The sequence below is a fragment of the Xenopus laevis genome, chromosome 6S (assembly GCF_017654675.1).
Source record: "Xenopus laevis strain J_2021 chromosome 6S, Xenopus_laevis_v10.1, whole genome shotgun sequence".
Taxonomy (NCBI): Eukaryota; Metazoa; Chordata; class Amphibia; order Anura; family Pipidae; genus Xenopus; species Xenopus laevis.
Window position 1 is genome coordinate 123,981,263 of NC_054382.1, and position 144,179 is coordinate 124,125,441.

The window sequence follows — 144,179 nt, forward strand, 5'->3', positions numbered from 1 at the left end:
TTATTAGGTTTAATAAAGGAAAAATGTACACAGACCTTTGCAGGTGATTGAAAATGGAGCAGACAGCACAAACAATAAGATAAATAAATAATAAATAAAAAAATAATAAACCAGGACACGGGCCAAAGGTCAGGACAGGCAGAAACCATGCAGAGTCAGTTAACAGGCTGAGGTCAAATAGAGATCAGATACCAGTTGGAACAGTGACACGATAGGAACAGGGTTACTGGAACAGGAACAGGTTTAGGATCAGGATCATGGTCAGGAGCACACAAAATCAGGAAAGCTTTTCAGGAACTGGAGCTTGAAATCAACAGGAAGTCCAATGATCCAGCAAGGGAGTCTGGGAAGCAGGTTTAAATAGCCTGCTAATGAGCTATTGCCCACAGCTGGACAAAGGGCATGACTAAGTGAAGATGGACATTGAGGCAGCATCACAGAAGGCAGTTTGTCAGAATTAGGCTGCAGCCATACTGCCTACTGTGGCTCAAGCTGGAAGAGCGGTGGCAGAAATCCCTAGTCCCTAGTTTAAACCTGACATACATGTGACTAAAATATCCTCATACAGGAGCATTTTCACCCTTGCTCTCACTGGATGCTGCATCTCTTTTATAAGCTCTCCCTGCCAACCCTGTGGATTTGGCTCCAAATCCAGGTTCTTCCTGGTTCTTCCTTGATCCTAGCCACAGAGGACGTCTAGGAAAAAGAGGAGGATCCAGGTTCTTCCTGGATCCTCCTCTTTTTCCTAGATGTCCTCTGTGGCTTCCAGCCAATTGGTCACTTCCTTGCACCGGCCCGGGGTTATACCAATGAGTACCACTGAGTGATCCTCTTCCGGCTACTTCTTGCCTCTTGCGGCTGCGCATGTGCATTAGAGTGAAAAGCCAAACTTTAAAGCCGAAAAGTCTGCTATTTCATTCTACTGCACATGCATCTGCCACGGGAAATTTGAAGAAAGAAGAAGCAAGAGGAGGATCACTGGAATAACCCTGGGCCGGTGCAGTTTTCTGATGATAGGAGAACCTGCCTGGGGTTTCACGTAAGTAAATACATTCACTTGGGGATGCCTAACATTTGGCTCCTCAAGTGTAAAACTACTTTCCTTCTGCTTTAATAACCTTGTAGATCTCTAGTATCTAATGCAACTGCTTAATCAGAAGGCCATGTGCTTGGGTTTTGGGATACCTTGTGTAACAATTTCTAGCCAAATTTACATAGTAAATAATAACATAGTAAGTTAGGTTGAAAAAAGACACACTTCCATCAAGTTCAACCTTTTAAGTCTATTTTAACCTGCCTAACTGCCAGTTTATCCAGAGGAAGGCTAAAACCCCCATTTGAGGCCTCTCCAATTTGCCTCAGAGGGAGAAATTCCTTCCTGACCCCATGATGGCAATTGGACCAACCCTGGATCAACTTGTACTATGAGCTATCTCCCATAACCCTGTATTCCCTCACTTGCTAAACACCATCCAACCCCTTCTTATACCTATCTAATGTATCAGCCTGTACCACTGATTCAGGGAGACAATTCCACATCTTCACAGCTCTCACTGTAACAAACCCCTTCCCAATATTTAGGCGGAACCTCTTTTCTTCTAATCGGAATGGGTGACCTTGTGTCAGCTGGAAAGACCTATTAGCGGCTCCCACACTCACTGTGCAGTCACAGACTTATTGAGGTGTCAATTTTGACTTTAGTTCTCCTTTAATAAGGGGCCCAATATCAAGAAGGGAGCACAGCTATAGTCCTACCAATTTATTTTTAAGAAATAAGAAAAAGTAATGCAGTTACAATGGAGGGCTGGAAACAAGCTTATTAGGCACAATGCGTGTCCTCTGCCTCCCACTGCTATAATCATCAGCAGAGATCAAGTGAATATTATTAAAAGAATTCCAGAGAATTGGGTAGGGAAAATTCAATGAGTTTCTTCAGACACTGCCGCAGAATAGAAGATTACAAAATGAATGTAATGTGCACATCACGTTGTGTTTTCTCTACACAACTCATCAGGTTTTATTCATCTCTGACACAACTGTGCCTGGAATTCTGTTGAACTTTGCTTGATCTATGTCTGTAATTACACCAGTGGGAAGCAAAGGATGAGCAGTGTTTCTGATAAGCTGAATTTTTCAATATTTCGCTGTAAATCCATTACTTTTTGAACACATTGATATGGTGCAATGGGAGTGGGGCCCTCTTGTGTTATATATTTATAGAAGATGCACTTCAGTACATGTACTGTATATAGGGTGTATCAATTGCAGAATGGTCAGCATTCCATTTATTTTATTATTCCATTCATTTGTACTTTATCTATGCTTTCCTAACATCTCATCTTGTTGGGAGTTTTAAGCAATAAGCACAGGGCCAGGAGTTCCATCAGGGGCACTGGTCAAATAAGCTGGGCTGGACTTTTCTGGAAAAGGATGGATGTTTCCTTAAAATGGGCTGGATTTTGGTGGTTTGGGTTAATGTCAGGTCAGCATATGGGGCCCTATAGTTAATTACAGTGGCCTAAAGTACTTTATACACAACATGTCCATACTGTATACAAATCCACTTTTACATTTTTAATAGTCCTTTAGTAAGCATTGTATGTATTAACCAGTGGGTATATAGAAATATAATACACAAATGGCATATCTATCCTGCAAATCATATTCTTATAAACAGCTCTTAGTGATGTTTCAGGCCAGTAAGCTTGACATCTGTGGTGGGCAAATTATTTGAAGGCTTGTTAAGGGATCACATTCAGAATTTTGTCCTAGTGAATGGCATTATGAGCAACAATCAGCATGGCTTTATGAAGGATAGGTCATGTCAGACAAATTTGATTGCTTTTTATGATGAGGTAAGTAAGATTCTGGACAGTGGGGGGCAGTAGATGTGATCTATTTGGATTTTGCCAAAGCGTTTGATACTGTGCATCATTCTAATTAAGATATAATTCATCTTAATTGGAGGCAAAGCAATCTTATTGCTTATTATTTAATAAATGTTTAAATTATTTTTGGTAGATTTAAAGTATGGAGATCCAAATTACAAAAAGATACCTTACCCCAGGTCCTGGGCATTCTGGATAAAAGGTCCCCTACCTGCAATATATTTTAATATTTGCTTGGTTTATTAGTTTTGCACCAATACTCACACATCTTATCAAGGATCATCTTGATCTTGTGGTTTAGAAGCAGAGAATGTGGGTCAGTGCCCAATCACAGACTAGAAAAGAGTGTTGCATTACCAATAAAATAAGAGGACAATGTTTGGGTCATATATAGTGAATGATATACCCACTACTATAATTTAAAGATATTATTAGTCACCGAGGAGTTACATTATCATATAAAAGCACAGGGCCACAGGCAAAACTGTAGATTATATGGATATAAATAACTGTCAGTTGAGAAATATTCATAACCTTAATGTCATATTTTCCAAAATTTGAGTTATTCATGATGCCAGTCCAAAATAATTCAAGAAGAAGCTGTTTTCCCAGAAAAGCTGTTGTGGAGCAAAGAACATTTACTTAATCAGGAAAGCGCCAGTTTTGTGTTACTTCTCATAATCTTTATTGTGGAATGTCTAGTGGTGGAATGCTGCATTTGATTTGGTATGGAACTGACCAACATAACCATCTTTCCCATTGTGGTGAAGGTATTTGTCTAGAACAGTGATCCCCAACCAGTGGTTCATGAGCAACGTGTTGCTCACCAAGCCCTCAGATGTTGCCCCCAGTGTCCTCAAAGCAGGAGCTTATTTTTGAATTCCAGGCTTGGAGGCAAGTTTTGGTTGTATAAAAACCAGGTGTACTGCCAAACAGAGTCTCCTGTAGGCTGCCAGTCCACATAGGGGCTGCCAAATGGCCAATCACAGCACTTATTTGGCACCCCAAGAACATTTCTCATGCTTGTGTTGCCCCCCCAACTCCTTTTATATTTGAATGTTGTTTACAGGCTTAAAAGGTTGGGGAACCCTGGTCTAGAACATGTGAGCTATAATGCAGCATTTAGGCCTGCTTCAAGACATCATTTTATTTTGTTACTTGTATTTGTTTAATATATTTTAACCCAATATAAGAGTCCTGCTTTTACAATATTGGCTTATGAAAGGTAAAGGAAGGCCATACAGTATATAAATGCATAGTTTTGGGACTTTTTCTGTCTCAAATTCATGAACTTCCATTCTGTTTCAAGAGGAACTTTTTGTGGAACCCAAGTGTTGAAATACAGGAAGAACAATGTATAAAGTCCCAGAATGTTTCCCATTGCATCAAGGTTATTACCAGTCAGTTTACCTTGAGGCATTGACATCACTCTTCTGAAAAACTTACATAGTAACATAGTAAGTTAGGGTGAAAAAAGACACACGTCCATCAAGTTCAACCTTAAGTTTATATATAACCTGCCTAACTGCCAGTTGATCCAGAGGAAGGCAAAAAAAACATTTTAAGCCTCTACAATTTGCCTCAGAGGGAGAAAAAATTCCTTCCTGACTCCAAAATACAATGGGACCAGTCCCTGGATCAACTTGTACTATGAGCTATCTTCCATAACCCTGTATTCCCTCACTTGCTAAACACCATCCAACCCCTTCTTAAAGCTATCTAATGTATCAGCCTGTACCACTGATTCAGAGAGAGAATTCCACATCTTCACAGCTCTCACTGTAACAAACCCCTTCCCAATATTTAGCTGGAACCTCTTTTCTTCTAATCGGAATGGGTGACCTTGTGTCAGCTGGAAAGACCTACTGGTAAATAAATCATTAGAGAGATTATTATATGATCCCCTTATATATTTATACATAGTTATCATATCTCCCCTTAAGCGCCTCTTCTCCAGCGTGAACATCTCCAACTTGGCCAGTCTTTCCTCATAGCTAAGATTTTCAATAACTTTTACCAGCTTAGTTGCCCTTCTCTGTACCCTCTCTAATACAATAATGTCCTGTTTGAGTGATGGAGACCAAAACTGTACGGCATATTCTAGATGGGGCAGAAAACTGCACAGGCCCGATGTTATACCAGTGAGCACCACAGAGGAATCCTCTTTGAAGAATGAAAAGCCGAACATTACCTCAAAAGTCGACTATTTTGTTCTACTGTGCATGCGTTTGCCCAGGGAAATTTGATGAAAGAAGAAGCCGGAAGAAGATATCTCCATGGTGCTCGGTAGAAAAACTGCGGACCGATGGAGTTTGCTGCCGATGGGAGCACCGGCCCAGGGTTTCAGGTAAGTCAATACAATCACTTGGGGGTGCCTAACATTTGGCACCCCCAAGTGCAAACAGACTTTCCTTCTCCTTTAATTCAGTTTTTCTTATCAAAGAATAACTGTCAAATTAAGATAATATGCAGAGTTGGGTTGTGAGGGTCTTTGCTCTGGTTTCCCAAAATTGGATGGGTCCCTTGGATGAAAAAACATAGATAAAATTATGGACATTATTATTTCAGGAGATGTCAACGACTAAACAAACTCTACTGTGGGAGTCTAAATTATGCCCTATTGGAGGGATGTTTCCCCATTTGACCCAGAAGTAGTATGTGACATTCCTGTTTCCTAGTCTATCCAAGGGGCAAGAGTAAATGGTTCTTGAAAGAATACTCTTATGTCTCTTTGGTCTCCACCTGGTGCTGGCATGGATGTGCTGGAGGGCCTGAGGTGGAGGAAGGAGATAAGTGGGCCCTAAGTACGAGATAGGATAGCACCTGTAACAGAACCCTCAAGTATTAAACAAACAGGGCTAAATAATATTGCATCTGTTATCTGTTATTTTTTAGATGTATAGTTCAGTCTCCAATACTTCTGCAAGGGCCCAGTTGAGATGAAGAGTCACATTGCTCTAGAGATCAGTTAGAAAGTGTATAAAGTGCTACATTTGGCTTACAAAGTGGAGCTCAAGGGGCTAATTGAGCAATTTAGTGATAGAATTTATTTTAGACAGCCATGGGTAACTGTGGTTCTAAGCTTGCTGTGTAGTTGCCTAGTAATGGATATCCCACAACAGGAGGAGGCACAAGGAGTGTATACCAACTCAACTCCTACTCATTTATCGTAGTCAAAAAGATATAAACTGAAAGCTATAAGGCCAAACATAGTGGCCAACAAACATCTGTGCAGCTCTGTTAATGGAGATCCGGTATTGGGAGACAGAGCTGTGTTCTCAGGTGCGTAGGTGGGGTTCAGGCTGAGCCAGGGAAGGCCCTTATGGTAAAAATAAAATGGTGGCAAATTATTCTTCTTTAAGAACAATATCAATGAATAACAAATACGCCTGCTACTACTATGTTCAGTCTCGGTTAATGAGCTTAAAAATTAGTATGCCATAAATAATCCTGTCTATAATGGATGTGCCCAGACATAACATAGCTATAATCAATATTTTGGATCCTTGATAAGGTTTAGTCGATGAGTTCCTGTAGTAGATGATGAAGAGCACAAACAACTACAGAGCTCAATGCAGAATTGTAAATTGTAATACATTTCCTAAAATGAAACGATAGCCAGTGTCTTTTGCAGATGTATGTACTGTATCTGACACTTGCACTGTGGATCTCCAAATCAAGGGCCATCCAGATAAATAATTCCTGGTCCAAGTGTGGCCCCCAGAAATTTGCCCATAGCATGTACATGAAATAGAGAAGCCCCTGTAATCGTATACATCCTCACACAGTTAAGCAGGAACAGCCCATTAAGTTTGCTCATAGCCTGTACAGAAAGATAAAACCATGCGAGTATATATACAATGCTCTAGGTTGGTCGTATATGGGGATCCCTTTAGAAGAGTGGGGGAGGTCTCAGGTCCTGTAAACTACTGGTTATTAGGAGCAAGAAAGGGAAGAAAAGCCTCTTTGGCCTAGGTTAGCTATCAAGAGCAGTTTCAAGAGTCACAGATATGGAAAACAGTGAGTAGGGCTCTCTAGCCCCAAGGTGCTGCAGGAGTGGACCTATAATTACTTTGGGTAGATATGCCTTGGGCTGATGTCAAGCCTCACAGGTACACTGGAAAGAGAAAGTAATGCTGTGAGTGACTGAAAAAACGAGACCTATGTGATAAGAGACTGTATAGTCCCACGGTTCATGAACACGAAGAATTGTCACAGTTATTAATCAACCTTTAGTAGACTGCAATGGTGTGTAATGTGTATTCACAGCAAAGGAATGCGATGTCTGTATTTGAATCAAGACTCTTCAGTTATGTCTGACTCCCTTACAGAGTGATACCATTAAACTATGTCAGCATATGTATTCTTCTGTACGAACAGCAGAGCGAGAGCATAAGACAAAGGCCAATATAGGTATTTATCTGTACTGGGCACAATTCAGCAAGTTTAAGATATGGTGCCACATAAAGAGATACCATATTTATCTGTATTCCCTAGATCACATGCTTCTAAATCATTTTTATAATGTGCAGGTATAGGGAGACTAAAAAGGATTCAGTTATGATTTTTATGGTGTCGTTTTTATTTTTAAATTACACTGTTTACACAGCAAATAAGTCATAAAATCTCATTCTTGAACCAGCAAGTGTATTTTTTTTTAATTTATAATATTGGTGTGTAGGTGCATCTCAGGTCCTTTTGCCTGGTCATGTGCTTTCAGAAAGAGCCAGCACTTTAGGATGCAACTGTTGTTTCTCCTACTCAATGTAACTGAATGTGTCTCAGTGGGACCTGGATTTTACAATTGAGTGCTGTTCTTAGATCTACCAGGCAGCTGTTATCTTGTGTTAGGGAGCTGCTATCTGGTTACCTTCCCATTGTTCTGTTGTTAGGCTGCTGGGAGGGAAAGGGAGGGGGTGATATCACTCCAACTTGCAGTACAGCAGTAAAGAGTGGCTGAAGTTTATCAGAGCACAAGTCACGTGACTGGGGCAGCTGGGAAACTGACAATATGTCTAGCCCAATGTTAGATTTCAAAATTAAATATTAAAAAAATCTGTTAGCTCTTTTCAGAAATGGATTTCAGTGCAGAATTCTGCTGAGCAGCACTATTAACTGATGCGTTTCCCATGGCAATATCCCTTTAACATTAGGCTCACATTTATTGGTTAGAGTCTCCATGGCAGGTAAATATCATTGACACAACTGTATGGCAGTGGTTAGAAATCGATTTGCTGCCATCTTCTGGTCGGTAATTTTGCTCTGTGCATTTACACAAGAGTGCACTTACTTACAAATTGTGCTTTGCTTGCTGATTTGGATAACTAAAGTGTTTGTTAAAAAGCCACTTATTACTGATATATAACTTGTTTTGCTATAAAAGTAGTTCTATGTTACAGGGCTGCTCTGCTCCTTCCCAGTATCAGCAGCTCTAATCTGCTCCCCTTATTTTGCTTATTTAGTAAGAACTTACAACTAGTGCATGTCTGCATTGGCAGAGCTAGTCCTCTGCCCCCAGCCAAAGCCTCTCCTGCTCTATTTCATTACTTATTTTTAATTAAAAAAATTAAAGATGCCCATGCATCTCACAGTGGAACTCATGGCAGCGGAGCATGGTGCGATGGTCGCTGAGGGTGCCTCTCTTGCAGGAAAGTGGCGGGGCCCAAGAGGGTCAGAGCTCACCAGGATTTTTCCTGATTGCACCAGCAAAGAGTTATCCTCCAGCATTCAGGAAAGGAAAATCCCTATGGTCAGGGTCGTAACTATAGAGGAAGCAGACCCTGCAGTTGCAGGGGGCCCAGGAGTGTAGGGGGCCCAGTGAGACCATAATTAATTAGCAATTTTAATATATCTTGGTACAATAGGCCAACTTATAAATATTTTGGGGCCCTAAATTGAATTTGCTATGGGGCCCAGTAACAACTAGTTAAGCCACTGCCTATGGTGTAATCTTCTGATTTACCAATGATTTGAAGACTCATAATTTGAAAACAATACCCTTCCCTCAAGCCATTAAAGGGATACTGTAGTGGGAAAACACATCAGTTAATAGAGCATTTTCTCAAAAGAGCAAACAGATTTTTTTTATATTTAATTTGAAAATCTGACATGGGGCTAGATATATTGTCAGTTTCCCAGCTGCCCTCAGTCATGTGACGTGCTCTGATAAACTTCAGTCACTCTTTACTGCTGTACTGCAAGTTGGAGTGATATCACCCCTCCCCCAAGCAGCCTAACAACAGAACAATGGGAAGGTAACCAGATACCAGCTCCTAAAACAAGATAAAAGCTGTCTGGTAGATCTAAAAACAGCACTCAATAGTAAAATCCAGGTCCCACTGAGACACATTCAGTTACATTGAGTAGGCGAAACAACAATCTGCCAGAAAGCAGTTCCATCCTAAAGTGCTGGCTCTTTCTGAAATCACATGACCAGGCAAAATGACTTGAGATGCACCTACACACCAATATTACAACTAAATACACTTGGTTCAGGAATGAAATTTTATATTGCAGAGTGAATTATTGGCAGTGTAAACAGTGTCATTTAGAAATAAAAACTGCATCATAAAAATCATGACAGAATCCCTTTTACATTTAAAGCACACTAAGACTATCCCCATACTATCTGTTGTTTTGCTGGACCCAACCCAAACTCTCCATTATATGATACCTGGGGCCTTCACTGTTGCTAGAAGACAAGCTTTTCAAAAGCCCCAACACTTTATTTTTGTGATTCACAGCAGGGTTTAGCTGGAGACATCCATTGATAAAGGGCTGTACGTTTTAAGAATGGTCCCTCAGAGCTCTGGCCGGATGAGATAATGAGCTGGTTAGGCTACTTTAGTGGTTTGGAGAAACACTTTGTCCATTGATAGAGGCTTAAAAAAGAAAATTCTTTGTTGGTGTGTTCCCTGTTGCTAAGAAATAGCTGGAGAGACATTTCAGCAGCCTCTTTCCACTTTCATCTTCATACAGTGATGTAACAGGGAGTTCCCCTCTTGCGGTCTCAAGCAAATTATTTTGGTTTCCTACAGGAATTTGCCACAAACCAGAGGTCTTACAATTGTCTGGTAACTTCAATAAAATCCTTTCAACTTCCACATCTGAAATGTCAAGGTCACACTCGACCTAAATTCGACTCCCAACCTTCCTGCTTTGGACATGTTCTTTTCTGCCTTGGAAACAGCCGAGACTGTTATCCAATGAATAATTCAGTATAGGTAGGGATCCATTATCTGGAAACCTGTTATCCAGAATGTTCCCGAATTATGAAAAGGCTGTCTCCCATAGACTCCATTATAATAAAATAATCCAAATTTTTAAAAACAATTTCCTGTTTCTCTGTAATAATAAAACAGTAGCTTGTACTTGATCCCAACTAAGATATAATTAATCCTTATTGGAGGCAAAACCAGCCTATTGGGTTTATTTAATGTTTATATGATTTTCTAGTAGACTTAAGGTATGAAGATCCAAATTACAGAAAGATCAGTTATCTGGAAAACCCCTGGTTCCAAGCATTCTGGATAACAGGTCCCATACGTGTACATGAAATAAACCACCCGGACATATGGAAAGTCATGAGGGTATTTCAGTAAGCTTTGTTAACCTGGTAGAATAAAAAAATGAATGTACAGGTATGGGATATGCTATATGGAAACCCACTATCCAGAAAGCTCTGAATTTCAGAAAGAGTTTTCTCATATTCCTCTGTGTTTGCATGGGTTTCCAACCCCTAAACATTTGCCAATAGGTTATTAGGCCCCTAATGAAACTGACCCAATCATATCATTCTCATTATTTATTTATATACAGGTATAGGATTCAGTATCCAGAAACCTGTTATACAGGAAGCTCCAAATTACAGAAAGGCTGTCTCCCATAGACTCCATTTTACCCAAATAATCCAAATTTTAAAAAAGATTTCCTTTTTCTCTGTAATACTAAAACAGTGCCTAATACTTGATTCCAACTAAGGCCTAGTTAAAGGAACAGTAACTCCAAAAAATTAAAGCATTTAAAGGAATGACAATATAATGCATTTGCCCTGCACTGGTACAGCCGGTGTGTTTGCTTCAGAAACACAACTGTAGTTTATATAAACATGGGGGCAGCCATTCAAGCACAGGATACACAGTAGATAACAGATAAGTACTACTATAGTTTATATAAACAAGCTGCTGTGTAGCCATGGGGGCAGCCATTCAAGCGCAGGATACACAGTAGATAACAGATAAGTACTACTATAGTTTATATAAACAAGCTGCTGTGTAGCCATGGGGGCAGCCATTCAAGCACAGGATATACAATAGGTAACAGATAAGTACTACTATAGTTTATATAAACAAGCTGCTGTGTAGCCATGGGGGCAGCCATTCAAGCACAGGATACACAGTAGATAACAGATAAGTACTACTATAGTTTATATAAACAAGCTTCTGTGTAGCCATGGGGGCAGCCATTCAAGCACAGGATACACAGTAGATAACAGATCGACTCTGAAGAATTCCATTGTATACTACAGAGCTTATCTGTTATCTGCTGTATATCCTGTGCCTTTTAAGGTAAAATAAAGTAGATACTTTGGAATTGTAAATAAGTTCCTGGTGGAGAGGCGATACTCGCGGGCATGTGCATAGAGCTATTATTATATTAAGAATGAACACGCTGTGCTGCCACAATATGAGCTGTTCTTCCTCTGACAAATAGCAGTGTCATCCCACACAGAGGTTTTGTGGTCAGACTTTCATCATTGCCATCAAAGTTAATCTTTTTAGCAAATCTTGTAGTAAACTCACATTAGGTGAGCAGAAAGAGGTATAACAGTGAGTGTTGGAAGCGTGTCACTAACATGGATGTAGAGTAGACATAAACCACTTCATATCTATGACGTTTTTTTTCAAAAGGAACAGAACCTCCCTCTTCACAACCACATCCCCCAGATACCTGAAAGGTGCCTCCAATTTTGTGCCAAATGCAGAGCCAAACTGTGTCTCACCCCCATTGATAAGAGCTGTGAAGCCTTAAGCAAGAAGTAATGTTGCCCATCGGGTTTGACCACATGCATTTTATCATCTATGTTATTCTATGCACTCCTGCAGTCATTCAGTCCTAGACCAAAGGAGCTTACAGTCTTCCTTCCTTCAATAAAGCTTACAGTCTTCCGTTGTACATTGTTAAAAAGGGTTGCAACCCTCTTACTTAACTTTTATTAAAATGTAGAGAGTGATATTCTGAGACAATGTGCAATAGGGTTTCATTGTTTTTTTTAGCCTTTTTTTTTATTCAGCATCTCTCCATTTTGCAATTCCCACAATCTGTCTGCTAGGATCCAAGTTACCCTATGGGCCTGAATAGAAAGATGAGTCATAAAAAGTACCAATAACAATAAGGGGCATATTTATCAAGGGTCGAATTTCAAATTGAAAAAACTTTGAAATTCGATTTCAAAACGACCAACCGAAATGAAGTCGAAGTTTTTTTTGGTCGAATAGGTCAGTTTTTGATCGAATAGGTCCATATTCGGCCAAATTTGAATCGTATGAATCAAAGAAAGAGCGCATTCGATTTTTGACTCCAAATAGGTTCTAGGAGGCCCCCCATAGGCTAAAACAGCAATTCGGCAGGTTTTAGATGGCGAATGGTCAAAGTCGAATTTTTAAAGAGACTTTATTTCGATATTCGAATTTGGACTATTCCTTAGTCGAAGTACACAAAAAATAGCTCGACATTTACATTTTTTTCATTCGAACATTCACTTCGACCTTTGATAAATCCGCCCCTAACTGTGTAGCCTTACAGAGCATTTGTTTTTTAGATGGGGTCAGTGACCCCCATTTGAAGGCTGGAAACAGTCAGAAGAGGAAGGCAAATAATTAAAAACTGTAAAAAAAAACAACAACGAATGTCAATTGAAAAGTTACTTAGAATTAGCCATTCTATAACACAGGGTTGGATTGGGCTGTCGGGGGCCACAAGAGCTGGGGCTCACTGGGTTTTTTCCCACTCCCATTCCCTGCCCTTGGTGTCCCCGACCTACCTCTCCGGCCATAGTTTGGCCACCGATATGCATGTGGGTGGGGGAAATGAAGGTGGTTGCGGCTGTGGTGGGGGTCCGGAGGGGGATTTGCAGGGACAGGGGGTCCCTGAGACAGCAGTCCTAGTGGGCCCCATGCCCCCCATTCTGACTCTGCAATAACGTGTTAAAGTAAGAGTAAGCCACCCATTTACCTCTTGTTATGTTGCATTATAATATCACTATATAGCACAGTGTAACTTATTAGTGGTACAGGTATGGGACCTGTTATCCAGAATGCTCAGGATCTGGGTTTGTCATGTCTACTAGAAAATCCTATAAACGTTAAATAAGCCCAATAGGCTGGTTTTAATTCCAATAAGGATTAATTATATCTTAGTTGGGATCAAGTACAAACTACTGTTTTATTATTACGGAGAAAAAGGGAATCATTTTTAAAAATTTGGATTATTTGGATAAAATGGAGTCTATGGGAGACAGCCTTTCTGTAATTTGGATCTTCATACCTTAACTCTACTAGAAAATCATGTAAACATTAAATAAACCCAATAGGCTGGTTTTGCTTCCAATAAGGATTAATGATATCTTAGTTGGTATCAAGTACAAGCGACTGTTTTATTATTACGGAGAAAAAGGAAATCATTTTAAAAAATTTGGATTCACTGGATAAAATGGGAGTCTATGGGAGACGGCCTTTCTCTAATTCCGAGCTTCCTGGATAACAGGTTTCCGGGTAATGGATCCCATACCTGTATATAAATAAATAAATGATTGGGTCAGTTTCATTAGGAGCCAATTAACCTATTGGCAAAGGTTTAGGGGGAAGAAACCCCATACACACACACAGAGTATTATACAAACTGTATATAAATTGTGACCTGGCAAAATTCAAACCCAGTGTCAATTCCTATGGCAACACTGACTGCCTAAAGCTGATATTAAGGTGAACTTCTGCTTCAAACAGTCACACTAGTGACCAGCGAATCTGTCCCATTTCTGTTGAAAAAATTCAATGAAATGCATTATTAGTCCTTAGGGGACAACGTTTGTTTGTGGCAGCTTCATGGAAAAATCCATGCCTGGTGAAAAAATATGTTCATTACTAATGCATAGTGATGGGCGAATTTATTTGCCAGGCGCGATTCGCCGCAAGCGAATAAATTCGCAAAACACCCGCGAAAATTCGCCTGAAAAAATTCGCTGGCGTCAAAAAAAACAGCCGCCGGCGTCAAAAACGAGACACCACCGCCGTTTCGCAAATCACTATAATGCACATGCTTTCACTTTCCAAATATCTTAAAGCAGATGAATTCCGTCCTGGTTATATATGTCACATACAGAAGTGTAATCTGACTCACGTTCTATTTTCAGGAGTCCGTCATTAGCAAAGATTATTTGTCTGTGGCCGTGCGGTCGCTCTATCTGCGAAGGTTCATTCACCCTTTACAGTAAATACAAACTTACAACAATTAAAGCAGAATAAATAGATTATTTTGTGGAATTTAAATGATGAATCAGGTTAAATATAGGGGGCAGCGTGACTGTGATTAGAAGCAAGATGTAATATATAATATATCTCTATAAATATGAACATGGAAGCTCAGTGGGTTAAAATTCCTTTACAGTCTGTTCTTTTTATTTCACCCTGTACTTATGGATGTTTGCGGCTGGCGCTCGTTGCTTTTATCTTCGTGTGATTAAAATTTGTTTCTTGTGTTATTTCAGATCCGCCTTGTTATTGCAATTGTATATATATATTGATATATATATGTGTATGTATATTGTTATATATTTATATTTGTGTGTCCATCAGTGGACCTTCAAACAAAACATCAGTAGAACTTCTAGCACCTTTGGAGCAAATTTACTAAAGGGCGAAGTGACTAACGCTGGTGAAAATTCGCCAGCGTGACGTCATTTCGGGACTTCGCCAATTTACTAACGGGCGCAGGCGTAAATTTGCTAGCGAAGGAGAGCTGTAGTGCTACTTCGCATTCTAACGCCAGGCGAATGGACGTAACTACGCAAATTCACTAAGATGCGGATTTTACTGAGCGTTACCTCTTGCGTCAGATTTGCCTTCGCCACCTCAGACCAGGAGAAGTGCAATAGAGTAGAGTAAATTTGACATTTTTTCTTAGTCCGAAAAAACGCTGGCGACTTTTCAGTTTTTCAGGGTGATAAGCTGCAAAGAAGGTACCCGGCTTCCCCCCTACATTTCCTAACATATGGTACATAAACTATACACTGGGCTCATGTGTTGGGTAAAATAACAACTTTATTTTCTTTTATTAAGGTTCCCTGGACTTGTGTAATGTAATGTATTTGCTGCAACATATACGTCCATTCAACTTTAACTTCCCGCCGTATGCAAATTAGCCAACGCTGGCGCAACTTTGCTTTGCTTGCCAAATTAACCCTATCGAAACTTCGCCATCGTTCGGCGCCCTGGACGCAACTTCGCTTTTTAGTGAATTAGCGTTGTCCTGGCGAATTTTCACCTGCCGAGGTGAGCGAAGCCGGCGCTGGCGAATTTCCAGAGGTTAGTGAATTTGCCCCTAAATATCTATTTGTAATATGTACAATTCCATTTAAGTGCTAAGAGGAAGGTAGACTTACAGGAAAGGGTAACTTACAGGCAGAAACTAGAGGAAAGCTTTAGTAATTCAATTCATTAAAAAAAAAAAATCTCAGCCTGGCAATTTTATGGCCTCTGCATCAGGAAAGTAATCAGAAGGCATGTGATGAGTCAAATTCAAGAGCTCTGACAGTAGCATTGTGAGTGCCAATTAACATGGCTTTATCATGTCAAACAAATGGACACAAATCACTGTTAAGACCCCATCACTGCATCATATGCCCAGCAGTTATTCTCTCCAGTAAAAAGGGTCATAAGTGAAATAGCGACTAAGGTGATAAAGGGTATGATGATGGGCTGGCCAATAACACTGGGGAAAAGGCACTTAAAGGAGAACTAAACTCTAAAAATGAATGTGGCTATAAATGCCATATTTTATATAGTGAACTTATTCCACGAGGCTAAAGTTTCAGCTTGTCAATAGCAGCAATGATCCAGGACTAGGGATGTCGCGGACTGTTCGCCCGCGAACTAGTTCGCGCGAACATTGACTGTTCGCGTCCGCCGAATGTTCGCGAACGTCGCGCGACGTTCGCCAATTTGGGTTCGCCTTAGCTGGCGCTTATTTTTGCCATTTCTCCCCCAGACCAGCAGATACATGGCAGCCAATCAGGAAGCTCTCCCTCCTGGACCACCCCCACACCCCCTGGACCACTCCCCTTCCATATATAAACTGAAGCCCTGCAGCGTTTTTTCATTCTGCCTGTGTGTGCTTGGAAGAGCTAGTGTAGGGAGAGAGCTGTTAGTGATTTGAGGGACAGTTGATAGTAACTTTGCTGGCTAGTAATCTACTTGATACTGCTCTGTATTGTAGGGACAGAAGTCTGCAGGGATTTGAGGGACAGTGAGTTTAGGTTAGTTAGCTTTGCTGACTAGTAATCTACCTTCTACTGCAGTGCTCTGTATGTAGCTGCTGTGGGCACTGATCTCTTCTGATCTCATCTGCTGACTGCTGTAATAACCCAATAGTCCTTGTAAGGACTGCTTTTATTTTCTTTTTTGTTTTTTTTACTTTGCTACTGTAAGAGCCCAGTGCTATTAGTCTAGCTGTGTTGGGGAGTGGGACTGGTGTGCTGCTCCTCCTAGTAGTTCACCACCACCAGCACCAACCAGAGTCAAAATTGTTACAAAGTATCTTATTTGCACCTGTTAGTTGTTCTGAGCTCTCTGCCAAAAGCTAATTAAGTTAGAAACTGTTTTTTTTTCTGGCTGTTCAGTTCAGAGAAAAGAGGGACTGGTGTGCTGCTCCTCCTAGTAGTTCACCACTACCAGCACCAACCAGAGTCAAAATTGTTACAAAGTACAGTATCTTATTTGCACCTGTTAGCTGTTCTGAGCTCTCTGCCAAAAGCTAATTAAGTTAGAAACTGGGTTTTTTCTGGCTGTTCAGTGCAGAGAAAAGAGGGACTTTCCAGTACAAAAGAGGGACAGGGGGTTGAGTGGTCAAAAGAGGGACAGTTGGGAGGTATGCAAGTGCCACCTAGCTGTGTGAGCTTTTTCACATTCTGTCTAAATAATAACAATAATAATTCCGTGTCCGTAAACATCACCTGAGTGATGTTTTTACAGCAGCAATAATATATTCCGTATCCACTACTGTATACGTTGCCCTTGCAGGCATTGTTTGCCCAGTCTTTAACCAAGTGCCACCTAGCTGTGTGAGCTTTTTCACATTCCGTGTCCAGAAACATCACCTGAGTGACGTAGTGTGATTTCTGCCCTTTACAGCACAAAACGCAGCGCTGTGTCAACAATGTATTTTTCAGAAACATTTTGCCCTTGATCCCCCTCTGGCATGCCACTGTCCAGGTCGTTGCACCCTTTAAACAACTTTAAAATCATTTTTCTGGCCAGAAATGTCTTTTCTAGCTTTTAAAATTCGCCTTCCCATTGAAGTCTATGGGGTTCGCGACGTTCGCATTTTTGCCCGGAAGTTCGCGAACATGTTCGCGAACATTTTTTCCGATGTTCGCTACATCCCTATCCAGGACTTCAAACTTGTCACAGGGGGTCACCATCTTGGAAAGTGTCTGTGACACTCACATGCTCAGTGGGCTCTGATTGGCTGTTGAGAAGCTAAGCTTAGGGCTCGTCACTAATTATCCAGCAGAAAATGAGCTTCCCTGGCTGTAATATAAGCTGATGCTACAGGTTTGCTGATTATTAAATTCTGATGCTAATTGCACTGGTTTCTGTGCTGCCATGTAGTAATTATGTGTATTAATTACTAATCAGCCTTATATTGTGACATTTCTATTCTATGTGTACTGTATATTGTGAGTGGGTCCCTAAGCTCAGTAAGTGACAGCAGCACAGAGCATGTGCAGTGAATCAGCAGAAAAGAAGATGGGGAGCTACTGGGGCATCTTTGGAGGCGTGTCATTTATAGATATGCCTAGTTGCCTTGACAAAATCTGGCAGATCAAGAGCAATTTAGGATGGAAAAAGAACAGGAAAGAGAGAGCTGACAAGCCAAAGGGGTCATGGTGTTTGGTCTGTTTTAAACGACCAGCTGTTCAGTCATCAGCTCTTTGAGTTAACTCTAGGGTTAACAAACACACTGATCATTCTGTTGTTGCTTGTCAACAAATAAACGGCAAAACTTGTAAGTGCCTTTTATCCAGTCCTGCAGGACAAAAAGAGGCCTTATACCCTTGTGAGACACGCCACTAGTGAGCATTCCTAAACTGGCTAAAATAATCTTTTATTTTCAGTGGGGGCCTTAGCTTTATGTACGTGCCATTTATTTTCCTCTGCACAGATCATTTTCTTACACGCAGGAAAATAATGTTTGTGCAGACACCCGTGGGTGCACCGTGTGTGGTTATTGGTGTTCTTTCTTTACATGCAGTTTTGGATGCGTCAGCATCTTGACATTTTTCTCACATAACCTAGGAAGTATTACGATATAGAAGTCTCAGTTATATACAGTTATACTCTTATAAGCAAGCCTTAGAGGTATAATGTAATTAAGAATCCAATCAAACTATGAATTGACTATGAATGAATATGAAATGAGTGAATAATAATTCACTAAAATAAATATAAGCATTGTGGGATGCAGAAATGCATAAAGGGTAGTGATGGGCGAATTTGCGCCGTTTCGCTTCGCCGAAAAATTCGTGAATTTCGCACGAAATTTGCGAAACTGCGAAAAATTCGCGAAACGGCGTCGGCGTCTCGTTTTTGACGCCAGCGCCTGTTTCTGACGGCGGCGTCAGTTTATTCGAAAAACATTTTTTTGACACCGGCGAATTTTTGCCACTAATTTTCTCTGGCATTTTGCGAATTTATTCGCTGCCGGCGAATCGCGCGAATTCGCCGCGAATTTGCGCCTGGCGAATAAATTCACCCATCACTAATAAAGGGCTCTCCACTACACCCGCTCCGGCACACTTGGGGGCCGATTCATGAAGCTCGAGTGAAGGATTCGAAGTAAAAAAACTTCGAATTTCGAAGTGTTTTTTGGGCTACTTCGACCATCGAATGGGCTACTTCAACCTTCGACTACTACTTAGACTTCGAATCGAACGATTCGAACTAAAAATCGTTCCACTATTCGACCATTCGATAGTCGAAGTACTGTCTCTTTAAGAAAAACTTTGACCCCCTACTTTTTACAATGTTAGCCTATGGGGAAGGTCCCCATAGGCTTGCCTGAGATTTTTTGATCGAAGGATATTCCTTCGATCGTTGGATTAAAATCCTTCGAATCGTTCGATTCGAAGGATTTAATCGTTCGATCGAACGAATAATCCTTCGATCGTTCGATCGCAGGATTTGCGCTAAATCGTTCGACTTCGATATTCGAAGTCGAACGATTTTAGTTCCTAGTCGAGTATCAAGGGTTAATTAACCCTCGATATTCGACTCTTGATGAATCAGCCCCGAAATGTTATGCACTGGGTGCCACGGGGACATCACAAAGGCCGCTTCAGGGATCCTCGAAACGTGGCTTTTAAATGAGCTTTTTTATCAGCAGGTCTAAGCAATGGTCAGGACTAGGGTTGCCACCTGGCCGGTAAAAATGATGGTAGATCCCAATGTTATTAAAAGGGAAAAAATTAAATCTATAGGAAGGCTGGTATTTTTTTGCAGAAAAGGTGGCAACCCCAAGTATGGACACCAACATGGAACATGACTGGAGGGAGGCATAACCAGAAAAACAAATCCTATCAACATTTATTTGATTTTGACTTTATAGGGTCAGCAAATAGGGAATCATTTGAAACCCACAAAAGCCACAAAAAGTAAAAGCTAAAGGCGACGCGAAACTTCCCTCGGATTGTGTCATTCTACTCTGCACTAAAAGCTTGTTTACCCTTCTTCTCTATCTGCCAGGGACTGAAATACCAGCCCAGGATCTGTACGGTGGCTCCAATGGCATTGGCAAGTGTCGTTTTTGCGTGAGTGTGTGTGAAATTACAATACCAAAAATAATTTTGAATAAATATTGACCTTTAGCAAACAGGAAATTCCAACATTTCATCTTTCCGTAGAACAGTAGTTGGAGTTTCGCTTTATAGTCAAGCCCCGGTCTCCCGGGGTTAGCGTGCAATTAGCATTTTTCAGATAAGTCATATATAAACAAGAAGAGAGTCTGTTCAGTTTCGAGCCAGACCAAGGCTGGGATTTTCTGATTGTGATATTTGCTGCCAAGTGTATGTGTCATGTAATGGGAACATGCCTGCTGTCATCTGGGAGGGGTTGATCCCCTACCTAATATACTTTATATATATATATATATGGGGTTTCCTTCAGTAATGTCCACTGGTTGTTAGCTGATTACATCACAAAAAGCTATAGAGCTTTCTGGTTACCCCAGAAGACACGGGGGCAGATTCAATAACGGGCGAATTTTCACCAGCGTCAGCTTCGCGCCCCTCGCACTACTTGCGTAAATGCGCTATGAACACGCTAATTCACTAAAATGTGAAGTTTCATCCTGGGCGTTGAACACTGGCGACTTTTCACCTACTGAAAATTCGCTATTGATCTTGTATGGACGTCTTTATTATAAATGTTGGTGCAAATGCCTGAAGTTACCACTTTTTATTACACATGTCCAGGGAACCTTAATAAAGACAAGAGAGTTCATATAATGCCCTACACATGAGCCCACTGTAAAATGAATGTTCAATTTGTTATAAAATGTGTGGCGAAAAACCGGTCACCCAATAAAAAAAAAGTCCAAGTCAGGACTTTTGCAGCCAATCCCGCTTAAAAAAAGGAAAAGTCGGCAGCGTTTTTGGAACTTTAATGCATTTTCGGCACAAAGGATATGATGTAAGTGACAGAAGATTGAGGAAGATCTCGCTGCTTTTTTTTAAACACTTCACCTGGTCTGAGGTGGTGAAGTCAACTCTGGCTAAATTGGTAACATTCAGTAAAATCCGCACTTTAGTGAATTTGTAGAGTAACAATCTTTCGCCAGAGCGAAAAAACGCCTGGAGATAGTGTGCGAATGACTCCTAGCGACGGATTGGTGCCTGCGCCTGTTAGTGAATTGGCGATGTCCCTGCGGGTGGCAAACGCTGGCGAAAAGTCACTAGCGTTAGCCACTTCCGCCTTTAGTGAATCTGCCGCATGGGCACAATGAGACACCAAAAAATGTTATGTGTCTACTGATAGATCTGTGAATCTGAAAATGCTCCCAGTAGTTTCCCATTTTCTTTTCTGCTGATTCACAGCACATGCTTTGGGCTGCTCTATATACAGTATATGTCGTCTCTATATAGAATATAAAAGTCACAATACAAGATTCTCATTACATGGCAGCACAGAAACCAGTGCAATTAGCATCAGAATTTAGAATCAACCCTGTAGCATCAGATTCTACGACGTGAACCATAAGCTTAGATTCTCTGCAGCTTCCCAGAGCTCACTGAGCATGTGCAGAGCCACTGACACATCTAACAAAATCCAAGACGGTGACCAACTTTGAAGTCCTGAATAATTACTGTTATATTGGTTTTAAAACGTTGGTGCCGCAAATTCAGTGTATAAAAAAATAATTTTCTACCCATATTTGTTTATAGGGTTTAGTCCTACTTTAAGTAGTGGAGACCACAGCAGGACAGTGGTGGGAGTGGTAGACATTTTTTACCTGGAGGTAATCCAGACAGGGTGTGGGCCGGATGATGTTGGGAATAGAGCTGATGATATTATTAGATGATGTTGGGGTGGGCCAATGACATATGTGGGGATTATGATGAAGCACACAGAGATTGGCTGGATTTTCAATCGGGCAGCAGTTTCTCCAGTTTCAGACTCTGAAACTCCAGAACCAGACATTACCTATAAAAACGGATGAGGTAGGACTGACCATGGGGTATACTATCCAACCTTTCCTCAGCACTCCACTGGTATAAATCGGTATAAATGCCTTTAATGGAAAAACTGACTGCTCTAGTGCAACAAAACATGTTTGAGATACATAGGGGCCAAACAGGAACAGTTGGGACTTGCTGGGGAATTCATTCACTCAGGATTGTGAAAGTGGCTCTTTCATTTTGCTATGGCCCATATGACAGACTATGTAATCCATTTTTAGCAACATTTTATGATAAACGCAATATAAATCTTTCCAATTATAATAATTTTGTAGGATACCCCCCAAGCACTTTCATATTTTTTTAGTTATCTTTTGGTAAATTGCTCATAAATTGTGGCCCAAATTTTACGTGGCGTCACTTCCAGTTCAGGCTTAATAATGATATCAGTGTCTGATTCCTATGTACAGAACTCCATAAGGAAACTAATGGCAGGTATAGGCTTCCAGCAGTTCCAGGGCTCCTTTGTTTCAGTGCATGCACTTTGCAAGAGATGTATGCACAATGGAGCACAATGGAGCACAATGGAGCACACATGGGTGCATGGACCTTTCCAAATAGCATGTTCAGTTGTGCACCCTTTTAAGTATTTTGCACTTGTGTAGGCAAACAAGATGTTATGGATTTTAAAAGTTCAGCAAGTGGAAAGGAAAGTAGAAGCCCAAGAGCTGCAATGTGCTCCCATGAATCAGTATCCATAGCATTGGCTGCTTCACAATCACAAGTCACAGATAAATGAGCGTAAACAGATGTCTCCTGTAAGTAAATATCCCTGACAGTGAGCAGAGAGCTTTCTCCCCAGATAAAACAGTGCAGCTTCATAAATTGGTTGGATCTGGTGCCTCGTCTTTGTTACAAATAGAAACCCCGACACAGAGGAGCCCGAGGAGGCGTTTGTGCAGCCAACAAGCATGAAGTATGGGAAGCTATTGCCGATAAATGTATTTGTCATGGGGCTGATTGTGTTACACTTGCGCGTCTTCGCTTTGGAAGTAGAGAACAGCTCAGCTGAGGATGCTTGTTCCACTCATACGATTCTGCCGGGACCTAAAGGTGGGGAGCTTATATTTCATCCTGATTAAATATTATAAGTGCCTTATGTTAGAAAAGACCAGGGGCTGGATATTTGATTTTGCATTTTTAGAAAACGTGAGCCTTATTTACTAGCAAAGCACAAACATTAATGAACCCAATGCACTATTTTTGTATTCAGTCACATGAAACCCACAGTTGCATTAAACAGTTTGAGCAAAGTCCTTCCCCCCAAAAATGTTGTCACCTGCAGTTGTCCAGTGATCTAAACTCACATGACATTAAGGGTTTCAATTTGGTTTAACAAAATGCTCAGTCTTTCCCTCAATTCAAAATCCTGCAAAAATTGTGGAGGGCAGAAATGTTGTACATTATGTTTTGTGCTACTTTAGCAGTAAAGATCTGGGTCTCCAAAGATGCCCCAGTAGCTCTCCATCTTCTTTTCTGCTGATTCACTGCACATGCTCTGTGCTGCTGTCACTTACTGAGCTTAGGGACCCACTCACACTATACAGTACACATAGAATAGAAATGTCACAATATAAGGCTGATTAGTAATTAATACACATAATTACTACATGGCAGCACAGAAACCGAAAGTCGGGCAGATGCCGATAGAGCAGGTTAAAAAATCCCGTTGGATAGCGGCTGCATCTTTTCGTTGATGCAGTCCCACAATCCGACCGCCCATTTGGCCTCCATTCTGATGGCCCAACGATCCGATCAGCCCGATATTGCCCACCTCAATGTGGGCATATCGGGGAGAGATCCACTCATTTGCGACATCGCGAGTGGATCTCCCTGTGTATGGTCACCTTTAAAGGCAGTTTGTTCGTCAGGTGTGGGATGAAACCATGCTGATACTGATACTGGCAGGGGGCTCTAACTAAAACAGTTACAACAGTACAACAGTCTGATGGCAGCTAGCAGGGCAGAGCCAGTGGAACTAGGCATACAATGTAAATCCAAGAGTTTTGTTGCCCATATTATTTCCAGCTTGGTGGGCAGGTGGCAAAACAATTACATTTGCCTCTTATCCATCAGTGCAGTCATTCTGGGAGGAAAGTCTGATCTACCAGTGTCTCCCATTAGTACATGGTTGGCCATTTAGATCTACGATTGGGGGCATGGCCACAATGCTGTAGATAGGGCCATATTTTCTATAGGCTGTAAGGGGCACGTGCCTAGAATACACCTTTGGGGGTGACACTTGGCTGCCTATGTGGAAAATAGAATGCTTTCAACAAGGTTCTCCCCAGCCTGCTACTGGCTATTTGTGCCTAAATCCAACAGAGCCAAGGGGACATGTGCACAGATGAATGTACTGATCATTGAGGGCATGGGGCAGAGAAAGAGAGAGAGGTCCAGTGCCAAGGGCAGGGCCAGACCTAAATAAACCCTGACTGTGAGGGGCCCAGCAAATTTTAGGCACCGGCAGGACCAGGCAATAATATCTTTTTCTTATTGTTTCTAAATACAGCAATATTGGGCATTTTACTCCTAGTTAAGCTAGGCAATATCTAGGTTCTGGGGATTAATGACTCACTGAATCATACAGGGCCAAAGCATTTAGTTGTATAGGGGCCTGCCCATTTAGCTGTATGCCGGCCAAAAGTTTCAGAAGGCAGCCTTGGGGGAAACTGTCCGACCTAGAAGTGAGAGAGACGCACCTCCTTGCCTCCTTTGCTTATTTGACTGAAGCAGATCAGATCCGTTTGGCCCGTCCAGTTCTGCATCAAATATAGAAAGATGTATCAGGAAAACATTTTTAAATTGTAGCATAGACACAACCTACCATCTATCCCACACTTCCTCCAGCGTGTGTGTGATTGTGTTTCCCACATCCTGAGAACTGCTCCAATTGTCAGCCCATGTTCCCATCTTTGTGCCCTCTTCATTTCTTTCATGTCAGAAAGCCTATAATTTATTGAATTTGTTTTGGACGCCCAGACCAGCGAATGCCCATTAACTCTACAGCTATTTCCCGTAATGTCCCTATCGTAGGAATATTTCTAACAGGCATCAGACAATGGCATCTCTGCCCTGCTATCCATAACAGTCTGTGCTGCCATAGGAAACCTGATTGTTAGTACAGGTATGGGACCTGTTATCCAGAAAGCTCTGAATTAGGGAAGGATCATCTCAAATAGACTCTATTTTATCCAACTGATCAACATTTTTTTTTAATTTCCTTTTTCTCAGTAATAATAAAACAGTAGCTTGTACTTGATCCAAACTGAGATACAATTAATCCTTATTGGAAACAGAACCAGCCTATTGGGTTTATTTAATGTTTACATGATTTTCTAGTAAACTTAAGGTATGAAGATCCTAATTACAGAAAGATCTGTTTTCAGGAAAGCCCCAGGTCCCGAGCATTCTGGATAACAGATCCCATACCTGCATTACTGACACTATTCTCATTGCAGGGACTAGATACTATCATTTCTGTCTTTTATTTTGTATTTGTCCATTCATTTTAACAGGATATTTGTGCTTAGAGGTGGGCAGCATTTTATGATAAAAGCATTAACAGGATTTTATAAGAATTTCTCTGGGCTAGGCTATGTATTTACGTAGATGGGGGGGGTATATTTCCTGTATTTTTCAGCAGAAGCTGAATATATTCCATTCTGTGGTTGACTTGGTTGTGTGCCTTGCAGTAGCTTTGTACTTGGGAGCAGGCCACCCCCTGCTAATGCCATTGCTCTAATTAGGAACTGGGTTTCGCTCTGCTAAATAATGTTTATGGTTTATAATCCTGCAGGACAGATTTAATTTATTAGCTATTGATTCCACATAAAATTTTGATCCAAAGTCCCGTCGCCCGGCTGTTACTGGCACACGGATGTAATCAAAGCCATTGAATTAATAGCTTCTGCAGATTCAATGCAACAAGATACAAATACTCGGTTTCCAAACAAAGAATACATTCATTCATGTATTCAATTTACAAATGGCTGGCCTATAGCGCCCTCGCGTGGTGCAGTAGTGGTGCAGTAGTGGTGCAGTAGAGGTATAAGCCATTCGAACTTAACGCAAATGAAGGAAAACTTAAAGTAAACCAAGTTACTCTTCACTCTCCCCCTCTCAGCATTTGTGTCTCTTTATTCTGCCTCCATGCAGGAGTTGGAAGTCTGGTTTTGATTGACAGTGAGATGCAGTATTTGTTTTAGGGGGGCCAGGAACGTAATTAAGGAGGGTTGGGCCCGAGTGCAGGCCGTGTAGCTGAGTCCCCCTCCGGATGCAGTTTTCTGTGTGCCTTTGCATCAATAGTGTTGACACGCGGCAATTTGGACGCGAACAACTATACAGATGCACGTCCAAAATTTTAATGCCGGTGTATTTTCAAGGGAATTTCGCAAATTTATGCGCCGGCGCCAGGCAAATTTATTCACCCATCACTAGTGAACTCACTTGCCGCTAATATTCAGTAGCTAGCCATCACGGTACTAACCTCCCCGTAGGTCCCCATACCTCCAAAATGTCCTGTTTTCTGTGGGACAGTTTCTATTTTTAAAGCCGGCAGTCCTGGGTTGAAATATCCAGATTTTCTCCCGCACCGACTTGAGAAAAAGATCCAAAGTTTCTGAAAGTTAATTAAAATAAGAGCATTTTTGGCAGAGAGCACAGAAAACCAAGCAGCTGCACTTACAAAAGATACTTTTGTAACAATTTAAGATAAGCAAATAAACAATTGTAACAATTTAAGATAAACAGGTCTCTTGGGAGAGCTGAGACTAGCAATTTTATATAGGCTTAACTATTTACATTAATCTTTATGTTCAACCCTTTACACTTCACCCTCCTGAAAACCAGACATGTCCTTTTGTCTGCTGATATCAATTCTTATACTACCTCTATACACAATAAATTATTACTTTAAAATCGAAATAATAAAAAAACAGAAATAATAAAAAAATTACAAACAATTGCAAATTGTCCCAGAATATCACTCTCTACATCATACTAAAAGTTAACTTATAGGTGATGATTAATGGAGTTGTTCCCGAAATGCATTAGGTGATAACTATCCGCAGTTTGCTGTAAAAAAAATTGTAACCAGAATGCCGTCCATTTGCTCTTTTTTAATTAAAGGGGAACAGCCCCTTTAAAATGAAAATAAAACAATTCATAAAAGACACAAGAAAGCAAAACAGCTGTATCAACCAGTATTCTGATGAAAATCTCTGAATTTCTTTTATTCTCAAATTCTCATTTCCTTTTGCCCCCCCGGTGAAGCCCTTTCCCCAACATGATCTGATAAAGGAATAATCCCATTAGGGAAATGCATCATAATAAAGTATGAACTGGCCTGAAGGCTTGACACAAATGGGAAGGTTTTCTAATTGCCTTCATTACAGCAGCAAAGATTTATCACTGATTGGCACGTGGTTATTGTCAGATTTATCTTTTAGCCACAACTATGAATGAGAACATTGACATTTGCAAGAGACATTTTGTGAATGAGCTAAAAGCAGTGCTGGGAAATGTAGGAGTGGTACATTGATTGTACAAAAGTGCTCACTACCAGGAAACTATGGAGAAAATCCCCAAAATTAGGGAAACCTGAAATAAAGAAAGGAAATTGACAAAATAAATCAACACTAAATTGCCCGCTGCAACTTCTGTACAAAGCACAAGTATGGAAGCAAACTGCCATCCATTTTTGTAGATCATGCACACGTTGCAGTGAGCAATCGAGGGTTAAAGGAGAACTACAGCTTAACTAAAGAGGTACTAGAAATGTTGTACATGATGTTTTGTGCTTCTGTACCAGCCCAAGGCAACCACAGCCCTTTAGCAGTAAAGATCTGTGTCTCCAAAGATGCCCCAGTAGCTCCCCATCTTCTTTTCTGCTGATTCACTGCACATGCTCTGTGCTGCTGTCACTTACTGAGCTTAGGGACCCACTCACAATATACAGTACACATAGAATAGAAATGTCACAATATAAGGCTGATTAGTAATTAATACACATAATTACTACATGGCAGCACAGAAACCAGTGCAATTAACATCAGAATTGAATAATCAGCAAACCTGTAGCATCAGCTTATATTTCAGCCAGGGAAGCTCATTTTCTGCTGGATAATTAGTGACGAGCCCTAAGCTTAGCTTCTCAACAGCCAATCAGAGCCCACTGAGCATGTGAGTGTCACAGACACTTTCCAAGATGGTGACCCCCTGTGACAAGTTTGAAGTCCTGGATCATTGCTGCTATTGACAAGCTCAAACTTTAGCCTCGTGCAATAAGTTCACTGTATAAAATACGGCATTTGCAGCCATAATCATTTTAAAGATTTAGTTCTCCTTAAAATATTGTCTGGCAACTTGTATTTAATAGAAATGCACCTGACTCAGTGTCGGACTGGAATGCCAGGGGCCCACCAGAAATCCTTAGACATTGGGCCCACTTTCCAAACTATTATTCCTCCTCTACTCACTCAACCTCTTTATTCTTCTAGTCTTTTATATCTACTTAGTCTATTCTTCCATTATTAAGCATTTTTTCCATAAAGAAATAAGGAATGACAATGAAATTGCCCACATAGTTAGAAGCAAAAGGGCCCACTGACACCTGGGAGTTTTCCTGGTATCCCGGTGGGCCAGTCCAACACTGACCAGACTTTTTTGATTCCATTCCTTCTCAGGACTAATGTGTCCCAGTCTGTCCTGTGAAATCTCTCCCAGAGGACATTCCTTCACTAGAACTCTGTATTCTATTGTTTTCTTATTAGTCCCAAAGACTTTCCATATGAAGTTGATCTCAGACTGATTTCCATTGACCCTTCATTTTCTGCAGCTGTTCTCTTTCTTATCCACGAAATAGACCAGAAAAAAAACAGTCTATGGAACTGATGCAAATGGAGCTTGAGAGCCCTCTATTGGCATACTTGGGTTATTGCCACCATTTGGTGACATCACAATCACAAAAAATCTACTGTAGTGAATGTTTCGCAAATTTGTATTTATTATTTTCTTACAGTTCTTAAAGTTAAGTTCTTAAATATTATTGGAGACTCAATGAAGCCATAAACACATTTAAGGGGCCATGCACCCAGAAAATTCTCAATATACATTTAAAACACAATTTCATGTGTTAGTGGCCCCTCATGCTGCTAAACATTTGGCCTATTTCATGGCCATTCCCTATTCTATGAGAACAATGAGGCTAAATAGAGTAAATAATAGATTATAGTATGTAAAGAGACCAAGAAAATAGAGTGAGGAGAGGAAGGATAAGAGTACTGAGATAATAGAACTGAGAGTGGCCCCCTAGTCTAAGATTTTTTGGTGGGTCCCTAGTCTAAGGTCTTTTGGTGGGCCCCTATTGTAAGGTTTTTGGTGGGCCCCTAGTCTTAGGTTTTTTGGTGGGCCCGTATTGTAAGGTTTTTTGGTGGGCCCCTAGTGTAAGGTTCTTTGGTGGGCCCCAAGTGTAAGGTTTTTGGTGGGCCCCTATTGTAAGGTTTTTTGGTGGGCCCCTAGTGTAAGGTTTTTTGGTGAGCCCCTATTGTAAGGTTTTTTGGTGGGCCCCTAGTTTAAGGTTTTTGGGTGGGCCCCTAGTCTAAAGTTTTTTGGTGGGCCCCTAGTGTAAGGTTTTTGGGTGGGCCCCTAGTCTAAGGTTTTTTGGAGGGCCCCTAGTGTAAGGTTTTTTGGTGGGCCCCTAGTGTAAGGTTTTTGGGTGGGCCCCTAGTCTAAGTTTTTTTGGTGGGCCCCTATTGTAAGATGTTTTGGTGGACCCCTAGTGTAAGGTTCTAGGTGGGCCCCTGGTCTGAGGATTTTTGGTGGGCCCCTAGTCTAAGGTTTTTTGGTGGGCCCCTAGTTTAAAGTTTTTGGATGGACCCCTGGTCTAAGGTTTTTGGGTGGGCCCGTGGTGTCCCTGTCCGACACTGGGTCTATTGTACTGTAGTCCCCCCCCTCTCCGAGCCTTTTCCTACTTTAAATATTGCAGCACACTGTGGGGTCATTTATAAAGTTTGCGCAGGGCATATTTAAGAAGGTTGTACTACCCATGTTTTTTCTTGAATGCTAAAATATTGCCCATCTTTACGTTTTTTACGAATTTTCGTAAATGTCTTGCAAATGAGACGTGTGTTTGCGTGAGTGCGGCCACTGCGTGAAGCTGTGAAAATAGCATTGACAGCAATTTAAATTTGCAACTTTTGCCACCAAAGTACTTTATGAAAAAAAAACAGTGAAAAAAAACAACACAATAGTGTTACACATTAAATACACCACTCTTATACATCTTTATAAACACAACCATGTGCAGAGCAAATATGTTCACTGTGCGAATCATTCTGCGCTGCACAAAGTTCATAATTAGCCTCTGTGAGTTCTGGGAGGAGCAACATGAGTGGGCGGGGCTGGATTTTTTTCTAAGGAGGCCCAGAGTGACCATGTTACACCACTCCCTTCTGCAATGTCCCTTTTGACTTTTGAAGCAATGCAGCAAAAGTAAGCTCTCCAGCCAAGGCTCTATTTCCCACAATGCCTTGCAGGCTTCTTCACAAATCTATTGCAGCTACACCGTTATAATAATCAACAGCAATTACCTTTACAAATGACTTTTAAGTCATATAAAATGTAAAATGAAAAATTGCATTGTATATTCTTTATAAAGGCCTAGGTAATGGCTCTCCACATCAATCTACTAAGCACAAAAAAATATATATATATATATATATATATATATATATATATATATATATATATATATATCTATATCATACCTCCCAACTGTCCCTCTTTTGACAGCTCAACCAGCAGGCCCTCGTTTGTACTGGAAAGTCCAGAAAAAGAAACAAAGTTTCTAACTTAATTGGTTTTGGCAGAGAGCACAGAACAGTCACAACAGAAGATAAGATACATTTGTAACAATTCAAATGTATCTTGATAAGCAAATCAGTAATTGTAACAATATAAGATAACAGGTCCCTTGGGAAAAGTTAGACTGCTTAAAGGGCAATTCACCTTCATTAGCAAAACTGTAATAACTGGAAAAAAACACAGAAATCTGTTCAAACTTTCATAACCTGCCAAATTTTGTAAAACGAACATGGTAATTAGGGGGCGTGGCCACAAAAAAAATTATTTCCAAAATGCTGGGAGGTATGCTATATAGTGAAAGTACCCCCTATTGTAAAATATAAGGATATTGTAAGTTACCGAGGAGTTCATGGAGACTTCAAATTATATTCTCATATTTTACAACAGGGGGTAGTTTATTTATTATAATACACAAGTTTCAATGAGTCATGTGACAGAAATTACATCCCTAAGCTCTGATTATAACCGATGACATCACTAAGCACCGTTTATAAGGATATAATTTACAGGATATTAGTGGCTCTTGTGTATATATATATATATAAATATTGGAATAGGTCAAGCACTCCCATGCTATACTAAATAGATGGTCAGGTGCTATCTTTTGCCATTTTATGCAGAAATCTATATAAAACATAGATGAACACTGGGACTTAAAAATCATCACTTTTATTATATCAAGTTAAAAAAGAACAGGCCAACGTTTCGGTCCCCTTCTAGGACCTTTATGATCATGTCTTGATAAAGGTCCTAGTAGGGGACCGAAACGTTGGCCTGTTCTTTTTTAACTTGATATAATAAAATTGATGATGTTTAAGTCCCAGTGTGCATCTATGTTTTATATGGATTTCTATATATATATATATATATATATATATATATATATATATATATATATATATAAGTAAAGCTGAAAAACGGCGGTTTGATTCCTGACAAAGGTCCCTGTGAGGGACCGAAACGTTGAGCAAAATAAAGCTTTGGAAGATTGATTCAGCAAGTCCTGTGGGTGCTGTTCTTCTGCATTGCTTGTGTTGTTTCTTATCTGAGGCACCCAAATGAAACAACTGTCTATGGTGGGCACCTAATGTCTCTCTCTCTATACTGTATATACACTTCACAATGGAAAAGGAGAGGGATGGGTTGCATGACACTGTGAGCCTAAGGGGTGGGGAACTGGCCCTAAAGAGATTAGGAGCACTGAGATTATCATGGGTTCCTTTCAATCTGCAGAATCGGGTATGTATGTGGGAAAAAGAAATGTATATGCATTTATATGTATTTCTGTGTAAGTGTTTTCTTTTCTACATAAGCCCAACTGAGCGAACTCATGTCAACGAAATAAAAGACAATTATATTATTTACCCTTTAAACTGACTTTGTGAGAAATCTACAAAAGCTTTTCAACAGGAAAAACAATCCCTAAAGCTTTAAATAAGTGGATACAGAGATAATAATAGTCATTCGTTCCCCGTGCTTTCCTTTCAAAGGCAAAACCATATGAGCTTATAAATAATTCTAGAGAAAACAACAGGCTATGAATAATGGGACAGGGTATGAGTAACGAACAATGTGGGAGTAAAGGGCAGGGGGTAAATATGGGGAGGCAGAATCACACGTTTTTACCGACAGTCTGGAAAGTCTTAACCAGTTAGTGTATTGTATCAAAGCTGAGACTTGGGTCAGTTCTTCAGAATGTGTGCAACTGCTCTGAGCTGTCCAACTCCATTCTGACCTACTGGGTTTGCCCTGTGTCCACCTGGACTTTCTTGCTGTGAGGGAAGCAGTGATGATACAGTACAAGAGGTACTGGCGGATTTGGTAATCTTTGCTCTTCTTTGTGGTTCCCTATAATCCAAAATGGTACAGTCCTTACAAATAAACTTCATCAACTGTAATACCACTACCCACCTCCCTAAATGTCATAAAAGTGGCAGTTTATGGGCCCAACTTTAATATCACCCATAACAATTTATGTCCAGACATGGCTCTGATCTCATGTGCCTACAATGCCAGTGCCATTCCTCACTTCCATTCTTCCATTATCTGAAAGACCTATTTACTTGGGGGTGCCAAATGTTTTGCTCCCTGGGCCTATGCTCCTAACTGCACTGGCCCGGAGTTCTTCCAGCGAGCACCACAAAGCGAAACGCTTCCTGCTTCTTCTTTCTTCACTCGGATGCACAGTAAAGCAAAAAGCCGAGCTTTAACGAAGACATCAGCTATTTCGTTCTACTGCGCATGCGTCTGCCCTGGGAAATTTGAAGAAGGAAGAGGATCGCTCCATAATGCTTGCTGGAAAAACCCCCGGGCCGGTGCAGCTTTCTCCTGATAGGAGCATAGGCCTGGGGTTTTAGGTAAGTATATAAATCACTTGGGGGTGCCTAACTTTTGGCATCCCCAAGTAAATAGGCCTTTCTCCAATATACTATCTCCAATATACTTTAATTAAAAAATGTGTACAGTTTTTATAAGAAACCTGACTGTATTCAGTGAAATTCTCCCTTCATTTACTGCTGTGAATAGGAATTGTCAGACGGTCCCTAACTGCTGAGCAGGGAAACAATCATACTTATGAACAGCAGGGGGAGCCCCCACCTTACTTCCCAGCCATGCAGAACTCAAGCAGCTTTGTTTATGACAATCCCTAAGCAGCCCAGACCACACTGAGCATGTGCACAGTCTTAGTCTTGCAAAGATGTTTAACAATGTTACAAGATGGTGACCCCCTGTAGCCAACTTTGAAAGCATAAATCATTTGTTTGATTAGGCTTGTGGTGCAGTAAGTTCATGTTTATATTTAGTATAAAAATACAGCATTTCTAGCCTTATTCTATTTTAGACTTTACATGCCCTTTAATAATAGAAAACTTAATTATAAACAACTTTGCAATACCTTCATTATTATTCACAATTTTTTACGTTTTTTACATTATTAGCAATGTATTGCTACTGAAAAGAGTGTTTGTCTGTCTCTTTCTGTTCTGTGCCCTGGTGGCTCAGACTGTTGAAACCATATCAGACAAGGCAGCTAATTAACAGAACTGTCTATGCTGCTGGGGAACTAAGACTGTAGCAATATTATTTATTTAAACAAATGCTGGTTTCAATGGCAATTGTTTTTACAAATAACTAGCACTGAAAATTTTTGATGAAATCAAACTGGAAAGTTGCTTGGAATTATGCAAATTTTTATTTTGGGCTTGACTTGCCCTTTAATCCAAGTTAACAATGAGATAGGGGGGAGTGCATGCCAGCTTTGGCAGAAAAACAAGCCATGTATTTAGCAGCTGAAGGATCTCACGGCATTCTGTAAATAGGAATATTGGGGAGTTTTCCATTTTTTGCTTCTGGGCCCATGTGTTTTTATTTTAGTATTATTAGATTTGCACGGTAAGGTCTGATATCACATTGTAAATACACATTTCTTAACAATAAATGAATAGGAAATAATGAGGTTAAATACATTTACACAATGGGAGTTTCCCGCATTATTAAACATTTTCTGTATTTTAAATTGTCCCCATGAAAATTATGTAAGATTATATTTTGTCAATAAAAATAATTGTCCTGATTTGTAAAAGTGTCAACACTGGAATTTCAATTTCCCTGTTTAAATTCTTATAATCCTTATATGCTCCATGCCCCTATAACTATTTACATAATACAAATAAATTCTTTATTTAATTTTATCCCTTTACAAGTAGCGATGGGCGAATTTTTTCACCTTGTTTCGCCGCAAAAACGACACCCATAGACTTGTAAGGCGTTGTGCGTCAAAAAAAGAAAAACGTGCGTTAAAATTTTTTCCGCTGCGCGTCAAAATTTTTTGGACGCCCATAGACTTTAATGGGCGTTGGCAATATTTTGCAGGTGGCGAATTCGGGTCAAATTCGCCCATTGCAACCCTAGGCCAGACTTTTGGGAAGGTTACATAGTTAAATCGGGTTGGAAAAAGACAAAGTCCATCAAGTTCAACCCCTCCAAATGAAACCCAGCCCCATACACACACCCCTCCATACTTTCATATAAATAAAAGTAAATAAAGGTTGGTTGTGTAAGGGCTAGTTAGTGGATAGTAGTGACTAGTGAGTTCCCTTAGTAGTGAAAGATAGAGAGGGCTAGTGATCATGGACAGCCTGTTGTCCCAACAAGGAGTATTAGTTTGGGTTAGGAGATCAGGGGTTATAGTCCCTTAGGCGAAACGAGGGAGCCCCTCGGAAATCTAACCACACTTCTGTTGGTGTATCTTATAGGACAATGGCCCTGGAGGCATTAGAGGGGGTAACGCTGTGGTGAATGTGAGTAACTGATATTGTATGAGGAATACTCTTGTGGACAACCAGAGCCCCAGGCTACATTATAAATGAAGCCCTGCAAAAGGCTGTGACATCAATAAAACTGTTTGAGTTCATCACGATCACTGTGGAGATTCTCCTTCTGCGGCAAAGGTCTTGTACTGGTAAACATCTATGGCCCTCTTACATGTTAATACCTTTGTCTTGGTTTTAGGGGATGTTGGAGAAGATGGAGAAACGGGGGTCTTGGGAAAGCTGGGAAAAGATGGACCCAAGGGCCAGAGAGGTAATTCTTATATGTTATCTACAAGCACTAGGTGGCGCTAGCTGTCAGTAAGTATTGCAGGAATGGAGAGGGGCAGAAGCAGGTCTCTCAAAAGTGGGATGAGAGCAGTATAATCAATAATATACTAATTGACTGCAATTTAATTTAAATGCAATCAGTGCAGCCCTGCAACATGCATTTATTAGATGTCCCTGAGTTTTGACTCTACATCAAAGGAAAGGTTAACCTTGAAAACGAATGAATGTAAAATGTTTATATTGCTCTTCTTAGCACTTTTTCCAATTACATTCCTTATTTTTGAAATGTGTAACAACAGCGCCACCTGCTGGTCAGTTCTTTAGACAACGACAACATCGGTGAAAACCAAAATCAGAAGGAAAATGGGAGAAATCTTCTGATGTTGCTCAGGGAAGAGATCAGAAACCTCTTTTTTCAATTTTAGCAATTTTAGTATATTAATTAGCAAAGATTTTATTTCCTTTTACATAAACAGTACGTCGTACTGCACACACTCAAAACTGGCCCCACGTCCTATACAGCCAGTCTCCTACTTTTAACCAATATATAAAGTTCCAAAAACAGCCAGCAGGTGGCAGTTTGGAATAGACTATAAAAGACTGGCGCTACAATAGGCAAAATAACAATCATTCTTTTGTAATGGTGAAACTGCGCATAACAAATAGACTTCCCAGTGGGAATCCCATCGCCCCTTGCCCCCACCCCAAAATAGAAGTAATAAAAAGAAACAGAGTATAAAAATTAGTTACAAATGTTTCTTTTTTGGTATAACAGTGCCAGACGCGTATGTTTTTTCATGTAACTGACCTATTATGTCAGAAAAAACTTTGTATTTGTACTTTTATATTTCAAACAGGCAATGAAGGAATAATAGGAGATTCCGGTGACCAGGGCCTCATTGGCAAAATTGGTCCAATTGGCAGCAAAGGTAGGTTGTTTTTTCATGAAATAAAAAATATTTTACACCAGGGAGATACAGAAATAAGCAGCTCATTTCATTCCATTTTAATTCTGTATAGTTTTGCATTTAGATCCTTATTAGACCTGGGAGCAATGTACATATTTATACCGGGTGTATGTGGCTATCCTTGAAAATAATTTGTGTGTGTATATATATATATATATATATAGGTATGGGACCTGTTATCTGGAAACCTGTTTTCTAGAACATTCTAAAATAACAAAAGGCTGTCTCCCATAGACTCCATTTTATCCAAATAATCCAAAAAAAATTTTTAATAAAAAAAAGCCACCCCCATAGCATTCACTTACCGAGCACTTGTGCTGAAGGATTGTTGCTGTCTCATTGAGTGCCAGCTCTCTGCACCAGTGCTTGGTGCAGTGCCAGGGGCTGCTGCCCTTGCTATTTTTTTGCACCTTGCACACTGTGTCCTGCATTGTAAATAACAACTACTGACTACTCTGACTGCACAGTTGCTCTCCAAAAACTCGAAGAATCTGGCATTTTGGGCTGACAGTTTTACATACAGTACCTTAATTGGTCCCATTGACTCCAATCAGTTACGTCAGGCCTGGGACAGTGTAGAATAATGGTGTCATTTTAGGCGTAAGTCTGAAATACAATATTTTAGACCCACTTTTTACAGGAATACAATATAATACACAGCTGCAATAACGTGCCCCCCATTCCACTCTTGTTATAAGCATGGGGAGTTGTTTCACAGAGAACTACACTCACTTCCGCTGCCTTCACTACTGCCAGCTGATAACCTGATAAACCAGAAATGAATAGAAAATATGTTGAGTACGTCACCTATGAACCAGCTGTCATTTCCTTATAAAGGGGGGTTAGAGCTCAGTAGCCAATGGGAATGAACCCAGGTTAGAGGAAGAGTTCAGTGTAAAAATAAAAACTGGGTAAATAGATAGGCTGTGCAAAATAAAAAATGTTTCTAATATAGTTAGTTAGCCAAAAATGTAATGTATAAAGGCTGGAGTGACTGGATGTGTAACATAATAGCCAGAACACTACTTCCTGCTTTTCAGCTCTCTAACTCTGAGTTAGTCAGCGACTTTAAGGGAGCCCACATGGGACATAACTGTTCAGTGAGTTTGCAATTGATTCTCAGCTCAGATTCAAAAGCAACAGTTATGGCCCATGTGCCCCCCCCCTCAAGTCTCTGATTGGCCACTGCCTGGTAACCAATCACTGGAAACTAAGAGAGCTGAAAAGCAAGAAGCAGTGTTCTGGCTATTATGTTACACATCCACTCACTCCAGCCTTTATACATTACATTTTTGGCTAACCAACTATATTAGAAACATTTTTTATTTTTCACAGCCTATTTCCCTAGTATTTATTTGTATACTGAACAATTCCTTGATAATTTGCCTGACACAGGAACACACACAGGAGCTTTCTTTGTACCGTGTAAAGTGTTTCGTGCATTGATCATTAATCGGTCCTGCACTCATTAATCGGTCCTGCACCCATTAATCGGTCCTGCACTCATTAATCGGTCCTGCACTCATTAATCTGTCCTGCACTCATTAATCGGTCCTGCACTCACTAATCGGTCCTGCACTCATTAATCGGTCCTTCGCTCATTAATCGGTCCTGCACAGCCCATAGATACAGAGTATAATCAATGAGCCTCTCACAGGGGCCGTGTAAACATTTACCCTTCACGGTGCTGCTGTAATTTATAACAAGGATAACAAGGCTCAAAAAATTGGTGTAATATACATTGCAGTGCAGTCCCTGTTGTTACTCAAGAGATTTTATATATATATATATATATATATATATATATATATATATATATATATATATATATATATATATACGTATATACTTATACGTATATAAGTATATACAAGTAGCTGTGCATACATAAAAATCTACATATTGTATATTGTAACACTGTCAAGGAGACTGGGGCTACAGCCATGAATGTTAAAGAGCCCCCCATCCCAGGCATGTAATAACCCCCTTTCCCCTGTGCCTTTCTTTCACTCTCTCCCCTGTCCTTCTGCTTATCATAATGTACACTGTACCTCCCAACTGTCCTGTTTTCAGTGAGACAGTCCTGCTTTTGTACTGGAAATTCCCAACTTAAATTAAACTTCAAAATCGCAAAGCCTTTATTAAGAAATAACTTACTGAAACTCTGCTTCTGGTCCTTTTCAGAAAAAGCGACAATCCATCGTGTGCTGCTCGATTTCTCCTCCCTGGCTATCTCTTATAAGGAAGGCAGGGAAGAGAAATCGAGCGCTGCACGATGAATTGCCGATTGCTTTCTGAAGAGGAGTGCAAGCAAAGTTTCGGGAAGTTATTTCTTAAAAAGACTTTGCGATTTTAAAGTTTAATTTGTCTTGATGTTTTTTTTTTCGATGTATACTGAGTTTTTTTTTTACGTTTTTTTTTATGTTACTGGTCCTTTAATTGGTTCCGGCAGAGAGCCCAGAACAGCCACCAGGTGCAAATGAGATATTTTGCAACAATTTTGAGATAAGTAATTGCAACAAAAAATAGATAAGGAGGTCCCTTGGGAAAAGTTAGACTCACAGCTTAAAGGGAAATTCACCTTCATTAAACTGTAATAACTGAAAAAAACACAGAAATATGTTCAAACTTTCATAACCTGCCAAATTTTTCAAAATTAACATGGTAATTGGGGGGGTGTGGCTACAAAAATGGACGTGGTCAAACAATTTTGCAGCTAATTTTTTTGTCCCTCTTTTTCTTTCCAAAATGTTGGGAGGTATGAGATGTATCCAATTTGTTGAGGGTGGAGGAGAGAAAATGATAGGGACAGGAGTCAGACAGAGACAGAGGAATGCAGCAGAGCCAGAGGAGAGTGCACTGATAGCCCATAACCTTGTGGTCACATGACACAGTGGTCATGCTCTGGTTCAGGGGTCAATAGTATGTAATGTTCTGCTGCAGGTCTGCTGCATTCCATCTTGTTTGTCTGCTTTGCTGTTCTCCTGTTCTTAAATAGGAGGAAGAGGTTAAAATGTGCACTTATGTAAGGGTCAGGGTCCTGCTGACGTCTGGGGTCAATGCAATGCTCATCATCTACCCTTGGGGTTTTTTGAAACAGAAAGTAAGTAGGGGTTCTTACTCAATGATGTTTTCACCTGCGTTAAGCTTTTTAGTCTTGGTCGCTTATTAACACCCTGGACATGTACAAAACTACATCTGCTTAAAAGTTTATTTTTTGTTGAAAGTGGCATAAATGATTATGTAGGCTAAGAGGGGTTCCCAAACTTTTTCATATGACTGTATAACTGACAGAAATGTTGAATGGCTATAACCCCCAAATGTAGCCAAACACAGTACTCCCATAAAAACCGTTTGGTGACCAGCAACTTGCACCAGATATATGAGCTCAAAGTGATTGGCTGGGGAGTTTCAGTACATTTTGCCAAACGTTACAGATGGGCTGGGACTCGGAGTGTTGAAATAATATGCACCACAGTAACACTGATCTCTGTTCATTTAAGGTGATAAAGGACATAAAGGCTTGCCTGGCCTTCCAGGAGGAAAAGGAAAATCAGGTGCCATTTTTTGTTTTGATTAAATTGATATCGGTCAAATCATGCAGCCGTCATTTAAAGGAGAACAAAACTTCAACGAAAATGTAGACTAGAACTGCTACACATTATATTACCAGATAGGGGTTCTAGCTTTTCTCTGAAAAATACTGGAATCATTTTACTGACCAGACCTGGAAAATACCAGCCAGCTGACAACTGTAGAAACAACCCAACCACAGTAGTGATGTGCGGCCCGACCCAATACCCACGGGAGCCGCGGGACCTGCGGGTTTGGGTCGACCTCGCACTGCTCCTCGCGGGTGGTGGGTGCGGATTGAGCTCTTCTCCTGCTCACCCCGCCCTCCACCTGCAAATGCCGGCATCCGACTTCCAGGTTCCGGTTTTATAGTCTCGTGTCTGCTCACACCGCCCCTTTTGTGACGTCATCGGTGGGGCTATAAAAGGACCCCGGAAGCGCAGGTGCGGGCGGCAGCAGGGCGGGTTAGGGTCGGGCGCGGGTCAGGAAAACCCTGACCCGCACATCACTAAACCACAGCCCTTTAGCAGTAAAGATATGTGTCTCCAAAGATGCCCCAGTAGCTCCCCATCTTCTTTTCTGCTGATTCACTGCACATGCTCTGTGCTGCTGTCACTTACTGAGCTTAGGAGTTGACAGTAAACTATAGTATAGTATTCATGTATAGGATCTGTTATCTGGAAATCGCTTATCCAGAAAGCTCAGAATTACAGAAATGCTCACATAAGTCGCCCATAAGCCAAATTGGATATGCACCCACATCTCTCATTATTGATGAAGAATAATTAGTGGCTTTATTTTCAACAGAAACTGATAGGAATGTCTAAATAAAATGAGTGGGAATATCATATATCTATAATTTTTTCCAGAGTGCTGCTAGCCATGAGGCAAGCTGAGAAACTCGGCTCAGGCAGCAACAGCCCACAAGTTACAAGAGCAGCAAAAAAACCCTCCTGCTAAGGGGCAGATTTAGTAAGGGTCGAATAGTAAATTCAATTCTCACACATTTGAATTTAAACCCCCCAATTCGAATGTAAATTCGAATGTGAGATTTATCACACCTCGACCACTTTGAATATTTGCCACCTAAAACCTGCCAAATTCCTTTACAAGTCAATGGCAGAGATCCGTTGACCCATTTGAAGATGTTAATTGGCTTCCTGACATTTGAGGATTTTTTGGAGGAAAATTTTATTTGAATTTCAAAATAACCTACCAGTCGAGCTGTGAGTACATTCGAACTTATTAGAGTAAAAAAAAATTTACATACATTCGAAATTCCATAAGCCCCAAAATTCCATTTTTAGGGGCAGATTTATCATATTTCGAAATTGTAAATATAATTTTACTCTAATAAATTCTAATGTAATCACCGCTCGAATGTGAATTATGAAAAATGTGAACGTCTAAAATGCGAAAATGGGAACTACCTGAAAATGTGTTTCATAATTGAATCCAATACGAACAAACTCAAACTGAATTTTCCTCGAAAACTCGAATGACAGGAAGACTATTAACATTTTCAAATGGGTCAATTCTGTAAATGAATTCGGGAGGTTTTAGGTGGCGAATATTCGAATTAGAACTTCTTTCCCTGGTTGAGGTGTGATAAATCTCACATTCAAGTTGGTGCTTTTAAATTCGAATTTGTGAGTTTTGAAAAGTTGAATTTACCATTCTAACCTTACAGGAGAAACAAACCCTTAATAAAAAAAACCCTACCCACCTACCTTACATAGACCCCCTACCCTCCTCCCCCCAGCCTAGCTTTTACCCCGGGAAAATGCCCATAACTCTTTATTACCCCTCGGTGCAGATTCACGGCAGCCATCTTCTTCTCTTCGGTAATCTTCAGAATGAGAGCGGTGAAGAGGCGCATGCGCAGTTGGAGCAATTTTCTGTTTCGAGACAACTGCGCTTGCGCCGAAACTCACGAAAATTGAGACAGCGCCGGTCTCATTCCGAAGATTATCAAAGCGGCTGAAGATGGTGACTGAGAACTCCGCTGGACAGAATCTGCATGGAGGGGTTAAGTAAAAGTTAGGGAGGGGGGTCTATGAAGGGTAGAGGTTTATTAAGGGTTTGTTTCTCCTTTAATAAATCTGCCCCTTAAAATTGGTATTTGGCTCAGCTAATGTGGAAAGCACAATTACGAGGCCCACTCTAGCATGGAAAAGTCCATATTGTCCAAATATAGTGTGCTTAATAATCTTCAGTATTCTGAAAGTGCTGTAAAACAACATATAAATACGTTTAAATATAATAAACTATTTAAGAATATTTAACATACAATAAAAACTTTAAAACTCAGAATCTTGACAGGATGCTTTCAATTACTTGTCTAGCGAATACTAGTAAACTGATACTTTCCTTGCTAGCAATTACATTGTGGTCTATTTGCTTTCAAAAGTATCTAAAATGCACTACAACATAGTATTCAAAATATCACTAACTTACTATGGATCAAATCGTTACATTTATTCAGCTGACACAAATTTGCACTGGTATTAACTCTTATTGCACTGGTATTAACTCTTACCACAGAACTTTACTCATCTATGTTGATGAAATTTCAAGGCCTGCAAAATCAAAGAAGAAGAAGAAGGAAAGGCATGAAAGGGTTATAAAAATGGTTTCAGACTCCAACTATCATTTAGTCCATTCGGGGTTAATGTATTCAGCCTTCTAATCCACTTCCCTTCTGCTTGAAGTAATTTCTTATTGTCTTGTATTGTCTTTTATTGTATGTTAAATATTCTTAAATAGATTATTATATTTAAACGTATTTATATGTTGTTTTACAGCACTTTCAGAATACTGAAGATTATTAAGCACACTATATTTGGACAATATGGACTTTTCATTCACTTGATGTTGAATATGGTTTCAATGGTTAAATGTCGTTTTATACTATTAACTTATGACACGCCTGAGGGCTAATTAGTCCCTTTATGGGAGGGCTTATACAGTATAAGCCTGATTTGTTCTGTATAAGTTACACTTGATAAAGGATCAACATGGATCCGAAACATGTCGTGTAGTAGCCTGAATAAACACAATCACAGCATAAATTGCTATTTATGAGTGCTCTCCTCATTCTTGGAAATCTTTAAGTATATATCGGGATAGCGGTGTACCCGTGGAGGATTGGATGCATTCGACTATACAGCTGAGGCAGTGCGGGGAACGTTCCTAGTAATACAACTGGTCTCCTTCTCATTTATTTTAACAGGCAGCTACTGTGATTGTGGGAGATACCGCAAAGTTGTGGGGCAGTTAGATGTTAATGTTGCACACCTGAAATCATCTTTAAAATTTGTGAAAAATGGTAAGTGTTTTTTATTACTGCTTCCTTCACCCTCTCCGATGGGCCATGTCCCACTCTGGTGTCTTTCCATTAGACTCTGCTCTCCCCCTCCGGGCAAATTGCATAAACAGCGTCACCCAACAAAAAGGCACTGACAATATACAAAGGGGTCCTGTAACTAAAGGGAAAGCATGAGCTCAATGAACAGAAGTGGCTGAAAATACTTTTTGCTTTTTGTTTTAATCACAAAAAAAAATTATGTTTTTGTTATTTCTTGAGCTAAAATGGGAAAAGATGGTATAGTTCTTGCAAGGTAGACAATTAAAGGAGAACTCAACCGTAAAGTAAAAAAACCCTAACCCCCTCCTTCCTCCCCCCAGCCTAAGTGTAACCCCGGGTAAATGCCCCTAACGTTTTAGCTTATCCCTCTTTGCAGATTCAGGCATTGGAGTTCACGGGCGCCATCTTCTTCGCTTCAGTCTATATAGGGTAGGGGTTTTTTTAACTTTAGGGTTGAATTCTACTTTCAAGGAACAGTTCAGTATAAAATAAAAACTGGGTAAATAGAAAAGGCTGTGAAAAATAGGGATGCACCGAATCCAGGATTCGGTTCGGCCTTTTTCAGCAGGATTCGGATTCGGCAGAATCCTTGTGCCTGGCGGAACCAATCCAAACCCTAATTTGCATATGTAAATTAGGGGCAGGGAGGGAAATCACACGACTTTTCATAAAAAAAAGATTGTTTCCACTTTTTCCTTCCCTGCCACTAATTTGCATATGCAAATTAGGATTCCGATTTGGTTCGGTATTCGGTCGAATCTTTCATCAAGGATTCGGGGATTCGGCCGAATCCCAAATAGTGGATTTGGTGCATCCCTAGTGCAAAATAAAAAAAAAATTCTAATAATTAGTTAGCTAAACATTTAATGTATAAAGGCTGGAGTCACTGGATGTGTAACATAACAGAACACTACTTCCTGCTTTTCAGCTCTCTAACTCTGAGTTAGTCAGTGACTATAAGGGGGGCCACATGGGACATAACTGTTCAGTGAGTTTGCAATTGATCCTCAGCATTCAGCTCAGATTCAAAAGCAACAGATATGACCCATGTCATTGTTACCAATCAGTGGAAACCAAAAGCAGGAAGTAGTGTTCTGGCTATTATGTTACACATCCAGTCACTCCAGCCTTTATACATTACATTTTTGCCTAACTAACTATATCAGAAGCATTTTTTATTTTGCACAACCTGTTCTATTTACCCAGTTGTTATATTTATACTGAACAATTCTTTTAAATGACTGATAATCCCCCTACCTAATGGACTTCTGCTAACAAAACAGTCACAACAATGGGTGAAGAAAGGGGCTGTATCCTGGTAATCTAATTATCTACATGGCAAGGACAAAATTAGAATAAATTGATTAAAATGGTGGGCAGCAAGTATGTTCAGCCTTAAGTCAATTCATGTTGAACAAGCGAGTATACTTTCATTGGTGGAGTAACTAGATATCACTGGGCCCCACAGCAAATTATTTTTCAGGCCCCCAGAATGTTTAGAGGTTGACTTGTTTTACCAATATTTATAGAAACTGTATATGAATTAGGGCTTCATAGGGCCCTTATACCTCCCGGGTCCTCCTGCAGCCGCAGGGTCTGCTTTCTCTGTAGTTACGCCCCTGCCTTTTATTCTTGTTCAGTGGTAAGAACAGACCTGCTTGCACTTCAGCCACTGCTTGTTGTAACCCTGTCATATATCATATATCACGTACTGGACGTCAGAGATGTACACAAGACTATGCAAATATTGACATAAGCACGCCCATGGCCCACAGCATGCCTATGCCCATATGTGAAGGTTCATCACAGCAGGAATGTTTTCTGTTCCAGTTTTGAAGGCTATTTTAAGATTTCTCAGTTAGAATTCACTCATTTACTGTAATCACAATACAGCTACGACATGTTATGCATTCTAGAGCCATGCTGGAAAACAAGGGTTATTTCAGTCTGAGGCAATACCTTGGAACCTCCAAAACAGGGTTTTACACGTAACACGTTTATTCCAAATGGAGTTTTATACAGAAGTGCAGAACCAGGCCAGGGCAAGGAATAAAGAAAATGAACCCTGGACTTTGTCCTTGGTCAGTGACAGTTGGGTTCCCTTGTACTGTATAATGAATATGGATCTTTAAAGGAGAACTAAAGAAGTAGCTAGAAATGCTGTACATTAAGTTTTGAGCTTCTGTACCAGCCCAAGGCAACCACAGCCCTTTAGCAGTAAAGATCTGGGCATCCAAAGATGCCCCAGTAGCTCCCCATCTTCTTTTCTGCTGATTCACTGCACATGCTCTGTGCTGCTGTCACTTACTGAGCTTAGGGACCCACTCACAATATACAGTACACATAGAATAGAAATGTCACAATATAAGGCTGATTAGTAATTAATACAGATAATTACTACATGGCAGCACAGAAACCAGTGCAATTAGCATCAGAATTTAATAATCAACCTGTAGCATCAGCTTATATTACAGGGGAAGCTCATTTTCTGCTGGATAATTCGCCACCTTAAACCTGACGAATTTCTGTTTTAGCCTATGGGGGATGTCCTGGGATCAATTTAGAGTTGTTTGCAGCCTTCCTGAAAATTTTTAGTGGAGACAAACTCAGGGGAGACAAACTCGAATTGAATTCCAGGTGCAGGTCGATCCCATTCACCCAAGTTTAAAAAATTCTCATTTTATAATAAATTGCACTTGGTCAAATTTTGGTCGAATTTCTAGTTCATGGCAGTTTACAAATCTCAAATAAATTTGACCCTTGATGAATCTGCCCCTGAGTATGATGTAGAGAATGATATTCTGATTCAAATTGCAATTGGTTTTCATTTGTTATTATTTGTTATTTTTGAGTTATTTAGCTTTTTATTCAGCGGCTCTCCAGTTTGCAATTTCAGCCATCTCATTGCTAAGGTCCAAATTACCCGAAAACCATACATTGATTTCAATAAGAGACTGGGATATGAATAGGAGAGCCCTGAATAAAAAGATGAGTAATAAATGTGTAGCCTTACAGAGCATATATTTTTTAGATGGGGTCAGTGACCCCCATTTCAAAGCTAGAAAAAGTCAGAAGAAAAAGGCAAATAATAAAAAAGAAAACAATGTAGAAGACCAGTTAAAAAGTTGCTTAGAATTGGACATTCTATCCGCCCCTGCCCGTTTTCCCTGAACTGAAAAGGGGGCAACTCTAATTCTTATACTAAGAAAAAACAGATAACAGGACACAGAACCCCATTCATGTTTCTTTTTTTTATCTTACAAGTGATTGCTGGCATCAGGGAAACAGATGAGAAGTATTATTACATTGTTAAAGAAGAACGGAACTACAGGGATGCGCTGACCCAGTGCCGGATAAGAGGGGGTACACTGGCAATGCCCAAGGATCAAGCTACCAATGCTCTAATTGCTGATTACATTTCCAAATTGGGGCTTTTCAGAGCATTTATTGGAATAAATGACATTGAGAAAGAGAAGCAGTTTGTGTACACAGATAATACCCCACTGCAGACTTACAGCAGCTGGAAAACGGGAGAACCCAACGATGGCTCTGGGTATGAAGACTGCGTGGAAATGCTCAGCACCGGCCATTGGAACGACGTGGACTGCAGTCTGACCATCTATTTTGTCTGTGAGTTTCTGAAAAAGACAAAGTAGCCGCTGAGAAAATATATGGGCCTAATTCACTGACGTGGTAAATCGCTCCAGTGCAGATACACAAAGCAGCCAATCACTTTCAGGGCTCTTATAGACGAGCGTTTTTACCTGCGCTCCCCTGCGTTCCGCTTTCATGCGTTCAGCCGCAGGGGAGTGCAGGAGTAGACACACTGGATTCTTTTCAATGGGGCTGTACTCACACAGACGCATGTAAGCGCCGAACGCAGGTTGGGACGCAGCATGTTGCATTTTACCTGTGTTCCGCACTTACATGCGCCTGTGTGAGTACAGCCACATTGAAAAGAATCCAGTGCGTCTACTCCTGCGCTCCCCTGTGGCTGAACTCATGAAACCGGAACGCAGGGGAGCGCAGGTAAAAACGCTCGTCTGTAAGAGCCCTCGTTTCCTAATTGGTAGTCTGGTCCAGATGCAAACTCTCCAAATCCTTAGCTTGGGGGGAACATGCCAAAATGTCATGCAATGATTGTCCATGCCCTCCAACAATCCAGTAGCGTTCCTAGAGGGGGGGAGGGCCCTGGTGCGTGATGCGCAGCCGGGCCCTGCCCCCTCCGTACATCCGAATTTCAGTTTTGTGCGGCGCTGCCGGGGGGTCCTGAGGGGTGCGGGCCTTGGCAAGGCCGCATAGGCCCGGGCCTAGGGCGGCAAAAAAATAGGGGCGGCATGCCGCCCAGCCGCACTATGGGGACGCGTGCGTCCCCATTCAATTACAGCAGCTGCGCCGGCGAAAAAACGCCGGCGCGCTGGGAAGGGGAGGTGAGGTGGGCGCTAGGACCGCGCGGCCTAGGGGCGCCGCACATTGAAATCCGGCGCTGCCTGCTCCCCCGGTAGTTCCGCTACTGCAACAATCCAAATATGAGCTTAGGGAGCAGATGTAAATCAGTTTATATTGTAGCAGCCATAGAAGGTATAACAGTCTGGCACGTTGCATACAACAGGCAGATTTTAGGAATCGATAATCCTATACGTTTATCCATTTATTCCATTGCCATAAAGTGTTTTACCTAGTGAAGTACTGCCGTGTTTAAATATTAAGCACATTTTAAATATTAAAAATTATTATTATTAAACCTTTAAAAAAGCGTTTCTCCAATGGTGGGAAAGTAAAAAAAAAAGAGACTTGCTGGCATCAATTTCTTGACAAACTTTCATATAATATTATTATTATTATCTTTATTAATGATAACATGTATTTATAAAACACCAACATATTCCACAGAGTTGTACAATAAATGGGTGTATACATTAAACATTAAACACAAGAAAAAGAGCTTATCATTCTTTCTATTCAATGACAAAATCTGAGAGAACATGTACAGCAAATGTAACATCAATCATATTTAAAGGAGAACTTAACCCTAAAAATGAATATGGCTAGAAATGCCACATTTTATACACTGGACTTATTGCACGAGGCTAAAGTTTCAGCTTGTCAATAGCAGCAATGATCCAGGACTTCAAACTTGTCACAGGGGGTCACCATCTTGGAAAGTGTCTGTGACACTCACATGCTCAGTGGGCTCTGATTGGCTGTTGAGAAGCTAAGCTTAGGGCTCTCACTAATTATCCAGCAGAAAATGAGCTTCCCTGGCTGTAATATAAGCTGATGCTACAGGTTTGCTGATTATTAAATTCTGATGCTAATTGCACTGGTTTCTGTACTGCCATGTAGTAATTATCTGTATTAATTACTAATCAGCCTTATATTGTGACATTTCTATTCTATGTGTACTGTATATTGTGAGTGGGTCCCTAAGCTCAGTAAGTGACAGCAGCACAGAGCATGTGCAGTGAATCAGCAGAAAAGAAGATGGGGAGCTACTGGGGCATCTTTGGAGACACAGATCTTTACTGCTAAAGGGCTGTGGTTGCCTTGGGCTAGTACAGAAGCTCAAAACATCATGTACAACATTTCTAGCTACTATTTTAGTTAAGCTTTAGTTCTTCTTTAAGTATCTTGTACACTTTCAAAACAAATTCAAAACAAATTCTAGAGCTCAGACTCTGTTTCCCACAATTCACTGCACTTTCTGGGGATAAAGCATCGCACCACCACCTTACTTATCTCCAGACTATTTCTGCATTAGAGATATTTGGGAAAGGTGAGTTAAATTGCAGCACTGCACTGCTTAATTTACCAGGCCAGTGCATTTTTATTTTAAAATTAGCACCGGTCCAATAAAATACATTTATCATTTCTATTCCTTATTTATCATTTCTATTCCTTATTTCCGGAGCATCCGACTTGACGCCAGTGTTTCGTTGCGTGGCGTCGGATCGGACCTAAATCGCCGATGTAGTTCTACCCTTACACTTTATAAATATTGAAGTTTTACAGTTTTTGAGAAATGAAAAAACAAAAATTTCATTTGCGGAAAATTCCATTGTTGAAAAAAAATAGAAATTTTAATGTTATTTAATAGGCCCAATAGTGATTGGCTTTACTGGAGGGCAACTAACATTTTGGAAGCAACCAACGGATCAGAGTTTCCTTGTCCTTTTATAGTCCTAGGATTATGAGACATAGGAATGCAAGGCAGTTTGGGTAGGACTACATGGACGATTTCAGCGCGATCCGTCTCAATGCGCAAAAACGCATGAGTCACTTCGGATGCGACAGAAATAAGGTAAGTAATGGAAATGTCGAATGAAGTCTCAGTGTTGACGGATGGCTGCGACAGAAATACGGACTGACAGATGCAGCGTCTGCAATACCATCCGACAATGCTATTACCTGTTTTCTGTCGCATCCAGCCTGTGTTTTTGCGCAGCGCGTCGGATCCCCCGGAAATTGTCCGTGTAGTCCTACGCTTTATAGTTTTTTTCTCTTACATACAGTAGTATCCACGAGTTTTGGCCTCGTGATGTCATAGGACTCACTGAGATCTGTATATTTCTAGGATAAGATAAATTCTGGTTTAAAATATAAAGATAATAAAAGTTACCTTGGAGTTCCATGACAGCAATATCCTTATATTTTACACTCCCCTTATTATCACCGGCGAAACCAGAATAGGCAGTTACAGCATTTCACCAGTAAGGATTCACCCAGCAGCCTGTGGGTCTGCCTGCAGCATCAGAAACGTCTTCCTAACACCCATGCCTTACATATAATTTGCTTCTGTCAATAGCTAAAAACGTAATTACACATTAAAAACCTTTGCAACACCCTCTCGCTATGTTTATCCAGAGGAAAGTATGCAAAATTGGCTGATGGTGGGGTAGATAAAGCAAAAGCAACTGTCTTCAATTTGCATGATATATTGGCCACTGATCACTCCCTTTCTGCTTGCAGCAAAGTCACCAACAAGGCGCTACTAGTAGGATTTTACTATATCCTACTGACAGCAGAAACAATAGTTTTAGAGACAAGGGAACCATCCAAGTGCCAAACCACATTAAGCTCAGCTTTGGATAAAAAATAAAATATTGCAACATCAAGGGCATGAGGCAGAGACACCGCTTTCTCTCACTGCTGAACTCCCTTTATACACAATCATTTCATCCTAAAATGATAAAGGTTGATGTCACAATGTTTTTCTTCATTGATCCCTGGTCTTTCAGAGTATTTTAAGCCTCGGCTGCAGAGGGTTTGGTGGCTTAAAGAAATGTGTTTTCTGAATGTCTATTTCTTTCATCATCACATCGTGTATGTTTGGCACATAGTGAGTTATATTATTATAAACACACATACAGATACAAATCTTTGGCAAAAACCAAAGTTCAATCTTGGCACAAAGTTGTTTCCCAAGTGCTTTTAATATCCCACAGGTCACGCTACTTCTCCAGTGTATAAGGCAAAGTAGCTGCTTCAGCATTGGGAATAATCAACTGGTAATTTTGGCAGTATTATGCCAGGGGTTGCTGGGGATCTCACAGGACAATCTCACCGGCGATGGCAGGCAGCTCCACATTGATGACACTTTCAACAGCTGAGTTGGTCACTTTCAAGTTGGCTTCACCTTCTGGCCCAGATTTACAGGGGGCTCCTTTGTCCCTGTTTCCTGGATGAATGCTACACCAAGATGGTGCTGAGTGCCTTTAAAGCCCTCTCTAGAGAGTTGTACAAAGTTTAATCACTCAACCCAGAATCCAACCAGGACCCACAGCGCAAAACAAACCTGCATTATGATTATATGTATGCTGTGTAAATGAGTGGAACACAACACATAGCAACCACAGCAAGATTTACATATCCCAAAAAAAAATAGTAATACAGGTATGGGATCTGTTATCCGGAAACCAGTTCTCCAGAAAGCTTCGAATTACTGAATGCCCATAGACTACATTTTATCCAAATAATCCAAATTTTTAAAAATGATTTTCTATTTCTGTGTAATAATAAAACAGTAGCTTGTACTTGATCCCAACTAAGATATAATTAATCTTAATGGAAGCAAAACCAGCCTATTGGGTTTATTTAGGGGCAGATTCATTAAGGGTCGAATTTCGAAGTTAAAAATACTTCGAAATTCGACCCTCGAATTGAAATCCTTCGACTTCGAATATCGAAGTCGAAGGATTTAGCGCTAATCCTGCGATCGATCGATCAAAGGATTTTTCGTTCGATCGAACGATTAAATCCTTCGTATCGAACGATTTGAAGGATTTTAATCCAACGATCGAAGGAAAATCCTTCGATCAAAAAATCACAGGCAAGCCTATGGGGACCTTCCCCATAGGCTAACATTGACTTCGGTAGGTTTTACCTGCCGAAGTAGGGGGTCGAAGTTTTTTTTAAAGGGAAAGTACTTCGACTATCGAATGGTCGAATAGTCGAACGATTTTTCGTTCGATTCGTTCGATTTCGTTCGAATTCGAACGAATTTAACCAATTCGATGGTCGAAGTACCAAAAAAATACTTCGAAATTCGAATTTTTTTCATTCGAATCCTTCACTCGAGCTTAGTGAATCGGCCCCTTAATGTTTATATGATTTTCTAGTAGACTTAAGGTATGAAGATCCAAATTACTGAAAGATCTGTTAGCCGGAAAACCCCAGGTCCTGAGCATTCTAGATAACAGGTCCCGTGTCTATAGTAGTAAAAAAAAAAAAATAGTAAAAGTAAAGTCCTAAACAAAGTACATAAACATTGTACAAATTAGAAATGAGCTTGTCACGTGCAATTGGTAGATCATGGCGGTGGGGTATAAAGAAGGTTTGCAGGGTTCTGAGCAAAATTTGATCATTTTCATACAGTAGTCATGTATTGTTTTGCCTTTTTTCACTCAGAAGCACTTACATGACCGACATTGCACCTTAAAGGATAAGATAACCTAAGCATTTTGTTTTATCCATAAATAGTGGGTTACAGAATGTTTGGTGGGCATCCAATAGGCTTTTGCTCCCATAAAGTTCTTCCATTTGCAGCGTGTCCCCCAGAATTTTAGTGTAATTCCATGGCAGCTAGAAGTTGCTAACATCAACATTGTGTGTAGAGCAAATACTGTTTAATCTTAAAGCAATTCTGTAATAACATGACCTTTTATTGTGCTGTTGTAGGCATGATGGTAGCCATAGTATGGGAATGTTTCACAGCTACTAAATAATCCTTAGAAACTTGTCCACCACCCTGCCATGACTTAACTCAGTCTATTTCTTTTCTTGGAACCCTAAATATATACAGAATCATATCAGGGCAAATAGCTTAAGTGCTATGTGGTAAGAGGCATAATGGGAAGGAGGTCCCTGTCCTGTAGAGCTTACAGTCTAAGTGGATATGAGGCTAACATACAGACACAAATTGGAGATGAAAAAGTGCACAAGGAAAGGCATAGCCAGTAGGCACAGGACTAGGCTAATGTTCTAGTGCTCCAAAAGGTAGACTTTTAGTTTTTTCTTGAAGAGATTGAGAGAGGGTTCCTTATGGAGGAATTCAGGGATGAGATTCCAGAGGTAAGGAGCAGCAAGATAGAAGGGTTTGAGACAAGAGGTGGCAGTGGATGTGGATGGTGTGAAGAGAAGGTGACTCTGGAGCGGAGAAGACAAGAAGGAACATATTGCGAGACAAGAGACCTTGGATATAGCTGAGGAACTGTTACATATTCTGCAGTACTGTATATACAACATCCACCAGCAGCTGAGCACGTTAGGAGGAGCCACAGTTTATCTTCACTTAATGCAGTTCGATTGTTGGAAAGAATAGCTGGTGGTCATACATATGTCTGTCATCTCATATGGTATCAGTGATTAGCGATATCCTTTGTATCAAATGACTCATTGAAACTTTTGTATCATAAAAAATAAGTTATCCTAGTTCTCAAAGATAATAGAAGTCACATCAGAATTCTATAACCTCTATAAGGCTAGGTCCAGATGGGGCCAAAATCAGCCTGCTGAAATGTGCAGCTAGACCTGCAGCCCCCTGACCGCTAGCTGAATCCTCTTCTCACCCTCTTATATCTTCACGTCCAGAAATCTTGTGTCAGCTCCGGCGCAAACACACTCGGCAAATTTCGGCAAAGAAACAAGAAACTTTGCATTTTGAGACAAGGGCAACCCTTTTGAAATAAAAAATGATACAAAAAATAACCTGCATTTTGAGACCAGAATCCGCCAAGTGTGTTTGCACCAGAGCCTACACAAGCTTCTGGATGCGAAGAGAGAAGAGGATTCTGGTAGCAGTTGGGGACTGAAATCAGTCTGCTGATTTTGGCCCCATCTGGCCCCAGCCTAAAAGCTCTTGGCCTGCTGCTTTGTGTCCTTACTTGGTCATTGGTCAACCGAACGCAGGTTGAGACGCAACATGCTGCATTTTTCCTGCGTTCGGCGCCTACACGCGCCTGTGTGAGTACAGCCCCATTGGAAAAAATGTAATGCGTCTATCCCTGTGCTCCCCTGCTGCTGAACACAGAAAAACTGAACGCAGGGGAGCGCAGGTAAAAAACGCTCGTCTGTAAGAGCCCTTAGAAGGGGTTTAAAAAAAAGCTCTGAATATAAATAGCAATTGTAGAAAACAACATGCTTCATCTGATGCAGAACTGGAACTCTCACCATCCCCAATCAGCTCAACTTGTATTGTGAACATTTTTGCCACTGGAACAAGAGTCTTATTGACTTTGTGGGTGACACATGGAGTTAGTCTGGCATAAAATAATTTACTATTTGTAATGGGTCATTTCCATGACTGCGATGCATGGTGTTATTTCACTTTTAAGGTCAATAAAGGAGCTTTCAATGTAAACATTTATTTTCAGCTAGTTTAATACGACTATATTTTATTGGTGTAAATCATTTTACATACAGCCTATGATTAAGTGCCCACTCGCATAATAATAATAATGTATTTATCTATTTTGTGGCCTCAATAAAGTTCTTTTACAAGCCTGTTTGTGGGATCTGTGAGTGCCTGCGGTTTTTCTTCTTAGGTTGGATAACTCCAGCTTGAGCTGTAGGTCTGGGGCATGAGCACCCAGGCCCCACATGTTACTGGTGAGATAATAATTGTTTTAGGTTTCTACATTGGGATTTTCTTTCTAAGTATAAATCATTTTACATAGCATTATACAGCGAATAAAGGTATGTAAAAGGATTTAGTTGATACTGTACAAAATAAATCACTCCTTTTCAGTATTATTGTATTTGCCTTCATTTTATTCTTTTTGCCATTTATGGCAGAATTTTTTGCTTGCTTTATGGACAATATTGTTCTTTCTCATCCGAGTCTTTAATTAGCATCCATTATTGTGCCTTTTTGTGTCATGTCTGTGCCTTAAGCACACCTTCCCATCCCCACATGCCTTCACCTGACATTCAGACAAAGCTTCCAGGGTTGGGCTACACCTGCCTCCAGGTCACATGACAAGCTCAGGTACACACACAGCAACCTGCCTGTGCAGCGAGAGGTCTGTAGTTGTCTCTGTGCCACACAGTGAGTACCAGCATGGCGGAAACAGGAGTCCCTCCGGTGCCCAGTCCTGCGGCCATGTCCTACCCATCAGCCTCTGTTAACCTGCCCACAGGTACAGAAGTGTTCAGGACCTACTCTGGAGCCTTCATGTGTCTGGAAATTGTAAGTTGCACAGCTTTGCAAGATTTTCTATAGACAGGAGTGGGGACTGTATGAGTGACACTGAGTGCAGGGAAATGGAATTTAAGCTTAAAGGGACTTTGCCCTCAGCCATACTGAATTCCTACCTGCATTCTGTAAACCTGCTGATTCACTTTTATTTGTCGTTTGAAAGTCTAAATAAGGGTCAATTTCCTACGGCCCACAGCAGGGCTGTATAGTGATACTGAGCAGGTTGCTGCTATATAAGATTGATACTGTATAAGGGACTGACTTGATGGAGCCACAGGCAAAGCCGCATTGTACATGTGCTCTTCCTACACTCCTCCTAATTACATAATTATATGTTTAAAACAAGTAACAGCATGTTGGAATGCGACATCAGGGTTGATTATATAATTTATTTCTGAAACCTAGTTTATTTGTATTCTACCTGGGCTTTCGTACGCAGATAAAACCCCATTACTGGCTTCTCCCTACAGAACCCCAATAGATAAAGCAGTGACAATGGAGCCCTGCACTGATAGAATGTTGTTTGAAGACCTGATTGCTTTCCTTGCATTTGGTTCAGGTGTGAGACGGGAGTATGTGTGAGACATACAGGTTGGAAACAGGAGGTAAAGAGGCCCCTATTCTGTGTATTTAGGACAGGAGGGACCCAACTTTACTAATGCGGGGTCTACTTTTAATTATCTTGTCCCATTATGATCTACATCCATAAAAGTATTGTTAGAATTCTGTTCCATGGAAAATATTACTTAAATATTCATTTATGAGAAAATGTATATAGTTTATATTTAATTTCTGATGTAACCTTAACATAATAAGTATCAGAATGAAAAGAATGAAACAGGAGGGTGATATAGACGAGCTGTTGACAGTGTCTTGAGATCTACAGATCACCAGCTAAAGGTCTACTGGTAGATCCCGATCTACCTCTTGGGCACCCCTGATTTAGGATGTGCACTAGACGGTGCCTCTTTTTTTCAGTTGTGGAATATAGCATATATTGGGTCCCTTGATACCCTCAGTGGTTAGCATTTCTCCTTTGCACAGCTGGGGTCCTCAGTTTCAGTTGGAGCTGGAGTATGTTCTTCTCTTGTGTTTTTTTCAGAGGTTCTCTGTTTTCTTCCCACCCTCCAAAAACATACCGGCTGGGTAACTGGGTCATAATGAAACTTGCAGAGTTGGATGGTAATCTCCCCAAGGGCAAGGACTGAAGTGAATGGGAACAAGCTCTGTAAAGCAGTGTGTAAATGAGCAGCATTGTACAAATAAAGTATAATAATAATTATTGATGGTTTTCAGTGTTAGGTTACCCCTTGTCTGTGTCCGTGCATACGGTCAGACCAATTATGGGGGCAACAAAAATGAGGTTCAGAACAACAATGGTTATAATAATGCGAGTATAAATAAATAAGCTCACCTGCACTGCACAAGGCAATTGGTGGGTATTACCCTCCCCCGGTTATGCATTATGTACATTAATCTACAAACCTTAACAGGGTGATTCACCTTTAAGTTAACTTTTAGTATGTTATAGAATAGACCATTCTAAGCAACATTTCAATTGGTCTTCATTATTTCTTATCATTTGCCTTGTTCTTCTGACTCTTTCCAGCTTTCAAATGGGGGTCACTGACCCCATCTAAAAAACAAATGCTCTGTATGGCTACACATTTATTGTTATTGCGACTTTTTTTATTACTCATATTTCTATTTAGACCCTCCCCTCTGCATATCCCAGCCTCTTATTCAAATAAGTGCATGGTTGCTAGGGTAATTCAGACAATAGTAACCAGATGGCAGAAACGGCACACTGGAGAGCTGCTGAATAGTGATGGGCGAAAAAACGGACGCCAGCATCAAAAACGAGACGCCGGCGTCGTTTCGCAAATTTCGCGCGAAATTCGCAAATTTTTCGGCGAAGCGAAAAGGCGCAAATTCGCCCATCACTACTGCTGAATTAAAAGCTAAATAACAAAAAAAATGAAAACCAACTGCAAATTGTCTCCGAATATCTCTCTCTCTACATCATACTAACAGTTAATTCAAAGGTGAACAATCCCTTTAATGCAATTAATTTATGAGTTTTTGTCTTTTAATATACAAAGAATTTACAGCCTATGTGCCAGATTAGTAAAGGCTTCTCATGCAGATATGGCAAGAGCAAGAAAATGACTCCAGTATGGCTTCTGTGATATCAGCTTTCTGCAAAATGTTCACATATTTATAGGGGCAAATTCACTAAGATTCGTAGTTGCGCCAGGCGTAACTTCGCCACACTTCGCCAGGCGTAGTTTCGCCAGCGCTTCGCAAATTTACTAAAATCCGAAGTTGCTCTCAAGGGTAGCGTAAGGTTGCGAAGTTGCGCTAGCGTTGATTCGCTAAGTAAAGCGAAGTTACGCTAGCGAAGGCTAATTTGCATACGGCGACAAATTCAAATTTCAATGGAGGAATACGTATCAGCACTAAAATAAAAATTGTATTTGATGTTTTGAAGCTTTTCTAGGCATTTGTAGTACAAATGCCTTGAAAAGCTTCAAAACATCAAATACAATTTTTATTTTGCCCTACACATGTGCCCACTGTATAGGTAAGTTGCCATGAGTCAGGAGATGAAGGGGGGAAGGAGGGGAGCCCCAAAAAAAATTTCGATCTTTTTCAGTCTATCACCCATAATGTAGAAAACATGCCAGCGTTTTTTGGGACTTAGAAAAAATGTTGCCTTTTATTGAAGCAATCCCTATCTACTCTATTGCGCTTCGCCAGGTCTGAGGTGGCGAAGGAAGTCTAGCGTAAAAGGTAGCGTTCAGTACACTGCGCAAGTTAGTGAATTTGCGTAGTTACGTCGCTAGCGAAACTTCGCCAGGCGTAAGGGTGCGAAGTAACACTAGCGAAACTACGCCAGCGTTCGTTAGTGAGTTTGCGCAGTGACGAAAATGCCAAACGCTAGCGAAGTAACGCTAGCGTTCGGCGCTTCGGCGCTTAGTGAATTTGACCCATAGTGTTTTGAAAGTTATTTGAGAAAATAATTATTAATGAAGGAAGTATCTGTCTGTCCTTTGCTGTTCTCTACAATGTTGAAGTCATTGATTTTAAGATGTTGTACCATGTTAGCCATTGAAAAAAATGCAGAAAATGTTACGTTTCGTGAACCTTTATTGGCTAAGGAAATAAGTAAAAATTGCAAGCTTTCGGAGCACCCAGGCCCCTTCGTCAGGCAAATGAAAAACTTGCAATTTTTACTTGTTCAGTTAGCCAATAAAAGGTACCTCCAGCAAAGACTACAAATCCCACTGTGTATTGCGTGTTCTGTGATGAGCTCAGAATGGAGAAACAAAAAAGTGTTGTGTTTTCAGTGATATTTACCATTTGAAAACAATTGTTTCACCACCATGGGCCCATTCGTGCCAAATGTTTATTCAAGGTGTATCCTGGTATTTTGGAAGAGCAAATGTCACAATGGGCTTGAATAGGGATCTTTAAAGTGGAAGTAAAGTCTAAAAAAGAATAAGGCTAGAAATGCTGTATTTTGTATACTAAATATAAACATGAATTTACTGCACCACAAGCCTAATCAAACAAATGATTTATGCTTTCAAAGTTGGCCACAGGGGGTCACCATCTTGTAACTTTGTTATACATCTTTGCAAGACTAAGACTGTGCACATGCTCAGTGTGGTCTGGGCTGCTTAGGGATCGTCATAAATTATCAAAACAGCACAAGTCAAATAATATCTGCCAGAAGCCGATACAACAAAACTGATTAATAATCAGAATATACAGACTGCACTGGGTCCTGTGTTGTCATGTAATCTAATGTGGATTTTATAGTTTTTGTATTGTTTAATACAAACTTTCCCCAACTCTGCAGAACCAGTGGCTGCACCAAAATAATCCTCCAAATAGAATCCCAGTTTATCTGTTTAAATCTGGCTCCGTGATCTTTGTCCCTGCAGCTGGAGTTGGTAACAGTAAAGGGGATGTAAAGGCAAAAATAAAATCCACTACAAATCTCTACACAGACGCACGACTGCTCTACAGGGAAACAAACAAAGCTGCTTGAGTTCTGCATGGCTGGGAAGTAAGGCGGGGGCTCCCCCTGCTGTACATAAGTATGATTGTTTCCCTGCTCAGCAGTTAGGCACCGTCTGACAATTCCTATCCACAGCAGTAAATGAAGGGAGAATTTCACTGCATACAGTCAGGTTTCTTATAAAAAAGGTACACATTTTTTAATTAAAAGTATATTGGAGATAGATTATTTTTCATTAAAGAAAGTAAAAATTGGATTTTATTTTTTTGGCTTTACACGCGCTTTAACTGGTAGGGGAAACTAAAAACAAATAAAAACACCTTCAGAGCAGCTCAAACATATGTTTCTGGCTTGGAAATGATTTGAATGTTTACTATCCTAACAGCTGGCAGTCACTTGAGTGAATTGTTGATGCCCAGCCAACCAAAGAGGCTCAACATACAGATGCACAGCCCAACCTGTGTGCTGCATCTGATAATTAAATTGTTATCATAGGGACATTGGATAGGCTTCCACTATACAGTATATACCACTATGTATAAAGTAAAGACCCGTTTCTGGATGTTCAGAATCATTCATGGTACTAGTGAAATAGATACCATAATAGATAAGGACATACAGTATATAGATTTTACAGTCAGACAATGTTCACTTTATTGCTGCTTTTTATACTTTGGAATGCTGAACAACAACTGAAATGAAATGACAGACGTATGCATCAGGGCAGGAGCGTCTCAGATAATGTCTAAATAAACAAGGAAACATACTTGATTTTAGCAAAGACCACAAGCATTTGCTTGGGTAGCTTGGAATCTGCAACAAAGGTGCAGAACTCATGAAAAGGCACCTTAATGGAAACGTAGGTGCAGCACTGCTCTTTTGAAACACCACTCCCTGCTGCCTTTGGAACATATAAAAACTATAAAAATGAACTGTAGTTTTTGTAGAGCTTTATAACCCAAAAGAGGTGCCTTTATTCAAATGCAAAAAAAGATCTTTCACAACTATTAGTTGAGATCTGACAAAGTCAGAGCAACAAACAAAATTTTTAGGAAAAGAAAAAAGAAACCCCACCAATAGTTATGATTCTAAGGCTGACAGAAAAATTCTAATAGGTGCTGCAACCTACTTATTTAACAACAATAATTCATAAGAAATTGTACTAAAAAAAGATTTTAAAGTGCCAGTGCCGTTATAACCACATTTAACTTTTCATAAATACTTTGAGATTGAAAAGTTTGAAAAATCGAACTAATTCAATTCATCAGTGAGATAATATTACTCCTTGAATTCATCCATAAATAGAAAAATTCATTGACAAAGCTATTTAGCGAAACGTACATCGGCATTCTCAGTAATCCTCCTTTGCTAAAATTTAATCTTTTTGTAAATTCGGTCTATAACTAATAGTCTGGTTGGGTTTTTTCTTCCACATCGACTTTAACCAAATGTTATTTAATTCTGATGTTGAAACTCTGCAAAGAGTCAGAGATAGTTCACTGATGTATTGTATCACTATGGCTTCTACTCCTTGGGTAGTTGTCCTTTCAAATCTCTTAATTTTAAACACCCCCCTTTTTTCTGTTTTTTTTTTAATGGAAATGTATATAATTTTTTACTTGATTTGAGAAAGTTCTGTAGTTTGTAGCTGCAAAGGATCAGACAGTATCAATTGATATTGTGGAGTTCACATGGCTAACTGACTAAACGTTACACTTGTATTCCACAGTTCCTGCAGGGTTCAGAGGGAGCAATATGACTGGAGGTTTGAAGGAACACTGAGAGGACCCGGTTCTGCTCCTATACTCCTTCTATTCAAACTCTTTATCCTTGTGTACCTGGCCAGTCCCGTTTCTTTTCAGCACACCCAAATGTTGCTGTTGAGGTGACAATCCAATATCTGCCTAGAAACCTTTCATCATTTATCTTTAGCAAAGGGATTGTTTTTTTCTTCCTCTTGATCTACCCTTCATTTATTCATTTAATGAATGTACCTTTTAAATAAAATGGCATAAAATGGTATTTACTGTTACATATCAGAGTATTAATGGAAATACAGAGCACGGCTAGAAGGTTTACTGCTTATTTTGAAAAAAACAAACGTTACTCAAATAGCTTTGATGTGTGTTTTACCTAAAACGTGTACTTATTTGTGGTTTTTAGCTTCCTGTTTATTTACAAACGTGCCATAAACGCGTCTTGTTTGCAGCTGGGAAAGCAAAATGCCTGTTTTCACCTGCCAGTTCCCACCCTAAACAAGTCATAATTAAAGCACACCCAGGCCTAAGTAGTTAATTAATGTAAAAAATGTGTTTTACCAACCCTGACTGGTGCAAAAAAGAAAGCAAATATACCCTCATATTTAATATAAGAAAAAAAGTTAACGTGAGCATAAATAACCAGGGTGTAAAATGTGTCACTATATAGTCAGGGTGGGAGGAAAGAATAATGAATTAATGGAAGTTACTTCAATGTAACAGTGGCTTTGTATAAGCGACTATACATAAATATACAAGCGAGGGCATAAATACTGTATGTATATATATATATATATATATATATATATATATATATATATATATATATAGAGTATATAAATGCATACAAATATTGACATTTTATCAAATCCCTTTTCTGTGTTAAAAACAGTCTTTTCTAAATCCAGACCATATTCTTCCTGCAGATATTTGGGGCACTTGTTTGGATCTTAGTGGCGGCCTCAAATGTTCCGGTACCCGTAGTTCAAGGATGGGTCATGTTTGTGTCGGTGACTGCATTTGCCTGCTCACTCCTTCTACTCTTGGTCTTCCTCACCGGCCTTGTCCATATGATTCAGACCAACTGGAATTTCGTGGTAAGGGGTTTTTTTTGTACCTAATGTATTTATGTGTGTTCTAATTAATAATAAAATTATTAAATATACTAATATCTATCTCTAACTATATAACCTTGCTTTTTTTGCTTATTTATTTCCAACAAAGAGAAAAAAAAATTGGAGGTCCCTTTACTCTTATAAGGGATCATGTTTCTTACCTTACAATTCTATAGGTACCGTTTCAGTGTCACACACAAGTATATGGATCCATTGTTATTCCACTTTCAGCCTGGTTATTATGAGAACTATCCAACAGTAAGCAATCCATGATATTGTGCATAATAAATGTGCAGTCACTACTACTGAAAACCTATTGTGCTGAAGAAGCAATAGAGAAAGCCAATCCCAAAGATTTATATTACCCAAACCCAAGATCCATCTTTCTGAAGTCCAAATGTCCTATCTGGCTCGGTATTGTGTTTCCTGAGCTCTCCATCTTCTAATCTCATATATATACTAGAGATTGTATATTTGCTGCTTGCCCACTTTTTACAATCTAACCTGTTAAAAATTCTCTTTATGCAGTTGATACCCAGAAGTGCCAACATCTAGGCTTTTTTTCCAAGGTGATCAAGCTACAGTATCAGAATGCAAGTCTATGAGCTTGTCTTGTCCTATTATCTTGTTCACCGGCCTGGATTTGTGGAAAGGCCACAAAGGCCCAGGCCAAGGGCAGCAGAATTTAGGGGGGTGTAATGCCGCCCAACCACACCTGCATTGGTTTGGAAGCACTGGGGATTCACAGGAGATACAATGGTTTTTGAATTTTCCTGTGCACCAAAGCCCAGTACTCTGGACCCAATTCTGAAAATGTGCACAAAGGAAGGGGAGGGGATGAGGGCAATGAACAGCAGCGGCCTAGGGGCGCCTGCTATATAAATCCAGCCCTGTTTATTCAATACAGAATATTTGGTATTTCTAGTTCTACAGGTAAAACACTTTGGATTGTTTCATGTTAAGACGACTGCAACACTCTGCTCAATTGGCTTTGTTGGTTTTTAAACTCTGAGATGCTACAACGCTGATTCTCTATAACAACAACAATCTTAACATTACCTAAGACTTCTTACCAAAATTCAAGTTGTTTCTTTGTTCTTCTGTCCCATTTCATACTATCTACAATTCCCCAGCATCATTTGCTGTATATACCTACCTTTCCCAGTTCTCACATCATAACTGATTCATTTTGTTTTAAATATTTCCTTTAATTTAGCCATTGTAGACAATAACATCACTATGATCTTGGGCTCCCGGGTGCAGGCTAAGCAGCTGGGCCCCCCTCCGTATCTTCGCATCGGCCCAAGCGTTCCGGAGGGCCCCAAGGGGGTGCGGAACCAGGTGCACCCCTGTAGTTACGCCCCTGATTGTACAACATTATATTTGCTTCAGCAATGGCCACAAGGGTAGTTTGTTCTTCCAGTGAGTTAAAACTTATTTTTGTGCAACTGTGGCAAATGCTGGGGCATTCTAAATGTGTAAGAGCTATGGATATTATGTCCCCAACTGTCATCTGAAAGAAAACAGTGGCAGAAATAAAGCCTTGCTCTGCCTGTCACCGCTCCTATGACTATTGATTGAAAATCACCTTAATGGATGAACACCGGGCAGTGACAGGTGGACCTTGGCACCTCCGCATTTTGGCACTGGGATCTGCCTGTCACAGTTCAGTGTGTATCTGATATGGCTCTTTCTGTTCTAATCTATTCTGAATGTTACAAGTGTGTTTGGGGGGTCGGTCTGCTATTGTTCTTTGCTGGATGGCAAAGTGGACAAAATGCTTCATGTGCCATAGCCCTAAGAAATAAGAATTATAAAAAATAATAATAGGAATTTATTATTCTTGATGAGCGTAAATTCAGACCCTGAAACACATTCTTTCTTTGTTTCCAGATAAGAGAAATGCGCATCTCCCTGTGTTTGTTAAAGGGGCATTCCTTGCATTGTTCCTTGCATTTGTTTGTCATAGTGTAATCATCTGTAAGAAAGCATTATACTGATACATTTACACCCCTTACACTTACCTTACACACCCACACACTGCAATTCATTCAGATAATGATAGTGTTGGCCGGGTCACTGGGTTATAAAGGTGTTAATGTTTAGGCAGTTCAATATCTGTAAAGATTACTTTTACAATTGTAAAGGGTCTCTTTTATTTTTTTATTGATTATTTCCCTTCCTTTTTAACCCAATACCGACCTTAAATATATTAATATGTGTTAACGTTAAAGGAATTACATTATCTAGCAGGGCGAACCCTTAAAACCAGGGAAATGGTATTGCTGCAAATACTCTAGAACACAATTAAAACAGGCATTTTAATTGCTACACTATGAAATAACTACAAAAGATAGGGGGCACCTATGCCCCTGAGGAATCCGTTTTTACGGCAAAACGCGTAGGGCAGCATCGGTGGATGGTGGGAGATCTAGCTCCCATCCGCTCCCCACGTAGACAGGCAGGGATAAGGGAACGGAGTTGGAGAGGGAGGGTGACATGGCAATACATTTACTATATGCTACCCATTGATGGTGACTTTCTCCATTTGAAATAGCACTTTCTTTTTTAGAGGCTATTTCCTATTTTCACCGTCCACTTTGCTATTGGCTTTTATTTTTAAATGTTTTTTAAGGCTAAAGTCCTGCGCTGATCACACTTTATGTGATGCAGTGAGTCTGGTCCTGTGAGTGTGTTGTTTGCAGTGTGGGCTTGGCCCAGTGATTTCTAGTGTTTTTTAATACTTTATATTAAAGGTGAAGTTTTAATTGCTTCTTTATTGTGTTTCATTATAAAAAACTTGATGTTATAGCCTGAACTGGTTTGCAAGTGGGTTCTATTATAGGGGAGGTGTCTTTGGACTAAAGTACCTGTGTTATATACCCCCTATCTTTTGTAGTTATTTGTAATTATTTCAAACCTGCGGGCAGATCACTATTAACCTTTATGGTTTTTCACTTTGCTCCACTTCCCTAATACACTATGAAATAGCAACACTACCATGGAGCAGATTACCTCCATAGACTCTTTGCCTTTCAGTGTGTGGGAAGCAGTATGATAAGCAGAAGGGCCCATTAGTTCCACCCTGTGACTTTATCTAATTACTCTCAGGCTAATGATTAACCAGGGAAGGGCTTTGGAATTGTATTAGCAATGAAATGGGCCATCCTTTGTTATTATTGTAGGTTGCCGTTATTACAAAGAGAGATGTAACTCAAGGTGGCCATACACGGAGAGATCCGCTCGTTTGGCGATGTCGCCAAATGAGCGGATCTCTCCCCAATATGCCCACCTTGAGGTGGGCAATATCAGGCTGATCCGATCGTGGGCCCTACGGCCCAACGATCGGATCCTAACGGTGGCTTTACTGGCGGTCGGAACGCAGGACCGCATCAACGAACAGATGCGGCCGCGATCCGACCGGATTTTAAGTCCCATCTGATCGAGATCTAGCCGACTTTCGGCCAGATCTCGATCGGGTAAGCCCGTCGGGGGGCACCATACACGGGCCAATAAGCTGCCGACTCGGCAGCTTTTATCGGCCCGTGTATGGCCACCTTTTGTTCTCCAAGTTGTAGAATGTAATAGAATAATTCTGAAATGATTGGCTCCCTATAGTAGTAACAAATCCCCCATGGTGTTTATTAGTTGGATCATTGGCTTTGGTTGAAAATATTTTTGGGTGATATTGTACTTCGTTGGCCGATGCTTCCACTAGGAATATCAGCTGCCAAGAAAAAGTTTTTCTCCTAACATGTCTGATTAAGAAAAAATATATATAATCAGTATATGTCCAACAAAGAGGAAGAAGGGAAATGTTGGCTTACATAGACTCTTAGTGTAATTATGGGCACCTGGCCTTAATGTGACTACAGAAGTAGATAGAGGGTAACAGAGGTGAACTATGCTATGCTATGATCATTCTCTCTCCTTATAATAACAGTGCTGGCTATTTATTGGTATCTCCACCTAAGTAGTAATTTCCTCAGCTGATTGGGGTTTTGGTTTTCTACATATGAGCAAGATCTCCATATAACTCATTAGACACGGCCTTCTCCATAGAGGTAATACAAAGAGCAAGGATCTCGGCTAGGGATGGGCGAATTTGACCTGTTTCGTTTCGCCAAAAATTCGTCGCCGACGCCCATTAAGGTGTATGGGCGTCAAAAAAATGTTGTCGCGCGGCGAAATTTTTTTGACATGCGTCTTTATTTTGACGTACAACGCCATACAAGTCTATGGGCGGCGTTTTTTCGGCGAAACAAGGCGAAAAAATTTGCCCATCCCTAATCCCGGTTTATTGTTTCTAATTTATAAAAAAAAATCTGCTTCATGTCATGCTAACATATATATGCACATGATGCAAGACAAACACAAGAGGGAATGGATCCACTGGCTCATAAGGAAGCAAGTTAAAGTCACACAGCTTTGCCAAATTCTCAGGCAAGTTTGTGCCATGGGCACGACGAAAGCATATATATGTTCCACCCCTGAGGGGCTTCTTCAAGGCTCATTACATAAGGGTTGTATACACTGCCAGTACCTTTGCAGCTGGTGGGAAATACCCATTTTTTTTCATTGGAAATTGGTAATGGAAATTACCTGTCATCAGACAAGTGTCACTTCACTATGCATAGGAGTTAGTTTCGTGGGTCGGCCAATACTGTTTCTCTTAGATTTCTTAGTTACACTATTCCTGTGAATGGATATGATTTGTATCTCTTGTCACTGTCTACAGATATTTCATCTTTCCCTTGTCAAAGCTTTACGTTTAATTACCATGTTTTGGTGGCAGTGTATATCCAGTGTATATTACAGTGTATATGTAATTATTACTTCTGATCATTAGTGGCAGCTATACAGGTGCTGTTGAGCTATGAAACCCCCACTGTTCAGCATGATTGGTGATGCTCAGAGCTGGAGGTGCCCTTTTAATCAATGGTTTCAGCCCTGCAATGAAGTAAAGTCGTCTTGATTCACAACACGTTTGGAGGGTGACAGAGCATTGGCACAACGTCAGAACTGTCTGTTCAGGAGAAGCACGAGTTGGCTGATTTTAACATTCCCAGCCGCACCTCTTGGCTTGGGATTTTTTCTTTGTAGTTTTTAAGTGTGACTCATATGTTCTTCTAGGAGTACTGTTCAAATGGATGCATGTGGCCTTGATGGACCCTCTAAGGAATTTTTAGGACCCCAGCCTAAACTCTATGACCAAAAGTATGTGGACATCTTCCTGTCCAACATCTCTTTCTTCACTGTTAGTTGGAGATGCTTCCATTCATACGCTAGATGTTGGGCACTGATGTTGGGGGTCAGACCTAGCTCTCACAGGCGTTCCTATTCATCCCACAAAGGTATCATTTGGGTTGAGGTCAGTGTTGTGTATAGGCCAGTCAAGTTCTTTCACTCCCATCCCAACAAACCCATTCTGTATATTCCTAACTTTGTGCATGAAACAATAAATATTCTCCCTCAAACTTCCACAAAGCATGGAATTGTCAAAAATATCATTGTATCATGTAGTGGCACCTGTGTTTGCAAAGATGGGTGTGACTTAAAGCACCAATTTTAATCATTTAAAGGGTGTGACCACATACTTTTGGCCATGTATTACATTTGGCTTACTATCAAGGACATAACAATAGAAGCAGCATAAACTGTGATAGTGGGGGGACCACAAGTAAACAGTGGGGACGTGATTGATGTCCAATTTGAATATGTTTATAAGAAAGGAAAAGTTTTGTAGGCCCCTAAAAAAAGTTGGCGCTGGGTACTTCATTCACTTCCCAATGATCTCTTGTAGCCGGGATTTATCCAGTAAAGGACATTATGTTATATGACGCAGTAGATTAGATTATAGATTCCATGTCTTCAGAACCTCTGGTGGTTTCTTGTACAGGGATTATTATACTAAATGAAGACTTGATAAGAAAGCCTGATATTTCCTAGCATTTCCTTTAGGTTTATAAGCTGTTAAAAGAAAAGCAATAAGATAAGCATATCTTCAGAAGTTAGAGCAGAATGTTTAGTTCAAGAAATACAGTGAAATAGAGGAGGTACTGACAGTTCTTCTACAACCTCCCTACATTCAGGCTAATAGAAAAAGGAGAGAAACCAGATTACTATTATTTATTCCGTGTTTATTTAATGCTAGAGCAAGATATTTACTCCCACGGTTGCTCTTTCCTTCCACATTATTTTTTCATAGGTTCTGAAGGGCCCATTCTGAGTGCTGGCAATGCACCAGTGTTATCTCTTTTCTTGTGTCCAGCATTGGTCGCTGTTAAACCCTTCCTTCCATATAAATTGTCCCTAGGCTTAAGAACAGTACACAGTGACCTGCTTATCTGCTGTGGAAACAGTTATCACGCTTCCCTGATCATATCTGTTTAATATGCAAGACTGTGCTGGTCAGGTGTTGTCACAACCCAATATAAGTCATGTGTATTCTTGGTTCCAAGGTTGACAGATTTAATAAGAGCAGTAGAGCTTCATAATGAAATACTTTATGCTATTCAAAGACATCAACTACACCATTCTTTGTGTGCTTTTGAAAATATCATATGTAATGAAGATTTGTTAAAGTTAAAACATTGGTTGTATAAGTGATGGTCTGCAGGGAACATGAGGCGGCAGTGGCACCTGTAGAGGGCAGTACAAAGTTGTGATGTATATGGCACTGTTTTATATCACATGATACATGTGGAGTAACTGGAAGCCACTGGGTTCACATCAATTCAATTTAGAGTCCCAAAATACTGTGAATTCGCCTATTCTATGAAAATATAGAGAAATTGTCCTTAATTAGGACCTTGCTGTGCCAACTGCTTCCTCTGAAGGTATGCCCTTGCATGGGGCAGCAGAAACTCTGCAGGGGGCACTGCTAGGGGTTGCCAGCTTTTCTGGAAAAAAATAACGGTCTTCCGATATATTTATCTATTTTCCCCATTAATAACATTGGGATCAACTGGCATTTTACCGGCCAGGCCGGTAAAATACCGGCCAGTTGGAAACCCTAGGCACTGCAGAATAATTAAAGGAGAAGGAAAGTCTTCTTCCACTTCGGGGTGCCAAAATTTTAGGCAACCCCAAGAAAACTGCACCGGCCTGGGGTTATTCCAGCAAGCACCATGGAGCGATCCTCTTCCGTCTTCTTCTTTGTTCTCACGGCTGCGCATGCACAGTAGAGTGAAAAACCGAACTTTAACTAAAAAGTCGGCTATTTTGTTATACTGCGCATGCGTCTGCCCTGGGAAATTTGAAGAAAGAAGAAGCTGGAAGAGGATCACTCCGTGGTGCTCACTGGAATAACCCTGGGCACCTCCAAGTAAATAGGCCCTTTCTTCTCCTTTAAGACAATGGAAGAATTTAAGTGAGAAGTGCACCGGCCCGGGGGTTTCTGGTAAGTCAATACAATCCCTTGGGGTGCCTCATATTTGGCACCCCCAAGTGGAAGAAGACTTTCCTTCTCCTTTAACCTCTCCTGAAACAAAACTGGCCATTATTTATATTACCAGAGATGTAGTCACATAACCCCCAGTTCTTGTTTTTTATGCTTGGATTGCAATGGTACAGTTTATTTACATAATTCAAGGCGTTGGAATTATTGGAGACATCGCTCCCAAGCTCTATGGCTTGGAGCAATGGGAAAAGGTGCCCAGACCAAGAACCCAAACTAGCAAAGACTGAGAGAACCATGGTAGTTAAAAAAAAAAATCACTAGGAACAGTGTTCTCTCTATCTGTTTGAGTGCTGGTCGGCCCTGCTTCTACTGATCCTTTGTTGTTTTGCTCCATAAAGGTGGGGGTCTGGGGCTGGAGCACTCGGACCACATTTACTATTTGGTGAGTTATCTACCAACCATTCTGAGGCACCATGTTTCGCCTGACCATTGTAGTGTTCTCTCTAATTGTGGCCATACATGTACAAAGAATATCATAGGAAACAAAGTTTTGGTATGTTCATGGTGCCCTATTGATCCCAGTGATATCCATGTGCTGCAGATATTGGTTGGTTCAGTTTTATGGTTTTTATCTGTTGATGCACCATGTACAAAAGCCATAGCATTTTGCACAAAGATGAGAACAAAACAATGGCGACCATAATGTTGGCCCCTCTGTCCATTAGACTGTGTGGAGAGCAAACCTGGTTAGCTTATATACAGTATGGCCACCTCAAGATGTGTGGTCATGCACTCAAATGTTAAAGACCAGCAAACATAGACATTTGAGTAAAAATACATGATTCAGAACCTTTCTGACCCACCTATGTCTTTGTGCACACATGGTAATGAGAGGCTTAGAGGCATATTGTATGTGTATATATGTGTATTTTTATTTGTATAACCCTCCTTGAGGGCAAAGCACTGTACAGCAAAACAATAAATTAGTAGTAACAATCAAGGTGTCACTGCATTATTAAAGGGATCCTGTCATCATAAAACATGTTTTTTTCAAAATGCATCAGTTAATAGTGCTACTCCAGCAGACTTCTGCACTGAAATCCATTTCTCAAAAGAGCAAACAGATTTTTTTATATTCAATTTAGAAATCTGACATGGGGCTAGACATTTTGTCAATTTCCCAGCTGCCCCTTGTCATGTGACTTGTGCCTGCACTTTAGGAGAGAAATGCTTTCTGGCAGGCTGCTGTTTTTCCTTCTCAATGTAACTGAATGTGTCTCAGTGGGACATGGATTTTTACTATTGAGTGCTGTTCTTAGATCTACCAGGCAGCTCTTATCTTGTGTTAGGGAGCTGTTATCTGGTTACCTTCCCACTGTTCTTTTGTTTGGCTGCTGGGGGAAAAGGGAGGGGTTGATATCACTCCAACTTGCAGTACAGCAGTAAAGAGTGATTGAAGTTTATCAGAGCACAAGTCACATGACTTGGGGCAGCTGGGAAATTGACAATATGTCTAGCCCCATGTCAGATTTCAAAACTGAATTTAAAAAAATCTGTTTGCTCTTTTGAGAAATGGATTTCAGTGCAGAATTCTGCTGGAGCAGAACTATTAACGGATTCGTTTTGAAAATTTTTTTTTTTTCCCATGACAGTATCCCTTTAAGTAACAATAGGTGCCTTATAAGAATGAAGGGCTTCGAAGGTTATGAGGAGGAGTTTGTACGTAATTCTTTGTTTTATAGGGAGCCATGATAAGGACTTCAGCAGGGGAGGGGCCTGTACTCTATTGGATGAGAGGAGGAGAATTCTGGCAGCGGTGTTTAATATAGACTGTAGAGGGGAGAGATGGGAGTTATGGAGGCCAGTTAGTAGACATTTATAGTTTATATTAATAAAATGTAACACCAGGTAGTTACTCCAATGCAGCTGGATAGCACTAGTGTTAGATAAAATGCATTCAACAGATGCCAAGGAAATTAGTCTAGCAAATCCAGTCAAAGGTTCAGACCCAACCATGACAGGTGAATCCATCTAACCTGAACAGAACTTTCTCTGTAAATATTTCAGTAACTCATGGGCGTAAATCAATAAAACTGCTGTTTTCTTTGTATTTTGATAATATTTCCTTTTCTGCTTTCAGTCAATTAAATCATACTGAAATAATTTTTTTCCTCTCAAGGTGAGAAGATGATGTACTCTAATAAAAGTTTGCTGTGTTTGTTTTTTTAGGATCTCGCCTATCACTTGACCGCATTTGTATTCTATTTTGGAGCCTTTGTCCTTGAAGCTGCAGTGACATCTCTAGCCAATCTTATTCGGAAGGAGAATGCGACTGTCATAAACCTTGATAACCGCATGCTCGGGCTGAACGTGGCTGCAACGGTACATACCTATAATGTGCAAAGTATTTTATGCATAACCCTATGTAGGGTAGGGGATTTTAGAAGCAAGGGTTTGGTTCTCCTTTAAGCACCTTACCCTCAGGTGAATCCTGGGTGTCTCTTGGTGCACAGACCAACCAGCTTGGAAATAACAGCAGTCCAGTTGTTGCTTCAAACAAATAAACTTCTTTATTGAACAGTCAGGGAGTGGAGCTGTTCTCAGCAATCAGGCAATATCGATCTTCCAGTACATTCACAGCAATCAGTGGAGAACCTTCACACCTTAAGATATTGCAGATAGATCGCTCTCAGGTGGTAGTACAACTTGTCTTGGTGATTTTCCTCAGCACTAGGGATCTCACGATGTATCTTGCTCCTTGGCACTTTCCCTGCTCCTGAGCTCACCCAATCATGTCCCTGTCTGGCGGCTTGATCTCCGCAGGGGTGCTAACCCCAACTACTCTCCTTGTTGGAGCCAGAAAGCTGCTCGTTAAATACATTGAATCTAACTTTCGCTCCTAGAGTGACTATAACAAAAACTCCGACCAGTAAATTCATTTCCACTAACTTGGGGCAGCCATCAGGGGGGGACAGGGGGGAGAGTTGTTGGGGGCCCCGGCCATGCCACACTTACTTGATTAGCCGGCCCCCCATCTTTCTGAGAGCTGCTGACTTTGGGAAGGCATGGACGTTTAAGGGGCTCTGGCCACCAATTTTCTTATAATGTGGGGGAGGCCTGGCCACCAATTTTTTTTTCTCATGTGGGGTCCTAGCCACCAATATTTTTTAATGGGGGGCCCTGGCCACAAAGGTTTTTTTTTTTTTATGGGGGTCCTGACCACCAATATCTTTTTATTTTTTATTAACATGTTGGAACCCTAGCCTCCAATATTTTTTTTGTTTTTTTTACTGTGTGGTGGGGGGCGGACCTGTGGGGTGGGGAGAGTGGACCTGTAGTTGGGGCTTGCGGTGGGCGCAGCCCAGGGGGCCCAGGAAATGTTTTCGTATGGGGCCCTGTGATTTCTGATGGCGGTCCGGCTGATACTGTCCAGACCCACTCATGTACCCACCTCCCCACAAGGTGGGATCCAGGAAGAGAGCCCTGAGCACATGTCTGCATTAAACTTTTAAACACTGCCACCTACTGGCCAAACCTTGAATTACAATGGACCCAGGAAAAGGGACCTAGATGCCTGGGTAAATCAAAGGACCACTCAGGTTTCCAAATACAGGGGAAATTGCCTGAGTAAAACTATACCCAAACCTCAGGGACGCTCCATAATGAAGACTTTGTGGTACACACCTCCTGCTAGGTATAATTTTCCATTTAAATAAAGGGGACCTCTCAGAGAAACCCATGTGTAGGCATCTCCAACTGATGTCACCATGGTCTGAGCAGAGCCCTTTTAGTTTATTTTATTGTGAAATCTTCAGGAGGGTAAGAGATTTTTTTTTATCACTGTTGTGTTCAAATCACCTGGTATGTCAGCAGCAACATGTTGCTTGTCACTAAACTTGCCTGGCAGGATTTTATAAATAATATGTTTTGCAATTATATAATTTCTTAATATATTGAATTTCATTGTTTTACAGCCCTCCTTTTCTTCCTTTTTCCATCTAGTTATTACTTATAGGTGCAAAGTCTTCTACTGTTACAGTTAGTCAAAAAGGAATGCAATTGAAGTGTGCTATAGATAAGCTGATACCATGTGTGGTACTTAGTATGCGAATGCCAACATACTGAAACAATATTTTTATTGCTGTAATTAAATAACTCTACAATCCCTAATGCACTTTATATTGCTTTATAACGTTAAGGAAATTCTTATCATTCTTTGAAGTCAAGGGCAACTTCAGGGTTAGAGCAAGCCAGTCTAACCATCGTAGCCATCAACTAGCTCTTCTGCAACTCTTCCAGCCTACAGCTGCTCATCTGCAGGTTACAACCTTTATTTGGGAAATTATGTGAGCAAGCCAGGAGCTTGGATTGAGCAGTAATTTTGTGTCTCCCATTGGGAATCGAGGAGAGAAACAGAATCCTGGAGAAAAAGATCCTGTTATCCAGGAAACCTGAGTTCCTTGACTTTTGGGTACAATGGTTGCTGGGGCAGCACTAAGCTGTGTTATTTCCCCCTGTCCCCTTAGTACTATAAGATAATGGGTAAATATATTTGAAGTTTTAAAATAAAAACAGACTGGAAACCTATAAAAGCAGTCCGTAGTTTATTAATACAAATCTGATCTGAAAAGCCCTCAGAATTATCTTCTCATTATGACCAATAATTCATATAAGATCTGAAGACTACAAATATGTAAATGTTGGATCTGTTGCTAATTGTGGGTACCCATGACTTTACTCCATTTACCTGATATAGTCTCACCCAGAGCAGGAACCTTAGAACTGTTTCAGACCACATTTTGCCTTAAAAAATCAGTATATTTATTAGTCGACCTCTGTGCTACAAAGATGTCTGTTGAACTATTGGGCCCTGAGAGTTTCCCGTGTGGATCAATTATAAAACATATCTGTGCTCCGTGAAAGTTTTTATGTTGTATACATCTAAAAATAGTAAATTAGGGTTCAATACAAAAACCTCTCACGATGATGATATTTCCAGAGGACACAAGGGAATCCATTGAGATTAAAATTAAAGGAGAAGGAAAGGTTAAAACTAAGTAAGCTTCACCAGAAAGTTCTATATAAATACACCAGTAAACCCTCAAAGTAATGCTGCTCTGAGTCCTCTGTCAGAAGAAACACAGAATTTCTTTCCTTCTATTGTGTACTCATGGGCTTCTGTATCTGACTTCCTGTTTTCAGCTTAAACCTCCAAGGCTTGTGCTTGAGCATGCTCAGTTTGCTCCACTTCCCCTCCTTCCTCCCCTACCTGCTGTAATCTAAATTCAGAGCTATGAGTGAGCAGGGAGAGACTTAGGCAGGAAGTGATGTCACAGCAAGCTAATATGGCATCTGTTCTCCTAAACAAACAGAGACCATGTCTAGAGTTGTTTACTAGCAATAAACTATCTGCCTTGGTAGCTTTCCGTCTCCTTTAAGGAGGTTTGATCTTAAAGTTTGAAAAGTTATTACAGTGAGAGCTACAAAGCTATGGAAGTCTCTCCCTGTGGTTGTACTGGCACATATATTCGATAGATTTAAGAAAAGCACCCTTTCAGTAAGTGAGAACATACAAAGCTACCATTACTAATATATCCAGGTACTGGCTTTCTTCTAAAGTCTAGAAAGTATAATATACCGGTAGACATTATTCACCAGTATTTGACACTTTTCAATAATGGGCTTAGCATAAGTCTTAAATATTTTCTCAATACCTCTTTCCTTCTCAAATGCCCTTAATTCCCCCCTAAACTTCCACCTACTGTATGTAAAATGTTGTCAGAAAGCAAATACACTCACTCTGCTTTTTTTTTATCCCCTGCAGATATTTGCTTTCACAGTTACTGTTTGTTATGGCTGCAGCACGGTCCTGGGATTTCGGAGATGGAGATCTTAAAAGTCTTTAAAAAAAAAAAAAGACCAGGCAGACATCTTTTCTGAAACTGGTACAAGTCAATGGATGTAAGAGAAAGAACTGTAATGTAGAACGCTGTCACAAAGAGATCAGTTGATATGGAAGGCTGATCCAATGTGGGATCCAGATATAACCGCAGGAGGAAAAACAAAAAAGAAAGCCTGGAATTCTCCTTCTAACATTCTATGTGCAGTGATTTGCAGCTCTAAGAAGCCTTCTGCAACATCCACATCAAAAAAGACAGACGTACAGGAATGCTGTATATAAGACTTTATATATGTTTAAGCAGCAATGGAAATTTTATATCAGCACTGTCAGAAATTATTAAACATAGTCATAATATAAATTTTGGACCCACAATGTAATAACCCTGAAGATGATATTTCAACGATTCCAAGATTGTCCATGTTTGCCAAAAAAAAGACGATGATGCACCACAAACTCTCTGCCATATGTTATACTGAAGATATAGGCAATAATGAGACGGCTAAGAGATATGTCTCTGAATATTGCTGGCTAGAAATGTCTGGATGTTTTGTTGCCCGAGCAATTTCCAGGTTGGCAAACGGGCAACAAAATACTCCGAATCGCTCCCTGTTCACTACAATGGCAATCAGCTCTTCTTATTGATGCTTCATATATATATATTTTGCCCCAATGAGGATGAGGTGTGTAGATAGTTGTTGTTTAGAAGGTTTCACATGATTTTCACTTGGATTGGAAAAGTGTAGATGGGTTCAGAGATAGCCAGCATTTTAATCATGTTATATTGTTTATTATAAATTATTATATTTCATGGTTTCTGAGACTGGTTTTGGCTAACTGTGAACCCATCTGTAAAAAAACAATCCAAGAGAGTCCTGACCCAAGTTAAAGTTGACTCCTAAACTAGTCATCCTACTCTTGAAAACGGCTTCATCGCTGTCTGGTTTTGGGCAAGTTGCTGTATCTCTCTTTTGCAACACTCTCTGAAAATAAGATTATATTAGATTATTAATCCATAATTGTATTATTCATGGGGTTCATACGGGTGCTATTATAAAGACCTCAATTTGTTGATATGAAACTGACATTTTCATCAAACCACAAATGTCTCTAATGGCCCTTGTACTTGTACTTGTTTGTAATTGTCCCGGAGTCATTAATATTAATGAGCATTACTGTACAACATGCTCCACTCTTTGTTCATCTACTTAGGAGTCATTTGTTCCACCAGGTAAATGATATATTAAGCTGTATCAACATATCTTCACATTTACGTTAACCTTTGTGAATGTTACAGGGCAGGGGCAGGGCAACTCAACCCTGGTCTATGGCACGTTTAGCATTGTGATGACTGCAGTACGTTTGTAACAGTGATCACCATGGATGGAAAGCTGTAGGCTGGACAGGCCAGACCAAAAGCCTACATGTTTGCATTGTAACTGTAAACTCTTTAAAAAAAAGTTTTTTTTGTGATTTAAATATCCAGTATGTTTTACAAGAAGATTCTTTTGGTGCATTTTACAAGAAAAAAAAGCCCTAAAAATAAAAAAAAGTATTTGTTTTATCCCCTGATTATTATTTGTTCTATCCCCTTATTATGTTAAATGTGTATTAACAAAGTACAAAGTACGTATTAATTAATGATGGACCGGGAGAGGTTGTACTATTTAAAGGAGAAGGAAAGGTATTTTTATTTGGGGTGCCAGAAGCACCCCCAAGTGATTGCATTTACTTACCTGAAACTCCGGGCTGGTAAACCTATTAGGAGAAAACTCCTGCTTCTTCTTTCTTAAAATTTCCTGGGGAAGACGCATGCGCAGTAGAACGAAATAGTCGACTTGTTCGTTAAAGTTCTGCTTATCGCTCTACTGCGCATGCGCACCCACGAGAAGGAAGAGGAAGGAAGACGCTCCGTGATGCTCACTGGAAGAATCCAGGGCTGGTGCAGTTTTATCCTGATAGGAGCACTGGCCCGGGATTTCAGGTAGGTAAATGCAATCACTTGGGGTGCCTAGCCAAGTTAAAGGGGTGCTGTCACCCTAAGAAATATTTCCAAATTCCTGTTTTATGATGTAAGGTAAACAACATGAAACTTCACTTAAACTATATAAATATTTAAATCTTGTTTCTTTTGCTCTTCGAATTACAAGGCAGGCGCCATTATATGGACACAGTTATTAAGGCAAGATTTGTCCAAAGATCTTGTTTATGGGTCAGAATGGGGCACCTGCTGTTGTTAATAGTGTGCACTGAAAGTGACTACATACACACAAGAGTCTGCATTTGCAACTTGCATCGGATTCACCAAAGAAGACATTCATTTGCATCTGCATTGCCAAATGGCATGCAGTGGTTTGGTGCCCACCTGGAATTTTGGGAAGAAACATGGCAATTGCTTATTAAAGGATAAGTAAACCTTTAAAATAAGTTAATGTAAAATTGATGAGGGGGCTATTCTAAGAAATTTTACAATTTACATTATTTATTTTATTTTTACTCTAAGATATTAAGGGATACATGTGCTGTTAATAGGAATGAATTTTGTTCCAACAGCTCCACCTGCTGGTCAGTTTCCCACCAGTCTGACCACCAAGTAGTCAAGGAAGTTGTCATGAGAAAGAAAGAGGTTGCTAAGCAGAAGAACATCAGATCAGCCTCTTTCTTTCTCCTGACAACTTCCTTGACTACTTGGTGGTCAGACTGGTGGGAAACTGACCAGCAGGTGGCGCTGTTGTAACAAAATTCATTGTATCACTTAATATCTTGGAGTAAAAACAAAATAAATAATGAATGTACATTGCAAAATTTTTTAGAATAGCAGCATCATCAATTTGACATGCACTTATTTTAAAGGTTTACTTATCCTTTAAGGGTGGCTTCTAGTGCTACAGAAAGCCTCACTGGAACAAGAGTATTTAACCTGGGAACAAGCAGTATTTGCAGCAGGGGTTCGGGTACTACTCTACCATCGCTCTTATTGGTATATTTATCAAATAGTGGAGTTAGAGATCGCCACAGTCCTCTAAAGTGAAATTCCGCCACTCTCCTTTTATTTCTATGTGATTTTGAAAGGCGTATTTATCAAAGGACGAACTTTCACTCTCACCCTTTGATAAATACTCTTTTAAAAATCCCGTAGAAATTAATGAGTTGCTGGAATGTGTTTCTCTGATGTCACTAAACAAACAGAACTCCGCGTTTCTCTAGCAACTTTTAATATTAACAAACTCATTAGACTAAACTCGTAGAACAAGTCCTGCAATGTTATAATATATATATATTTATTAGACTACACCTCATTCCCATTGTTCTGATCTTTATTTCCCCCACTCTGCCATTTCTTTTTTGAAAGGGACTAAATGCTTAAATTGACAGTATTGTGCTCATTCTCATCTTTTGATTTCAACACCCTTTTTGTGCCCCGCAGATTAGTTTTGTATTTTGTTTGCAACAGGGTGTGGGGCCTCTGCGGCAGTCGCTGGTTAGGAATGTGAGTAAACCATTCAACAAATCTGTTTTTATTAGGGATTTGCCAAATCCAGGATTTATTTTGGAATCTGACAGAATTGAGTCAAATCCTAAGGCTTATGGTGCATGCTGAGACTGGCAAATATCAAATGAATACTGGATTGTCCTTCTAGTTCCATACCGTATTTAGAGATGTCGCGAACTGTTCGCCGGCGAACTTGTTCGCGCGAACATCGGGTGTTCGCGCTCGCCGGAAGTTCGCGAACGTCGCACGACGTTCGCCATTTTGGGTTCGCCATTGTTGGCGCTTTTTTTTGCCCTCTCACCCCAGACCAGCAGGTACATGGCAGCCAATCAGGAAGCTCTCCCCTGGACCACTCCCCTTCCCTATAAAAACCGAAGCCCTGCAGCGCTTTTTCACTCTGCCTGTGTGTGCTGAAGAGATAGTGTAGGGAGAGTGCTGCTGCCTGTTAGTGATTTCAGGGACAGTTGAAAGTTTGCTGGCTAGTAATCGTTTTGATACTGCTCTGTTATTGGAGGGACAGAAGTCTGCAGGCGTTTGAGGGACATTTAAGCTTAGGTAGCTTTGCTGGCTAGTAATCTACCTTCTACTGCAGTGCTCTGTATGTAGCTGCAGTGGGCAGCTGTCCTGCTTCTGATCTCATCTGCTGACTGCTGCAATAACAGTAGTCCTTGTAAGGACTGCTTTTATTTATTTTTTTGTTGTTTTACTACTACTACTACTACTACTATAAGAGCCCAGTGCTATTAGTCTAGCAGTGTTGGGGAGTGGGACTGGTGTGCTAATCTGCTGCTCCTAGTAGTTCAGCAGCACCAACTTTAATTTTTTTTTTTTAATATTCATTTTTTTTTTATTTTACTACCGCTGTAGTAGTGTATAAGTTGACCTTTTAGGCATTATTTGCCCTGTAGGCATTATTTGCACACTGTTTTCTTCAACCCGCCATCTAGCTGTGTGACCTTGTTCACATTCTGTCTAAATATCCATAATATTACCGTCTCCAGAAAAAACACCGGAGTGACTTTTTTCAAGCAGCCATAATATATTTTACGTAATCCGTATCCACCGCTGTAGTAGTGTATACGTTGACCTTGTAGGCATTATTTGCACAGTGTTTTCTTCAACCCGCCATCTAGCTGTGTGACCTTGTTCACATTTTGTCTAAATATTGATAATATTATCGTCTCTAGAAAAACCACTTGAGTTACTTTTTTTCAAGCAGCATTCATATATTTTACGTAATCCGTATCCACCGCTGTAGTAGTGTATACGTTGACCTTGTAGGCATTATTTGCACACTGTTTTCTTCAACCCGCCATCTAGCTGTGTGACCTTGTTCACATTCTGTCTAAATATCCATAATATTACCGTCTCCAGAAAAAACACCGGAGTGACTTTTTTCAAGCAGCCATAATATATTTTACGTAATCCGTATCCACCGCTGTAGTAGTGTATACGTTGACCTTGTAGGCATTATTTGCACACTGTTTTCTTCAACCCGCCATCTAGCTGTGTGAGCTTGTTCACATTTTGTCTAAATATTGATAATATTATCGTCTCTAGAAAAACCACTTGAGTTACTTTTTTTCAAGCAGCATTCATATATTTTACGTAATCCGTATCCACCGCTGTAGTAGTGTATACGTTGACCTTGTAGGCATTATTTGCACACTGTTTTCTTCAACCCGCCATCTAGCTGTGTGAGCTTGTTCACATTTTGTCTAAATATTGATAATATTATCGTCTCTAGAAAAACCACTTGAGTTACTTTTTTTCAAGCAGCATTCATATATTTTACGTAATCCGTATCCACCGCTGTAGTAGTGTATACGTTGACCTTGTAGGCATTATTTGCACACTGTTTTCTTCAACCCGCCATCTAGCTGTGTGAGCTTGTTCACATTTTGTCTAAATATTGATAATATTATCGTCTCTAGAAAAACCACTTGAGTTACTTTTTTTCAAGCAGCATTCATATATTTTACGTAATCCGTATCCACCGCTGTAGTAGTGTATACGTTGACCTTGTAGGCATTATTTGCACACTGTTTTCTTCAACCCGCCATCTAGCTGTGTGACCTTGTTCACATTTTGTCTAAATATTGATAATATTATCGTCTCTAGAAAAACCACTTGAGTTACTTTTTTTCAAGCAGCATTCATATATTTTACGTAATCCGTATCCACCGCTGTAGTAGTGTATACGTTGACCTTGTAGGCATTATTTGCACACTGTTTTCTTCAACCCGCCATCTAGCTGTGTGACCTTGTTCACATTTTGTCTAAATATTGATAATATTATCGTCTCTAGAAAAACCACTTGAGTTACTTTTTTTCAAGCAGCATTCATATATTTTACGTAATCCGTATCCACCGCTGTAGTAGTGTATACGTTGACCTTGTAGGCATTATTTCCACACTGTTTTCTTCAACCTGCCATCTAGCTGTGTGTATTATCGTTTCCAGAAAAACCAACTGAGTTTTTGTTGTTGTTGTTGTTTTTTTAAAAATAATGCCAGGCAAAGGCAGGCCGCCACGCAGAGGCCGTGCTAGGGGCCGTGCTGCTATGCAATCCTGTGGCCCTAGCAAATTGCCCAGTTTTAAAAAGCCAATGACCCTGAACTCCCAAAATGCTGAAGAGGTAGTTGACTGGCTTACACAGCACACCCCATCCTCTACCGTTTCTAACTTTACCACAACATCCTCCTCATCCTCCACTGCTATGGCCACCCCACGTAACACTTCCTCCACCACCGGTGCCCCTTCTTCACTGGGGTCAGAGGAGTTATTTTCCCATGAGTTTCTTGAACTGAGTAATGCGCAACCATTATTGCCAGAAGAAGATGAAGGAGATGAGGACCTTACACCAGATTTAATTCTGGCAGAGAACACGATAGAGATGGACATAATGAGTGATGAGGAGGAGGTCCCCGCTGCTGCTTCCTTCTGTGATGTGTCAGAAGAAATTGATGCATCTGAGGAGAATGATGATGAGGAGATTGATGTTTTGTGGGTGCCTAGTAGAAGAGAGCAAGAGGAGGGTAGTTCAGATGGAGAGACGGAGAGTCAGAGAGGCAGTAGGAGAATAAGACTTAGAAGAAGCAGGGAGGACAGCCCGCAGGGATCAGTAGGGCAACAACATGTATCGGCACCTGTGTTCAGCCGGCCAACGCACCCGCCATTGCCGCCAATGCCGCCAACTTCTACTGTTACCGCCAGATCGCACACTTCCAAAAAGTCAGCAGTGTGGGATTTTTTTAATGTGTGTGCCTCTGACAAAAGCATTGTAATTTGCAATGAGTGCAGTCAGAAACTGAGCCTTGGTAAGCCCAACAGCCACATAGGTACAACTTCTATGCGAAGGCACATGAGCGGCAAGCACAAAGCACTTTGGGAGCAACACCTCAAAGGCAACAGGCAAACTAAAAGCCACACTCCTTCTGGTCCAGCATCTTACTGCTCTACCTCTGCTCTCCTTGACCCGTCTGAACCACCCTCCACTCCGCCTTCCACCTTGACCACCTGTTCCCATTCCCAGTCATCTGCCACCAGCCAAGTTTCTGTGAAGGCCATGTTTGAGCGTAAGAAGCCAATGTCTGACTGTCACCCCCTTGCCCGGCGTCTGACAGCTGGCTTGTCTGCACTCTTAGCCCGCCAGCTTTTACCATACCAGCTGGTGGACTCTGAGGCCTTCCGCAAATTTGTAGCAATTGGGACACCGCAGTGGAAGGTACCCAGCCGCAATTTTTTTTCTAAAAAGGGAATACCACACCTGTACCAACATGTGCAGAGCCAAGTTACCGCATCTCTGTCACTTAGTGTTGGGCCAAAGGTCCATATGACTACTGACGCATGGTCCTCCAAGCATGGTCAGGGCAGGTATGTCACCTACACTGCCCACTGGGTGAACTTGGTAATGGCTGGGAAGCAGGGAATGGGTAGCTCAACAACAACAGTGGAGTTGGTGTCACCGCCACGGATTGCACGCGGTTCTGCCACCACCTCTACTCCTCCATCGCTCTCTACCTCGTCTTCTTCTTCTTCTTACTCTGCTGCTGGGTCCTCCTTCTCCTCCTCCACACCTGTGCACCCCCAGCTCCCCCTAGGCTATTCGACGTGCCAGGTACGCCGTTGTCACGCTGTCTTGGGGATGACGTGCCTGGAAAGCAAAAACCATACCGGATCTGTACTCCTGTCATCTCTGCAGTCACAGGCCGATCGGTGGCTGACCCCACACCAACTGCAGATCGGAAAAGTGGTGTGTGACAATGGAAGCAATCTGTTGGCAGCGTTGAGACTAGGCAATTTAACACATGTGCCCTGCATGGCACATGTGTTAAATTTAATAGTCCAACGTTTTGTCTCCAAGTACCCAGGATTCCAGGACGTTCTCACCCAGTCCAGAAAGGTGTCGGCCCATTTCAGACGTTCCTACACAGCCATGGCACGCCTTGCTGACATTCAGCAGCGCTACAACATGCCAGTCAGGCGTTTGATTTCTGACAGCCAGACTCGCTGGAATTCAACGCTCCTTATGTTGGAACGTCTGCTGCAACAACAAAGGGCCGTCAACGAGTACCTTTTTGAACTGGGTGGTAGGACTGGATCTGCACAGCTGGGGATTTTTTTCCCCCGTTACTGGGTGCTTATGCGCGATGCCTGCAGGCTCATGCGACCTTTTGAAGAGGTGACAAATATGGTCAGTCGCACCGAAGGCACCATCAGCGACCTAATACCCTTCGCTTTCTTCCTGGAGCGTGCCGTGCGACGAGTGACAGATGAGGCTGTAGACCAGCGTGACGAGGAGCTGGAAGCGCACGATTTCTGGTCGGAATCACCAGAACGAACCCAGGCACCTGCTGCAACGCAGGGAGAGGTGCCAGAAGTGGAGTCAGAGGAGGAAGGTGGCTTTGTGGAGGAGGAGGAGGAGGACCAACAGGAGCAGGCTTCCCAGGGGGCTAGTGGTGACCTTTTGGGGACCCCTGGTCTTGTACGTGGCTGGGGGGAGGAGACCGTGGATGATGCAGTCCTTGATAATGAGGAAGCGGAGATGGATAGCTCTGCATCCAACCTTGTGAGAATGGGGTCTTTCATGCTGTCATGCCTGTTGAAGGACCCCCGTATCAAGAGGCTTAAGGAGAAGGACCTGTACTGGGTCGCAACGCTACTAGACCCTCGGTACAAGCATAAAGTGTCAGAAATGTTACCAACATACCACAAGTCCGAAAAGATGCGGCATTTACAAACCAGCCTGCAAAACATGTTGTACAATGCTTTTAAGGGTGATGTCACTTCAGGAACTCATCAACATTCCAGGGGCAGAGGTGCCAGTAATCCTGCCACGAGCACACCTGCAAGGACAAAGCCCTTTGGCCAGTCTGTAACGTCAGACATGCAAATGTTTTTCTGTCCAAGGCAGCGCCACAACCCTTCTGGATCCACCCTCAAAGAACGCCTCGACCGGCAGGTAGCGGACTACCTGGCATTAACTGCAGATATCGACACTCTGAGGAGCGATGAACCCCTGGACTACTGGGTGCGCAGGCTTGATCTGTGGCCAGAGCTGTCACAATTTGCCATGAACCTCTTGTCTTGCCCAGCCTCAAGTGTGCTCTCAGAAAGGACCTTCAGTGCAGCAGGAGGGATTGTAACTGAGAAGAGAACTCGCCTAGGTCACAAAAGTGTCGATTACCTGACCTTTATTAAAATGAATGAGGGGTGGATCTCGGAGGGTTACTGCACGCCGGAAGACTTGTTCTGACTTCTATGCAGCTGTCCTTCTCTTCAAGCCTCATGACTCCACACACAGCTGTCCTTTAGCGTCCTCCTCCTCCCTCCGCCACCGTTACAAACTAGGGTGCAAACCCTACTGGTTTAATTTTTTCTGGCCTCTGTGCTTCAGTGGCTGCAACCAAAAAAACTGGGCAAACAATGTCTACAAGGTCAACGTATGGCAAAAAATGACTATTTTCAGCATTTATATGGCATATTTTTTCTGGCAACTGTGCTTTAGTGGCTGCGTCCAAAAAAATGCATATTTTCTGCATTTATATGGCATAATTTTTCTGGCCTCTGTGCTTCAGTGGCTGCAACCAAAAAAATGCATATTTTCAGCATTTATATGGCATAATTTTTCTGGCCTCTGTGCTTCAGTGGCTGCAACCAAAAAAATTTATATTTTCAGCATTTATATGGCATAATTTTTCTGGCAACTGTGCTTCAGTGGCTGCGACCAAAAAAATGCATATTTTCAGCATTTATATGGCATAATTTTTCTGGCCTCTGTGCTTCAGTGGCTGCAACCAAAAAAATTTATATTTTCAGCATTTATATGGCATAATTTTTCTGGCAACTGTGCTTCAGTGGCTGCGACCAAAAAAATGCATATTTTCAGCATTTATATGGCATAATTTTTCTGGCAACTGTGCTTCAGTGGCTGCGACCAAAAAAATGACTATTTTCAGCATTTATATGGCATATTTTTTCTGGCCTCTGTGCTTCAGTGGCTGCGGCCAAAAAAACTGGGCAAACAATGCCTACAAGGTCAACGACGTTGACCTTGTAGGCATTGTTTGCCCAGTTTTTTTGGCCGCAGCCACTGAAGCACAGAGGCCAGAAAAAATATGCCATATAAATGCTGAAAATAGTCATTTTTTGCCATACGTTGACTCAACGTATATGGCAAAAAATGACTATTTTCAGCATTTATATGGCATATTTTTTCTGGCAACTGTGCTTCAGTGGCTGCGACCAAAAAAACTGGGCAAACAATGCCTACAAGGTCAACGTATGGCAAAAAATGACTATTTTCAGCATTTATATGGCATATTTTTTCTGGCAACTGTGCTTCAGTGGCTGCAACCAAAAAACTGGGCAAACAATGTCTACAAGGTCAACGTATGGCGAAAAATGACTATTTTCAGCATTTATATGGCATATTTTTTCTGGCAACTGTGCTTCAGTGGCTGCAACCAAAAAAACTGGGCAAACAATGTCTACAAGGTCAACGTATGGCGAAAAATGACTATTTTCAGCATTTATATGGCATATTTTTTATGGCAACTGTGCTTCAGTGGCTGCGTCCAAAAAAACTGGGCAAACAATGCCTACAAGGTCAACGTATGGCAGTTGTTTAAAGAGAACAGTAGATTACTAGCCAGCAAAGCTACCTAAGCTAAAATGTCCCTCAAATCCCTGCAGACTTCTGTCCCTCCAATACAGAGCAGTATCAAGCAGATTACTAGCCAGCAAACTTACTATCATCTGTCCCTGAAATCACTAACAGCTCTCCCCCTACACTATCTCTTCCAAGCACACACAGGCAGATTTTTCAGATACATTTTTGCCCTTGATCCCCCTCTGGCATGCCACTGTCCAGGTCGTTGCACCCTTTAAACAACTTTAAAATCATTTTTCTGGCCAGAAATGTCTTTTCTAGATGTTAAAGTTCGCCTTCCCATTGAAGTCTACGGGGTTCGCGAACCGTTCGCGAACCGCTCGCGTTTTTGCGCAAGTTCGCGAATATGTTCGCGAACTTTTTTTCCGACGTTCGCTACATCCCTAACCGTATTGTATCGCTTCTCAGCAGGTTGCAGCCAGGCCCGGACTGGCAATCTGTTCGGGCATATGCCAGAAGGGCTGCTCCATTTAGTGGTGAAATTGGCCGCTTCTATTTTGTGGCATCTGGTCAGATGAGTTAAAGCACGAGGGCTCTGCTTCTCCCTTCACACACACACACACACATGGAGCTGCCTTACATACGTGACTCCCTCCACCTGTGATTGGTCAGGGAAAGGCAACTTCCCTCTCATTGGCCAGCAGATGGGTTGGGAGGAGTCAGAGTTCCAATCTTGTTTCTGTGACCAGTGTTGCCAGGTTGGCGGTTTTCCAGCCAAATTCGGCTACTATTTCAAAGCCCGGGCGGGTTTTGAAAGTACAAATTAGCCAAGGTACAGATTTGGGCTACTTTTTGGATATTTGGCTGGTTTGCACTTTGGAAACCAGCCAAAGTTTTTTTCTTGCCCTAATGTGAAAAGCCTGCATCTCCCAATGCATGTTGGGCAATGTAGTTTTTGTTTATCAATTTGCCAACTGCCAAGTTCAATATAAGACTACAATACCCAGCATGCAATGGGAGTTCCCAGATTGTGGGCCCTGTACCCCAGTCTCCAGTCACTCTTAAGCATTCACACATTTTCTGGTGACTTTCCTTAATTTCAGTCAATTTTGGGGCAAAAATCTGCTGGCCACCTAAAAAGGTTGAACTGTTTTACAATATTTATTGAAATTGTATATGTATAAGGGCCTTATAGGCAGGCCCGGACTGGCAATCTGTGGGTTCTGGCAAATGCCAGAGGGGCTGCTATAAGGTCCCATTGAAAGTCAGTATTTAGTGAGCTGGTGGGGGCTGTTTGGGCTGATTGGGCCTCTGTGTACCTGAAATGCCAGGGCCTATTTTAATTCTCAGTCGGGACCTGCTTATAGGACCCCTATACCTCCTGGGCCCCCATTTCACTTTATGGAAAAATTTAAAAAAGGCATATCTGATATGCTTTATATATTCGAGTATTTTTTAGATCTTTTTTCTCTGCACATACTGTGCTATTTTTGGGCTACTTTTGAAGTGCCACTTGGCTAGTTTTGGGCTGGTTGTGTAGCTGATTTTGGCTGGGTTTGAAACCCTGTCTGTGACACACAAAGCTCCGGGGACAGTGGTAGAGGAGTGTGTGTCTGTCTCTGTGAGTGTGTGTCTGTCTTTGTTTCTGTGTGTGTGTGTCTGTCTGTCTTTGTGTCTGTCTCTTTGTGTCTGTCTCTGTGAGTGTGTGGCTGTCTGTGTGTGTCTGTGTGTGTGTGTGTGTCTGTCTTTGTGTCTGTCTCTTTGTGTCTGTCTCTGTGAGTGTGTGGCTGTCTGTGTGTGTCTGTGTGTGTGAACAGCGCCGATCCCCTCCTTTACGCCGCCTGAGGTGGCCTTCCGTTGCCTCCCCACGACGCTAGTGCAGAGCGCAATTGCGGTCTCTGCACTAGAAGAGCCGGATTTCCGGGTTGAAAACCGGAAATTTGGCTCTTAGTTACCAGGAGCTGCATTTTTGCCGCCCCTGGTAACCAGGGGGGCGCTGCCGCCTGAGGCGAGTGGTTCAAATCGCCTCATTGGTGGGGCGCCCCTGGATGTGAACTCTTCCTGCTGTGTCTTTATCCGTCAAGATAAAAATCTGATGGTGTCTGAACAACATTTTTCCTTCTTCATATACGTTGAATGTCGTCCGTAGATGAAAAAACCTCACCATATGACTTTGGGTCAGATTCAATTCAGAGAGAAGAAAGTTTATCAAGTGAAAAGTCATGCATGTGATTCCATTTGAGATGCAATTCAGAAAAAAAACATATCTCATGGTTTATCCCGTGAAAACTCTTTTTAGGTCAATGGGAAAACAGTTTAAGTGAATTTGGAGGAAAAATGTTTCTCTTCAAATTGAATCTGGTCCATGTGTTCTGGCGTGATAAACCGCGAGATAACTTTTTCTCACTGAATTGAATTCTTTATCTGATGTGACTTAACATTCTAGCTATGGGGATCAGATTTTGTAGAATCCTCCAAATTCTTCTGGTGTCGCAGAACAAGATCTGATAAAATCTGACACACAAAGGACCAGATTCAGTTCATGGTTTACCACGTGAAAAGTCATGGACGAGATTCAATTCGAGGAGAGAATTTTTCCCATAGACTTCAATTGAGTTTTCACATCATACACCACGAGATAAGTCTTTGTGAATTAAATTGCATCTGAAATTGAATGAACTGAAATCGAGCGCAAAATCTGATCCAAATCTCCAGTGTAGTCTAACTGTTCAGTCAAACTCAATCCAAACCATTAAAGTCAATATAATTAGAAGAATACCTGCCTCAGTAATACATTATGGGTATGGAATCTATCTGGAAACCCGTTATCCAGAAAGCTTTGTCAAAAATGGTTTCCTTTTTCTGTATAATAATGAACCAGTAGCTTGTACTTGATGGTAACTGAGCTGCACAAATCCATATTGGTGGCAAAACAATCCTATTGGGTTTATTTAATGTTTCAATCAATTTTAGCAGACGTAAGGTATGGAGATCCAAATTGCAGAAAGATCCCTTATCAGGAAAATCCCAGGTCCTGAGCATTCTGGATTATAGATCCCATACCTGTCTATAAAATATATTAAACCTATCCTCCCCTTTTCTGAATATATTTAACAATACTTCCCTTAGTCTGGGACAAGGCAGATACAAAACACAGAGAGACTCACCAGAATTACTATGTCAATATTTATAATTATGTTCCCCGCCTCCTGCCAACAATAAGTGCAGAACATGTTGCTCCTAACCGAGGATCCATGCTGCTTATTTCCTAGAAGTCGCAAGCATTGTGGCCTTAGCAAATCTGTTGAAAAACTGTAAAAATATTGAATGCACAGGTAGGAAGTTAAAGGGATTCTGTCACGATTTTTATAATGTGTTTTTTATTTCTAAATGACACTGTTTACACTGCAAATAATTCACTCTACAATATAACATTTAATTCCTGAACCAACAAGTGTATTTTTTTAGTTGTAATATTGGTATGTAGGCGCCATCTCAGATCATTTTGCCTGGTCATGTGATTTCAGAAAGAGCCAGCACTTTAGGATGGAACTGCTTTCTGGCAGGCTGTTGTTTCTCCTACTCAATGTAACTGAATGTGTCTCAGTTGGACATGGGATTTTACTATTGAGTGCTGTTCTTAGATCTACCAGGCAGCTGTTATCTTGTGTTATCGAGCTGTTATCTGGTTACCTTTCCATTGTTCTGCTGTTAGGCTGCTGGGGGGGGGGGGTTAGAAACCTTTCTCAAACCTTTCCTAAACAGAAGAACAGGGTTCCCCAACCTTTTTTTACCTGCGAGCCACATTCAAATGTAAAAAGAGTTGGGGAGCAACACAAGCATGAAAAAGTCCCTTGGGGGCCAAATAAGGACTGTGATTGGCTATTTGTTATCCCCTATGTGGACTGGCAGCCTACAGGAGGCTCTACTTGGCAGTATACTTAGTTTTTATGCAATTAAAACTCGCTTCCAAGACCGAAATTCAAAAATAATGGCCTACTTTGAGGCCACCAAGAGCAACATCCAAAGGGTTGGAGAGCAACATGTTGCTCACGAGCTACTGGTTGGGGATCACTGCAGAAGAACATCAGAGCAGCCTCTTTGTTTCTCCTGACAACTTCCTTGACTACTTTTCCTTTAAACTCACTTTCTTACTCTCCTAGAGAGTACTATAATATAATCTGACCTGTCTCTGGCTGGTTTTGTTCACAGGGTCCCTACGCCCCGACTTGTACACTAGAGTTTCAGGTCCCTCTACGGCAAAGCAGCTTTACTGGGCCTTGTTGTACTCAGTCTCCCTGAAACAGATCCAGCCGGGTCAGCAACCAGGAGCCAGGAGGAGGATCCACCCCTAACCAAGCAAGAAGTGGTCAAAAAGGCTCTTGGCCAATAACTGGGATATGTAAATTACAGCTAGATACATGGGCAGGGGTGTAACTACAGAGCAAGCAGACCCTACGGCTGCAGGGGGGGGCCAGGAGGTAAAGGGGCCCCACTAGGCCCTAATTCATATACAGTTTCAATAAATATTGTTAAACAAGTCAACCTCTAAATATTTTGGGGGCCTGAAAAATAATTTGCTGTGGGGCTGAGTAATATCTAGTTATGCCACTGTACATGGGCATCTGCCCAACAACTAGGACACATAAGGAAGTGTAGGGATTTAAAGCCAAAGGGGCATATTAACCCTATGGGTCCCTACATACACCCTCTGGAAAACCCCATTTCATCCCATCAATGGTGCGAAAATAGAAATAGACATTACCAAAATAGCATTTGAAAATAGTGCAGTAATAACCAAAACCATCACATCCTCTTCTGGTATCCTCTCCTGAGGAATCCCATTGATAATGATTACTGGGGAGAGAAAACAGCCACAGACATACAATTCAGCATAGAGAAAGTTCAAGTGCAAAACTGTTGCAGTTAATTATAACGTTATTACAACCATCATTTGTGTTTGTATATGATCACTCAGGCACTTTACTTAACGACTTGAATCATCCTGCCCTGCTAAGCATTTCTGCCTCATTCTATTTTAGACTTTACATGCCCTTTAAAGCAATAACTGCATTAGTAAGGTCCCACCAAAAACCAAACTTTATTCCTTCCATCTTATTCCACCCCCTCTCTTGTGTCCAAACAGTGCCGTGCACCGAAGACAGTAGGTATAAGGATGTAGAGTCCTACTCAGCTGAGTAGATAGAGGTAGAAGAGTTGTGGTGGGAGCTCAGCAGTCTTTTTATGAACCCAACTATATACAAAGTTCCAGACATTGTCCTCAAGGTCTGGGTTCAGGAAACGAACTGAAACATGCCCAAATCACTGGGGCCAAATATGAAGACCAGAGTTCTGGAAACATTAGTCTCCTTTAGCAACCAGGAATAGTAACTCAGTCTCTAAGTCCCTCAAATGAGAAATTGGGATCATGAAGCATCAAAGAGTCCACACACAGTCCCTAGGGATCACTGCGGATGCTCATCTTCTGCAACCGAATCTGGCTGGGTATCCTCATAGGATAAAAAATAGCTTATCTACTGTATGTGCCCTGCATTTGGAGATTCTCGCTAAGACTAAAGTGCCGTTCTTCCAGAAACTAGGAAGAATAATGAAGTGTATGGATTTAAAGCCATAGAGGTATATTAACCCTATGGGTCCTTGCATGTGTATTCATGGTCTAGAGGTATTTGTCATAAACTGTCACATTCCCTCTGGATACATTTTTGCTGGTAGGGTCATAGGACCTTGTGGGATGTGAGAGCTAGGAGGCAGCTGACACCAATGAACAGCCAGGAACCCAGTTCCAAACCAAAGGGGTGTTAACCAAAGGATTAAACAATGTTGAGGCTCAGGTTGGGGCCGACAGAAAAGAGAGCAGCCACAAACAGGCACAGAGTCAAAAACCAGAATTACATTTAATGCACCCAGAAAGTTTAACTACTAAGAACTACAATTGGGAACCTGGGGTGCACATTTATTTTGAAAGTACAGTAAACTTGCTGGCCAGAAATGTACCTGGTCCTTGACTCATGGCCATTCCGAGTTTGTTGATGTTGGGCAGGTTATTAATGGCCTTTAACCCAGGTTGTTCCCCTTTCTAACAAATCCAGCTTCTATGCCTCAAAGCTGTATTTCCTGGATTCACCTGTAGAGGGCACAAGAGGACTGATTAAGGCTACAAGAATGTGAGCAAGTGCAAAGTAGGGACAATCTGGCAGAAGAGAATGGAGTATTACATCAAACATACCCACCGGTAATTAATCATGTATTTATAATGCTCTGTAATGTTTGCATGTAATTGTGTAGCTCAGTGTTAATTCCTGGCATGAAAAAAGACGTTAGCTTAAAAAGAGCTATGCTCTCGTTCACGGTAAATTTGCCCGTTGCCTTGAGTGAGTTATGCCAAGCCTAGGGGTGATATCAAATAATTGTGTCATATACTCTGGGGTAGAAAATGCACATAGAGCTCACGAATATGGCAATTGGCGACACAAATCAATAGACGTATAAAGCCTTATTTACTGCAAAGTGCTATTTTTGGACACAAGTTGATACAGTGTATGGGACCCGTTATCCAGAATCCTGGGGTTTTATGGATAATGGATCTTTCCATAGTTTGGATCTTCATACCTTAAGTCTTCTAGAAGATCATATAAACATTAAATAAACCCAATAGACTGGTTTTGCCTCCAATAAGGATTAATTATAGCTTAGCTGGGATCAAGTACAAGCTACTGTTTTATTATTACAGAGAAAAAGGAAAACATTTTTAAAAATGTAGATTATTCGAATAAAATGGAGTCTATGGGAGAAGGCCGTCAGAGCTTTCTGGATAAAGGGTTTCCGTATAACGAATTCCATGCCTGCATGCTTTTTATCCACGATGGACGAAGTGCTAACAAGTTGTGGTCGATGCAATTTCCACATTTTTTTGCGGGACAGTTCCAATTGTGACAGCTCAGCCCGCTGTCCCGGGTTTGATACTAAAATGTCCCGACATTCTCCTTGATCTCCTGCACTGAACAGCCAGAAAAAGATTCTAACTTAATTGGCTTTTGGCAGAGAGCCCCGTATAGATTCTTAGATACTTTTGTAACAATTATAGATAAGCAGGTCTTTGGGGGAACTGATTTGCAGCTTAAAGGGCAATTCAGCTTCATTAGCAAAACTGTAATAACACATAAAACCCACAGAAATGTGTTCAAACCAGACATGTTTTGTAAAACGAACATGGTAATTAGGGGGTGTGGTGCAAATGTTTTTGTCCCTCTTTCTGTTTCCAAAATGTTTATGATGACCCATAACGGGAAATCCTAGCCTCAATGTGTGCACTTGTGTGCAATTACACACTTTAAATAGGGAAAGGTAACGTGTTGGAATTATTGTTGCCTCCTCTGCATTACAGAGTTTGCTAACTCTTGATAAGTGATAAGGGGAACATGTTGTAAGGGTTACTCTGCTTTTATTTCACCTACAGGAGTCAATGGTACTAACACTAGTCAGGTGTCAGGGTTGTTTAAGTACATTACACTTTGCCTAAAAGTTTCATTGTGCTCTTTTCTCCTAATGAAGCTAACTGTCTGGAAATTCAGTTTGAAAATTGAGTAGCCCATAGATTTAGAGTTATGCCAGTGTGGGGCTCGGTGATCAGATATCAGGAAGGAAAATTCCACTAGGTAAGGACCACATTCAGGGCTGGATAGTACTTATCTGTTATCTACTGTGTATCCTGTGCTTGAATGGCTGCCCCCATGGCTACACAGCAGCTTGTTTATATAAACTATAGTAGTACTTATCTGTTATCTACTGTGTATCCTGTGCTTGAATGGCTGCCCCCATGGCTACACAGCAGCTTGTTTATATAAACTATAGTAGTACTTATCTGTTATCTACTGTGTATCCTGTGCTTGAATGGCTGCCTCCATGGCTACACAGCAGCTTGTTTATATAAACTATAGTAGTACTTATCTGTTATCTACTGTGTATCCTGTGCTTGAATGGCTGCCCCCATGGCTACACAGCAACTTGTTTATATAAACTATAGTAGTACTTATCTGTTATCTACTGTGTATCCTGTGCTTGAATGGCTGCCCCCATGGCTACACAGCAACTTGTTTATATAAACTATAGTAGTACTTATCTGTTATCTATTGTGTATCCTGTGCTTGAATGGCTGCCCCATGGCTACACAGCAGCTTGTTTATATAAACTATAGTAGTACTTATCTGTTATCTACTATGTATCCTGTGCTTGAATGGATGCCCCATGGCTACACAGCAGCTTGTTTATATAAACTATAGTAGTACTTATCTGTTATCTACTGTGTATCCTGTGCTTGAATGGCTGCCCCATGGCTACACAGCAGCTTGTTTATATAAACTATAGTAGTAATTATCTGTTATCTACTGTGTATCCTGTGCTTGAATGGCTGCCCCCATGGCTACACAGCAACTTGTTTATATAAACTATAGTAGTACTTATCTGTTATCTACTGTGTATCCTGTGCTTGAATGTCTTCCCCCACAGCAGCTTGTTTATAACTATGGTAGTGTTTCTGAAGCAAACACACCAGTTGTACCAGTGCAGGGCTACAATAAATTATCTTTTCATGTCTTTCAAACACTTTAATTTTATGGTGTTACTGTTCCTTTAACCGGGCACTGCCCACATCATCCCATGAATGCAGTTTTCTTCGAAAGTGTCTACAAAGGTTCTCATGAGATCGTATAGCTGGTCCAGAGTAAATTATTGGATCAGTCTACACGCAGACAGACAAATCTGCAAAGATCAGCTAGTTTGCCAAATGAGCAAGTCTAACCTGCATAAGACATAATTAATAGAATTCCATTTTTTGTGCATATTACTATTGTTCCATGGAAGTCAAGAATATAGAGATGCCTGAGTTCTAACAGAATCAAAGATTAACGTATAGGTGTAAAAAAAACATTTTTATACTATAAGGGGCCGATTCATCAATAGTCGAATATCGAGGGTTAATTAACCCTCGATATTCGACTGGGAACTAAAATCGTTCGACTTCGAATATCGAAGTCGAACGATTTTGCGCAAATCCTGCGATCGATCGATCGAAGGATTTTTCGTTCGATCGAACGATTAAATCCTTTGAATCGAACGATTCGAAGGATTTTAATCCAACGATCGAAGGAAAATCCTTCGATCAAAAAATCACAGGCAAGCCTATGGGGACCTTCCCCATAGGCTAACATTGACTTCGGTAGGTTTTATCTACCGAAGTAGGTGGTCGAAGTATTTTTTAAAGAGACAGTACTTCGATTATCGAATGATCGAATGGTCGAATAGTCGAACGATTTTTACTTCGAATCGTTCGAATTCGAATGAATTTAACCAATTCGATGGTCGAAGTACCCAAAAAATACTTCGAAATTCGAAGTTTTTTACATTCGAATTCTTCACTCGAATTTTGTAAATCTGCCCCTAAATGTTTTCTGATAATTAGTGTTAAAGTGCATGTAAAGTCTAAAATAGAATAAGGCTAGAAATGCTGTATTTTGTATACTAAATATAAACATGAACTTACTGCACCACAAGCCTAATCAAACAAATAATTTATGCTTTCAAAGTTGGCTACAGGGGGTCACCATCTTGTAACTTTGTTAAACATCTTTGCAAGACTAAGACTGTGCACATGCTCAGTGTGGTCTGGGCTGCTTAGGGATCGTCATAAAGAAAGTTGCTTGAGTTCTGCATGGCTGGGAAGTAAGGCGGGGGCTCCCCCTGCTGTTCATAAGTATGATTGTTTCCCTGCTCAGCAGTTAGGGACCGTCTGACAATTCCTATCCACAGCAGTAAATGAAGGGAGAATTTCACTGCATACAGTCAGGTTTCTTATAAAAACAGTACATATTTTTTAATTAAAGTATATTGGAGATAGGTTTCTTTTTCATTAAAGAAAGTAAAAATGGGATTTTATTTTTTTGCCTTTACATGCCCTTTAAGTGATTCATTTGTTCAACTGTTATACCCTAGCATGTTAATTAGAATGACATTTCTATCCATTATGCAGAAAACAAACACTTTTACATAAAGATCCCCCTTTTTTAAGAAAAAAAAAATATCAGCAGTGTGGGATCCAGAGAGAACTGGCTCCAGTGCCCAATTCCAAGAAGCCCAAATTCTTGCTCCCTGGATTATTAGCATTGCAGGAATTCCACAACTGGACTGATGGGATGAGATGAATGAGGACACATTTATTTGCACTACAAGGATCAAGACAACAGCAATGGAACTGACTGCCACTTGCCCCCTGTGACAATTGCTATTTACATTAGGGTTCCTCCTTTGCCTTTGCATTTCTCATGGTGCGAGTTGACCTTTCCATGCAAACATCTCAACTCTCAACCAAGAGCGAAGAGAGGAAAAAGCTGTCAATGTTTGTCTCACTTCTCTTCAAACAAGAAATTGTACTGTTCTGCCTTCCAGCCGTGCCCATTCCATTCAACAGGGTGTAGAGACTAACACGTAGGTCAGAAATGGCACCAAATTCAAATCGCACTTGCGTGCCAAGGAAAACGACATGCCGAGATGTCTGGACCATAAACCCTTTCCTGCTATTGTGTTGTTGGTTCCCAGAAAAGTTTTCATTATCTGAAGAGGAGAGAATTTGTTCAAATAAATGTACTTGTATCAAAATCTCCTGATATAGATAATAGAGACTTGCGCAGCCAATGTGCCCCCAGCAGGCAAATAAAAATACATTAATTTGCTTAACTACAGAGGAGGCAACTCCTACAGCCTCTAGAGGGGCCATGTTTTTGATGCCCAAGTTCTTTGGTCTTGCTCTGATAACTGTCTCTTTCTATAGTAACATAGTTAGTTAGGTTGAAAGAGGGCTCCAAGATCTACCATTTACAGATGAAGCCACTTGGATTTGTGAAATAAATGCGTCATGACTCATGGTTAATTGAAGAAACTGCGTTATCTAAAGTCATCTTAACTCATTTAATGCATTTAACCTTTCCATTAGCATACCAAAGCACCATTGTGAACAATGGTGAATGCCTTAATTAGATGGGATGTTGTGACGCAGTTTTCTGTGTTAAATGAGATAAATGGGATATCTGTGTTTAGTTATTCTGTGTCAAACAGACAAACCAAAGTGGCTGCATCTGTATGTCTATCTATAACCTGCCTAACTGCTAGTTGATCCAGAGGAAGGAAAACAAACCTTCAGAAGCCTCAAAGTTGCCTCAGAGGGGGGGATTTTAATTTCTGACTGGATGTAACCAAAACAGTCCCTGGATCAACTTGTACTATGAGCTATCTCCCATAACCCTGTATTCCCTCACTTGCTAAACACCATCCAACCCCTTCTTATACCTATCTAATGTATCAGCCTGTACCACTGATTCAGGGAGACAATTCCACATCTTCACAGCTCTCACTGTAACAAACCCCTTCCCAATATTTAGGCGGAACCTCTTTTCTTCTAATCGGAATGGATGACCTTGTGTCAGCTGGAAAGACCTACTGGTAAATAAATCATTAGAGAGATTATTATATGATCCCCTTATATATTTATACATAGTCATCATATCACCCCTTAAGTGCCTCTTCTCCAGCGTGAACATCCCCAATTTGGCCAGTCTTTCCTCATAGCCAAGATTTTCCATACCTTTTACCAGCTTAGTTGCCCTTCTCTGTACCCTCTCTAATACAATAATGTCCTGTTTGAGTGATGGAGACCAAAACTCTACGGCATATTCTAGATGGGGCCTTACAAGTGCTCTATACAGTGGAAGAATGACCCCCTCTTCCCGTGACTCTATGCCCCTTTTAATACAGCTCAAGACCTTATTTGCCCTTGATGCTGCTGACTGGCACTGCTGCTACAGCCAAGTTTATCATCTACAAGGACTCCAAGGTCCATCTCCATAGAGGAGGGGCAGACAATATTTGATTGGCAGCTGAGATTTTTAAATGAGCTTACAACAACTATGAATGCTTTAATAAAAAAATAGAAATTGGATTTCATGTTTAATTTGAAGGGACTTTTATTAAACAGATTTTTGTGTCTGGATGACAGGTCCACTTTAAGGGAATAAAGGGGGAATGTCAGTAAAAATCACAAGTCTTATTTAAAAGGATTTTTGCGAATGTTTAGCACTGCTTTCAATGTAATATAACTTGCTGGCAAATATTGAATTTCTAAGAAAAAATTAGCATTAACACCAGGAGCTTCGTTAAATATTTCAGTGCAAAATATGCTTTGTGATTGCGAAGTTTTTTTACATACACTGTGAATGAGGTCTGTAATCAGTCAAAAAGGTCACTAACAATGAGAATGTTTTTTTGCGATAATGAAACATATTACATTCCCCCCTAAGTGACTTGAATATTTTTACATCCCAGGTGCACGACTTTACATTTATCCACACTGGATCTCATCTGCCACTTAGCTGCCCAGATTGTCAAGATCGTGTTGCAGGGATGTACCTGATCCTGTAGCCAGTTTCCTATCCAAGTGTAAACAACTTTACTAAGACCAACAGACTTTAGTTTAGAAGCAGTTGTTTGTGGGGCACTGTATTCAACATGATGGCAATATCTAAATAGATCACACTGTCCAGCTTTATACTAACATTATAATAAATCAAATCAAATTTGTTCAACATGACCTGTCATTATTATTTATGATGAGCAATGAGCACATTAACCCCAGACATGCCAGCAAGATCTCTGCTAACATGGACAATGATCATATTAACCACAGATATGCCAGTAAGATCACTGTAGAAATTGATTATGGGCACATTAACCCCCCAAAAAAAGCTTTTATAACTGTAGAAATTAACAATAAGCATATTGATCCTGACAAGCTGTAACATCCTACCGGAGTGAATTGGTGACCTGGTGTTTTCTGGGTGTCTGCATTGCCTCTGATTTATGTGGGCAGACAGCTCTGGTCCTACAGCTCTGGTCCTGGTTCACTCTAATTGTCTCCATCTTTAAAATTGCTAGTTGGCATGGCTTGATTCAATCTGTTGCCAATCTGGCCACAGGTGATCTATGTAAGCCATTAGGCTGCCTATAAAACCCCCTGCTCTACACTGACTCATAGACATAAGTCTATGTTACATAGCTCCTGGGTGTGTTAATCTGTTAATTGACCACTGCCTGTACCTGAGCCTTGCTGTCCTGCTGCCTGCACCGACCTGCCTGTTTGGTAATTGCCGGCCTGTTCCACGGTTACGTTCACTTTTCCCCCGTCCTTCCTGTATACATTAAGGTTCCCTTGCCTTCCCAGAACTCTCCCCTTGGTCCTCTCACTTTAAGACCTGTGTAATTCCACAGTGTACAAAATTGGAGGGTTGTGGAAGCACTCATAAGGCTAAATCAAAGTATATTTAAGTATAATGGAAGTGCTACTTACAATGCACTTCCCTGGGCCCCTGTCTCATAAGCAATTCAGTATAAATGCAAATGCATATGTTTACAAAAACAGGGGTTTTTTAGTTACAAAGTTATGATCATAAAGTTGAAAAGCCACCATACCACGTCAAGGTAAACCCCATATGGCGGTCCCTAACTTGTTTATTCTCAGGTTATAATATAAAAAGACAATTCTCTGCATAATAGCATTACCTGTATTCAGTGTTTGTGGAACATTGGTTTCAATCTGGAGCCTAGATCCTCCCCCGCCAGTTAAGGCTTTTAAGAGAGAGAGATTGCCCAAACCAACGCCCATATTTAAAAGCCTTATGAGTGCTTCCACAACCCCCCAATTTTGTACATTGTATTAGCCTGAAGCTGTGGCTTAGCTTCATGTGGTTTTTAATAGCACCCCATACCCACCCCTATATACTAATGGTGGTCCTATGCTTTTAAATACGGGCGTTGGTTTGGGCAATCTCTCTCTCTTAAAAGCCTTAACTGGCGGGGGAGGATCTAGGCTCCAGATTGAAACCAATGTTCCACAAACACTGAATACAGGTAATGCTATTATGCAGAGAATTGTCTTTTTATATTATGACCTGAGAATAAACAAGTTAGGGACCGCCATATGGGGTTTACCTTGACGTGGTATGGTGGCTTTTCAACTTTATGATCATAACTTTGTAACTAAAAAACCCCTGTTTTTGTAAACACATGCACTTGCATTTATACTGAATTGCTTATGAGACAGGGGCCCAGGGAAGTGCATTGTAAGTAGCACTTCCATTATACTTAAATATACTTTGATTTAGCCTTATGAGTGCTTCCACAACCCCCCTAATTCCACAGTGTAATGAACTGCCATATTTGAGTGGTTTTGTGGCGTAACTAAAGTGCGCCGGGCCCCCCTGCAAATTCTTCAGAGGGGCCTGGCACACTCCAATCCCCATACTTCCCGCCCACTTCCTGCCACGCCTCCATCCCACCCATGTCCCTCAATTGCCCCACCCCAACTCCTCACACCTGACTTGATCCTCCTTCTTTGCCCAGGTAAGAGAGCGGCTGGGGAGGAGGTTTTATTTAATTTGCTATAGATGAAGCAGACCCCACAGTCCGGGCCCCCTGTTCAGGGCAGAGTCCAGTAAAGCCCCTCGGTAAGGTCATGACTGCAAATTTGGTCATAAAAATAGTTGTAATTAGGGTTACCACCTGGCTGGTATACACCCAGGGCCGTTTTAAGACCTTCGTGGACCCTGGGCAAAGAGCCGACTGGTGGGCCCCAAAACCTGTGCGAGCGCCAAAGTTTTTTGTGGAACCACGCCCACTTTTGGCCACACCCCAAATACCACACCCATTTAACACAACATGATCAGAATATTAAACGCAGATCTGACAGTATACTAAATAAAATAGATAATTAGCATATTAACCCTAGCTGTGCCTGTAGAAACTATAAAAACTGAAGGATGAACACAGTAGCAGTTCCATGTATAAACACCCCCCAGAACCCACAGCGGGATGGTAAGGGGCAATTCCATGTATAAATACCCCCCAAGGCCAGAACCCACAGCAGGAGAAGAGACAAGTAGATGAGCACAAAATTGACTCAGTGGGGGTCATTCATCAACACTGGGCAAATTTGCCCATGGGCAGTAACCCATGGCAACCAATCAGATTGCTGCATTCATTGTTCTACTTGCAGCTGGTTTCAATCACTGATTGGTTGCTATAGGTAACTGCCCATGGGCAAATTTGCCCAGTGTTAATAAATGAACCCCACAGATTCAGTGAAGGTGCCTGGTGTCGGCTGGGTGGTGTCACGGTGTGCAAGTGGGACAGTTGGGTAGCGCCGCAGATCAGGAGGATTTGTTAAGACAAGTGCAGAAGGCACAGGCCAGGGCAGCACCGCGTGTGGCGCGCCAACGTGATGCTCTGATACGCAACTCCTCATCTGCTCCCTCTCTGCAAACTGAGGCAGGCGGGGCTTGGCTTCCTTTCCTTTGTGGCCATTTCCACTTCACCGGTTTGGGGGGGTGTGTGAAATGTAAGTGGATCGGCCCAGGGAAGGGGGCCAGCCCTGATACACTACAACACCAGTACCAAGTACTACTTAAAAAAAAAAAAAGGCCAGAAAAAATATTGTAAAAAAAAAACCTGTAAAAAAAAAAATAAGTGGGCCCTGGCCAGAAGATGCCCACTTTGCCCGCTTATTAAAGCGACCCTGTATACACCTTCCAAGGCCTGGGCTGGTATTAGAAATTTCCTGGCAAGGTAGCGCTACGCTGGTTTTCCTGTTTTAAGTCCCTGGAACGCATTACACAATTAGGAAAAAAATGTAACGTTAAACAAATTATGTAAAATTGTTCAAAGTGAAGCACTTTTGCAATTTAAATTAATCATATTTTTTCTGTTATCAAGATTAGTAATTGGCGAATCTGCTGCATATCGCTTCACCAAACAATTCATGAATTTCTGGAGAAATCCAGGAAACGGCGAAAAATTTACAAAACTGGTTTGTCACGCACTTCAATTTTCAAACACATAATAAAATGTTGACGCACGCTGTTTTTGACACGTGCATAATTTTTTGACACGAGCAACAGGGTTTTTATGACCAGCGCAAAGTTTTTTTGATGCACAGCTTTTTTTTTTGACGCGCGGCAGAATGAGGTTTCGTGAACAAATTCATCTGCGGCGAAACTGCCAAATTCACAGCGAAATTCAACAATGCCGAAACTTTTCGCCCATCACTAATCAAGATATTAAACTGTTTTTAAAAAGCTGATGAATGGGATTTTGTAACAACAGTGTCACCTGCTCACAGGAAGGAAAACACAAAGCCGTTCTGATGTTGTTCTTCTTAGGAAAGAGATCGGAAGACTTTTCTTTCTTTAACGGAGCAACTTCAGTTCAGTTCTTTGTTTTCCTTCTGACGTTCTCCCAAATGAATTATGGATAGAAACACTGACCAGCAGGTGGCACTCTTGTTACAAAATCAATTTTATTACCAGTTTAAAGACTTATAAATCTTGACAATAAAGAAAAAACCCATTAGAGGGGGATAAACCTGATGGACTGTTGCCCTTTTTCAACCCAAATAAACAATATCAATAACACAGTACTGTCCCAAAGAGCAAAGTATGTGGTTATCTAGCAGGGCCTGCTTCAGATGTCAAAGTGCATATTATGGTTTATTCTCCTTTAACCTATGCTTAAAGGGCATTGTCTAAAATAGAATAAGGCTAGAAATGCTGTATTTTGTATACTAAATATAAACATGAACTTACTGCACCACAAGCCTAATCAAACAAATAATTTATGCTTTCAAAGTTGGCTACAGGGGGTCACCATCTTGTAACTTTGTTAAACATCTTTGCAAGACTAAGACTGTGCACATGCTCAGTGTGGTCTGGGCTGCTTAGGGATCGTCATAAACAAAGCTGCTTGAGTTCTGCATGGCTGGGAAGTAAGGCGGGGGCTCCCCCTGCTGTTCATAAGTATGATTGTTTCCCTGCTCAGCAGTTAGGGACCATCTGACAATTCCTATCCACAGCAGTAAATGAAGGGAGAATTTCACTGCATACAGTCAGGTTTCTTATAAAAACGGTACACATTTTTTAATTAAAGTATATTGGAGATAGGTTTCTTTTTCATTAAAGAAAGTAAAAATGGGATTTTATTTTTTTGCCTTTACATGCCCTTTAAAAGCTATTAGTTGTTAGAATAATGTTTTTTCTCTTACATGATATGTTGTGTTTCACCATTTACTGTCTGTCAATGCGACACATTTTCCTGCCATGATGAGGTACTGGGAGTGAATCCAAAGGTTACTAAAAGGAAAAAGATCTGCCAGGTCTAGCCAATGGGAAAAACATCAATTATCACTCTTTAGGAGAAGCCTAATGGTACTGGCCGTTCCGAGAAAATCTCTTCTGTGCCTCATAGAAAACATCGGTCACATTCTCAAACGTATCTAGTTCTCAAAGCACCATGTAATCATGGCCCCAATGGCCTAAAGGGGCAACAGCACATTGGAGGCCATTATTGTGACCACAAAACTGGTGCAGAGCTCAGAAGAAGAATTGTGGAGGGAAAGACAACACTTAATATTAGTGATGGGAGAATTTGCGCCGTGAAAATATGGCTAAAAATGCCTTATTTTATATAGTGAACTTATTGCACGAGGCTAAAGTTTCAGCTTGTCAATAGCAGCAATGATCCAGGACTTCAAACTTGTCACAGGGGGTCACCATCTTGGAAAGTGTCTGTGACACTCACATGCTCAGTGGGCTCTGATTGGCTGTTGAGAAGCTAAGCTTAGGGCTCGTCACTAATTATCCACCAGAAAATGAGCTTCCCTGGCTGTAATATAAGCTGATGCTACAGGTTTGCTGATTATTAAATTCTGATGCTAATTGCACTGGTTTCTGTGCTGCCATGTAGTAATTATCTGTATTAATTACTAATCAGCCTTATATTGTGACATTTCTATTCTATGTGTACTGTATATTGTGAGTGGGTCCCTAAGCTCAGTAAGTGACAGCAGCACAGAGCATGTGCAGTGAATCAGCAGAAAAGAAGATGGGGAGCTACTGGGGCATCTTTGGAGACACAGATCTTTACTGCTAAAGGGCTGTGGTTGCCTTGGGCTGGTACAGAAGCACTAAACATCATGTACAACATTTCTAGCTACATCTTTAGTTAGGCTTTAGTTCTCCTTTAAGGAAAATGCAACAACATCTGAAAATAAAAGCTTCTCTGGCAGGTGCAGGCAGGCTGAAATGAAGGTGGTGCATCGCTCCTCTAACACAAGACGGAAACATTAATGATTTCCTATATAAAAGTAGCCCTATTTGTACAGTCTGGCATGCTGTAAGGATCTCTGTGTTCCATTTCTAACCTAAACACATGCTACATGATCCTGTTTGACGGGAATTCCTCTAATGTGGGGAAGTCATCGGCTCAGTTCATATTTAGCCCTTGGTTCACTAAAAGGTCCACATACCTGGGATATAAAATGTATATTTTTAGACGCCTGGCCCTATTCATCAGTGTTTAACTTAGTAATAAGTATTTCCTAGCTGGGTTCCTTTTTATATGCAGGGTACTGTACAGCCTTGTCCCTGGAAGAATTCCTTAGTACTGTGTATTTTTTCTGGCTGCTGGGTTTGTGGTAATAACACACTGACTGGGCCAACACTGGCCAAGATGTTTAGACAAAGTGGCCAAAAGTAGCTCTGCCTAAATCACGCAGACACCTTTTATGTACTTAGGTGCAAAACCAAAACCGGTAACGGCATCAGAAAGAGCTGATGGAGAACATGATCCATGTTACATATTTGGAACCCAAAGACGTCTCATTTTAGCAAGGTACATGCCCAATGCAAAATATGCAACGTCAAAACAAATATACCTTCCATTTAATTAGAGACTATCCTGTCCACTACAAATATACTGTTCATTTGCATATTGTCATTCTTAAGCTGGACATGTTTAATATAATATATGTAAACCTTGTACCACGGACACTGACCAGTCTTCATGTACAGGTATGGGTAATTTGGATCTTCATACCTTAAGTCTACTAGAAAATCATGTAAACATTAAACAAACCCAATAGGTCGGTTTTGCCTCCAATAAGGATTAATTATCTCTTAGTTGGGATCAAGTGTAAGCTGTTTTATTATTACAGAGAAAAAATTTGGATTATTTGATTATAATGGAGTCTATGGGAGACGGCCTTTCCGTAATTCGGAGGTTTCTTGACAACGGGTTTCCGGATAACAAATTCCATACCTGTACTGTGAATATTGCTTGGATTAGGCATCGGGCAGGTTTGGAAATCTTATCTTTTAATGCACCATGTTGGCCGATTCATGTAGTAGAAGAGAGAATGATGAGGAGCTGAAGCTCCAGGGCCACTTTGCTTATCTTTGGCCTTTTAGAACAATGTAACCCAGGCATATCCTGCTGCAGATGGATTCAGACCTTTTCGGGTATGAAGCCCCCCTGTTTTGGCCAAAAATGTGGTTGTCTCTAGTGATCTAGTAAATCAGTGCCATTTTGCTTCATTTTTTCTCACTCCAAATGCATTATAGTCAACGGACCTATTTTCTTGTAGCGACTTTTTTTGTCCAAACGCATTAAAGTCAATGGGAGTTTTTTCTCAAGTTTTTCTCACTCCAAATGCATTAAATCAACGGGTGCTTCTTCTTGCGGTGCCTATTTTGCCTGGGCAACTCTATTGTCTTGGCATCTTTTTTCTCAGCAAATTTTTCAAAATGAATTTGTAGATGGCGAAATGCGGAATTTTGCCACAAATCCGGCCTGGTGAAAAATTCACTCATCACTTGTTGTGCCTCCCCATAGCTCAAAACAAAGTTACAGATATATCAAGTCATGGTCACTCTTCCACAGCTGCAGGAATATTCAACATAGTAAATAAACATTTACTCTCAAATGTTCCCCTGTCTGCCCTGTTTCCACCACTCTAACCCACAATCCACCTTTATAATTACCAGTTTGCATAAGAAAAATCACTAAACCTTCCCCTTTTTTTACTGTTGTTTTTTCTGATGTAGATATTGAGATGCATTTATGTCTTCCTTGCTTTGTTTTGCCTCATGTTTCTGACTGTGCTTGATATTCTGCCTTGCACAAAAACTCCACTGTAGCTCCTTGCCCTGATCATGTGTATTTATTTATCATTTGTTTGCCTGTGCCGTTTCCTTTCCCAGGTTCCACAGTGGTTCTTAGTAAGATGAATAGAGATGAGCGAATTTGTCGCATGCCAAAAAATTCGAGAAACCGCGTGACAATTTGTGAAACTGTGAAAAGTTTAATGAAATGCATTAAAATCTATGGGCGTCTTCTCACAACTTTTTTTTCACACTATTCTTTGACCCTCATATTTTTTTGAATCACACACTGTTTCTGTTGCAAACTACAATATAGTCTATGGGCATTTTTTTTCTGCAGAACCCTTTTTTCTGCTTTAGGGCTCCCAATTAATCATTTTCTCTTATTTTTAACTGTTGTTGACTGTTGTGATGAGTGACTCTGACGCTTTTTGATCCGTGTGAAAATTCACTGTATTGCATTGGAATTAATGGTAAAAACACATGCATTTTATGCTCATGTTTAGTAAACGCCCTACACTGTTAGAGGACCTTCTATTCACTAGGCTACAACTGCTTTTTGGAAATGGTATCACCGACCGAACTACGTAACTATGTTGCTGTGTAACTATACCATCTATAATTTATATATTACTACAAGTATGGGACCTATTAGCCAGAATAATCTGGACCTAATTGTAAGGCTAAAATGGTATGGGAGATGGTCATTCTGTAATTCTGAGCTTTCTGGATAAGGGGTTTCCGGATAACGGATCCCATACTAGTTTATAAACACAAGCACGACTAATAATAGTGCTTCGCATGCCACATTAAAATGAATGAACCATATATTTATGTCTAATTAATATCTCATTATTTTCTGAAATCTGCTCCAACCAAATCTGCTCGGGTCTTTCCCAATATTTATCAATACGTTTTCCCGAAAATTTCTTGTGCGGGGGAAAAAACTCGAAAAAATTGGGAAAAATTCAAACCGTACACATGTTTTGTCCAAAAACCACGGAGTCTTCGTATAATTGCACAAAACCCAACGCAGATCAGGGTATCTTCAGGACTTCTCCCATTAACTTCTGAGTCTGAGTTGGAGTACTTTTTTTATTTTGGACTTTTAACACCCTCTCGGTTTAATAAATAACTAAAAATTTGGATTATATAGTAAAAAAAAAACTAGAATTTTTCATACTTTTGGTATTCGGACTTTAATAAACAACCCTCTAAGTGTAATGAATCTGAATATCCAACATAGTAAATAAATGTTCCCCTGTCTGCTCTGTTTCCACCACTCTAACCCAATGTAGGGCCCCACAATCAGGGAACCACTATCCTGTTGGCATGACCCTAAAGCCACACACTGTCTACTAAAATGCCTTATCACAAACATAGGGTGGCTTCATATCCACATAATAAGCTGATATCCAACCAGTGTTCACATGGGCAGACTTGTTGTGAGATGTAGTTCTTGTTGTATACTTGATGTTTAATAATTTGAGAATAAGCAGGAGACACATTTGTGTTTGTCACTTGTCGGCTCTCACCTTTCATGAACCAACAAACAAACTACAAAGTCTTGAGAAATAACTAAGTGCAGTAGAATCAGAAGATGCCACCAGTTTACACCCCATTGTCCAATAGATCTCCCTGATACTGAGAAGATCTGCAGAAACACAAACATTTGTACTTTTGTTATAATACACTGGCGTGGGCTTCCGGTCTCACCGTTCAGACGTAGTTTGGGGTAATACGATTCCTTTCTGAGTCGATAACTTTGACAGTGTGTTTATAAGTGAAGGAACTCAAACAAAGGGACATTCAGGACCAACTTGTTTTCTTTCATCGGGACTGCGCTGAAATATGTGTTGGCACTCGGCTGTGAAATTTTCCCTTCTGCAAAATACGCAAACACAGACGCACATGGCACGTATCTGTATCTGTATCACAGGAATTTAGAATTTTACAATCACACTTTAGAATATAAAATTCTCAGTAACTAAAGGATTCGGCTTCACCCCAGTCATGTTTCCTTTTCATGCAGAGAAATAGAGTCCACCGTGTTAAAGAGCCGATCATGAAACTAAAGGGTAACTAAACAGCAAGATTTGTCTTTCATACTTCAGTTCTAATAGTTTATTAGGAGTCACATAGAAACATAGTAAGTTAGGTTGAAAAAAGACGCATGTCCATAAAGTTAAACCTTAAGTCTGTATATAAACTGCCTAACTGCTAGTTGATCCAGAGGAAGGCAAAACCCCCTGTTTGAAGCCTCTTCAATTCCTTGGAGAGATGACAATCCAAGATGGCAATCAGACCAGTCCCTGCATTCAAGTCCTTAGAATCAAACCCTCTGTCCCTAGATTGGATCCCATTGACATTCAATATTGAATCAAATGGCATCCTACAGTGATCTACAGAGGACTAAAGCGAAATAAAAAATATTTACCTTCTGTTGCACTCATGGCATTGAGCTTGTTTACATTCATCGATGAATTGCCACCAAAAGAGACAACACGGATTGGGTCGTGTAAGAAAAGTTGTAAAGCTTTTCTAGGTCTAGTAAACTATCGCACTCAATAAGAGGGGTATTTACTGTGTGCAGGTCAGAGGGCAAAGTACAAAAAAAACTATTTGTAAGGGGCAGACAGGGGGCAGACAGGGGGCATCCAGTCTCCCTCACAAGCCCATGAGAAGAGGGATTTTTATTTTCCCAATGGCCTTTGCTTCAGGATTTAGTTTGAGTCAAAGAGCCAAAGTCTTATTTGCTCCTCTAGAACCACATGCTACAACTACTACTCCAGGTGAAATAGAAATGGGAATCATAGGGGGATCGGTGCCTGCAACCTACCATTGACCTAAAACTTTACTTTTTTTTCTCATCTTGACAGGGGAATTTTGCAAATCTAGCCCTCTCTTGTTTAGGTTTAGGCATCTACTTTTTGGATCTTGCACACATCCATATTCTCTTCCCTTCCAATGATCCCAGGTGCCACTCAATATGGCCTTGAACTGCAGAAGGACTTTTTTTTAGTAAACGGGACTTCGTCCATTAACTTTTATGCAACCTCGACAGGTCTGAGATGCCAGATTTTCTGATTCAGACTTTTCCATCCTCTGGGTTTAATAAATTGTAAAAAATTCTTGATTTTTTAAAAGTCCAATATAAAAAAAAAATCACACATTTTTCGTGATTTTTGTATTCAAAGTTTAGTAAATAACCCCCTTGGGGGGGGTTATTTATTAAAGTCCAAATCTCAATATTTCCTGCTACAAACTCCGAGTTTGGTTTTTTTTTTTGGACTTATTTATTATAACATTTTCCCGAACATTTGCTTTGCGGGAAAAAAATCTAGTTTCATGTTTTTTTTGGATTTTTCATCCGATTTTCATGGGTTTTTTGGATTTTTCACCCAAAAACTCAGATTTTTGCCCGAAAACTTCAGAGTATTTGGGGATTTCTCCCATTGACTTATATGCAACCTCGACAGGTCTTAGATGCCGGATTTTCAGTTTCGGACTTTTCCATCCTCTGGGTTTAATAAATTCCGAAATATTTGTGATTTTTTAAAAGTCTGATTTTATTTTAAAAAAATAAAAAATTTTTTGTGATTTTTGTATTCGGAGTTTAGAAAATAACCCTCTTAGTTTTGCATGCCAATGCAACTTGCCTGACTTTGTTGGAACATAATAATTTTCCCCTTTCCCCCAATATTCATGTACAATGGAATCATTTACACCAGAAGCTTTGCCTTACACCCTGGCTGCCACCACCCCCTTCTGCTCTCTGGTCTCTATCTTCCCCTCAAATTACACCCTCCTTTCAATTGCACCTGAGACTTGGGTCTCTTCAGTCTACCCCTTAGTTCTGGCCCTGTGCTCCACTGATGCAAGGACTGATTGGAATAATTAAGCATGTACAGCGCTGTGTATACAATATATATATATATATATATATATATATATATATATATATATATATATATATATATATATATATATATATATATATATATATATATATATATTGGTACAGTATTTAGAGATATATACAAAATATCCATATTCTTACATACCTGTATATTCTTATCTGCAGTATTATTATTATTAACATGTATTTATATAGCGCCAACATATTGTGTAGCACTGTAAAGTAAATGTGATTATACAACTAAATCACATGAATTATATAAATAGAACATATGGAGTTACATACGTTAAAATCAATACCGGTACAAAAGGTAAGGAAGGCCCTATGCAGAAAGTGCTTACACTCTAAAGGGAAGGGAATAATACACAAGGTGTGGTACTGTATGTGGTGTTGCGTTTGGTAGTTAAGCAGAGTGAGAGGAGGCTTCTCGAAACAAGTGCGTTTTAAGAGATTTTTTGAAAGCAGAAAGGTTGGGAGAAAGTGGGACAGACCGTGGGAGAGAGTTCCAGAGGAGGGGTGCAGCCCTTGCAAAGTCTTGAACGTGAGCATGTGAGGAGGTAATGAGAGAAGAGTTGAGTAGCAGGTCAGTAGAGGAGCGTAGTAAGCGGTTGGGTGAGTATATAGAGATGGGTTCAGAGATGTAAGGTGGGGCAGAGTTATGAAGTGCTTTGAATGTCAGGGTCATTGATTTGAATTTCATTCTGAAATGTAGTGGAAGCCAGTGCAGGGATTGACAGAATGGCGAGGCAGAGGAGGAGCGGTTGCTGAGGTGTATGAGCCTCACAGCAGTGTTCATTATGGACTGGAGAGGTGAAAGTCTCTGGAGGGGAAGGCCAATTAAAAGAGAGTTATAGTAGTCTAGACGTGATATGACAAGAGAGTGAATAAGAATTTTGGCAGCATCTTGGCTGATAAATGATCGTATTTTGGATATGTTCCTTAGATGGAAGTGACATGATTTAATAAGTGACTGGATATGAGGAGTGAATGACATAGAAGAATCTAGGATAACCCCAAGGCACCGGGCCTGGGGAGAGGGGGTGATAGTGGAATTGTTAGCTATGACGGATACTTCCGGGATGCTACTGGTGTTAGTTGGAGGAAAGAGAACCATTTCAGTTTTAGAGAGGTTTAAATTAAGGTAGCGTTGCGACATCCAGGTAGAGGTAGTATACAAGAAAGTAAAGATGATCTCACTCACGTAACCTGGAGATCACTGATGAATTATTGCAGTAAAATCATTCCTTTGCTTTAGGACATGCCAGGACTTCTGTACGGAGAGAGGGTTTTGTTATAGTCTCTCTTGGCATGCAAAATCAAAGTGTCTGCTCCGTAAATTAGAAGTGCACAACAGATGTCTATTTAAAGTACATATTAGTACATATTTTACTGGGAACATTTTGTTTTAGGCACACCAATAGGAAAAAGTTTCATAAAAGTCATCAAGTCAAGCGTAGTGTGCCATAGAAGTAACTGTATAATCACAAAAGATGAAATGAGGAGCGGTAGACACAGTGTAACGAAGGCAACCACACTGCAAGTTTGTGTAGGTTAAACTACTAATCACAAAAGAAGAAAAAGAAGAAGTGAAATCAAAGTACTATTAATCCATAAACACTCACTTCAAAGCAAACTAGTTCAGGTGGCGCCTATGTAGTATGATTGGCAAAACTGCCTTAAGTAAAACTTAACTTTTAATAAATAAGGCTAAAAAGAGAAGAGCACCCACAACAAGACAAACCCACTGCTAATGGCCCATAAGGCCGCAGTGCAGGAAAAATGTCCCTAAAAAACATTCAATTAAAAACCAGCAAACAGTGGAAACGGTGGTATCTTAGTCAGCCCAAGAAAATACTTAGACGGTAGTAGTATAAACCATTGATTAGAGTGCAAACACTACCCGCTGCCACCCTTCCATTTGTGCCCCAAGTTTGTCAGCAAGAACCTGCCTGTCTACGAAGGGACAAAGTGGGAGCTAGGCTGCCACCGTCCACCTATGCCGCCCAACGCGTTTAGCTGACTACATCAGCTTCCTCAGGGGCATAAGTGGATGTTAATTGAATGTTTTTTAGGGACATTGTTCCTGCACTGCGGACTTATGGGCCATTAGCAGTGGGTTTGTCTTGTTGTGGGTGCTCTTCTCTTTTTAGCCTTATTTATTAAAAGTTAAGTTTTACTTAAGGCAGTTTTGCCAATCATACTACATAGGTGCCACACTGAACTAGTTTGCTTTGAAGTGAGTGTTTATGGATTAATAGTACTTTGATTTCACTTCTTCTTTTTCTTCTTTTGTGAATAGAAGTAACTGTATTGGAACTGCTGGGCCTTTACAACTGCCAGTTTTCAAAAGAAAAAAATCACTAAACCTTCCTCTTTTTTTACTGTCTGATGTAAATAATAAGAGGTGTTTGTCACGAAAACAGGACACTTAACCACACATAACTCTTGGGTTTGGCTATAAGGGGTGACACTCAGTCTCTCAATCACCTTACACACAGGTTAGACTAACCTAAGACACCCCAAAACACACCAACACCCACAAAATGAAATCGCTGCCACTATCATTAACTGGCAATAGAAACCCAATGTGACTATTCCCCTGCCCTCTATAACAGGTAATAACTCACACTACAGAAATGCATCTCCTATGGTAGTTAGTCAGGGTAAGATCCTACTAGTTCAACAAGCACTCCAACAGCCATAGGGTTCATGAGTCTGTTAGAGTACAAGGACAAAACGTATTAAAATGCATTTAATATTAACAGTAACAGTGCATGTATATAAAAGAATATATTACAAAGAAGACATAAAATTGTAAAAACAGTAAATAAAACAAAAGGGAGTAAAAACACAAAGAAGTACCTCGGTACATTACCAATTTAGAATTTCATAGATGTTGGCTACTGGGTCTATCACCTTTTTATTGCCTGCTGGGACATTCCCCCCATTACCTTATGTGCCCAGGAACTTGTCATTTACAACCCCCTGCAGGGGGTTGTTATTTTCAGGCAAGATTCCCCCATATAATATTGGTACTTGCCAGTACTCCATATTATAATAAAAACATGGGCAGGCTGGGATCCATATATGGACGATTAGATTGAGACCAAACACGAATGCGGTTGCATGTTCAGTCCCCCAGGAACCATCCCTCCTAACTGGTGGGTATAGGCTGGTCTTGTTTGGTATCATTAGGAAGCATGTGACCTCCTCATAACCAATATTTAAGTTATGAAGATGTGAATCCTAAGACACAGGAGATATGGATCCTTTCTTATAATCAATATTTTTTTTACTAACTATCCCCCCCCTGCTGCTCTAGGTCCACAGCTCTGTTCTTTCCACAACTGATCAAAGAACTGACTGGTCCAGCTTCCTTGCCCAAATGGTGATACTCCAAATAGTCTCAGAAGGCAGATATGGATGTCACCTTTCCACAGCCCCCTGTGGGATACCCAAACAATAGTCTCTTTGTGAGCCTGAGACCAAATATTTCCCATGTTAATTCTTATGATGCCAGAGCAAAACTGCCCTGGCATGACAGTGTTTATGTCTTCCTTGTTTTGTTTTGCTTAGTGTTTCTGACTCTGCTTGATATTCTGCCTTGCACAAAAACTCCATTGTTTTAGAGCTCCTTGCTCTGATCATGTGCATTAGGTCAGGACTATGGGTTGCTCCCGTCACTGCCAATGAACCTGGGAATTTAAATGAATTGGGCAGAAATAGTGGTTGCCAACCCTGCTGTGCATCTATGCAGTTTCTGTGCTGGTTCCAGAGCCCAGTACCAGAATGGGGGCAATATGGTTAGGGAGGGGAAGGGTCTGTGCACTCGGGTAACAGCCAGCACATAACATATTAATGGCATTGCTCATTCAGGCATATAAGGTTTGCCACAGGTTTTGTAACCTATAGCAACCAGCCAGCAAGTTAATTTACCTTACACAAATAAAATCTCACCCTTTAGATCTGCGCCCACGGTGCAATGTGCAGTCAGGGTCCAATTTTGTGCAATTTTAGACTCTGCCAAGCACTTCATTATGGGTTATGACATTTGCTAGTGTAGGGATATGTAAAATAGCCACCCCTAGTTATAATTGGCAGGCAATTCCCCAGTATTCTAGATGCCTAAATGGGTCCTAATGGGGACTTGTGTTAATGCTCTACCTTAAGCTATGTCCTGGTTTTCACAATAGTGACCAGTAGATGGCACTGTGTTAAAGTAGAAAACCCTCTGAAGCCATGCGCTCAGTGTCCATCTTGTGCTGGCTCTAGCCTGAGCAGGCAGGCAGAGCTCGAGTGGAACCTAGACAGGTCTAGCAAGGATAGGCTACTCACCTTTATAGCTCACTCTAGGAGTGACAGATAGACAGGATATTTATCTGAGCAGCTCAAAGCTCCGACAAGGAGCATCAGAGGGATTAAGATCTTGGGTACTAATTGCCCATAAGTAGGGACTAAGTGTGTAGACTTAGGGATGTAGAATTCCCCTGGGTTCCACTTAGGGAAAAGGCTGAAAGCTGGGTGTACCTTCGTTACTGCTGTGTATGTTCTCTTCCCTGTGGGGACTAAAGGTGCTGTGAGTATATTCCTATCCACTGTTCTGTGTGATCCTGCTTGCTCTGTATGTATACTCCACTGAGGATTGTAATTGTTCAATAAATATGTTCATTGGTTAAGTTATAAGAACCACTGATGCCCAATTCTTGCACCCTGTATGTAGTTACAGTTAAACTACACCCTGCCTCCACAACGTTTGCGAGGGCTTATTCCCTAAGATCTAAGGTCTCATCCGGAGCACAGTATTGGGAGTGGAGTCTATAGAAAGAGAACGGTGCACTCATTTTACTATAGCGCTACACTAGTGTGACATGAGGATGCGGGCTGAATAGTATTACATTTCTTCAGCGGAAAAAAGGGGACAGTAATAATACTGTAAACATTCCCATTGTCCGCCATATGTTTTCATTTATGAATGAATGCGAACATCCTTTCTTCTCTTCTGCGGTTTCTTCCAAATGCCGCTCCACTGAGTATACTGATCGGCTGCATGGTGTTTTTAGAATCATGGAAAATGCAGTCATTTTATCATTTAAGCATAACAATTCAAGTTCATTCCCACAGGTACATCCAATGTTTTTTCCATCTGCCATCCCACTTTCCGCAAGTTTCCACGTGTTTAATAAACGTGCCTGCCAGGAGGCGCAAAGATGACTTGTCAGGGTTGTAATATTTTTACAGACATTAGAGCAGACTCCCAGGGCTGGAAACACAACTGTTTGGAATTCTCTCTTGAATTTCTATGACTACTGGAAATTCTTCTTTTATGAGGTTATCATCAGTCGGAGACTGCAGGGAGTTGGATTCTGTGGTAGACAAGGGGAAAAATATTCCTCATGTAGAAAGAATTTGCTTTTAAATGCACCCGCCTTATCAGTGGTTTGGATTACAGAGTAGCATAAAGCAATATAATTAGGAAAATGTGCAGCCCACGGGGTCAGTTATCTGCCAGAACAGGATGAAAAATGAAAAACACTATAACATTATTCTGTTTCCATGGCAACAGCCCAAGGGACAGTTTACACCTGTGTTAAACATGAGCAATATAAATATATATATATAACAAGAGTCCTCTGCACTCAACCCATTATCAATATATTTAAGACAGAGACATTTTGTGCATACTGCTACTGAAAAATGCCTTACCCTTTAAACAAAACAGGGGTTGTTTGTCCATATATTGCAATATATTTAAGCTGAACAACTACGTCAAAGTCATCCCATATCTGGCCAGTCCTACGCTTAATTTTATCTGATTCATTAAGAATTCTATAGTTTCATTATACATTTTACAAAGGGACTAAGTTTTACCTGCAACTTAACTTGCTGCTTTCAAAGTAAAACTCCCAAACTTGGCTGCCCTTTTATTAGACACCAGTGGGATCACCTGACTATAGCTGGGAGGGGTGGGAGCTACAACATGGAGCTGGTCACTGCTCCTGTATAAACTATAACAAACAAGGGAAAGTTGTGCTCACCAATTTTTTTTTAAAACCATTAGGCGGGGGTGCAGCGAGGCTGTGACCACAAAATACATATAGTCAAATACAAGAGTCCTCTGCACTCAACCCATTATCAATATATTTAAGACAGAGACATTTTGTGCATACTGCTACTGAAAAATGCCTTACCCTTTAAACAAAACAGGGATTTTTTGTCCATATATTGCAATATATTTAAGCTGGCCAACTACGTCAAAGTCATCCCATATCTGGACAGTCCTACGAATAATTTTCATCTGATTCATTAAGAATTCTATTGCTTAATTATACATTTTACAAAGGGACTAAGTTTTTAAACATTAGTGGTGAGCACAACTTTCCCTTGTTTATATATATATATATATATATATATATAGACAGTGGTGTAATTATTTTTCAGGCCCGCAAAATGTCTAGAAATTGGCCTGTATTACCAATATTTATTGAAATTGTATATGAATTAGGGCCTCATGGGGCCCCTATACTTCCTGTGCCCCCTGTAGTTACACCCCTGTATATATATATAGAGTGAGAGAGAGAACAGAAATGGAGCCATATAAGTGCATATTTAGTACTTTAGGACCCTATGGATTTCTAGATATAAATACACCTGAAGACCATAGTGCAGGGGTCCCAAAACTTTTTTACTCATGAGCCACACAATCAAGAAAAAAATCCTTGGGGATGCCAAATAAGGGCTGTGATAGGCTAAACTGATGCCCCATGTAGACTGCTAACCTGCAGGGGGCTCTGTTGCAGTAAACCTGTGTCTTTATGACTCCAAATTTTAAATTTAAGCAAGGTATATGAAAATGGGCACTTTCCGTGTGGCCGCTGGGAGCAATATCAATGGGAGTGGAAAGCAGCATGTTGCTCATGAGCCACTGGTTGGTGACCAATGCCATAGTGGATCACCCATAGGGTTGAAACATTTTTTGGAAAAGAAAAAACAGCCTTCCTATATATTTATCTTCCTTCTGTATTTCTAATGTTGGTATTAAGCATTATTTTTACCAGCCAGGTCAATATAATACCGGTCAGAAAGCAATGCTGATAGCTAACCCCATTCCATGCCATGAAGCACTGAAGAATGCCATTGCTGATACCATATCTCCAGGTAAAAATAATCCCTAATTAACTTTAGCAGGCACAAGCAAATGCCAGCACAACAGGCAAACTAGGTAGGGTTGTCTTATCAGGTATGTACAAAGGCCCTAGGAAATCCTGAGAGTTTTGCCAATGCTGGTATTCAGCAGTTCCCTCAAGGGTCGTTGGCTTTCTGCTGTTGTGGTGGGTTGGATCTAATCCTTGCTTTGAGCAGTCTAAGGTTGAGCACCATGCAGAAGTTAAGAATCTGGCAAAACCTGGAACTCATGGACTAACCGGCAGGCAAATAGCAGATATTTAAGATTTGGAAGATGAGGTGGCACTGGATTTCATGTCCAGTGGTTGGAAAGAGGGCACAGGAACTAGTGAGTACATGGGTATAGAAGTGCCATCAGAGTGGGGGCAATATCCTCCCTTACAGTATTATTATTATTACTATTATTATTATTATTATTATTATTATTAAAGGGAAAGTAATCAATTCCTGTTTCCCCTTTTTTAAGATAACCCAATTAATTCTTGGTGAAATACAAAAAGAGAAATTGCTGAAAAGCTGAACTCTATCCAGACAGCTCATGCGTAGGAATAAGGACGCTTAGTGACATTCTGAATGAAAAAAACAAGTACAGTCTGTGAGCGACCAAGTACGTGACACAATGATTATCATATTCAGCGTAAGACTGGAACATAATGACCAGTTTTTGTTCCTTCTCCCAGTTACACTTCCTAACGTCAAGTACATGTTGGTAGTTATCACCTGCAGCACTTTCTTAGGGCCCGTTGTGCAACTCAATGACTATTTCAACAAAGAAAGTTCAGGTTGCCCCTAGAGTGTGGCATCATGTATTGACACCACAATGGAGTGCCTGCATCAATCATAACTGCAACTGTCCAAGTCTCCTGAACAACCTCATACATGTCTTCATTATTGTCTAGTGCAGTGATCCCCAACCAGTAGCTCATGAGCAACATGTTACTCTCCAACCCCTTGGATGTTGCTCTCTGTGGCCTCAAAGCAGGTGCTTATTTTTGAATCCCTGGCTAGAAGGCAAGTTTTGGTTGTATAAAAACCAGATATACTGCCAAACAGAGTCTCCTGTAGGCTACCAGTACAAATAGAGGCTATGAAACAGTCAATCACAGCCCTTTTTTGGCATCCCCATGAACTTATACATGCTTATGTTGCTCTCCAAGTCTTTTTACATTTTAATGTGGCTCACGAGTAAAAAAAGGTTGGGGACCCCTGGTCTAGTGCTTGTAAAGCTGCAGGTTTTGGGGTTTTCATTTGGCAGATTTTGGGGTTTTCTTTGTCTCTCTATGTCAGATCTCAGCCATAAAGCATGTCAGAAAAATGTATTACAAAAAAAGTAAAGAAAATACAAAACGTTATGCAAAAATAATAATTAATATAACAGTGAGCCCAACGCGTTTCGACCGTAGGGGTCTTCCTCAGGGGCACAAATAGGCTGCCTTTTTGTTTTTTTGTCTATTTTTTTGTAATAAATTTTTCTATTATTTTTTTGAAATTGGGTGTGCTATCCATTACTTTGAGTATTTATATTCTTGTCTGGAGACCCTTATGGGGAGTCCCCTATGTATTAGCACCCCTCACTTTACTTTAATGGGTGTGCGCCTTCTCTCTATATTTTATAAAGCATGTCAGGACTGCTGCTTTGTGAGCAAATCCTTGATTAAATTATAGGGCTCTACTCTTCAGCCCAACCATCACCAAGCTGACATCCCAGAATAGTTCTTCTCCCCATTACCTGAACTAAAAAAAGCAGAGCTGGACAGCAGGGTTGGTTGCTGCCATGTCTGGCCACTTCCCTTCATTTGCATATTCGGATTTGAGCAAATTGAATCTTGAATTTGGTGCATGTCGGATTAGCCTGCCCAGGGGTGCCCAAAGGGTAGATCGGGAGTTACCAGTAGACCTTTAGCTGGTGATCAGTAGGTCTCAAGACACTCCCAACAAACAGCTCGTCTAAATCACCCTCCTGTTTCATTCTTTTAATTCAGATATTTATTATGTTAAGGTTACATAAGAAATAGTGGTTTGTTAAATATAACAATATACATTTTCCCATAAATCAATATTTCAGTAATATTTTCCGTGGAAAAAATGCTAACAATGCTTTTATGGATGTAGATCATAATGGGACAACATCACTTAAATAGACCCCGCATTAGTAAAGTATGGGCACTCCTGGATCAGACAACCAAAGGATCACCTTGTGGCCCCTACCCCAGGACAAATTCCTATCAGCCCTTCTTATTTCCACCATAAACCTATGTGGCTCCTATTATATTTACTGTAAGTTTTCTTGATGTGAGAGGGGCTCCTGTATGTGAGGTTCTTTGGTGGGCCCTAGTCAGAACATTGAGTCCAAGCCAAATAAAAATGTCTTTATGACAATGTCTCTTTAAAGCTGCATTGTGGCACACAGAGCAGAGAAGTGTCATTACCGGGAAGCTGTTCATCTGAAATCTTGCAGAACCCAAACCTGTTAGATAATCTAACTCCCATCTTCTTCCCTAAAGTGACATTTCTTTTTCCTGTCCTACTAAAAGTTGTGGAAAAGTCAAAGAAACAAAACACTCCTTGAAGAGATTTGTTATCCCTGGCATGGAACCTCTATGAAAGGGGAAGTATGACTAAAGCGCCAGGGGAAACAGCTTAGTAAACGGAGGAAATATTTGATGACATCAGCCCGACTGGAATGCTGTATCCAACATGTTGCTCATCCTGAAAGCTCAATTCTGCCTACAGAACACAACGGGAGGATCAGTATTCTGCATACATTCGTGTGGCCGGCAATGCAGAAAACCAGCCTGTGGTCCTTCAACTGAACAAGCCCACAAGCCTGTTGCCCTGTCTATTCTCAGTGTAACTGGGGCTCATTTTTTAAAGGACTGTGCCATTAGATTTCTTCACAAGCAACTGTCATTTCAGGCTGTGTGTAGCGCTGGGCATGTGGAGTAAGTACTGATTGAAGCAAGCAAATAGCTTTGTGTGAGGTTGCTGCCAGAATTCATGAGCCTCACACTAATTAGTTGGCATGGTCAGTGTCAGACCACCAGAGAACTTGAACTCAAGCACCCCCCACATGCACACGTAAGCCCACCCGATGTGAAACATGCATCCTGAGCCAGTGACACTAGGGATAGCTGATATGTGACACTCACACTGGAGACGTTCTATTACCAAACTGAAGCTGGTCCCAGTACCCTGGTGGGTCAGTCCAACCTTGTGCAGGGTCGACCCCTCAAGGAACATGGGTTATTAGCCCCCCCATTGGGGACCCCCTTGAATACTAAGTACAATTGCTTAAATTCTACAAAATAATTGTCTTAATAGACTCAAATGTAATGTTCCATTTCTCCCACTTTGCCCGCATTCTGTCCCAAACTCCGACCATTGACAGACAAACCCCGTGAGTTCAGTTAATTCTGCACAATTAGTATGTAGGAGGGCTTCCCGTTTTTTAAAGGGAACAGTATCCACTGGCAACAACCTCTGTAAGACCAACAGGGGACCACACACTTGCATTTAACACACACTGTGATATGTTTTAACGGCAGACTTCACACATTGTAATTTTTCTCTTCAAACACAGAAATCGTACAATACTTCCATAAAAACAGTTTCCCTTGGGTAGACACACCTTCTTTCCTGTTCCTTAGGAAATTGGCTCCCACCTAACCGCCTAGTTGTCCGGTATATGCTACACCCGTATTCTTCCACTCTCCAATAGTGGTCCGATACCTTCAAGGTGATACCCCTCCATTCTTCCAGGTTAGGCCTTTTTATCCAAATCCTGGCCTGAAGCCCTGGTGTCCTTCCAAACTAGTCTTACACTTCCACTGGTTCCCTAACTAACAGAGTGTCTGTTGGAAACGAATTCCTCTTTCTCCTTGTTGGGGCCACAACTGCTCTTTCTAAATCCCCTCACTAGCTCACGCACCTAGTGCTCACTCACTTAGTATGTTTCCTGGCCTGACTACTTTCCTATTCGAAGCCGTTGGATCCTCACCTACCCCTGTTAATTGATGTTATTCCGGACACGCCCTCCTGTCAAGTGGCTTAACTTGGGCAGCACCTCCTTTTATTCCCCTCTATCCCCCTCTGGTGGCCTGGGTAAAAACTACACTTAAATTCTATTAAAGAATTTGCCCTCTAATAGTGATTCACACAAATTACAACCAACACACAAACATATATACATTTCACATAAATACATACATACAATTTATCAGACAGAAGTTTTAAAAACATCTCCACACACACAACACTCTTCATCACTTTCCACCCCCTTACAAGTAAATACGTGTCTATTTGATGAACCCTTTGGGCCCATGTCCCTGACAGGACACCCACTGATCACCCCTGATGGAGGCTCTGGCCGAGTGTTACCCAAGTCTAAAGCAGTGTAAAAAGAACAAGTATTACCCAGAACCAGGGCCGGATTTGCATATTGGGTGCCCCTAGGCCCATTGCCGTTCGTCACCCATGCCCCCCCCCCTTATTCATGCAAATTTTCATAATCGGGACCTGAGTAATGTGGATTGGGCACGGGAAATTTACAAAATTATTGTATCTTCTGCACATGCCCAGTGTTTTTGAACCAATGTGGGTGTGGTTGGGAAGCATGCCGCCCCCCTAAAATCCTGCCGCCCTAGGCCCGGGCCTAGGTGGCCTTTCCACAAATCCGGGCCCGCCCAGAACAAGTATCACCTCTTCACCTTTAACCTTCTTGCAGTTTCTCTGCCCCACTGTGTGACCTCTATTTCTGTCTCCCTATTTCTCACTATGTAGAAGACCTGGTCATTTTATTGTATATGAAAACATATATCATATGTCCGTACCAGAATAAAACCACCATGAGTGAGATACCTGTTGCCAGGAAATGACTTGTTTTAGCAATGCCCCCAGTAATTCTTTTAATTTCAGCAAAGAAACAAACCCTCTTGTGAATACAAAGCATTTCGTGCTATTTCAGCTATTTGATTTATAACCAGTGAAAGGTTTGCCAGTGGCACACTAGCTCATATTTTCTCTTTCCTTAATCGGTGGCTGTGGAGACACATGTGCTAAGCATTATTTCATGTTCTGTCTGTACAGTATGCCATGAAAGAGTATTTGTTATTGTTTGTTTATGTATTTATACACTGCTTTCAGTTACTGTGGGAGTTTCTCTCTCTCTTTTTATCTCCTCCCTGCCGTTACTGACTCCATCCACATTTCGGATCGTGCCCTCGCCCGCTAGACAAGTGAAGTTAATCTGTGGTGAAGTTATTCTAAATCATGCCAATGTCTAATGGTAATCATACACGGGTGGATAAAAGGTGCCAACAGACCGAGTCGGCATCTTATCGGCCCCTGCGTGTGGCCCTGAAAGACGGGCAGATGTCGATCGGGCAGGGTTAAAAATCCCGTTGGATTGCAGCCACATTTGTTCGTAGATGCGGTCCTGCAATCCGACTGTCTGTATTGGCTACATTATGATCCGATCGTTGGGCTCTAGGGCCCACGATTAGACCAGCCCGATATCACCCACCTCAATGTGAGCATATTGGGGAGAGATCCGCTCGTTTTGGCAACATCGCCAAATGTTCCCTGTGTATGGCCACCTTAAAGGGCATGTAAAGGCAAAAAAATAAAATCCCATTTTTGCTTTCTTTAATGAAAAAGAAACCTATCTCCAATATACTATAATTAAAAAATGTGTACAGTTTTTATAAGAAACCTGACTGTATGCAGTGAAATTCTCCCTTCATTTACTGCTGTGGATAGGAATTGTCAGATGGTCCCTAACTGCTGAGCAGGGAAACAATCATACTTATGAACAGCAGGGGGAGCCCCCGCCTTACTTCCCAGCCATGCAGAACTCAAGCAGCTTTGTTTATGATGATCCCTAAGCAGCCCAGACCACACTGAGCATGTGCACAGTCTTAGTCTTGCAAAGATGTATAACAAAGTTACAAGATGGTGACCCCCTGTAGCCAACTTTGAAAGCATAAATTATTTGTTTGATTAGGCTTGTGGTGCAGTAAGTTCATGTTTATATTTAGTATACAAAATACAGCATTTCTAGCCTTATTCCATTTTAGACTTTACATGCCCTCAGAAGGCCTTAATGAGAAGATAAGAAAGGTCATAGGACAATGAATGGGCTGCTGGCTCTCTAGGACAAGGTCAAATCAAACTGGTCTACAAAAACATCTTTTGGAGCAGTATCCATTACAGGTACAAGAGCTTGCCTGGAACTTGACTCTTTTTAAAGTTTATGAAGGTTTGCTGCAGAACTGAAATTGGCTTTTGAACCCAGTGCCTACTGCACACCATATACAAAGGAAATACACAATTTCAAGTTTTGTTGTTCAACCAGAGTGAAAAAGAGTAATCGTTAATCAAGATACTGTAGATGTGGTTTTAATATAAGGACTGTATTCTGCAGCCCTATTGGTTGTGACTAACATGGATAAAATAGATAGCTGTGTCTTGTGAGGAGTCATGTGAGGATGTACAACACTTTTACTGAGCCTGGAGACACTGATTTTATAAGGGATATTTTTGGATGGCTTCAGAGCAGAAGCTTGAAAGGAATCCAGCTAATTTTGAAACTCATTAATGTTTTATTCAATACGATCTCTTAAGTGAGGAATTGCATAATCCCCCTCCCTTTGCCTGAAAATCTCTTGTCCTCAGTTGACGTTCTCTTGTCCACTGCCCAATTCTACAGAAGAATAGTTCATAGGGCGCACATTTTAACTAAGTCTATAGTTGTACATGATTATCAAAATCTTTCATTTCCAAAGAGAAAGCCCCAAATTCGTCAAGCATTTCATCCATCTCGTTCATTCCATTGAGTCAGGGATTCTTTCGTTTGCTGCAGAAGGTTTTGTAGGAGAGAAGATTATTGAAGACTAAAAGCAAACATTTCAGCTAAGACAACATATAGGCAAGTGGAGATGTAGCTCCATTTAGTCAATGAGAGGTCCTTACTCTAGAATACATGTATGTTATATATCTATGACATTACTTGCAGTTGCAAGCACACCTCCGGTCCATTCTGCATATGAGATTTAAAAGTTGTTATCTAAAATAACTATGAGTACTCCCATTGCTCCCACTTACTCCCTTTAAAATATTGTCTCCCTTCCCACTGTGTAGAGCCAGTATTAAGAGTAACATTGTATTGCTGAAAGAAGAGAATGATCAGGTGTCTGTTTCTCCATGGTTAGTCAATAGATTTAGAGCACATGGAATTAGAACAAACATTTCACTCATTGTTTTGCTTCACAGACAGAAAGAATTATTTGTACCAGACATAACGTTAAACAATGGGCAGTTTATACTGATGTCTGTAGGGAGATGGGGTTGTTACATCCTCAGACCTTCAAAAAGTGTAATTACAAAAGCACAAAATGTTTCTAAAGTTCTACATTCCTCATTTCTTCATTTTGTTAGTTGTTCACTTTTGATTTTATTTTAACAAAATACACGTAGCGTACATTGAATGTTTGTTAGGAAGTTCTGAAGATCTTTGCAAAATATTAGTATTATTAATATTAGGGGGCTGGTTTAGCGCCCCTTAATCAGGCAGTCCCCTAAGGGTTTGACCAGGTTATCACTGTTCTAAAGTACACAAGTTGGAGTGGACTTGTGCTCTGGGTCTTTTCTTTCTGGATTTTACTCAGTGTAGACTGGTGGAACCTGCCTGGGACCTAGGTGAAGTAGGGCCTCATAAGTGTTAGCATATACTCACATAGTTCACACTAGTTGTGATAAATAGGAGTAGGCTAGTTAGCGAGCAGCCTGAGCTCCACTGGATATGAATTAGAATATTTGGTGCACTACTGCCCAGAATAGGGACCAAGTGTACAGACAACTTTAGCTCATCTTAAGGTGGCCATACACTGAGAGATCCGCTCGTTTGGCAATGTCGCCAAACGAGCGGATCTCCCTCCAATATGCCCACCTTGAGGTGGGCAATATCGGGCTGATCCGATCGTGGGCCCTAGGGCCCAACGATCGGATCCTAGATCGCGTGACCGCATCAACGAATAGATGCGGCCGCGATCCGACGGGATTTTTTGTCCCATCCGATCGAGATCTGGCCGACTTTCAGCCAGATCTCAATCGGTGAAGCCCGTCGGGGGGCCCCATACACGGGCCAATAAGCTGCCGACACGGTCTGTCAGCAGCTTTTATCAGCCCGTGTATGGCCACCTTTAATTCCACTTGAGAGGAATCCTGGAAGCTGGGGGTGACACTTTTGAGTAGAAATAATTCTCTGTTCAATGAATGCTTGAGGTTATGTTTTTTGTGTACACGCTGACCAATTGAATCCTATGTTTTCTGCCAGGGTCGGACTGGGCTGACAGGACACCGAGAAAAAACACATTGTGCCCCGGCTCTAGCCCAGACCTCTCCTTGCCCTGAACCTGTCTCTGCTCCCCGACCTTCCTCTCCTGCCCCAGTGAAATGAAAAAGGTAAGCAAGCACGGGGGCTGGGGGGGGGCTGGCTGGAGGTGGCTTGTGGCAGGTGCGGGGGGCCCAGAGGGGGCATTGCAGTAGGGGTGAGGGACCAGAGGGGAACCCAGTCTGACTCTGTTTCCTCCTTATTTCTCTCAAAAACTTTTATGTAAATCCAGTTAAAGGGGACCCGCAAACAAAAAAAATTATTCTGAATCCTATTTTATCACATTAGTCAAGCAAAATGAACTTTAATTACACTGTATAAATTATGTGAATCTTGTTTCCTTCAGTCTGGGAACTCATAATTCTAACAAGCAGGCAGCAGCCATTTTGTGGACACTGATATTAAGACAAGTCTTGTATCATCTCAGAATCTTGCACCAGAATGGGGGACCTGATGTCCATCCCCATGTCCTGGCTACACAATTAAATGGTGAAGAGAACGGGGGAATGTGGGGAGAGCAGTGACATGTAGGAAGTGCTGAATGGAAAGTGAAAGTAATTGCCTAAGGTATAGAGGAGGGGCAGACAATATTTGATTGACAGCTGAGATTTTTAAAAGAGTTTACAACAGCTATGAATGCTTTAATAAAAAAAGAATTTGGATTTCATGTTTAATTTGAAAAGAACTTATTTTATGTCTGGGTGACAGGTCCACTTTAATAAAGCCTTTATTGTTGAGTTCAAGAACAACTGGCACCCATTTATTAAATTCTACAGAGAAAGCATAGTTCAGCGACACCCTGCCACCAACATATTTGAGGGCCCACACCTGATGATTAAGAGTCACATGAATAGTGTATTGGTAAAGCCTCCATTTAACTGTATCCTTAGAGCAGTGATTCCCAACCAGTAGCTCGTGAGCAACATTTTGCTCTTCAACACCTTGGATGTTGCTCCCAGTGGCCTCAAACCAGGTGCTAATTTTTGAATCCCAGGCTTGGAGGCAAGTTTTAATTGTACAAAAACTAAGTATAGTGCCAAGCAGAGCCTCCTGTAGGCTGCCAGTCCAAATAGGGGCTACCAAATAGCCAATCACAACCCTTATTTGGCACCCAAGGGACTTTTTCATGCTTGTGTTGCTCCCCAACTCTTTTTACATTTCAATGTGGCGCACGGTAAAAAAGGTTGGGGACCCCTGCCTTAGAGTATATTAACATGTTTCAATGATACATATTCTTTTGATGAAAAGCTTCTCTGATGATCCAGCTCCAGGTGCCAGTGTTTTTTTGCAGTAAAATCTTCCCTTCATCCATAGTTTTGCTCAGTGTTCCTTATAGCAAAAAATTGACAGTTGCAGATCCTATGGCAGACAGGGCCAGCTTTCAATTTGGTATAGCCAATATTAATTCAGGTATGCAGCCTTTTCCTAAGGGGCACCTTCCTTCAACCATGAGCAACAGATTATCAGTAGCATGCCACCCCTAAAAACTTTCTGCCCAAGGCCAGGTCTTGGTGGGCTTCAAACAAAATCAAAGCCTGGTTGGTTAGATCAGCTGGGAAACTTTGGCTTTGATTTGAATGGGAAGAGTATGTATTAGCTGCAAAAAGTCCATAAAATTGAATTTATCAATATATGCTTTTCACCATATTTTGACAAAAGTGTTCTAATAATTAATAAAGGAAATTCATGTGCAAAATACATACAATGTAGGTCATGTATAGACAGATTTTACTTGGCTAGTCCATTTGCTGAGGAATAAATAAAGGTTACTGTAAGACTTGGCGACTGAGCTGACATCAGTACACATTATGGCTGTGTATCCCCTTCAGACTTTGCTAGACGTCTGCACATTCCTGATACGTCCATGAGTAATTGGTTCCCCTGACACAAAATGCTTTTATGATCACAGACAGAATTCCTCTGGATTTTTGGCTAGAATTTGCTTTCCATGCAGCTCATTGTACCAGGTGTGGGTTATGGCGCCATCTAGTGGCCACTCAGCACAATGTGAGCCCAATGGAATCTGGGTCCATGGACACATGTAGATAGTACTGCCCAGTTCCGGAGCCTCATCCAATGAGGTTGATGCTGAATTAGTAGCCAGTCTATATATGGGCAGGCAGAGCTCTGGAGTCTCATTCACTGTGTTACTAAGTGGAAGTGTCCTGCTTGTACCTCTGCACTGGCGATCATGACTCCCCACCTCGCTCTCTGCTTCATCCTCCTCATACAGCAAGTAAGTGCCCTTTATGTCATATTACTGCTTTTCTAAATATGAGGATGCACATTCTTATCAAAGGGGATCTCAACCCAAACAAATGTTATATATATTCTCTTCATTGCTGGTTCTGACTGCTGAAACAATTTAGCTAAAGTAACTTTGTAACAGACATTAATTAAATATTTTCAGTGGGTTTAAAGGTTTTTTTTTTGCAATTGCACAGTATCTGCCTGGCTATTTATATTCTCTGCATTGCTGGTACTGACTGCTGAAACTATTTAGCTAAAGTAACTTTGTAACAGACATTAACAGAATGATGCTTCACATCTTTACTAGCAAGAACCAAGCACACAGAAAGGTGCCGACAGTTGTTCTCTTTACTCTTGAGTTTGTCTTGTTAGCGCTTCAGTTCTACTTCAGATCTCTTATCTCAAATGTAAAGGGGAAGGAAACCCAGTTATATATAATTTTTCAAAAGATTTGTCCCCTGACCCCAGTCACTTACCATTTAGACAATCTAGTTGTCATCAAATGCCCCTCGCAGAGAACTAATTCAGTGTCATTTTAGAAGCTGGCATTATGGTGCATGGGCAATGCCAGCGCTGATGGGCAACACATATATTATATTAGTTTCACCTAACATTTAACACACACTGCTCTGAAGCCTGTGCATCTCTAGAGAACCTGTCCTGCCAATATTATGTTGGGGAGGGTGCCAGTTTGCTAACGTGCCAGGTTATTTGTTAAACACCAAGGCTGCAGGCTCCTATGAAAGGGCAAGAGAAGGGCAATCAGATGAAGGAGCTTTTGAAAATAACTTCCTTCTCCTTTTAACCCCATTGGATGGTTACTTGTTGTGTCTACACTTTAAATTTCCCCTTTAAAGCTAAGGCTGATTGGCACCCTGGCATGCTGGCTATTGGTAGAGTGTAACAGGAGTAACATGGGTTAGCATAATATTTATATAAACTCATTTCATGGAATTCTACAGGTGGCGTCACAGAAATGCCCGTCCCAGTGTGACCAGTGTCCCGAGGAACCGCCCAGCTGTGCACCCTCTGTGCTACTTATACTAGATGGTTGTGCCTGCTGCCCAGTGTGTGCCAGACAGGAGGGAGAGAGCTGCTCTCATCTGAACCCCTGCCAAGAGGACAAAGGACTTTACTGTGAATTTAACGCAGATCCCAGGATGGAAACTGGCACTTGCATGGGTAAGCCGAGCTCTGCACTGTGTGTGGCAACAAGCCTGGGAAAAACTCTGTAACTACTGTAACATGTGCCCAGAGAATATATACCCAATATAAGGTTCTCTTCCATGAATTTCTCCTATACTGTAAACGAACTGGGCACAAAATAAGCCTTCTCTCTATATTTACATTTATACCTATGAGTGGAGCTGCCATACAGTCAAACAATACAGTTACAGTGGCAATGTAAGACTGCTCCTAGTGATCATCATTTTTTTATGGTCAAAAAGGGAGTTATTCAAGTTCGATTCAAGTTTTTTAAAAATCTCTAACTTGAATTTTGACTATTCACCACCTAAAACCTGCTGAATTGTGCTTTAAAGGACCAGTAACATAATTTTTTTTAATTCGTTAGTAAACAACAAAAAATAAAACACAAAGACAAATTAAACTTTGAAATTGCTAAGTCTTTATTAAGAAATAACTTACCGAAACCCCGCTTTCGCTCCTCTTCAGAAAAGGCGACAGAGCGACGATCCATCATGCGGCGCTCGATTTCTCCTCCCTGGCTATCTCCTATAAGGAAGGCAGGGAGGAGAAATCGGGCGCCGCACGATGGATCGCCAGTTCGCCTTTTCTGAAGAGGAGCGCAAGCGGAGTTTCGTTAAGTTATTGATGTTACTGGTCCTTTAAGTCAATGGGAGACGTCCAGGTGGATGTCCAGTTTGGAGATGTTTGCAGCCTTCCTGACATTCAAGGGTTTTTTTTTTTTGGAGAGAAAAAACTTGAGTGTTTTAAATTCAATTCAATTTCGACTCGAGTTTTCGGGTCGATTCTATTCATCCGAGTTTTAGAAATTCAATTTAATCAATAGATTTCGATTTTGAGTTCATGGGAGTTTTTGGGCATTTTAAAAAAAAACTCACATGAATTCCAAATTCGAACCTTGATAAATGTTCCTCTAAATATAAAGCAGAAAGGAATTCTTTATCCACCCTACTTTGTAAGGGTAAAATAGGAACATGGAAGAAATCCAGGACCTGAAGAAAAGTATTTCTGGCTAATACTATGATTTTAATTGAGGCATGGGGAATAAGTAGGGTTGCCAGCTGGCCAGTATTTTAGCGGCCTGGCCGGTAAAAATGATGGGTGATCCCAATGTTATTAATAGGGAAAAAAGATAAATATATAGGAAGGCTGGTATTTTTTTCCAGAAAAGGTGGCAACCCTAGGAACAAGTGAAGCTTTTGTTGTAGGATCAGTTTTGGAGGAGAATGCCCCTTTTGTTCCTGTTTATCCTCTGGGTAACGTTGCTTGTTTTTCTGCTTACAAATCAGCTCTGGAAGGCAACAGCTGTGTCTTTGATGGGGTGGTGTATCGGAATAGAGAGAGCTTCCAGCCCAGCTGTAAATACCATTGCACTTGCCTGAATGGCCATATTGGCTGCGTGCCCCGCTGTAACCTGGACTTGCTGCTTCCCAGCCCAGACTGCCCTTTTCCAAGGAGAGTAAAGGTGCCCGGAGAATGCTGTGAGAAGTGGGTTTGTGATTCCAAAGAGGAGATGGCGATCGGCGGCTTTGCCATGGCCGGTGAGTTTTTGGTTTTCTTTTATTGTTATTGTACAAGAACAAGCAGTGTCACTCTTTCCCAAATATGTGGGCCTGCCCCACATCACATCAGGGGGCTTAAACCAGCACCAGCACTTACTGGGGATCATTACAGGTTAAGAACTAGAGCACACAAAGCTTAGCACTAGGTGCAAAAATTAGAGCAAAACTGCTCCAGTCATAAACGATGGGGATGGGATTCAAAATAGGTCCTGGCATTTCAGGAAAACAGATGCCCAAACAGCCCCCCACCAGCCCACTAAATAGTGAATCCTTAACCAGTGGCTCATGAACAACATGTTCCTCATCAACCCCTTGGATGTTGCTCCCAGTTGCCTCAAAGCAGGAGCTTATTTTTGAATTCCAGGCAAGTTTTGTTGCTTAAAAACCAGATGTACTATGCCAGTCCATATAGGGGCTACCAATAGCCAATCACAGGACTTATTTTGCACAACCATGCATGTGTTGCTCCCCAACTGGTTTTACATCTGAATGCACAAAGGGTTGGGGACCCCTGGTCTATGGCATCTTACAGAAATGCCAGATTGCCAGTATGGACCTGGTTGCAGGTACTAGTACTTTTCTATTCTAGTGCTGTGCACCAAATTGCCAACTGTGACTGCTTGGGGGAATTGGTCACAAGTCACGGTGCCCTCTGTCCCTTAATTTACACCTGAGCAGGCAGTAATTCCAGGGCTCCCTTTACAAATTGTACCTACAGACATTCCATTTTGCCCCAAATGAATCTCACAGAATCTGTTAGCAACACTGCACCCTTAAAGGGCATGTAAAGTCTAAAATAGAATAAGGCTAGAAATGCTGTATTTTGTATACTAAATATAAACATGTACTTACTGCACCACAAGCCTAATCAAACAAATAATTTATGCTTTCAAAGTTGGCTACAGGGGGTCACCATCTTGTAACTTTGTTATACATCTTTGCAAGACTAAGACTGTGCACATGCTCAGTGTGGTCTGGGCTGCTTAGGGATCGTCATAAACAAAGCTGCTTGAGTTCTGCATGGCTGGGAAGTAAGGCGGGGGCTCCCCCTGCTGTTCATAAGTATGATTGTTTCCCTGCTCAGCAGTTAGGGACCGTCTGACAATTCCTAGCCACAGCAGTAAATGAAGGGAGAATTTCACTGCATACAGTCAGGTTTCTTATAAAAACAGTACACATTTTTTAATTAAAGTATATGGAGATAGGTTTCTTTTTCATTAAAGAAAGTAAAAATGGGACTTTATTTTTTTGCCTTTACATGCCCTTTAAGAACAAGCACCTAGACACCACTGCAACTTGCTCCTCTAATGCTGCATTGCACAGTTTTGTATCTAAAACATTGTTCCTCAAGCAAAGTCCTTGGATAACCAGTGGTTAATAGATCAAAAAAATTAAAAATTAAGACAGGTATCAGGTCCAAGTCACAATTACACTAAAACATTGGCACAAAGCACTGACCTCTCTTCCCTATGTCCCTTACAGCTTACAGACCAGAAGCCACTCTTGGGATGGAGTCCTCAGACCCGAGCTTTGCGTGTATTGCACAGACCACAGAATGGAGTGCTTGCTCCAAGACGTGCGGAATGGGTGTTTCCTCTAGGGTGACCAACCGCAACGCTCGCTGTGAGATGCAGAAACAGATCCGCTTGTGCATGGTGAGGCCTTGTGAAGAGGAGCCTGGCTGGCACATTGAGAAGGTACAGAATTGAATCATCCAATGATGCCTTAGAAATTCCAAATATATTTGGAATTTGCATTCTTGCTATGTTCTTATTCTGTATTTCATATTTGGTCTCTAATCTTGCTCTTCACTTCATTGGTTGCTTTTATTGGTTCTGCTGGTTCTGCATGTCCCCTGCAGTCGACCATTTCTGCTGGTCTTACTTGTTACTTGCCACATCTTCTATAATGTGATACCTACAATCTACACTCATTGGCCATTTCACCAAAAAAGCAAAGTGTTTTAAAGTTATAAAAATGATAATGTCCTGCACTGTAAAATCTGATGTGTTTGCTTCAGAAACTATACTGTAGTTTTATATAAACAAGCTGCCGTGTAGCCATGGGGGCAGCCATTCAAGCACAGGATACAGTAGATAACAGATAAGTACTACTATAGTTTATATAAACAAGCTGCTGTGTAGCCATGGGGGCAGCCATTCAAGCACAGGATACACAGTAGATAACAGCAAAGTACTACTATAGTTTATATAAACAAGCTGCTGTGTAGCCATGGGGGCATCCATTCAAGCACAGGATACACAGTAGATAACAGATAAGTACTACTATAGTTTATATAAACAAGCTGCTGTGTAGCCATGGGGGCATCCATTCAAGCACAGGATACACAGTAGATAACAGCAAAGTACTACTATAGTTTATATAAACAAGCTGCTGTGTAGCCATGGGGGCATCCATTCAAGCACAGGATACACAGTAGATAACAGATAAGTACTACTATAGTTTATATAAACAAGCTGCTGTGTAGCCATGGGGGCATCCATTCAAGCACAGGATACACAGTAGATAACAGATAAGTACTACTATAGTTTATATAAACAAGCTGCTGTGTAGCCATGGGGGCATCCATTCAAGCACAGGATACACAGTAGATAACAGATAAGTACTACTATAGTTTATATAAACAAGCTGCTGTGTAGCCATGGGGGCAGCCATTCAAGCACAGGATACACAGTAGATAACAGATAAGTACTACTATAGTTTATATAAACAAGCTGCTGTGTAGCCATGGGGGCAGCCATTCAAGCACAGGATACACAGTAGATAACAGATAAGTACTACTATAGTTTATATAAACAAGCTGCTGTGTAGTCATGGGGGCAGCCATTCAAAGATGAAAAAGGAGAAAAGGTACAGGATACATATATGATAAAAGATAAGCTCTGTAGTAAACAATGTGATTCTTTGCTTGAATGGCTGCCCCCATGGCTACACAGCAGCTTGTTTATATAAACTCTAGTAGAGTTTTACCAGTGCAGGGCAACAGTACATTGTATTGTCATTCTTTAAAACACTTTAATTTTTTGGTCTTACTGCTCCTTAAAGTAAGTTTCATTGGGCCGTTATTTACTTTAGAATGAAAAGGAACTAATTATTAACTGTCAATTAATTTTGTGCTATTTCAGAAAGGGAAGAAGTGCGTGAGAGTAAGAAAGACAAGCAAACCCATCCACTTCCATTACAAGAACTGCACCAGCGTCCAGCAGTACAAGCCCAAGTTCTGCGGCCAGTGTAGTGACGGGCGGTGCTGCACTCCTCACACCACCAAGACCATGAACGTAGAGTTTGTGTGTCCTCAGAAACGGATCATCAAGAAACCAGTCATGGTGATCAGTACATGCGTGTGCCATTACAACTGCCCGCAGGACAGCAGTCTGCTTCAGGTGGATAACGCAAGGTTTCCTGGGCTGATATCCAACTTACATGTATAGGTTCTGAAAGACTATGGGTTGGGCTTTGATATTAAAAATTCATCTCAGAATGGTAAGGACCTTAAATGACCTTGACTGATTGTTAACCCAACAGAGAAACAGAACTATCCTCCCAATGAGATATTTCACAGCCAGAACACTGAGAGGCATTGTATATGTATATCACCAAATCAATACTCCCTTTGCTGATATACTTCACTGTGGCTCAGACACTGCATTGTAGTGATGTTCAGGTTGACCAGAAACCCACAGTGACCCACAGGTTGACCACCGGTTGGCCGGGTTCATGTTGAAATTTGGCCAACCATTTTGCATTATGGTTGGCCCACAGGTCAGACTGGGGAAGTACAATGCTCTGCTGCTCCCAAAGATTCCCTGTCTTGAAAACAGAGGAGCACATAGAACTAGTGTACAGAGTAAGATGATTTGGGTATGTAGTTGGGTGTGGGTCCTACAATGGCAACATTATGCAGGTTAGGGTTGGGTGTGGGTTATTGTTGGGTGCGGGTTAGGCTTGGGTTCGGGTTAGGCTTGGGTTCGGGTTAGGCTTGGGTGTGGGTAAGGTTTGGGTGCGGGTTAGGTTTGGGTGCGGGTTAGGTTTGGGTGCGGGTTAGGTTTGGGTGCGGGTTAGGTTTGGGTGCGGGTTAGGCTTGGGTGCGGGTTAGGCTTGGGTGCGGGTTAGGCTTGGGTGCGGGTTGAGTTTTTGGGTCTGAGCCATCAATCCCAAGAGTGGCCTCTGGTCTGTATTGCGGGTTAGGGTCGGGTGCATTTTGAGTTTTTCCTGACCCGCACGACCCTGATAAAACTGAACTTAGAACTTTGAAGTTGTGAAATTGTAGACTGTAATCTCTACTGGAGAGTGGCTAAACTAGAAATTATTGGGCCGCACAGCAAATCATTTTTCAGGCCCTCAAAATATCTAGAGATTGAACTGTTTTACCAATATTTATTGAAATTGTATATAAATTAGGGTCCCATGGGGCCCCTATACTTCCTTGGCCCCCCTGCATCTGTATATATAGTATATATAGCTCAGCCCTGTTGTATATGGCTTTGTCGGCAGTCCAGCCCCGAAGTATATATCTGTCTTGGTGGCCCTGTGGCAAATAAATGTGCCCTTGCTGAATATAATTACATAACTTTGCATATAAGATAGAGCACTGCTGATCTTCTTGTCAGATAATTCCATTTAATGGCTGGCTTTGGTTCTGCAATGACAATTGTAAATACTCTCATTTATAATCAATGACTATTCCATGTTGTATTTTTTGTGCATTATGTTTTGCACTTCATTGAGCATGAAGGAAGAAACATTCCTACCCTGTTCCTAATGTGTGCAAACCTGTTCAGCTGTAAAGGGGAACTTCTCTTTTGTGTTTTGATTTCCCAACTTTTTCTAAATGTTTTATTCATGTTTATGATATTACCCCCATAGCACTTTGTAAACTAAAATACTGTTGGCCAGAATAACTAATTGCTACTGCAAAGTGATGTGTACATCATGCCAGCTTTACTTTACAACAACTTTACGTTCCTGCTTGAATCATATTTATGTTTGATTAATGTGATCTTGCCTTGCCATAGCTGGTTGGAAATGCATTCTCAAGGTTTTAGCAGCTGAATTTGAAACAACAGCGCCACCTCCTGTTCATTAGGCCACCCCTAAAGTTAGGTGAATATTAGTTTTGTGAGAAGAGGAAAATCTTGTGATGTTGCTCTGCTCAGGAAATGAAGTTAGTGCCCATAGAATAATCGTGACATTTCTTTGGTTGGTTCTAAGTCACAAGACTTGTCTTCTCACAAAGTTAGTTTTCAGCTGAGTGCAGCCAGTCAGAGACATTGTTGAACTGTTTCAAATTAATTATATTAGCAGTTGAAAAACTTCCAGTATCCTGAAAACTAGGGGGTGATCCCCGAGATATTAGGGATCATTTGCAACAAAGGAGGCAGTGTGCAAAGTGCAAAAAAAGGTGCAATCAGTAAATGTTTTGCTCTTTAGACAATGATTTTCTCTCTCCTTGAACTGCTGCAGGTCTCTATGTTCTGCAAACCTTAGAACTCTCATTACTGCCTGGGGAAATGTATTGTATATATGTATAATAAGTAGATTTACAAATCGTCTGTCTTCTGTGCATTGGTTTCTCCCTTTAAGGTATCTGACTTTTTCATTGTAATAATAATAATAATAATAATATATGCTTTTTCACCAAATAAATATTTGTATATTTGTGTATAAATGTAAAATATGTATTTTTTGTTATTGGGACTACCTGTACCTGCATAAGTATTTGTATTTTATATTTTCATAGAAATATGTTGTAATAAAAAGGACTGAATTAATGATTTGGGACTGTGTTTCTTTGGTAGCATTTCGATGGGTATAAAGGAAGAAAATTATAACAAACTTCTAGATCTGTTTGTTATTAAAGGGGTTGTTCACCTTTAAATGACCCTTTAGTATGATGTAGAGAGTGATATTCTGAGACAATTTGCAATTGGTTTTCATTTTTTATTATTTGTGTTTTTTGAGCTATTTAGCTTTTTATTCAGCAGCTCTCCAGGTTGCAGTTTCAGCAATCTGGTTGCTAGGGCTCAAATTACCCTAGTAACCATGCATTTTGGCTAAAAGACTGCACTATGAATAGGAGAGGCCTTAATTGAAAGATGCGTAATAAAAAGTAGCAATAACTATAAATGTGTAGCCTTACAGAGCATTTGTTTTTTTAGATGGGGTCAGTGACCCCCATTTGAAAGCTGGAAAGAGTCATAAGAAGAAGGCAAATAATTCAAAAACTATAAAAAATAAATAATGAAGACCAATTGAATTGCCCATTCTATCACATACTAAAAGTTAATATGAAGGTGAACCATCCCTTTAAACATGCTGTGGTACAGCTTTATAATTAGGCAGTTTGGGTACAAAGACATATTGACACATTTTGGATTTGGCAAAATGATTATTTTCAGAAATTCTAAAAAAAAAAAAAAAAAAAAAAAAAGTAACTTTTGTAATTGCCGTTACCCATGTCCTGACATTCTGACATATTGACATAGTTCCGTCTATACAGAATATCCAATATATCAGGCACAAACTAATTTTTTTATATTTTTTATTGAATATGTTTCTAATTAACACAAACTCTAAAAAATATAAGGGAAGAAGGGAAGGGCAAAGGAGGGGCCTGTTGGGTTAACATGGTCTCTACTTCTTTATTGTGATAGATATTAGTTTTGTTCATTTGGCTGAAGGTTTGTATCTGTAAGGGCAGAGACACGATCAGATTCGGGGAGATTAGTCGCCCGACGACAAATCTCCTCTTCTTCGGGGCGACTAATCTCCTCAAACTGCCTCCAGCCAGCTAGTATGTAAATTGCCAGCGGGATGGCACTCGGAGCAATTCGTTTTCTGAAGTCGCCTGAAGTTTCCTCATGAGATAACTTCGGGCAACTCGTAAAGCAACTTCGGGCGACTTTGGAAAACTAAATGCTCCGAATGCCATCACGCTGGCGATTTACATTCTAGCAGGCAGGGGAGGCAGTTCGGGGAGATAAGTCGCCCTGAAGAAGAGGAGATTTGTCGCCAGGCGACTAATCTCCCCGAATCTGAGGCTGTGCCCTGACCCTAACAAGTCAGCCTCCTCCCAGACTGACATTGTTTTCCCTTATACAAACACAAATACAGACCAGAAAAAAATGATGTAAAATCCAGGAAAATGTAACATCAAGCAAATGTATTATGTAAAATATATAGGTGGGACAACAAAACAACAATGTAGGGGATGTAAAATTGGGGTTCTATTGTAATCCACATTTTTAAAAATGATTCATTCTTCTTTCTGTAATAATAAAACAGTAGCTTGTACTTGATCCCAACTAAGATATAATTAATCCTTATTGGAAGCAAAACCAACCTATTGGGTTTATTTAATGTTTACATGATTTTCTAGTAGACTTAAGGAATGAAGATCCAAATTAAAGGAAAGATCCGTTATATGGAAAACCCCAGGTCCTGAGCATTCTGGATAACAGGTCCCATACCTGTACTATGTATGATCTTGGGAAAATATTTACCTGGCATAAGAATGACAGTTTGCTTCTCATTGGGAGATTCCACTGCAATGAAAAATAATAGTGTTAATTATTTGCTATATTGAGACTGATCAAAATGACCAGAAGGTACCCGTCAGACCCGGTGCCAACTGTCTCTGGGGCTCATGTTTATATAATTTGGGCAGAAGAATGAGTACAAGGCCATGGTCACATTTCAGGTGCTGAGGCAAAAGCCAGAACAGGATGACAAAGTGACTGTGGGTGAAAACTCATGTCCAAGAAGATGGTGCGGAATCTTGTGGAGGTAGAGTGTCACAAAGCTCCTTGAAAGTGCAAATGTTGTGCCATATATTACAGATGCAACAACAATGTCTGCTCCATCTGTTTCCTTACATTGTTGGACCCTTCACTGAAGTAGGAGGAATCTCACCTCTCTCTCTACAAAGTAACATACTGAGCAGTAATGACTTTTCCAACCATCAGAGTACTTGGGATATTAAATAAAATCAACCAGAAGGATGTAAAATGCTTATTCTACGTATATACATAAGATAAATATGGAGCCCACAGCTACAAGTGCCTAGACATCCAATTCTATTCCTGGGCAGTGAGAAACCTTCTTACAAGAGACAATATTCACTTGGCCTTGTGTAACACACATAACACTGCCTTAAAACAAACAGAAAAAGAAAGGCTTTAACTCTCACTCAAGGAATTATGGTCAGGAGCATGCAAATGAACACTTATTGGTCAATTGTGCATCCAGAACTGCTGCTTGAATGGCACAGATACAGCCCAAAAATTCATAGCCACATATTCAAACTTGCAGAGAGACACTTAAGATCTCTTTAACTCTCATCAGGCAAGCTATTGGGACATGGTTTTTTGGGGTGTAGGACCTGGAGGGCAGCCAAGCAAAGACATCATCACAGTAGGCTGAAGATGGCTAAAATGAGCTGAAGAGGGCAAAAATGAGCTGAAGAGGGCTAAAAGGAGCTGAAGAGGGCTAAAAGGAGCTGAAGAGGGCTAAAAGGAGCTGAAGAGGGCTAAAAGGAGCTGAAGAGGGCTAAAAGCAGCGTAAGAGGGCTAAAAGGAGCTGAAGAGCTCCACAAAACAAGAGAACAACAAAACATGTTAGTGAGTCATGTTGATCAATATTCAAAGGCGAATAATGGATAAAGTGCTCATTTGTAGTCCGATGCTCAGAGAAAGAAAAATATTGATAGGATGTGACCACTAGGTGTCTCCCAATCCTTTTGTATAACATTAAAGCAAACCCAAAATGCAACAAATAGTCTAGACATCATACATTATTTCCAGGTGAATGCTACCACAGTCCTTTAGCAAGGAAGAATAGAAGACCTGTGCCTCGCAAGATCTCCCCACTGTGTTTCTGTCCCTTGAAAAAGGTCCCCAATTGAGACCGAAACTTTACATCCGCTGTTCATGCATTTTAAATACTCTTCGGGCCATGGTTTATATATATATATATATCGTTATATAGGTGCACTCCACATAACTGGGTGCCAAGTGAAAATGTAAAGCAAAAGGCAAAGACTGGCACCCTCAGGGTTTGTATATTTTTTATGCAAAAAAGGAGAGTTTACCGAGTTAACCCAGAACCGATGCCAAGCACCCTGGTCTCGGCTTGTGCCTCTGCCTGTAGCAGCCGCCTTTGGCCTCTGGAGGAGCCCTCAGCTACTCAGATGCCGTCAGGTCTTATAACGAGAGGTGCAAGGCAAGGGGTTCTGGGCAAGCAGAGGGGCACAACGAGATAGCAAAGTCTCTGGGCAGAAGAACGCAGTACAAGGCTTGAGACAGAATCGTAGTCAGAACAGGCCGGGTCGGGGCAGGCAAAGTACAAACGTAGTCAGGCAGGCAAAGGTCAAACCGGGTGATCAATCAGAAGGGATTAGCAGAAAAGGTAGTCGGTATTCAGGCAAGGGTCAGGATACAAGAGTTCAGGATAGTCAATAGCCAGGCAGGGGTCAAAACAGGATACAGATCAGGATTCAAAACAGCACTAAGCTCAAAACACCACAAGGTAACAAAACCTATCACGGGCAAGGTCCCACAGTCCTAATGAGCTATATATACTGTTTGAAATTCGCAGTAATGCGCGCTGGCGTTATCACGCCAGTGTGACTGCACCTTTAAATTACACAGAGGTGCGCCGCGCGTGCCCTAGAGATACGGCGCCTGCGGCCTACAGTGGAGCAGCCTAACGACTCGGCAGGCGTCCTCGCCGAGGGGGCGGCAAGCGTCACTGCTGTCCCCCCACTAATCCACCAGGTGCGATTGTTACAGTCTATTAGAAAATCATGTAAACATTAAATAAACCCAATAGACTGGTTTTGCTTCCAATAGGGATTAATTATATCTTAGTTTGGATCAAGAACAAGTTACTGTTTTTTTTATACTTATAAGGAAATCGTTTTAAAAAATTTGAAATATTTAATAATAATGGAGTCTATGGGAAACGGAGCTGAATAAAACAGCAGCTGGTTTAAAAAAAAGCCAATCACTGATTGGTTGCTTTGGGTTACTGCCCAGGGGGAAATTTGCCCAGTGTTTATAAATGAGCCCCACAGTGGTCGATGAACAAGTCATGTGCGTGCCCTATTCTTTTTGCGCAACTGACCTCCTGTGATTGGTGTAGTGTGTTGAGGGAACCCTGGAGCTGGTACTTGGTCTGGAGGTTGCTGTAGCTCCGGAATCCTCCTTCATCAGCTTGGAGTGGATGGCAGGAAGGATTGAGCAGCACCGAGCACCAATATATAGTGCAAGAAGTGAATTTTAATGCCAGTACCTGTAATTAAAGTGCCGTTACATGCAACTGACTTGCAGCGTACAGTACATGCATGCAATTATATACAATTCCAATTCATATGTAAATTAGGCTTAGAATTTGGTTCCGAATTCAGCTTCACCTTGGCTGGAGAGTCACTGGAAAAGTTAAGGCAGGAATCCCATCTTGCAGGGCCACCCACCCCCACACACCCAACCGGCGGAGGGTGCAAACACAAACAAGGGGTAGGCAGATGACAATTTTAGAGGTAGCTGCCCAGCGCCCCCCTATCATTGCGCCCTAGGCAGCTAGCTCTTCTGCCTACCTCTAGTTCTGGCCCTACCATCTTGTGCCGTGGGGAGTGGGGTTGGAGTGCGCTGCAATACTAATAAAGAACAGGGACCGGTCAAGCAACTGGGCACCCTAGGCAACCCGGTCAGCAAACCCTGCCCCCAACATACATGCACATACGCATACCATAACATAGGGGAGCTCAATGAAAGGGAATCGTGAGGGCAGGGGAGGGAGGTAGTAGACAAGTAGTCAGCACAACGATTGTCACTCCTTTAAAGGGGTGGTGCACGTCCACCAGTGGCCACTTTCCACTGGCACCACAAATCAGCAAGAACTTCAGGACAGCACCAACAAAATTCTTTGTATTTAAAACGCCTTTATTCGTGCTTCACAGGGGCATCACGGCAACGTTTTAGGCCAAATGGCCTTTTGTCAAGCTTGACAAAAGGCCATTTGGCCTGAAACGTTGCCGTGATGCCCCTGTGAAGCACGAATAAAGGCGTTTTAAATACAAAGAATTTTGTTGGTGCTGTCCTGAAGTTCTTGCTGGCAGGGGAGGGAGGGTCAGAGGAAAGGAACAGAGAGGGTAGGCGAGAGCTGCAGAGGGGAGTGAATCGTGACTAGCGATAGGCAGAAGAATCTTGAACAGGCACCTGCCCAGCTCCCCCACAGCGTCGTGCCCTAGGCAGGTGCCTCTACTGCCTACCCCTAGTTCTGGCCCTGATAAAGAAGTTTAATAACCCTTTTAATAAGGGAAAACGGAGTATTGCAGACAATTAACCCAAAGCGTCTGATACTGATGAAGGATACTTGCTGCTAAAGCTAAAATGGCTTATAAAATGCCTCTAGTTCTAGCAGGACCTGAACCAATGCCCTTTTTGTCATTTATTAAAGCAGCACTGTTGGGCAACAATGATAGGAAGCATCGCTTTATCAGTCTCATTTTACTGGCTCCATCTTGTAAGGGATGTCATTGCAATGAAAGGGGCCACTTCCATGGATCTCTTCACACCCTGCATCAATAGGCACAGAACACTTGTCTCTAAAGAACTGGGAGCAGATGTCACTCACACACTGAATACCAGAAATGATGCCAGACATGCTGTACTTCCAAGCAATTTGCAATAAAACAAGCCTATAGTAGCATTCAGTAGCATTGGTTACTGCCTGGTAACCAATCAGTGGAACCAAAGAGAGCTGAAAAGCAGGAAGTAGTGTTCTGGCTATTATGTTACACATCCAGTCACATTTTTGGCTAACTAACTATATTAGATACATTATTTATTTTGCACAACCTATCTGTTTACCCAGTTTTTATTTTTACACTGAACAATTCCTTTAATTTTGGCAAATCGGACAAAATTCTGCCATCGTCCCCTTGCGACTGCAATCACACTGGAATTCTTGAGAAAAATTGGACATTGTCGGAAAAACATTTTCTTAGACTGCTTTACTCTTCCAAGAGGGATTGTGCACTGATGTAGGTCGGGCCTAACATACGTAGCTGAGTCCCTAAACATAAGAAGTAGCGGTTAGAAAGAAAATAACATTTGGGACTTGTAATCCCAGTCTAAGAAGTGATTAGTCCTACACTACTGCCACAAGCTTTCATGTTCTTATTCAGTGTCCCTGAATGGAATTATAATTCCCTGTCATCCTTGTGGACTTAATATAAACATGCTCTTAAACACTGGATTTCACACAAAAGGCTTTAAATATAGAATTATTCTTCCAAATAAGCTTGCCAGTGAGTATTATCTCTCTGTTTTCTCCATCATAAACCATATGAACAACTCCCCAACCCTTCTCTGACTTAATACACTTGGCCAGACATTACAAATATATAATAAAAGTCAGGCCCACCAAGATACTAGGTGGTCTCCTAGAGTGCCAGTTTCACTGAGCCCTCCAGCTGAACCACATTCCTTCCAGCACTTTCCTTAGGCCTCTCCAACAGTTTGATGTCCAGTCACAGGGTGCTGTGCTCCCAAGCTTACTCTGTAATTATTTTCTGTATTTGTTTAGTGGTACTATATCTAGATACACAGCCACATTATATACAGTTGTGTTCAGAATAATAACAGTGTGTTTAAAAAAGTGAATAAAGCTCAAAATCCTTATAATAGCTTTTATTTACATACACGGAAATGCATCGGGAACACCGCACATTCTATTCCAAATCAAATTTGATAAATTTTCTTCATGTTTTGTGTTATTCCTTTACAGAGAGTGAAGAAAAGGGAATATTAGGCTGTTCCAAAAAATAGCAGTGTCTCCATTCTTCTTTATTAACTGTATAAAAGATTTTGTTTTCCTTTGAACGACTGAACTAATATTGAGTTGTATAATCAGTGTTTCTGAGAACTGCTGCACATCTGTGTTACATGTAGGGATGCACCGAATCCAGGATTCTGCCTTTTTCAGCAGGATTCGGATTCAGCCAAATCCTTCATGCCCGGCCGAAACAAATCCAAAACCTAATTTGCATATGCAAATTAGGGGCTGGGAGGGAAATCACATGACTTTTTGTCACAAAAAAAGGAAGTAAAAAATGTTTTCCCCTTCCCACCCCTAATTTCCATATGCAAATTAGGATGCAGATTTGGTTCGATATTCAGCCGAACATTTTGAGAAGGATTCGGCCAAATCCAAAATAGTGATTAGGTGCATCCCTAGTTAGATGGAGTCCACCAACTTCCAACAACCTGTTACATTCCACAATTCTTCTGCATTTCTTGCTTTTGCCTCACAACCACCATTTTTGATGTCAGCCCACACGTTTTCTATTCGATTAAGGTTCAGGGATTGGGCCACTCCATAAAGTCAATCTTATTGGTCTGTAACCAAGATGTTGCTCATTCACTGGTGTGTTTGGGGTCGTTGTTTTGTTGAAACCCCCATTTCAAGGGCATTTCCTCTTCGGACAAGGCAACATGACCTCTTCATGTATTTTGATGTATTGAAACTGATCCATGATCCCTGGTGTGTGATAAATAGGCCCAACACCACAGTATGAGAAACATCCCCATATCATGATGCTGATGGCGGTATGTTTTGGGTTATTATGACACAGAATCAGCAGCATGTCATGACAGTTGAGTCTGTTGGGTTTCCATGACTCTACTACACCTACTAGTAAATGATTTGCTGTGTAGAAATATAATTTCTACCAAAAACGGTGATTGATCAGGTTAGTGATGTCGGACTAATATTATTTTGAACACAACTGTACATAATGTTGCTTAAAGTGATTTATTCAGAGT

The 144,179-nt window shown here is 41.0% G+C and overlaps 3 protein-coding genes across 3 annotated transcripts; all 3 read left to right on the forward strand.

Annotated features, from left to right (window-relative positions):
* Nucleotides 1–22,625: 22,625 nt before the first annotated feature.
* colec10.S (collectin subfamily member 10 S homeolog) lies at nt 22,626–47,095 on the forward strand. Its single transcript, XM_018223918.2, has 6 exons — nt 22,626–22,950; nt 35,275–35,346; nt 36,221–36,292; nt 39,835–39,888; nt 43,137–43,232; nt 46,536–47,095. Exons 1-6 carry the CDS (start codon nt 22,809–22,811, stop codon nt 46,925–46,927), a joined length of 828 nt encoding a protein of 275 aa, XP_018079407.1. The 5' UTR covers nt 22,626–22,808; the 3' UTR covers nt 46,928–47,095.
* Nucleotides 47,096–54,810: 7,715 nt separating this feature from the next.
* On the forward strand, nt 54,811–76,738 carry mal2.S (mal, T cell differentiation protein 2 (gene/pseudogene) S homeolog; the record flags this gene model as incomplete). The annotated part of the gene is given in 4 exon segments (NM_001092386.1): nt 54,811–54,957; nt 61,677–61,847; nt 71,497–71,649; nt 75,092–76,738. Coding segments are annotated over 4 exon segments (525 nt in total). The 3' UTR covers nt 75,164–76,738.
* A 50,706-nt stretch (nt 76,739–127,444) lies between these two features.
* ccn3.S (cellular communication network factor 3 S homeolog) lies at nt 127,445–136,132 on the forward strand. Its single transcript, XM_018223919.2, has 5 exons — nt 127,445–127,550; nt 128,527–128,746; nt 130,060–130,311; nt 131,815–132,029; nt 133,479–136,132. The coding sequence occupies exons 1-5, from the start codon at nt 127,506–127,508 to the stop codon at nt 133,782–133,784; spliced, it is 1,038 nt and encodes a 345-aa protein (XP_018079408.1). The 5' UTR covers nt 127,445–127,505; the 3' UTR covers nt 133,785–136,132.
* Nucleotides 136,133–144,179: the final 8,047 nt, after the last annotated feature.

What these genes read in the sequence shown, in the direction of transcription:
- colec10.S (XM_018223918.2), top strand. Translation starts at nt 22,809, where the DNA reads ATGAAGTATGGGAAGCTATTGCCGATAAATGTATTTGTCATGGGGCTG. An exon ending in GATTCTGCCGGGACCTAAAG is followed by an intron (nt 22,951 to 35,274) that starts GTGGGGAGCTTA and finishes TCTTGGTTTTAG; the next exon opens with GGGATGTTGGAGAAGATGGA. An exon ending in TGGACCCAAGGGCCAGAGAG is followed by an intron (nt 35,347 to 36,220) that starts GTAATTCTTATA and finishes TATTTCAAACAG; the next exon opens with GCAATGAAGGAATAATAGGA.
- ccn3.S (XM_018223919.2), top strand. Translation starts at nt 127,506, where the DNA reads ATGACTCCCCACCTCGCTCTCTGCTTCATCCTCCTCATACAGCAA. An exon ending in TCATCCTCCTCATACAGCAA is followed by an intron (nt 127,551 to 128,526) that starts GTAAGTGCCCTT and finishes GGAATTCTACAG; the next exon opens with GTGGCGTCACAGAAATGCCC. An exon ending in CGGCGGCTTTGCCATGGCCG is followed by an intron (nt 130,312 to 131,814) that starts GTGAGTTTTTGG and finishes TGTCCCTTACAG; the next exon opens with CTTACAGACCAGAAGCCACT.